The sequence below is a fragment of the Stigmatopora argus genome, chromosome 9 (genome assembly GCF_051989625.1).
Source record: "Stigmatopora argus isolate UIUO_Sarg chromosome 9, RoL_Sarg_1.0, whole genome shotgun sequence".
Taxonomy (NCBI): domain Eukaryota; kingdom Metazoa; phylum Chordata; class Actinopteri; order Syngnathiformes; family Syngnathidae; genus Stigmatopora; species Stigmatopora argus.
The window spans coordinates 3242315-3355869 of NC_135395.1; the positions used below are offsets into that span (position 1 = coordinate 3242315).

The following is a 113555-nucleotide window of genomic DNA, read 5'->3' on the forward strand; positions in this document are numbered from 1 at the left end:
TTCCCATCTCGGCACTGACGGTGAAGTACTGATTACAGGCAAATAATCATCTGTGATAAACATACGCTTATTGGAACATCCCGGTTGGAGATGGAAGCCTCCCTCCCCACCCTTCCAAGCATCCTCCTGTGTCATTTCACTAATCAGATCTGATAGCAAGCCCAGACAATAGATGTTTTCTGTCCAACCATTTTGTCTACATGTAAACATACGGGGGCTCTTGATAGCGATCCTAATTAGCGGATGGCTGGGGTCTTTTAATCTTGAAACACCGGAGCTCCCCGCCATTTTTGCTTCTTTCATTTCTGAAATGATATTCAAGATTACACCAATGCAGTGGAAAAAAGAAAAGAAGAAAAACACTTTCAAATGCTGGCAGGTGGGATTGAAAGAAAATTTCTGTGAAGTATACAAACAAACAGGGAAATCAAAAAGATACATTTAATCTTTTCAAAAACAGTATAGTGCGTTTTTTTTTAATTTCAAATCTTGGTAGAAGTTTTTTTATTATTTTATCTTATACTAAGATCTAAATAGGAGTTAATGATGAAGGCTCTTTCTTTTCCCATTTTCTTACCTTTTCTGCTAATATTTGAATCTACACTAGCATTTTGGCAGTCGAATGTGTTGACTACCGATCTACTAAAGATAGGTTGGAGAAATTCCTGTGCGTTAGGAAAACCTTTTTTCATGAGGACTTAAAACTTGTCCTGGAAGCTAAACATAGATTGGGCTTTTAGCTATGTGAAAGTACTCTTTTTCCTGTTTTCCACATTTTTAATGATACAATTATGGCAACCACAGGTGCCAGTGTTGTACTTTAAACAGTGGCGGTCCGTGCATTTACTCGTAGCGCCTTCAACGGGTAAAATCCACTTCCTAGCAGCATTTAGTGATTAAATACAAACAATGGAGCTTTTCAGATATCAGAACTTGGCCCACAATTGAAATAATATTTAGGAATACTATAGCCATATTTTACTCACCAAAAATTATTTTTAACTGTACACAATATCCATCCTCCTTTCTTTCTTCCTCCTTTTCTATCGCCATCGAAGCTAATGCTGAAAGTCGAGCCTGTCCTGTCGTATTTCTGGCATAGTCCGTCTTGAAAATGGCTTTAAATCAACACAACAATATATTTGCTTGTGCAGCTCGCTCCAGATACAGTTTGTTAGCTTTGGCTAGTCCACTTTATCACTAGCCAATAATAGTTGGTGAAAGCGATGACGTATCCCTATGCCTACGACAAGGCATTGTGGTTGCTAACTCGAAATCTGATTGGTTAAAGCAACAGTCTTATCGACGCTTGTTTAAAGCAGCAAAGCCTGCAGAACTGATTGTGAAGGCCTTGAGGCAGATTTCTGACCCTGGCAACAAATAATGGCTGAAATGTGATTGGTTAAATGCTTCAATATGAAAACACACATCTGGAAACAGTGCAACCAGGGGGGAAAGCCATGAAAGGAAGCTAACAGACAAATTGGAATTATTTAATAAGTATTGATGGACAAAATATAGTATATGATTCAGATATTTCTTAGGCCAGCATAGAAGGCCTTGAAGGCCCAGACGGCCCGCCACTGACTTTAAACGTCACTTTGTAAAACGTATGTACACATATATATTTGTGCTAAAAAGTGATTGAGCTCTTTCTTTTGTTCCAGTACTATAAGTGGTATTATGCCAAAATTACTGTGCAGTTAATGTAAAAACACTTCATTTATATAAAGAAGATAGCTGGTCTATCTCCGTCAATGGTAGCCAATAAGTTAAGTCAGGGCTCAGATTAGATTTCAAGAAGAGAAAAAGTCCTTTGAAACTGAATATAACAAATCCAATAAACACACGTTTTATTAACTTGCTGATTATTTGTAAGCGTAAACTGCATTTTGTAGGTCTGTGGCCTGGGGGCTTAGAAAGGAGTAAAATTGATGGAGACTATATGCCAAATGCCTGCCTGGAGGATATTCTGTCCATTCTAATAGAATTACAAGCTTCTGATAGTTGCATCTTTTCTCTAGGGCTACTCGTCTGTCAAACATTAGGTCAGACTCAGCGCCAAGACGGGTGGTAGAAGGGCCGCAGATGAGGGGGATTGAAGGGGGATGAGGGCAAGCAGAAGAAAACGTCTGGAGAGGTGCCTCACTCCCTGCCAAGAAAAGAAGGCAACAAAAGTGAGAAAAGGGGGCTGAGGGAGGAATGGGAGAAAGAGAAAGGCTGGGAGCTGCTGAAGGAGAGTGAAGTGAGTGGAGGTTGGGGCTGAAAGAAAAGGGAAAGAGTGAGAAGGCTACAAAAGGGCTGCATTTGAATCCTCCCTAATTACGCCCTGCGTGATGGACAGGACCTGCAGACATGTCTGCCATTCTTGTTGAGTGTGTGAGAGAGCAACACAGCGTGTGTATGTGTGCGCGAACGCGGGGACGGTGTGACCATGGCAGGGGCCGGCCTCGAGTAGAGATGTCTACTGCCAGCAGCCTGAATGGGACAAAGACCTGAATAGAAACTTCAAAGCGACCTTTCGGAGCCCCCCCGTCTCCTCCTCATCGCGGTCCCTCGCCCGTTCGATGGTCGACGAGCGTGTGCGTTGGGATTGACGTGATGATTTCCAGCCACTGCGTGCATTTGCAAACATGGCTTATTTCATGGACGTGTATTTTTCTTACTCATGAGCACATTGCAGGATGCAGGAATAATTAGAGCGGAGGATCTGACTCATTGCCCCCCCCCCCCCCCCCCCCCCCCCAACCCCCGCCTCCCCGTTTCAATTCGCTCCCTATGAACTGAGCGCTGGCTGTCTTTGGCAAGACCAGAAGAAAAAGGAGCCCACAGAGCGAACGTGGTGAAGACGTGATTGCCGCTAAATGACACAGAGGGGATTTAGCATCTAATTTGATCTCGCTCCTTACTGGTTTTGGCGTGTTTTATAAGATCTTGCGGTGTGAGTCATGTAATTATTCCACCGAGCGTGGGCTTCTGATGAACATCCACTTATCTCTACTTTCTCCTCTCTGCCAGCGAGTGTGGGAATAAACAGGAAGTGGCGAGGGTGAGGGCCAAGCCAAAAGTGGAAAAGATAAGATTTGTGTGACTTATGTGTACGTGTCCGTCCATCTTGAGTCCACTTGCACCCGTCAAGAGTCAGGTCAGGCTCCAAAGCTCATGGGATTAACATTTCATTGTCGCTGCCTGGTGTCTCCGACACGTCCTTGGTGACATCATCACTCAGGAGCACAATGATTCATCTCACTTCACTTCTTAACTGAATTCAAGAGCCATTATAGACCACCTCTAATCTGAGGAATGAATAAAGTAGCCTTATCAGGGGTCTTCGTTACCCTGGCAGGTGCAGTATAGAAGCCCCAGTTGGCTTTGATCACATTACTTACATGACAAGCTGCAGTATAATGGTTCTACTTATATATATTTCAAATCCTGTCATTGTGCTTTTCTATTAGATCTTTCCACCAGCCGTCAACTGCTTCTGGAAAAATACACTTCAGAAAATCCCTTCTGAGATAACCTTATCGTAAGATACGTTATCCGTCACGCCGGTGATGTCATGTGTTTTCAGTGCAGTTATAAATACAATGGCTATAAACATTCCTTTGCCTACACAGTACACCCTGAAAATGGCTAAACGGGAGGAAAAACAGATCTTGGACACATTACCTTGAGGAAAAGCTGAAAAAGACGAGATAAAATCCGGAAATTATCGTCTCATGTCAAATTACGTTGTATTTCTTAGTACAGTACGGCAAGGTAAGTTATTGCTGAAAGGGGGTGTCTACAAATTAGCGCTAAGGGGAAAATAACATGAGAAGTAAACGGAATAAAGTAGAATCACATAAAAAGGAAAAATACAACAGCTTCACCGTGAAAAAAGTTACGTATTTTTAAGCGTATTTGCAAATCCCATTCAACCCAGATTCATTTGCATACATTGCACTACAAACTTATTCACTACAAATGATGTAAAATGTTCACAATAGTTATCAAAATTGATTAAAAAAAATAAAAAACACTTATTGACGGGAATACACATGGTCATAAACAACATGGTTTCACTCAAGTCGTTTCATTCCGCTTTTTTTTTTACTGGGAGACAAATTTTATTTGTCTGTTAGAATAGTTGCTGCTAGGACATCAATTGCCATCAATGGGAGGCAAAAATTTAATGTGCTACCTAATTATTTTTTTATTTTATTTTTGCAATTGTTTCTTTCATTTTAAATGTGATGCCTGGAATTAAAAAATTAAAAATATTTCCCAATATTACTTTGCAAGAAATATAGTAGTTTTCATCATTGTGGCATTATCTATCATCACCGTTGATGTGTGTGCATTTTTAGTCAGTATGTATATAAAGCAAGTTTTGTTGAATGCACAGATTAGCAATAGCTAGGGGGTTAGTGTTTGATAAAGTGCACTTACGTAGTTGATTGTGCTGTCAAGTTGTGGACGTGCCGGGGTATTTGTGTTTGGTCCATTCAGAACAGATGAACTGCTGAGTTAAAATTATTTTGCCTTTGTTTGATATTTGTCCCCACACACACACTTGAGTATTCAACAAACGTGTGTCAATGATGTATTTAATGATGTCATTACCATATTATTCGTAAAGTACAATTATAGAGTGATGTCATCTTCATCAAAAACAAACAAGATGAATTGTGTTATTCAGTTTTGGGGAAACCTGGAGACTAAAGTGCATTTTCATTTATTTTAATTGAGAGATCAGTGTTTTGCGTTGGAAATAGACATCACTGAATTAGCAGTTGGACTTTTTCCAGAACAAACAAGGCAGAAATCTGCATTTTTCCTGTCCTCTAGTAAGTATGATTTATTTTATCATTGTTAAGGCTTTTCTCATGTTATTAGATAAATATTGATTCAAATAATGCATACTTGAATACTATGGGTAGTTTCTATAATTGCAAATAGCAGTGGAACCGGGGTGATTAAGCTCCAGGTTCCAAATTGGACAGCTTGCTCCCGCTTGTTTGTCGTTAAATTGAATTGTTTTAAGTCTTACGGCTTATTAAGGCCAACGTACTTTTATTGAAGACTACCCCCCCCCCCCCCCCTCAAAAAATCAATCAATCTAAATTGTTTATTGTATTTTAAATTGCGAAAAGAGAAATGGGCTATTTAACCAGAGATTGTGGGTGAGTACACCTCGGGGATCTGGAAAAAGGAACAAAAGTACACTGGTTGGAACTCTTAAATCTAAAGGTGTCCTTGTTAGTAAGCAGCTGAGGGTACACAAGCGCACTGAGGCTCACCATCAAAGCATTAGCAATTACTCCCATGCTCCTTCACTCTGGCATAAATCTGCTCTTATCTCCATTCGCTGCAGGATCTGGGAATATCAGCCTCAGCATCTGCTCCAACTACAAACCTAGCCTCTAAAAGCACAACAAAGTGGCTCTGCAGGCATAAATAAAGGCGGGAGGGACACCGGAAAGAAGAGGCGGCAGCCAAGGAAGGAGCAAAAGGAAGAAAAAAGGGTGTGTCACCGCTTGTCTTATTTGCCCTGAGCATTTTGGATCATTTATTTTGTAATCTGTCCATCAGTAGGGGCTGTTTTCCTTAACTTTTAGGTCCGACTCCGTTTCCAAAGTGGAATAAAGTCTTCCCTGGACATAAGGATGAGTCCAAAGGGAGAGGTCAGCAACCTCGGTTGGGCTCAAAGGCTAGAATTGAAGAGTGGTTGGGGGAAGATATACCAGTGAAGGCCACTGTGTCATATTTATGACAGGGGGAGAGCTAATGGTTGTCTGTAAGGGGATCTGTGAACTCAACTGAGAAGTCACTTCCTAAGGGACCACTTACGAGACAACGTTTTCCCTGAAAATGGAAAACAAAAGTCTTTTTTGGAGCATTTGTTGATACAACAGATGAGTTTCAGCAGCTTAAAACATTTGAAAGGCGGCCTGAGATTGAACGTTTTGGAAAACAACACAGCTATTGTTTCCATGTAAACACAAAGGACATTTGTCTGTGGGGGGAAAAGAAAAAAAAGGAGTCGAAAATTGATCAATAAATGTGTATCATAAACCAAAAATGCCTTTGGAGATCATTTGTTTCTGGTTGAAGATGGAGTCTGTGGTGCAATGGAATTTAGTTTATTTTTTACTTGAGACTTTTTCAATTATTTTGTTTTCCTCTATTACATCCTTTTGCCATCTGTTTTTTCTTTGTTGTTTATCTTTGTTTCGATGTTCTCCATGGGCCCGTGTGGGTTTTCTCCGGGTACTCCGGTTTCCTCCCACATTCCAAAAAATGCATGGTAGGCTGATTGGACGGTACACGGTCGATTGGTCGCCGGTCTTTTGGTCGCCCGGAAGGTAAGTGATAATTACCATTTAAATCATTGCTCAACTTCCCTGAATACAAACTGCGAATTACTATTTAGTCATACTTAATGCCCTAGTAATTATTAGGCTAAAGAAAAGCTCCAAATTTCCCGGACTTGTATTGTTTTTTGTTGGAGAACTTGTTAAGACCCTGACGGACGTAGCTTCTTAAAGGGACAACGCATGTACATACAAACTCTTATACATTTGCACGTCGGCTCAGTGCAACTGCTCATGGCCATTGTTGGCTTTTATTGATCCGTAGACCGTGTTGTTTTACCTTGTTTTGTCGCTGGTCTTTTGGTCGTCGGTCTTTTGGTCGCCGGTCTTTTGGTCGCCCGTTGTCGCGGTCGGGGCGACCAAAAGACGGCGACCAAAAGACCGGCGACCAAAAGACGGCGACCAAAAGACCGGCGACCAATCGGCCGCACACGGATTGGACACTCTAAATTGCCCCTAGGTATGAGAGTGAGAATGAATGGTTGTCCGTCTCCCCACCCCCTGCGATTGGCTGGCCAACGATTTAGAGTGTCCCTGACCTCTGGCCCAAAGTCAGCTGGGATAGGCTCTAGCACCCCCTGCGACCCTAATGAGGATAAAGCGGTTCAGAAAATGAATGAATATATATAGTGCTGAACCAGCCTACCATGAATGTTTTCGGGATCTGGAAGAAAGCAGAAAGCTGAATTACCCAGAGAAAACCCACACATGGCACAGGGAGAACATGTAAACAGGTTAAAACCATACAATACCATTTAAATCAGGGCTGCCCAACTCTGGTCCAGTCGGTTTTCCATGACCCACTAACACACCTGAATCAAATAATCCGGATCAGTATGAAGCTTCCGGATAGCTTGCTGATGAGTTGATCATTTGATTCAGGTGTGGTAGAGGAGTGAAACATGGAACACAGACTGAATAGAGACCCTGGAGGACCGGAGTTGGACACCCCTGCTTTAAATAGGTCAATTTCTTACATGTCAACTTTTAAATATAGCTGTCCACTATAGTGACCACTGTTCCTGACAAGGTTAATGCTAGTATTTCATTGTGCTAAAATAGACTGTTGCTGTCAAATTGTTTCCACAGAATGTTGAGTGAGTTTATGGATTCAGTTTTGAATACCACTATGATAGCATTCATTCTGATTTATTTCAGGCATGCACAGTTCACTGCCCAAACAAACCACTCCCAATCTGATCATACTACAGTTTCCAGCACACACTGCACACAGGAAGCCGACATTCCACACCCATTGGTGAACTTTGCCGGTGTGGTAAATTCATTTACAAGAGCCGACCGGACATGACATAAGTTTTCTCCTCATCAAGGCATCTGCTTTGTCCATGACTGAGATGTGCTAACGTGATAATATTTGACTACCAACTCACCTTTCGGAAATGAAGAGGGTTCCATCTTCCAGCTTCACCCTGAACTTCCTGTTTGCGTTACTTTAGTTCGGGTCAGGTTCGGTATGGGAGGACATTTTGGTCTTAGTTTAATTTTAAAAAAAAATAAGCATGTACTTTTCTGATTTTCAAACATTTAATAATAGAAACTATAAAATCCTAGTTTAGTTTAGAGATTGATTGTTAAAAAGTACACAAACATGATACAAAAATAATTTTAAAGCAAAAAATAATTTATTTTTGATTAAATTTGCTATATATATGTATATGTGTATATATATATATATATATATATATATGTATATATAGATATATATGTATATATATGTATGTATGTAGGTATATATATATGTGTGTATATATATATGTGTATATGTGTGTATATATGTAGATATATATATATATATATATATATATATATATATATATATATATATATTTATGTATATATGTAGATATATGTGTGCATATATATGTAGATATATGTATGTATGTATATGTATACATATATGTATGTGTATATATGTATATATATGATTTCCTCTCATGACAAGTGAATTTACTCAGGAACTGCATGTTTTGGTATTTTTCATTTGGATTATATCAAATTTGAGAGAGGTGACATAGTGTAAAACGTCCACCAATTCTGGAATGACCCAGATATCGCTTCGATGTCATCTCGAGGACCAGTTGTATGGGTGTGAGCCTTCTGCGGCAGCATTTGTCGGCAGTGCCAGAAAGGCCGCCTTCATGTGGCTGAGCTCAGCATACAGCTGGTCCACTGAGAGCTGAATAATACTACCTTCAGCAAAGCCAGTTATTTTGAAAATCATTATGGGGAAAGGAGGGGCGAGTCCTCCCTCAGTGGTGTCATTTTAGTCCAGTGTGGGGGTTACACAGCCGTGCGTTTTATTTGCGGCCACTGACGGCCATTGACGCCCGATCCTCTTTGACTGGGAAGGCAGTGATCATTTGCTGCCGACCTTTCAACGGCACTCAGCAAATTGAGATTAAGTTGTTGTCCAATTGCTCCAAAGCTTCCCAGTCAAAATCGATTGGACGTCTACACCCGTCAACGGCAGCCAGTCAGTTAAGATTTTGTCGTCGTCCGATCGCTCCCATGCCTCCCAGTTAAAATGGATTGGACGGCAGTCACTGTCAATGGGAACCTATTTTGTTGTGTTAACTGCTGGTTTTCAAAAAGTTTGGGTTGTGCTCCCGACTTCGAAATCTTGAATTCCACTTTTCCTTCTGTTTATTTTATTGACCAATTAGTTTGACTTGAAACAAAATGAACCGACATTTAGCAAATGTAGTTTATTATTATTATTAATTAAGTTGATTGCTGAATTACACCCATACCATATTGAAGAACACACGAATGATGAGATTCCAAAAATAAATTTTCGCCACCTCAACATTCTCTGTCTAAGACATTTTTTTTCATCCTTGCTACAAAGTGGGACCCCCCCCTTTGGCTCTGGGCCGGAATGAGGACTGGTTCAATACATGTGACTGATCATCCCATAAAACGAGCTAATTTAAGAACATCCAGAAATGTGCTGAATTCTGTAATTCTTAATCCACAGAGTATTTCTTCAAAAGTATGCCACAGACAACCTGGATCTATTTTAATTTGCAAGGGGCGGCGCATAATGATTCTGCCTTAAAGCCTTTTGATTTTTTCATTCTTTTGGACTACCTATATCCAAATGCGACACAGGAAGCCCAGAAATTAGATTCAAAGACTACCGTGGTGTGGAAAATACTTGTTTTACCTTGATGTTGAGTCAATATTTGCCATTGTTAACCCAGTTTGCTGGAAGGTAGATGTTTCCTGCCTTGTGATCAAGCACCGAATTGCTCACCTTGTGACAGGAGCGACGCAGGTGACAGATGAACGAGCCTCCCAACTATTTCGGGGGGGCTGTTTATTCTGCTGACGCTGACACTCGCTCACATCTTTCACCGTGACCTCTTCTCTCGCAGCCCCTCTCCTGCCACCTTCCCCTCCTCGAAAACCATCTCACGCTACGATGTTGCTACGTGAAGCCATCCGACGTTACTCGTCAGTTCAAAGCCCACGCGAACCCCCGGAAAGGACCCCCGGGTCACAAATGTGTTTTTTGAAACAAAATGTTACAAGTAAATGTTATGAGGAAATACCTCAGCTCCAGGTGCTGGGATGGGGGTCGTGGGTGAAAGGTGAGGGGCCACCCACTGCCCCCTTAGGGCTGTGTGAACCCTGACCTCGCCGGACTGATGAATTGCGTGCTAACAAGGACCAGCTCTGCCTTTCCCCGTGCCTGCGCTCTCTCGTCTCGTCTTTGGCTCCGGTTTATTTGACTCCGCCTCCTCCCCGGGCTCCATCCGCAGAGGCCGTTATACCTGCTTGAACCTTGAAAGGACCTCGCCATCTGTCCTCTCCGTCGGATTTATAATCATCATCGTATCGTAGTCAAACTCGGCATGGTAGACCCCTCGCGTCATTCACACTTAGGCCAGATTGAATGAATTCGTATCGGGACGGCTGTTAAATATCGGCCGGCCATTCTACAGCTCTCGTTCTAATGAGGCGAGCCCACCTCATCGCTGGCTTGTGGTGGCGGGCAAGCGAGCGGATAGCCAATGGACGGGCATACCCTGCCCCTCTCCACATACACACCCATAGCCTCCACACCTAAGGCCATCGCACGCACGCCATCGAGCCAATTAAAGAGACGAGTCTTATTAGCGAAGGTGTCGCGGCTCTCGTTCATCACTGGGGTTTCCTGGCAGGGGTTCGCCGGCACTCGCCAACGCTTCGTCATCTTTATGGGACCTGTCTCATCGCTCCTTATAAGACACTCATCCCAACTTTAGTGAGGCTCATGATTTAGCCGAGCGTTCTTGCATTCAGTCATCTGCGGGTCACCTTTGAATAAGCTGCAAGGGATTGGGGACGAGGGGAAATCTCACGCGTGCCACGCACGATTTCAACTGGAAAATGACTATAGCGATCCTTTCTGCATGAGAAGCCGTTATAATCCTCACCGCTCAAACTCGGGGGCCACGGGGAAAAGCCAAAGCGGCCCGACAACAATAACGCGAGGAGCTGAAGAGAATCCGATTCCAGGGTAAATATCCTTCCAGTCCCCGCTGAAAAGGGCTCTTGTTTTCTCGCCCGGCTCGGACCTTCGGACCTTCGGACCACCTGCAGCTCTTCTGATGACAGATTCCCTCCACACGCTCCGGCCGGCTCGGGTCTCGGCGCTAATCCCGCCGCTTGTGTCCACCGAGGTCAATTGTCCTATCACTCGTGCGCACCTTTAGCCGCGTTGACGCCCGAGTGTCAGTGAGCGGCGGGGCAACACGACGCCGTCTGGAAGTTCCCACGGCGCTCTTATTCATTATCTCTAACCTGTTCGGGCCCGTCTCTTGAAAGCTGCTCCTCGTCATTGAAGGGCATTGATCCTTGACTCACTTTACAGTCGCATTAACAGTGCTTCCTCCCCCTAATCCAAACCACATTCTTTACTTTATTTGCTCAACACATATTTGACTGGATTGTTGCAGTCGAGACACGACGCTGGCTGCACTGTTGAGGGAAAACAAGTCAGGGAAAACGCTACCATTTGGCCTTATTGTCAGAATGCTTATCCCACATAAGACAGGCACTCCCGTCTGGCCGTAGGCTTTGGGTTGATCCATCAGTGTGGCACGGGGTACCAACTGCCACCCTAGAAGACAAGTTTGCCACCCCAGTCGGCACCGATGAGGAAAACAAAAAACAAAAAAAACTCCAATAACCTAGGGCACATGTGTCAAAGTGGCGGCCCGGGGGCCAAATCTGGCCCGTCGCATCATTTTGTGTGGCCCGGGAAAGTAAATCATGAGTGCCGACTTTCTTTTTTAGGAACAAATTAAAATGAAGAGTATAGATATATTACATTTCCTGATTTTCCCCCTTTTAAATCAATAATTGTAATAAATAAGTCCCTTCTCCTTGCTCGCCACCCCATAATTTCCTTAGAAGCGCCCCTGCCGAAGGGTATTACTAACCTAAGCAGGGCTGGCGAACAAGTTAGACACAAAGAACCCAATTTTTAAACTCTAAGAGCCACATGTCAGAAGCAACATAAAAAAAAATTGAATCTCCCAAATAATTTTTAAAAATATAATTATTAGTTTTTAATGAACCCTGACGAAATTGCGTGTGTTTTACGAAAGAATAAAAATAAGAGAAACATGCAACTAGGCAAAGACCCACAACAGTACAATACAGTATACAGTGGTACCTCTACATACGAGCAGCTCTACCTACAAGATGCTCGAGATACAAGGAAAATTTCGAGCAAATAATTAGCTCTAGATGCAAGGAAATTTTGAGATGCGAGAAAGCCAGGTGGCCATGACATGAGATGCTGTTTATCATTGTAGCGCACTGTCTTTTTTGCTGCATCTCTTTCGTGTAAAACAGATATCTATGAGCACTGGGCAGAGCGTTGCATTTTTTTCAGTGTTTTTTTTTCCGTCACTCAGCGCGAATGGCGGAGCGATTGCTGTTACGAGGAGTAGTATATATTACTTCTCGTTGGCAAGTGGTCGTGCGTTATCCTATTGTGAAGACATTTTTGTGCATCATTTTCAGAATAGTATTTTGAAGGGAATACAAAAGTAAACAGCACATCGATAGAGAAAGCAGGGTGGAGGCGGGGCAAATACAGCCAACCCGGCCAGTATCAAACTTAAATACAAAATTAGAATTAAGTTTAGTGTAAGGTTAGATTAAACTTATTTTTGAGTGTGTCTGCATCGTAATCCAAGTTCATTTAAATTTGTTTCTGTTATGTTGCGAGCATGTTGCCGTGCAAAAAGCGCCCCCCCCTCTTTCCTCCCTTCGAAATCCGTATAATTTTAGTACTATTAAACACATTTTATTACTATTAAACCACTAGTTATGTGTTACTTTGTTAATAGATGGCAAATTAGAAGAAATAAAACATTTTTTTCCAATCCAATATCCTGTTTTTGGTGTTTTTTCAGAGGGTTGGAATGAATTAATTCGTTTTTAGTTCATTTCAATGGGAAACGTTCGTTCGAGTTACGAGAAGATCGACATACGAGCTCAGTCCCGGAACAAATTAAGCTCGTATCTCGAGGTACCACTATACAATACGATAAAAAGCAAAGAGTCGCATTCATTTTGGCCGGGAGCCGCACACGGCTCAAGAGCCACGTGTTTGCCACCCCTAATAATACTGTAGTGAAATCCCCACTCCAAAATATCTCATGAAAAAAATGACTTCATGAATATAAAACAATCAAATGCAAAACAGAAAGACAGAAAACGGGTGTGCCTTCCTGTGGCGCGTGAGAACATACTATTTTCCCCACACTGCACAAAGTAGTTCATTGCATGTTGACTGGAGCTACCCTTGAAGCAGAATAGCATTTCTCCAACAACTGGTTCCAGTTTCCATATTTAATTTCTACGCAAAGCCCGTAATGGCCCTGTACAGAGGGGAAAGAAACAATTTGGTTGCACTGGGACTCATTTTTGAAGTGCAATCAGTTGACTTTACATGTGTTCTAATCAAAAGCAGGTCTGGTGAATGATTTTCCAGGATCGGCCGCTCTGCATTTACAAGCAGATTACAACCAGCACTCTCATTAATGATTTATCCATAGAATTCCATTTTTTTTTCTGGGTTTATCTTTACGGAGACTCTTTTTTTCATCATGTTAAGAAGCCCCTGAGATTAGCATCCTGAATACGAAAGGAGTTTACGTTTCTTTGCTAGAGTAAGTGCATTTCATTTAACGTTTTTGTTTTTTAAATATATTTTTTCAATAAAATGGCATTTCTCTATGCGTGAAACATAGTTCCAAGTCCTCCTTGACCCTCTTGAGGTCCTAACATGGCCTGGACTGATAGGCCTGTGGAGGGCCAGAGGTTATCTGGAGTAAGTAGAAGGCTCTCAAGAGGCTCAGATTTAGGTCTGCGGGGTCCGAACAAACTCAGCTATACACAACAACAACATTAAAAAAGAAAAAAAAAGAAACTTGTTTTGCCACACGAGCAAATAAATCAGTGAGATAACTTGTTTGACACTTTGAACATGCAGAACTGGTTTCACTTCTCCGAAAAGGGTTTGGCTATTATAACAAAGGGGCGATAAGGATTTTATATCACATGATTCTGACAGAAGATAAGGACAATACACCCTTTGCAGAACATGATGGGGTGATGCCAAAATAAATAATCAGTAAGCCATTCCTATGGTCAATAATTGAGCGCTTGGTTTCACTTTTAAAATATTTTGCTATAGTTCTTCATGACAGCAAAAGAACAATATGAGTTATAAGAAAGCAATATACATGTCTGCGAAGAAACAGTAGGAGCAATTTAAGATAACAGGTGACATTTGCAAAAACAGAACTTTAATACGTACCATTTTGGTGCTGTGGGTTGATTACAGTTTGATCTCTACTGCCCCCTATTGTTTACAAAGTGAAGTTCAGTGGGGCGTTAGGTTGAGGCCTGGATCAAGTATGTCAAAAAACATAAAAATTCAATTAAAGTAGGCATTTAAGTGCAGATTTTATCAAATCTGTATAAGTGGGCAAATGTAAAAATTCAAAGCAATCTTAAGGACATGTTCTTACATTTTTAGGGCCATTTGAATATCACTGCAGGCATATTTAATGTTTGAATACAATACGTAATTAGCTTAGGAAATGCCAGACAGTTGGTACCCATCAGAACAAATCAAGTTTAACTGAAAATTGGGACAAACTATTCGTTATTTTGGGGATTCAGGCGAGAACAAGTGGAGTCAATATTTCCCACAATTGAAATCGTGTGTGTTGATTTTTATTCAAAAGTTACTGTCTCCAAACAAGTACAAATCAGAAAACAGTGACTGAAAGAGGGTGGGAGAATAGACAACTCAGGAAGTAGGCAAAGAGTGCAGAACACAAAATGGCCAAAAGGAAAGAAATGAAAGTTGAATATATACACGATATCTAATAAGGATTTATACCAATCAAGTGGTAAGGAACAAACAATAAACAGTACTTTTTTTTTCCTTAAAAGAATTTTCTTTTTACTTACATAAAATAATTAGGCAAAACACAGACTACTTGATCACGTTACATTTGACCACCTCATGTTTCATGTTCTAAGAAGCCAATTATCCACCTTTAAACAAGAGCAATCTGCTGACATGGAAGATTAGCGTGAGAGAAGAAGCGTGTTTAAGGCTTTAGCATGGAATGACTACAAAAGAAAAATTTAAAAAAAAATCAGTAGACAAAACAGTTCATTAAAAGTCGTGTGAGACAAATATATGTCAAAATCTAAGCTTTGTCTAGCTGCCACAGCGCCGCTGAATCACTTGCGTTCAGAAATTTCTGAAAGACGACCTTGCGTTTATTAACATTTGAAATCTCTAAGTATTATCGTGACAGGACTCAAGCCGAGAAACTCTTAAAGCTGAATTTCATTCATTTTATCCAAACTAATTTACACATTAGGAAAGAAGGTAAAAACCCGAAGACATTTTCGAGACAAGAGGAAGAAAGCAAAAGTAAAACTGAAAAATACAAATCTAAAAATCTTTCTCGCCGCATGGATTTACACGCTTTCACCTTTTCTCTCAGGTTCTTACACATTTCTTTCATTTTGTGAAGTTGAAATAAGCAAACCAAAGCACATATATAAAAATCAGCACCAATTCATATATATTTTTATTTAAAATGTAGATACCCATTTTTTGACATGATGCTGCTAGATTGAGAGAAGAAAAAAAAGAAAAAAAGATTTCATCGGACCGCCATACTTGTTGTTCATGGGAACAATTCTCTTCGCAGGTGGCGCTTAAGGAGTGGTCCGAAGCTCGGGGGTAAGCTCAAAAACGTACTATTGGACTGTGGGACTCTTCACAGCAAAAAACAAGGATCGGGACTGATTATTCTACATGACATCTCACAATCTTAACCACCAGTGGTTATTAGGAGCTCAAAGCAGTAAAAATGAACTTAAAATAGGGTGGGGGGGTTTGGGTGGGGGGTACAAGAATGGAAAGACCTCCATCCACTTGGCTAAACACGGTACAGGCAAGCTACTACAGTCTGTTTATAAATTACTACATCACACCCGGTAACTTCTACAATTGGAAAAAGGGGTTAGACAAAAAAAAAAAGAATGTTTCTTAAGTTAAAAACACACCAATTCATCCCCGCTTGGAGTGGGGGGGAGAAAAAAGGGGAACTGAAAAAAGGGAAAACGCGATTATGGATTTTTCTTCAGACAAGTATCGTCTTTTATACGGTTTGGAAGTGGCCTGTTTCACTATTTTTGGAACAGGAAGATCTTAAGCAAGATTATAAAAGTATATATTTGAAGTCCTCTCTGAGCAAGCAACACTGAGTGTGGGTCATCATTGGTCCACGTGGAGTACAAGCCAAAACCTTTTTTTTTTTTTGTAATTTTTGCTTTTCTTACAGAAAACACACTTGTTTTCGCATCTAAAATTCTCTTTAAATACAAAGCTCCTCTTCTCGTGTCCCAGCCTCAAAATCATTTTGGATATTAGTTTAAAACATAGACACTCCCAGGACCTAGAAGAGAGTGAAAAATAAAAAAAATAAAGCGCTTCAGTAAGACGACATGAAAAATAAAAGGAGGGGCTGACAGTTCTGTTTAGACCAGGGGTAGGGGTAGGGAACCTATGGCTCGGGAGCCATATGTGGCTCTTTCCTGTGAGATAAAATATGTAAATCACTGGTGAGAGAGCTGAGTCCCAAACGAACTAATAGGAACGTCACTGTGACGTTGACACTACCTCTACCGGTACACGGTCGATTGGTCGCCGGTCTTTTGGTCGCCGATCTTTAGGTCGCCGGTCTTTTGGTCGCCCGGAAGGTAAGTGATAATTACCATTTAAATTGTTGCTCAAATTCCCTAAATACAAACTGTGAATTACTATTTAGTCATACTTAATGCCCTAGTAATTATTAGGCTAGAGAAAAACTCCAAATTTCCCGGACTTTTATTGTTTTTTGTTGGAGAACTTGTTAAGACCCTGCCTGACTGACGAAGCTTCTTAAAGGGACAACGCATGTACATACAAACTCTTATCACACGTCAGCTCAGTGAAACTGCTCATGGCCATTTTTGGGTTTTATTGATGCGTAGACCGTGTTGTTTTACCTTGTTTTGTCGCCGGTCTTTTGGTCGCCCGTTGTCGCGGTCGGGGCGACCAAAAGACCGGCGACCAATCGACCGCACACGACCTCTATCACCACTTTAATCATAATTTTGTTTTTTATTACTCTTCTGCATGCATGACATCATTGATACTGATTTATTAGCAACAGCATAACAATGTTGTCAAAAGAATTCAGAGACTTATTGTACTTTAAAAGTGGTGAAATGACAAAAAAAATCTGACTTTCATATATTTTTACTTTTCAATTCTGAGAATGGCTCTTAACAAATAACATTATAAAATATGAATTGTTTATGGCTCTCGCTGTCAAAAAGGTTCCCGACCCCTGGTTTAGACTGTTCAGAGATAAAGGCAAAACTACAGAATATTAATTGTGACTCCTATTTTATAACAGAAGCAGTCTCTAATAATTTGGTTACTGTAAGGTTTGTGAATGTGAGAGGTAACAATATTAGCAAAAGCTCAGAACAGAATTCTTCTCAAAATTGTGTAATAAATACATTGAACACACTGTCAATTCATAAACATCTTTTCAGATTTATATGTTATATTTGCAAAGCGTCATCTGTAATGCATCATTTTGAAAATGAATAAATATAAAACGGTGAGAAATGTTAGCAATGAATCATTTGGATTGAACATAATACACTGACAAATGTTCAGGACTTTGTGTCTGCCCTGGATTTCAAGGCCAAGGGGAAAGGAATTTGGCTCCAGCACACACGGCTCGGCTAGCTGGACATTTACAAAGACGTTGTTTTATACGCTTTGTGTCAGCAACTCGAATGCAGCACGCCTCGCGTTTTGCGTTGTTCATCCGCATGCAAAATATCGAGCGTGCGAGAAATAATTCATTCTTACCGACTCATCCATAATAGAAGCGGGGTCAAAGTAGTCCGGCTTGAGTTCGGACCTCTCACGGCGATTTTTAGATGGGGGCTAGAGGAGAGGTTAAAAAAAAGAAATTAAACACACACATATCATAGATGAGTTTATGTATCTTAATAAACTAGATGGATGGAATGACTCGAGTAATGTGCTGCCGGAACTTTTCGAGTGAAATCAACTTGACGTTTGGTATGCAGTCCAACATATGTTTGAGATTACATTTAGTTCTGGTTTTGCACTCATCATGCGTGGTTTTGTGGAGCGGGTGTAAATTGTCAAATAAATTGGTCATGATGTTGCGACGCACTGTCAACATGATGTTTCATTAAACAAAACACAAAGGTCCTTTTAGAGTCCGCCAAAACAAAACTTTTGATGAATATGCTTCTTTCTCGTTTCCCATTTGGGACCGCTGTCGAAATATCAACAAAAGATGCCACGCAGTGATTGTTGCCGGCCTAACAAATCAGTCTCCTATGACTGACTGAATCCTCAAAGTCAAACAGAGTTTTGAGGATTTCACTAAACCTCTCCCGACATCCGAGCGAAGAAAGATGCCCGCTGGAACGAGTGGTGATGAAATAAAGGCGACGGTAATGTTTGGGGGGGAAGCGGCGGCCAAGGGAAAATTGGCATGTTGTTTGGGATGTTAAATGCGACATTAAAATTTAAGACCACATGCAATACATTTCACCAGATAATGAAGGGGGTAAAAAATAGCAACAAAAATGCAGTTGCTCAATCACTAGCGCCGCAGTGACCTCGAAAACGTCCTCGGTAGACCTCACGCCTCGTAGCTCTCACGGTTTTTACGGAATGAGCAACTTAACGTCGGCGAGTGGTTCTTACCAGGTCAATGTCCATTGTATCAAAGTCCATGCCTTCGTTGAGGTCATCCATACGACCCTCGGATGACATCATCACATCTTCCACAATGGGCTCTTCGTCTTCCTCCATGAGGCCGGTGCCGCGACGTCTGCGCGGACGGACCGATACGCGGGCCTTAGAGACAATAAATCACCTTGACGTGCCACGTGGCGGTTGTCTTACATGGCGTGCTGCAGATTGGTCCTGAGCTTGGCGTAGTTCATGGCTCTTTCCTGCTGTTGACGTGCCTCTTCTTGCTGTCTCTGAGCCAGCATCCACGTCACTTGCGAACTGAAATAAATGACTTGAATTAGCACCCATTGTTCACTTGGACTGCTAAAAATGATTAATGTGATGGTGACACTTGGTAATTTACGTCTTGGGCTAGAAATGTGCGCCAGGAGCAAAAAAAATCAACGCTATGTGAAGTTGGACAATAAATACTCTATTGACAGTTTTGACAAGCAAATGGTTTCAAAAACATTATCTCATTCTGATTCATCACACAATCACCAGCATTCATTGAGAATATGATCTTTTTTATCAAATATTTTATCTTCACGGACTTTTCCTTTTGTATTATTTAAAAAAAAATAATAATAATTAAAGAATTTGAAAATGAGTTATTCCCAGGTTTCCTTAGTGTTTTTTTAACTGAAAAAAAAATCGTAAAAAACAAGAACCGTTACCATTATTTCTTTTGTTTTTGTGATTATTTTAAGTTGACAAAAATAAAGACAATTAAATAAACTATTTTGTCCTGTTATTTGAAAAATGTAAATATATACGAACTATATACTTTCCTAATACCATTAAAAGGCGCAAAAAAAGAGATGGAGATTTTTTATGGCTATTTTTTTCAGTGGCAGCTAGTTCAAAATCTCAATTTGTAATAATTTTGCATTGCAAAAAAAATCCTGAGGTGGGGTGGGAGGACGAAAGTCAGAATTACATAAGTAATTTTTGCATCTTTTCTTTTGTTGACCAGAGTCGATTACTAAAACAATTAGTTGTTGATTAGTATGGCCATCATGGCAGCCCTCCTGTTCACCCAACAGCAATATCTCAATAGTCAGATATTAAAAACAAAACCATGAGTATCTACGGATTGCCGTACTTGTAATCCATGGGAGTTTGGTGGTGTTGAGGTGTCTGTTGGTGGTGTTGTTGTTGTTGCTGCTGCGGATGTTGATGGGGCTGGGGCTGGTCGTGAGGGAGCGCGTAGACACCCATGTAGCTATCATCGCGGTTCCTTTTTGGGTCTCGCATGGCGGTGGAGGTGAGGTGGGGGGATGGCAACATGACTGGGGTCTGAATGCTCTGCTGCCACACCTCACTGCTACTGCTTTCCTCTGCAAGGAAAAGGCCAAATTACCACGCAAGAACATCGGTTTATCCCTAGTTAGACTGAAATTTGCACAGATGGCGCTAAGTTTTAGCAAACATTACAATCAAAATTCAAGATTACAGCAACTTGATCCAAAATGGAATTTCATTTTCTTCTTGTTGTTGATGAATTGATGTGGCAATAGTGATAATTAGAAGGCTTCCACCATCTGCTGTTTTATCTCTTTGCCCGTCAGCGCGAGTGCTTGAGCCAACGTTCTTGGAAGGCATCGGAACAGTTGGAAGACATTTTTGGGCTTCGACTGTTTGATTGCAGCCATGTAGTAACCGTGCCACGCTCATAAATTAACGAATGTTTATAGACACGTGTCTTTGTGGTAAGCACTGCAGAGTAATCTGCGCTTAAAGATTATGGGTGAATTTCATTGCGGAATGGTTTGCTACCTTCTGGCAGCTTTCGCTTTGCGGCAGAAGTTCCAGTTGTCGCAGGAGTAGCCTTGGTCTTTTTCGAACGAACCGAGGAGCCTCTGCTGGAGTAGCCACTCATCACCGACATGGTGTCGTCATCACCACCGGCCTGTAGGGAATTCCTGTAGGAAATGAGGGGGAGCCAGCAGTCCTCTCTTTGCAGTGCCATCTGGAAGGTCATGAAACGCTCCAAGTACATGTGGCTGCGGAGAAACAGGGAGAAGTGCATGACACCAACAAACTCATGCGAAGACCAAAACTCTGCAAATGATGCTGCTAGGTGTCCAGTCCATTTAAACTGGGAGAAGCTGGCAGCCAATGATTATTGCCAGACTTCCCAGGTAAAATGGACTGGACGTCTAGTGCTGTCATTGGAACGGAAAGACGAGCATTTAGTGGGTTTAAACATATTGGATGTCTATCCTTGCCAATGACAGGCAATGAACTAAACATTTTTTAAAGTTAAAATTGCATTCATTCATTAAAATGTTACATAATCAAATATGTTTCTTTAAATACTATATGTTATGTGTTAAAATTGTGTTTGACATGAGCTAAAATGCACGCCAGATCTTTATAGGGGCTACATTTTTTTTATAACCCAATAAAGTCACTTTCCCAATGAAGGGTGAACGATATATTACTACTACTACTACTACTACTACTACTACTAATAATAATAATAATAATGAAAGGTTGTTTGCAAAACCCGTTGACCCTCCCACCCGGCAGCAAAACAGAAATGAAACATACACAGTCCTCTTGTCTTGTCTCATCAGCTTTGAGGAGAATTCACTGAGAATGTCTAAGAATGCCAGGTTGAGAGGAGGGCCTCCTTCTCCTTGGGGACTTGGATCCTTAAAAGAAAACTCTATTCCATCCCTATAAAACAAGTACAGATGGACTTTCAGAAAAGAGCAAAGATATTGTGGCTACAAGAAGACTTATTGACCATATTTACTTAACCATCATTCAACAGCAGTATTGTTGAATTTAATTAGGTAAAAGAAAGTCGTACTTGTGTAGCATGGCAATGGCATCTCGTGTTTTCACTTGATCAAGGCCGAAGGTTAGGGAAAATCGACGGGCCAACTCTTTGATTCCGCAAAAAGCGGAGGAGGAGCGGTCAAACCCATGGCCCAGCTCTGACAGCATTTCATTGAAAAGCTAAGAGAAACAGAAGGAAAACGTCAAGCGTGTGGCTGCAAGAAATCGGACACTTTCAAATGTCTAAAAGGAAATGAGCAGACTTTAAAGCACTGACCTGCTGAAGGCTGAGGATAAGGGTTTTGGCACACTGAATCTTGTCAATTTGCCGGGTCTTGCTCATTGTTTCCTTGATGATGTCACCGTAATCATTGTAATACTGTACAAACAAACAGGGAAGAAAAACTTAGTTCTAAAAGGCCAAATCTTAAATCACGTCAAAAGGTGGGTTTCTGCTGTAATACGAATATGTTTGGGAAAATAGTCGCAAAATCATTGAGGAGGGAGGAGGGGGAAAAAAAAAAACTCACCCTCATGTACTGCTTGAAAATGTCTGCTCCGGTTTTCATTTCTACAACACAATAAATGATCAATTTACAATAGGCAGCCAGGAGGTTTCTCCTCTTATGTAACGCTTCAATCTTCAATGCTTCATCATCTTGTTGGCCATCTAAAGAAAGAAAACAACACAAACATTAGACTTTGCCAGGCACTTTTCTGTAAATCTCAATCCCCAGTCACCATACAATAACACGTTTCCCCCCAGAATTAAATGTTAATGCAAAGCAGTTGAACATATGGCTTTCCCAATTTACTTTTAAATTACAAGTACATTCATGAGTCCATTTTTTTCCTTCAGTTGTAGCCAAATGATTCTTTTCCTCAGAATTCACACTTGTTCCAGATGTCATGACCTTTCCTTCAGGCGTTTCAGAAATTAATGGGGAAGAGATGAAACTCAGGGAGGTCATAGTGACCTTGACCTTTTCAAAATCTAATCAGGCCTTCCCTAATTCTTTAGAGAAATTCCTTGAAGGCAGAAGTACATATCACTTTCACAAGAATAGGATGCAAATACAAGTTAAAAACAAAATGCCTCTGGCCATGGTTGCTGCCAGCCAGTAAGTCAAAAGGCATGAAAAACTAAAGGCCAAATAGCTCAGACCTTTGCTGAGGCCCGTTTGAACTTTGGATGAATGCGCTGGGGCGTGGGGCCTGTGCAGTGAGCGCGTGAGGGAGTTTATTTGGAAGCTCGCGCACAATTGATGACTGAATAAATCCATCAGATTGAATACACTTACTTTTTACTCATACAAAAATCTTGGAATTTAATAAGGAACGCAACTCAGGGTGATTATTTGTAGTCGAGAAGCACCAAACCTTTCGGACGTAAAGTGACTCAAAATGTGGTTTCCCTCCAAAACGCTTTGAACACGGCAACAGCATATATTACATGCTATGGCAAGAGACTGCATGCAGTGGACATGACGAGCCCACGAAAAATGCTCGCTTTCTTCTTGCCCCCTTTGAGCAGCTAACTAATAAGAGAAGCTCCCCAGATGCTCTCATTGCGGCACTCGTTTTTCAAGAAGTTGAGAGACCACGGAGTAAAAATCAAACTAATGGAGTTTGTCGGGACATGTTTCATTGAAGTCTATTCGGAGCATTTGTATTTTGTTGAGATTTCCCTCGTTAGGAAGAGCATTAATTAGATGTGAACATAAAAAAGCAGCATTACCAGTGAGACATGTTCTCAATGAACAGAGGAACAGATTCTTTGATTATGTAGAGAAAGTACTTTCATCTAAAAAGAAAAGTAAACTGCTTCTTTACCTTAATTGGCTTTTAAACTTTTTATATATATACACATATATATAATGTGTATACATATACATATATATATATATATATATATATATATATATATATATATATATATATATATATATATATATATATATATATATACATACATACACACACACACACACACACACACACACACATGTACACGTATATATACATATATATACATACATATATACATATACACGTACATATACACATATATACATATACACGTACATACATATATACATATACACATATACATATATATGCATATATAATATATACATACATATATATATACATACATATACACACACAGATATATACATACATATACAGACACGTGTGTGTGTGTGTGTGTGTGTGTGTGTGTGTGTGTGTGTGTGTGTGTGTGTGTGCACATTATTTAATGTTTAGTGGCATAGTTAAAAAAATGTTTTGCTTTCACCAGTAATCCATGTTAAGGCTGAAAGTTTATTTCAGTGCACCCCTAGTTTTAAAGCCAAAGAAACTTAAAAAGACTTATCAATAGGCTTTCATTTGGTTTTCATATGTATTGATGGTGCACTTTATAAACCAGTGCGCCTAATAGTCAGAAATGTACAGGACTACTCAACTTCAGGAGTATACTACAGTACATAAATAACATTAATACGCTTATTGATTACCATATGAGTTGATCATAGGTCTCAATGTGCTTACCAGGGTAGGGCGGTGGCTAGCTTAATCAACTGTACCTGTGCTATTGGTGTCATCATCCTGGTCTATGAAAACGTGATTTAGGATGAAGGTGAGCAGTTCGGACTGAAGCGAATCCTCAGAGGAATAGACCAAGGGTTCTAGATGTTCCCTACCCCCAGCCACCATCTGGTGGCTGAAGATGAGCAAGAGGTCACAAAGGATGGTGAATGCCTGCAGTGAAAAGGAAAAGTAGTTATAACTCCACGTCAACACCGAAACACAAGCTATTAATGTGAAATTGTCACCTGTTCTTTGACGGCTGTATTAACATTAGTGAGGTACCGCTGACACATCATACAAAAGGCCCTCATCTGTTTCCTTAAGGTAACCATGTCATCCTGAAAGGTTAGACAGGTGTTTAGAGGGACAGTCACCCTTCTTGGCAAGGAGTAAACTGAAGTAGGCCAAATTTGAAGTCACCTTTCGGGAGCCGCCTTCGGATAACTTGGCCAGGTGCCACAGGATTACATAGTGGGTACACTGTAGCGAATAGATGACTATCTGCTCAAACAAACAAATAAAAACGCTCATAGAGTGAACGTAACCAACAGGATGCATTCAATAGTTGTTTGAAAATTACCTGCTCAGGCATATCTCCATTTTCTATTCCTGTATTGAGCAACTTAAAGTTGCTGGTGAACAAGTCCCACCCAGAGAGATCATGTGCACTAAGAGACAGAATAAAAGGGGTTAAAAAGAAAGAAAAAAAGATTTTGCTTAGTCTTACACACATTATAGAGGGGTGGCTGAAAATTTTCCCACAAAACGCGATTAAAATTATGTTTAAAGGTTCAATCAAAAAGACTTTTTTTGACTAAATAAAACACCTGAAACATAATCTTATGAGACTTGGGAAACCCCTTTAAGGAAGCTATTTTAAGCTATGTGGATGCCCCGTCTCTTTGGCTGCACACTGATTAGCCTTTGCTCTTCATTGATTATACAAAACACTTTGTTATGCATTTTCTGAGTGCTAAAAATATTATAATTGTTTGTTTTGTTGATTGAAATATGGCAACAGATCCCTAAAGAAGCAACCTCCTCGATCTTACTTGTTACAAGATTTGGTAGTGCAAAAAAAAAAAAACAAGCCAAAAGTTACAACAACAACAAAAACATGACAGGTAAGAGAATATTAGCATATTATAAGCCAAGACTAGAAATTCATACTTGTGAAAAGCTGTGATTCTCTTTAGAGTTGACAAAACTTGATAAGCATCATCTTCATCAGTATCTTCACACTGGAAAGTGAAATTTAGTTAAAGAAAAAATAAAAAGGTCAAAAATCCTTAATGGCAGATGTTTAATTTTCCAAGATATATTGGATGGACAGACAGTACACAAATGACATAGACATAACCCAAACGTGTACCGAGTATTGGTAAGTACTCAAATGAAAGTACTTGCACTCATGTTGAGCCTGAAAAAGTTTTATTGACACACTCTAGCAAAAGGAAATAGGACAAATTCTGTGTAAATGGTGTCAAATAATAAAACAACCCCATACAAATAACATTAATCATAGCCTACCTCTTGTAGAAAATCCTCTAGTAGCCTATTGAACTTGTCTACCAGCTCATCCAGCAGCTGGGAACGGGCAATGTCGACCCTGTTAAAAATGGTGAATTCCTCATTGCAGAGGGCATGGTAGGTCTTAGAGCATGTCTCCAAAACTTCAGTGTCTGTGTGCTTCTCCACAATTTCCTTGATTTGGCGGAGAAGGGCTTCGAGGTGCTACAATCACAGTCAACAGATAGGACAAACAAGATATGCAGCAATTATTTATCCCATAAACATTTAGTAGAGCTGAGAATATATTGATTGCAAGTGTGGAGTTGTAAGAAATGTAAAAAAAAAAAAGCTTCGCTAACCTTTTCCAGACGTCCTGTGGTGTAAATTTCTAAGTCGAAAAACTGAGGAAGCTGCAATAAATTGGTCACCTTTTCTGCATCTACACCATACTGTTGGGCAAACATTCAAATTCACGTGATATTTTCCTAAGAACATATGAAGGCAAATGTATGAAGTAATTACAGACCTTGGCCAGAAGAGGGGGCAAAGCCACCGCAAAAAGCTCTGTCATTCTTGTTCTGTCATCGAGCTGAGTCTTCTTTTCTTTAGCTGTCATCACCTGAGCATAGAACCACGCCAGACACCTTTGTAGTTTGTACTATAACTATCATAGTATCTATCCATCATGCAACTTACCCGCTTCCCTGTGCCTCTTCCCACAGGGGGGTGACATTCAGCAGCCTGGCGTACAGTGCAGAGCATGATTTCAATCAAAGCTGTCTCTTGTCTATCTGTAAGAGCTACAATTTACAAAGACAAAATTCCCGGTTAGTAAATAAACACATTCGCTACAAGCCACTTCTCAGCAATGTGATGATATTTTTGTCATACCTTCCTCTCCTGGTAATGGGTCATCTAATAGTAAGCTGATCATGCAGTCCCAGTCCTTAAGTAACTCGGGACCACATTCCCAGAGAGAGTCCACCAAGTAGGCTGCATGCTCATGGAGCTGAGGAGATTTTCACACAGTATAGGTAAATAACCTGATTACTTCGGATGTTAATAAAAACACAAAAAAAAAACAGTCAAATAAAATGTGTACCTCACTCTCCAGGAAAAAGAAGACAGTGGTTTTTATGAGATTGGCATTGGGACTTTGTCTACCTCTCCTCTTTGGGGCCCCTTCCTCCTCTGGTTCCCTCTGGCTGAACAATCTTGAAAGATATAGAATAGTTTTAGGCTACTGGGTGCTGAGTATACAAAATAATGTAAATTTAATGTATCCTGGTAGGACACAAGAGAACTTGAAACTAGGCTGGGGACAGTAAACATCATTTTTTTTTCTAAATCACAAACAGCATACTTCTTGTAGAGGAATTCTCCTGCTGCGATAGCTACGGGCCTGTGTGCCGAGTAGACCAGATGATATACGCTTTCACAATCCTCAGGGGTCAATACCTCATCTGTACTACTGCAGATACAAAGAAAAAGAACCATTCAAGTATAAATGTAGGAACAAATTTGTTATAAGTTACAACCAAATGTCTAGTGTAATACTTTGTGTGTAAGCAAGTACACACACACACAAGGGGCTTACTGGTAGGAAAAAGTTATTTTGTAGTGATAAAAGGTAAACAATGTAGAAAGTAAGATACAATCATTTGGAACTTACTTCAAAACTAAAGTTAGCAACTTGATTGCTTGAACTGCAACATCGTACTCCTTATCAAGGGTCATGGAGACAATGCGGTCCTGAAAAAACGAAAAGGGGAAGGCTCATTCAACGATTATTTTCCGTGAATACAACAAATCTGAAAATAAATGTTGTCTGATGTGTCAAACTGGTCAATGTACATGAGGTATTGGTAAAATATAGAAAAAAATCATAGTCTTTTTAACATAGTACTTATTTTTTCTTGGTGTTTATCCTGTGCCATCGCATATTCATTAACATGAATGCTTTTGTTCTCTTTTACTTAAGATATCCAGCAGGTGGCGTTTACCTTAAAGCGACTAGTGAAGAGTTCCAGCCTTGCATTGAGCTCTCTGTTGTAGTACAGACCCTGTAGAGCTGTCAGACACTTCAGCCGTACCTCACCTTGCTAAAATCAAGAGATTGCAAAGAGTTGAGTGTTGGATAAAAAAAATAAAAATAAAAAAGCCATTCATATTTATTTCTAGTGTTTTTTATAACAGCCACAGCTCTATAGTATTCTGAAACGACACAAATCTATTATAAATAAGGAAACTATTGTGTTTTTTTTTTAAACTTCCGGTGGAGAAAATAGCTATTTACAGGCAGATATGGCTGACACCCGTCCAAAAAAGAGGAATATACAATGTGACTTAAATATTAATGTCACAATGACTTTAAGGAGCAGAGGAAGAATAGGTAGTAGTAATTAAAGTTTGTTTTCTGACTCACCTTGTCGTGCATTGTCCATCCAACGTACTTTAGGTAACTGTCATTAAGGAAGGCATCGCTATAAAGCTTCATCCAAACGCCAATCTCTTCTATACAAATGGCTCTGATTTCTGCTATAGAGTCACTGTTGAAACATTATTGAGTGTGTTAAGTGAACACCAGTGAAGAAGACCAAAATGCTGATTTGGTGGGTCCTTACCGATAACGATGTACAAAGACTCCTTTAAATATTGCATTCATCATATTTTCAATTTCATCTTGGTTTTCCTGGAGCTGAAATGGAAACATAAGTACATCAGTAAACATTTGGAAAAAAAAAAGGAGTCAGCATATAAGAGTTCTGCAGCACAAGATTCACCTTATATATAATAGATTCTTCTACATCCTCGTGTTTAATTGAGGTAACGTGCCAAATATATTAAATTGACTCAATTGTTAAGCACCTTTGTGAAATAACATGAGTCTCATCAGTAATTTAGTGGTGCAGTTTCCCTTTTTCAAAATGTACTATCTGTATTGCCTGTGTGTGTGTGTGTGTGTGTGTGTGTGTGTGTGTGTGTGTGTACAGTAACAAGGCAGATGGACGGCAACTAGGACCTGCTGAGATATAACCCAGTTAACAGTAGATGCGTCTTCAATAACACGAGGTACATCCTGCATATGTTTCCACCATAACTGCTCCAATTATACAAAAGATAATTTTATTCACACTGATTAATATGCACGGTAGCCAATGCGTAGGCACGTAAAATACTATTGCTTAACTGTAACAACCCTTTAAATTAAATCTTTATTATTGATGTGAGGGGGGAGGAAGTAATGCTTACCCAACCAGAATTTGCCTAGACTTGATATTTGCTACAATAGCATTTTTTAATTGAGAATCCTAGACTCAGTCAGTATGCATTGTTCTACAGTTCAGTTTCCATTTTTTTTAAACACAAGGGGGCACTGCAGCATAAAAATGGCACAGGCAAACAAAAAAGGACAGGTAATACTACAAAACTAGAAAGATTATAAATATTCTATGAATAATACTACAAGATTTGGAAGTGTTCAATTAAAATTAAACAAATGTTTCATTTACTTTAAGAAGGAACATTAATGGCTGATTTGCGCCGTATTATTTCGATCTCCATTGGTTAAGGTATTTGATGGCTTAATAGTGGGAATCTTACGTGACATCTTTTTTTATAATGACCGTCACAGTGCTTTATTTATATTTCACTCAAAGGTTCTTCCACACTTTTTAAACTTTTCTGTCGTTCCCACTTTTGTCACACGGACTGTTTATTCTGGTCATAGTCACAATGCACTCAGTGTTCAGAGTTATAATACCACTTTCCAGTTTAGTGCTTCAATGTGTTTAGATTTCCATTTCGTGCAATATCCAAAAGTCACGAATGACAGCGCAAAGCCACTTATATCAAGCATTGCTCTACGACTTTTCTGGCCAACTGTTGCCATGTATTGTGACATTTCGCTGCTCAGAAGCCTGCAGAGAAAATATTGGCAGATGGACTTGAATAGCGCCTTTTCACCTTCACACCACTCAAACAAAGTACTATGCCATATACAGTCATTTGCCTACTAAAGGCACTATCAGGAGCAATGCGGGGCTCAGTATTTTGCGCCACGCCACCCCACATATATCGGGACATTTGACCTGTCATGACATCCCATTCATTTATTGAAAGACAGTTCCAGTTCTAATCTGTCAAGGTTGTACCTTAAAATTGACCTTACCTCTTTTCGTTTCTGTAAGAGGAGCTCTAGTCTGTCATTGGCCCTTTTGGCAACTATTTTATTCCTCTCTGCTTCGTATTGGCGCTGGGTGTTATCCATGTTGATGCTCAAGTTTAGAGCTACATTCACCAGGGCTGTCATCAGCTTCATTGCTATGGAAACAGAGTATCAAGAAGCAAAATTGATTATTCACCTAAGACAGTACAAGTTAATCTTTCATACATAAGACCCAAAAGTCTGCATGTGTCAATGTGTGAGTGCAACATAAACTTGTAGGGGCAATACTGCACAGATATGAGGGAAATGTTCTCAAAAATTTCCTTCAGTAGAATTCTAAAATTTTACCTGCCAGTGTAGATGTGTGTCGGAAGGCTCTGACTTGAGAGTCTGATAGTCCGGTGAGAAGGGAGATAACTGTGTCCATCATATATTCATCATAGATGATACTGTACTGACACTGCCGTACTAAGACTGTAATGAATTCACAAAAACTTGACTTGAATTTCTTCCACAGGGGCCCTGCTATAGTAAGAGGGTAATCTCCGCTGTCCTAAAGTGGCCACAGGGGAAAGGAAAAGAGTTATTACCAGGAAGGGCTCTTCCAAAAGTTCTTCTTAATCACATCTCATAAGATAGTAACTACAGCAGAAGTCATTCTAATTGAACAGTACTCAATTGATATTATTAAGAAAAGAGTCCAATCAAATTACCTCATCAAATTCCTCTGTCATTCGTCTGATAATTTCTGAGTTCTGCATGTTGCGGAACATCTCTCCACCGACAACACCTGATCAATGAATGCAAAGACAACATGAAAAAAGTGACGTTATCCATAGCGACATTGAAAAGATACATTTGTGCTCAGATGAGAAATATTACATCACAGTAAATTTCTACTATAATTTTCATTGTTTTGATTGAAAAAGATCTGCCCTAGGCATGGAAACACACTCAGAGAAACCCACATTTTGTACTTTTATCAGAAAGAAAGCTAATTTTGCAAATATCTCTTACATGAATTGCCAGTGTGCGTACTTTGCTTATCGGCATTCTCATCCATATTGTGGAAATCGGTAGACAGCTAAAGAGCATATAATTCCACTATTAAGCAATTAGTCAATAAAACCAATCTTGGCAGCGTCAAGCTTCTGTCGTTAAGTTGCTTGTTGGCACCTGACTCCATCATAGTGGAGAGGGTTAGGAAAATGTGAAGTCAAAATAACCAAGTTAGTTTAGCTTGAGAGCTGACAAGGCAAAATTTTACACTTGAAAATGTGGTATGATTAATCAGATATATACATTATGTTGAAGAAAAAAAAGACAACCCAAACCAAGACGTGTGCTTCTTTGCAAGCACTAAAAATGAGTAATAAACATACCTTTACACCCTGAACACTGGATGAAGAAGTTGATAAGATCAAGCAGCGCAACATCCCTGTCATGTTTGTAAGACTCAATCCAGTCATCGACAACAGACTAAGGAGAACAATAAACATTTGTGACATGAGGACCAGTGCAAACAACCTACATTTGATTGTATGCATTATTATGTGTTATATACATATCCAACCTGCATTGCACTCTTGCCCATCTTAACAATCTCAAACAGCATCATGTTTTCCATGCCATTCTCTTGGTGGTGGCCATTTATCCGGCCTTGGCCCTTGGCCCCCTTGCCTTTGTCAGCTGCTGCTTTCTTGCCCTTCTTTCCACCCTGCAACAAGAGCAATAACATTAGGGAATATTTCTTTTTTTATTAAAGAACGCCCAAGGCCCTAAGCATATTAAAGTAAGGATACTGTGTGGTTTTATCCATTCCAATCCATTTTCACAGGCTAACAAGTGAAATACACTCAGAACAGTCCGCTAATTTTGGCGAGATTAGCCATACCACCTTAGTTTTCTCTGAATTGATGCCACAAGTTTGAGACTGGTCAAAGCCAAGGTCACCTTGAACGGATACGACAAAATCCTTCTTACTACAGCACTGTTTATAGAGCGTCTCTGAGTAGTTGGATTTACGCTTACACTACATGTCCAAGTGACCCATTCTAATTTAATGCCTATATCAGATTCCGTCAAACTTTTTTTACACGTACATTTCAAGTAAAACCAACCAAAATACACATGAACAAGTTAGTAAAATATTGACACAGAAGTAAACAACAAATTAAATACACCACAAAATATGGTTCAAGTACACCAAATTATTTGGTTTTCTTAAAGATATCGAGATCCAAACTGCCATAACTTTTCAATGTAAATGCAGTCATCTCATCTAATTTTCTGAACCGTTTTATACTCATTTGGGTCACGGGGGGTACTGGAGCCAATCCCAGCTGTCTCCGGGGACACCCCGAACCGGTAGTCAGCCGACCGCAGGGCACAAGGAGACGGACAACCATGTACACTCACACCCATACCTAGGGGCAATTTAGAGTGTCCAATCAGCCTACCATGCATGTTTTTGGAATGTGGGAGGAAACCGGAGTACCCGGAGGAAACCCACACAGGCCCGGGGAGAGCATGCAAACTCCACACAGATGGACCGACCTGGACTTGAACCCAGGACCCCAGAGCTGTGAGGCTGACGCGCTAACCACTCGCGCCACTGGGCCGCCCTAAATCCAGTCAAAATAACGCAATTTGCTCATTAGTTTTGACAGCACACTAAGGAAAATACAATAAAATAGTGTGTTGCAAAGATGTAAAATGATAAATGGAGACACTTATATAGTGCTTGATCTATACTTTTACTGTCCAAAGTGCGTTACAGGGCCTTTATTTTCAACCCATTCATTCAGACACCAGTAAGCACTGCTGCTGCCATGCCCACTGGGAGCAATTTAGGGTTCGGTGTCTTGCCTAAGGACACTTTACATGCGCACCTGCTACCATTTATGTCCATCCTTGCATGTGTTGTTGTTGCTCACTAAATATTAATGCATTGTGGCCTATTAAATGCTTGGAGACCGGCAATATAACGGCATACTCGGTTCATTTCAGTTCAGTGTGACTCAACATTGTGATTCTGTTCCTACCATCTCATAATGTTTATGCACCAGCCGCAAAAATGAAAAAAGGAATGTAGTCTTATTGCCGCCCCCCTTCTATGGAGGAATTCAATGAAAAGACTTTGAACAAAAATAGAACGAGAAGATGATGCAAATTTAGTATGGATAATTATGTCAAATGTAACTGAAAATCTCCACTTTGTGATTTACATTCCCATTGAAAAATAAAGCCTACATTCCACTACAATCCTTTTTTTTACCATACCTTTCCTTTAGTGGGATTTGAACTCCTTCCATCTGGCTCTTCAGAAAAGTCTGTGTCTGATGAGAATTGTGTGTCTGTATCCCTAGCGAGGACAAAATAACAAGAACATTTAGGTCGGACTGACACAAAAAGTAACAAAAATCCTCATTTCACTTACTGAGCGTAGGGGAAATCTCCTGGTATTTCTGGTGCTGCTATCATTTCTCTAACATCTTTTGGATAACTTCCAATTTATAACTGGCTTGTAATCCTCAGAAAATACACGGACGCTGGCATGAAACCTAAATGGAGATATCAAATTAGAGACATTACAGTCATGAAAAAAAATGATGAAAACAGGCCATTCTCACTTCACATGGTAACAGTGGGCGGTACAGATGCTCTTGTGGATCTTTGCACTCAATGCATTGGTTCCCTCTTCCCAGTCCCCCTCGCTACAAGATCATTGGAGTATCTTCCTCACTGGCCAAATATGGACGTGCTATGTCCGCCCCGTGCATACTTCGACCAATCAAAACGAGTTACCAACATCAACAAGATACTGCAGGCCACAACTACTTACTGTACTGTATAGATCGTACTGTACATGTACGATAGATAAAGACAAATTAACTTGTGAAAGGCAATCATCGACTTGTCTATTGCCTCTGATATAATTAGATAATCAGTGTGAATCTTAATGAGTGCAATCTAATCGAACGATGATAACCCATTATCATAATAGAAGACATGCTTACAAAATAAAGGTGTATATATAGGAGGAGGCCTGTCACTGTATTCAATGGATCGTATTTTCCAGTATATTGAAGGTATTACACGATCATGCAGGTAGTTTATTCACCAGCAATTGCAGAAATAGGAATCATGAACACCAGTGTTTTTTAGTGCATGGTAACGTAGCATTGGTCTTTAAGTCAGCTTTATTGACCAGAGGTAGACATCATTAATGCGCCCATTTCGCTCGTTCCTGCGTTAATATTTTATGATGACAAGATGACGGGATTCAATGGGTGTTGACTGAAAAAGTGGCGCCAAATCGCTCAGGGAATCTCATAAACTTGCTAACACGAAGCTAGAGGCGAAGATCTTGGGTAGTAACATGCCGTTAAGTCCTTTATGGGGGAGTTTGAAAGTCAAATCTGCAGCACACAAATGCCCGCGTTGCCTCGAACGGAGCCGACGTGACGACGCTATTGGTCGGCTCCTGTCAAAATTGACACCGGTGCGCTTGCCGAGGCTAGCGCTGCTAGCATCCGCGGGTAGCTTAGACAAGAGAAAATGGACAGCCAGGTGCAATGCGCCCAAAATTGCAAATCGGTTTCAATTTCCACTTAAACCGTTTCGGCATTGGGTCGGTGTTTCTTGCCGCTATCGTGGGAAGATCACAATACCATAACAACGCAAGCCCAACGATGCTAATGTTAGCAACAACACGTTAGCAGGGAAGCAAACGCAGGCGATTGCCGATTTCGCCCGGAAACGATGGGAATTCCGGGCTAGGCCTCAATATCACAAACAACAAATAATTCAGACGAATTTTGCCTCCACGAGAAAGCCCCATTGGTTAGCTATGCTAATACTACGTGCTAACGTTGCCTTAAAAAAACATCACGTCCTTGCGTCCTCCATCTTGCCTCTGGAGTTTCAATCCCGTATTGCATAAGCAACAAACAGTGTTTACAATTGATGTGAGGTGCAAGCAAGTGCACCGAAACAACAATTGGTTTCTTTGCCTTTTGCCACATTATTTTGCACCGTTTTGTCGGCTCGCTATGGCGATATGGAGCAGCGCTCGTCTCTCACGGCGGGGCTAACTCGGCGACTTGGCTGAGGCAGACCTCCGCGCTCGAGGCTCAACTAGCGTTAGCCCCGGCTAGCAAAATACAATTCAACTAAGTTCCACATAGCTTTCCGCCATTTTACAGCTAACTTACCTTGCTGAGAAATAATAGTCCCGGCGGATTCGTAACTTGAACTAGTTCGACAAGCCTCGGGCCAGATCTCACTGTAATTCTATCAAAACTGTTTAAAAGTCGCGGTCAGAGGCGGTTTTGGACGTTCTCTCACCCGCTTGCTCCGGAGTTCAATTTGTTGTTTCGACGACCTGGGAGGAGGAAATCCTAGTGCAGAGCTACCACCTAGCGGCCACAAGACCACCGCCGCCGCTGCTCGACGATCGGGCACCCAGTGGTCGCCCCTCAGCACTACATTTTAAATCGGCACGTTTCGGTGCCATTGTTATTGAAACGAAAATTAGGACATTATATAGTGGAAACGCTCGTAAGGAAAGTGTGCCATTTCCAATGCAACCATGCTTTAAACCAAGGGTGTCAAAAAACTGGATCAAAAGCCTTAAATATTCATTTTTAATAAATCTAAAACAATGTGTATTTGAGGTTTTAATCATCATCGTCTTTTAATCATTTGTTTTTTTTGGTCCAAACATCTATAATCTTCATTTGAATTTGACCCTAAAACATAGTCAGCACAAATGATTTACTTTCTTGGGCCGCACAACTTGACACGGCAGGCCAGATTTGGCCCCCGGACTTCCACTTTGACACCTGTGCTTTAAACCATTCACCACCAATCACAGCAATAGACGTCCAATATGGTAAAAAAATTTGGTAGTCAGAAATCTACTGTCCCTACTTTGAAATATGTTGTTTGCCCAGTCAAATACACTCACATATTATACTCATTATATTGTAATTGTGCATGAATGTTCTATACTCATGAGATCCATTATTCTTATCTTCATACGCTTGTAACAAGACACGGCGTTCTGATACTTCCACAAATGAAAACACACCTAATAATTAACACCATCTATTTTGCTTGGTGCTCGTGTGGACAAAAGCTGCATTATTATTAAGAAATGAATGGAAAAATAATATTAACCTTAAAAAAAACGTTCCAGACAGTACAAATGTACAATAGAAATGTAAGCACGTGGTATGAATAAAATGGCAGAACAACGAATGTGGTTTATGATCAGTTGGTACATTTTATTACTGCAAGTTTTCACAAAACAATGTTAAACAAATTTAAGGATTGATGATTAAATTGAACACAAATAAAGAGAGTAGTATGTAAAATATTAAAATGGTCAAGCTATGAATTAAAAATAAAGCAAACAACTGTGAAAGTGAGAACTATCTCCAACTAAGTCAGTTTCAGCAGATCTAAACACCGAACAAATGGAAAATGTATTCAAAAAGTACGTGTGGAATGGGGTTGTGTCATAGATAAAATAATTGAATATGTCTTTACTATTGACCTAATAAACAAATATATCATTTAATAATCTACTCTTGATTAGCTAGTCTTTTGAGAGAAAGCAGAATATACAATTTAATTGACAAAAGTGTATTTTTCTTAAGCAATATAAGTCTTGACCTTCTGCGTAATGGACCCACAACAAATTGGACACTTAGAAAGTGTCTGCGAGCAGTCCTCACATGTGGCCAGATGACCACACGGGATGAAGACGACGCAAGTATCTCTGTCCATGCAAACTTTGCAGAGCTTTTCCCTCTGCAGTTTCCGTAATGTTTCCAGTGGGTCCTCGTCTGAAAAACAATTGCACACGACAATACACGTTTAAATAAAAACAGAACATCACAACACATTACGTGGTTCTCTCTCACAGCATTCAAAAAGTGAGAGATTTTCTCAACTCACCCGATAAGACGTTTTGACTAACAAATCTGTGATTCATTATGATGTTTTGGCTTAGTGAAAATTTGGAGCCTCCTTAAAAGTGAGTAATACATTTCACATCCATATGATGATTTGAATTGTATATAGTTTGCGGTGGTTCCGAAAAATGAGTCAATTGATGACACATTAAAACCTTGGTTTGCGTAATTGCTTAAGATGCAACTCTGACATGCGAGCTCATTTCCTGTGGCTTTAAAAAGGAGTTTTGTTCATTTTAACCATGTATGTACAACGTTATTGTTTGCTGTGCTATACATCTTTCAGAAATTTGAACATGTCTGTTCATTCTTGGTTCCTAATTTGTTTTTGTCTATGGATGTTTTAGGCGTCGCTTTTTCAAATTTAACAAAATATTTTTTTCATCCAAAACTAATGTTTTGAAACAATACCCAAGTATATTTATAAATTGATACAAAGCTATGGATAAAACATCACGCAGTAAGCGTCAGGTTTTAAATTAATCAATCAAATACATTTTTCAATGAAGAATAAGTGTGCAATTAATGCAGATTGCATTTACCAAGAAGTGAAATGTAAACACAGAAAATGGATGACTAAAATCTAGTCCACACATCTATTTACCATTTCTTTGTGTTGTGAATCCATTTTGGTTGTTTGGGCTCTGAAAGCAAAAAGGGTACATTGTTAAAAGGGGGGGAAATATACTATCTTAATATATCTGAACAATTTTTGCACTCTTCAGAGCTGGGTGATTCAAAGTAGAGTAGCGAATAAAGTTTCAGAAACTATTTTCAAGTTGTTGTATGGTTAAAATAGCTACAACAGAGCCTTAAAGGCCAGGTGAGTAAAAAAAATATATTCCAGTCTTACCGCTTTATTTCTTTGAGCATCTTGTAGCTGGATACCGTTGATGTATTCTTGTCCTTTTTCTTCCAACAGGAAGCTGCATCTAGTTGAGGAATTGGATTTTTTTTCAGCCAATTTGCGTACATCACGTCTTAATGAAACACATTTTTAAATGACCATTGTCCTCATTACCCAGGGTAACTTTTAGCATGCTCCTCCCACGGGTCTTCATCGGGCTGCCAGCTTTTTAAACCTCCACCACAGCGAAAACACATCACTCTGTCTCCCGTACCTGTACAAAACACACAAGAAAATGCTGCATTGCATTCAAAAAGACAACATTCAAGATATGATGCCATTACTAGAACAATCCTAATCCAGATTTTGTTCAATTTAGAAGGTTCTACTAATGGCTTCCATTTCGGCGATGTACTTTACCGGTACTGTAGAAGCCAGCCCTTGCAAGTCGAGCATGATCTATTGGATGCTGGATCCCTGAAAAGCTGGCCATCCTCTCTTGAAAACTCCCCATAGGGCTGCCAGGGTTTACTTGAGGTGGGCTGCGATGGTTCTCTTCTCCTGTGCTGTCCTCTGATGGGATGTTTCCCACATCGTGGCCAAGGATGAAGAAACAATAGGGAAAATGTTTGCCATGTTCACCCCAGGCAGTGTCTCCTGCCTCCCAGCCGCTGAGCATGCCGCCGCAACAAAAGCACTGCACCCTGTCCCTCTGACCCAAGTAGTAGAGACCGGCTTGGGCCAGATCTCTAGAAGTGACGGGAACAGAGGAGGGCCAAGAGGAGAACGTCTGATGTCTGGCATCCTCACTCCGCATGTGAGGAACCAGTGGGTAGGTGGTTTCGTCAACTATTTCGCCTGTTCGCAAACGGTATTCCATGTCCTCGGCTTCCTCATTGTATCTGGATTCCGTCAACTGGGAACTGTTCTGGAAATTGCTGCGATGGGTGCAGCGGAGGAACTTGCACAATGGAGAAACCTACAATTCAGATCAATATGTTGAAGCAGATAAAGGACAAGAAAAGTGTGCACCCTTCTATCATCATGTCTCACCTCCTTATGCCTCTCTACAGGTGTGTCACCTCTGCACCAGTTTTCTACTGTCATCCTACAGCTAAAACAACGGACGCGGTCGGCTTCACCGGTGAAGTAGAAACCGGCCCGTGCCAGTCGCTCTGCGGGCACCTGTTCGGACAAACTGGAGCCGTTGAATGAGTGAAGACGGGTGTTCATTACGGAGAAGTCAGCCATGTGATCGCTCTCGAGTCCGTCATCTTGTCTGAGGTCTGACATGACAGCAGTGGCCAGAAGATTGCTACAACAGGGCAGAAAAAGAAAATGATTAGAAAGGAGTAAAATGGAGCAGTCCAAACTAAAAAGCAGCAACTTTTTTTGTGGTCACTACAATGGACCGGTATGCAAAAATGCCCTTTTTCCTATATAAATGTAATAATAACATTGAAGCATTTTAATCCTATATAGAGTGAGTGACTATTTTTGGTCATTTAAAAAGACAATCTATACATTAGCTATTTTTTTAAATACCATATTTACCACACTATAAGGTGCACCTTGAATAAATGGCATTTCTTAAAATTTGTTTCATATTTAAGTCATACCGCATTGCAAGACGCAGTAGCAGTAGTGGGGGATTGCGTTATATATCCACTAGATGGAGCTCTAATAATAGTAAATAGTGGTTAGGATCAACTAGATCACATGTGTCAAACCGATTCCACCGAGGGCTGCAGTGGGTCCTGGTCTTTGTTCCAACCGATCCAGTGCCGACATTTTAACCAATCAAGTGTCTTCTAAAATAAGTAGCACCTGACTTTAATCAACTGATTACACTTGCAAAAGGTATGCTCTTGTTGAGTTGGAATGAAAACCTGAACCCACTACGGCCCTTTGAGGACCGGTTTGACACCCCTGAACTAGATTGAGTTGTGCTAAAGAGAATTCCATAGAATGATTAACCAGTATTGATCCATTTATATATAAAGTCCACTGTCAGCCTGTGAGAAAATTGAATCTTTTAGTTAAAAAATAAAAGAAATATGGTATTAATATTGTATAATTTATATGTAATGATAAATACATATATAAATTAATAAAATGTAAATAAAAACAAATGTAATACAATTAAAATGAATAAAAACACTCAAGGGTTGATTCTTTTTCATACTAATTATCTCACGCATGTCATGAGTGATAGACCCCCAATTTAAACTGGGAAGACTGGCTGTGAGTATACAAATTTTTCAGGATTGAGAGAATGAAGGTTCATCTGCACCTTCCAGTCAACATGAATCGGACGTCTACCGTCGTCAATGGCAGCCAATGGGTTAAATGAGTGCTCTATAAGGGTTAAAAATAATATAATTTAGTGTATCAGAGGCTTACGTGGAAGTTCTGATCTAACCACTAACAGAGGTGTTGGGACATGACAATAATAGTATAAAATGTGGGATGGGCAGGGGCGAGGCAAGTTTCTCAATACACACGAGAACAGGACGTTTCGTTCTGCCACCCAGCAACACATAAATTGAACAACATGTACACACACGCCAATAACACCCAATTTCTTGATAATTTTAAAAAGATTGGGAATGGGGCATTTTTCTGGAGATAGGAGAATGGAGTGACGTCGTCGTCTGATTTGATTGTACTCAAAACGCGATCTTTGCGCTTTGAACTCTTGGGAAATGTATTGCAAAATGCAACTTTGGAAAACGTCGAAACATCAAGCCCCAATCGTTATATCGCAAGTAATAGTTGTCATTTCCTACAGTAACGTAATCGTTTAAATTAAACTCCAGAATGTGTCATGAACGACTCACGCGGCTCTGAGTGGGTAGCAGTCACACTTCTGCTGTGAAGTAACATTAAGCCTATTGGTTTACACAACATTAAATACACGAATAAAAAGCGGTTGTCCTGTAATGTTTAGACTTACCAGTGCAGTAATAAACGCCGAAAGTTTTTATCTTATCGTCTTCGTGCTAGCTGCCAGCATAAGTTAGCCTGACAAACTGACCCGTTCTGCGCATTTAATTCCACTTACTGTTCATCTGTCTGTTGAAACGGATATTTTACCTTTCGTGTTCCAGTTCTTTGTCCTTCAAAGGCACCTTGAAATTCACCAACGTTGTTTTATCCTTGAAATGACATGAAAGAGGAGTATCAAATGACGCGACTTTCAGGAAGTAGATGCTGGGGAGATTTTGGTGCGCAACATGTTCTGCGCATACCACGTGACACCAAACGTTTCATTCAACATAGTACTCGTGTTGTTATTATTATTATTTCTCGTTTCGCTCATAAAATAGTTCTAGACTAGGTCGGAATATATCAGAGGGTCTCTTTTTCCAAATGTGTACAACAGTAGAAGCATCACAGGTAAAACAAAGTCCAAATTTTTGAACAATATGAACTTTATGGAATGATAACTCTACTTTACTGGTTGCAAAATAGTCACTTTCTCACTCTATGCAAGTCACATGACCTGACCCGATTAAGTACTCTTTTCTCTAACTTGGAAACACAGTTATACTAAAATATGTCAGAACATTAATGAGAAAATAAAATGCACATCACAATTTGCAGCTTAACCATTTTTCTACCATTTATTACAATTGGAGTTCAAAATTAAACACAACCCCACTACTCACACATTATGAACAAGCATAACACTGATTTTTATTAAATCATTTGCAACAATTCAAACTTCACAGAAGGTGGGCTGCAGTTTGGGCCAGTACATTTTGGTGTTTTTGTTCAAGTTGGTTAACTGCTTATGAGGAGGACACACATTTCAACTTCTCCCCTGTTAGTTTGGTGGCCGATAACAACAAATCATTTGATAAGGTTGGTGGATGACGATGGTGCGGTTTACAGCTGAAACGATAGTACATCATCCTTCCACAATTCGACGAAGTAAATTCCCCAGAGCACCTTTTGACATTTGGAGAGGGGTTTTCTCTTCCTTGTTTTCGATGTAAATGCTTGCCCCGTGTTCCACCAACAACTTGGCCGCTTCGACACGCTCCTCATCACACGCCAAGTGGCTGGTTTAACAAAATAAAAGAAATTTTAAAAATGTACAAAATATAAACGTGTCATTAGTCACATTGTCCACTTTAAATCTCAAATAGTTGATATTTTAGTTACTTTCTTTAAATAGTAAAATGGTATGACAGTATTGTATAATACGTACAGTGCTGTGTTGCCCTGTGAGTCCTGAATGTTGGTTGAGGCACTCTGTTTGAGAAGAAGCTGGATGAGGCGATAGTTGCCTTTGGCAGAAGCTCTATGAAGTGGAGTGGAATCTAGTTTGTCTGTGGCATTGGGGTCTGCTCCATTTTCAAGCAAAAGCAAGGCAATCTATAAAAAAAGCAAAGGACAACATTAAACGAAGGCTACTACTTACGAAAGATAAACGTGGCAGAGGCAAGACCGACATATTAGCAGCAAATGAAAGTTGTTGTAATGAAGGCTTGGGACCTTCATTCTAAAAATGTTCAAGGACCAGAAATACTTTAATCATATTATTGCTGCTGAGCATTTTAACTATAAACATTCTCATTTTTAGTTTTGAGTCCTTTAAAATAAGTGACAGTAATTCCTGAATTATAAATGTAATATGTTTACACAAATTCATATGAGGTGACAACATAAACTATAGTAGATCCATGGCAAAAAAGTTAGACATTGACCTCATATCTATCCTTAGAGGCGGCGTAATGAAGAGGAGTGCATCCATTTTGATTCACAGAGTTTAGCTGAGCTCCTTTAGATATTAATGCTCTGACAATGTCTTCTCTCCCAGCAGAAGATGCAATATGAAGAGGGGTCCATGCAGCCTGGGGAGGGGGGGAAGCAATATCAATTAGGATGACAATTTAACCATGGGGGTTTCATTCTCATTTTCTCTCATTCAAACATCAACAAATTATATGTAATGTATATTAGTTATTTCATTTGGGGAAAAAAACATGTCACAGCCCTGCAATAGAATTTCAGTATATATTGATTCCTATATACTACTAAAAGCAGTACCAATACACAACAAATCCAGTGTTTTGGTACTGGTTTTTCTGCTACCTAAACCAGCATATGATCGATTTTTTCCCCCATAGAGAACCCAAAAATAGCTATTCGATCACCAATTATAGGTCAATCATTATATTTGCGCATTGTTCAATTAAACATAAAGTAGTGTAGTATAGTGTACTTTCCCTATGGCTAAGATCTATACCGAACCCATGCAGTTATATTAGTATTCTTTGTATTGCAAATGTGTTTTTAGAACTTGTGCTGGCATCTTTTGTCTTCATTTTATTGGCTAAAATGGTGTGCTTATTAAGTCATGTAGCGTTTTTTTTTACGTCCTTACGTCATCTTGCAAGTTCACTTCAACTCCCAGGTCGAGTAGAAAAGAAACAATGTTGGTATGGCCAGCCGAACAAGCCCAATGCAGGGCGGTTCTGTGATCCTAAAATGAAATAAAAAAACGGAAAAATTATAGCGATAAGCACGTTGTTATTGTCATGTAAACAATACAAGTTGCTGGCTCGTGCATTCTTACCTGGTCTGTTTTGCAAGCAAGTGTTTTATCGGATAAAATGCACTGTTTTAGTTTATCAAATTGGCCCAAATATGCCAAATTACAAATGTCGACGTTTGATACAGAGCCTTCCATTTTAAAGTATTCTTGTACATGTATTCAAATGTTATTAGCCGCTGTCTTGTTCCATTTGAAACACGGGGGAATGACTCAGGAAATTATAACTTGCACTTCCGCCATGAACTAGTTGAACTCTTCACAAAAAAATACAACGCGAGATTTATTAAATATAAGATCCTACAATGCTGAGCGTTGTATCTTAGTATACAACTAAATATGAATTTTATTAACACGTGCAATCTTATTGTGCATTTCCAGTGAAAAAAACACATTGCATGAACAAGAACGTGTTTTATTTTGGTAGGCCACGCTACTTTTATGGGTTGTGTAACAATAATAACTCCCACCACGCAGTAACTGTCGATACTAAAATATTTTGAATTGTCAATATATTACATCAACTGCATATTATTCCTAATTCCAAAATCATCGTATTTTTGACTAATTGCGTACAATTTTCGTCATGGCAGCTACGTTGGTAAGAATCGTTCTAAACATTATTTAGACGACAGGCATCATAGTGTAGTTAGCATTCAGCTAATGCATGATGTGCATGAGAAGAACGAAAGCATCAAAGCTAAAAAATCATTTTTCTGCCCAGGATTTCAGGACCCATGTTGACCAGTCATGCAGATATTCAGAGGAATTCGTCAACATTTACTACGACTGCATGGATAAAAAGAGAAGAGTGAGTGGAATTTAACGGATGTTCCTGATTTTGGAATATTAAGCACACATTGAAAGGGTGTAACTCAACCTACTCCCTTTAAATATGCTTAATCATGTCACTTTATTTGAACAATAGCCATTGCTAGCCGACCTCGGTTCAGATTTATTGTACTGTGTCCATTGCCTAAATTCATACTTTAAGGTGATGACCACTGGGTGGTAGCACCGTCGTCTCTTTGGTTATTCAAAATCTGAATAAGAATTGAGAAGTTAAGAATTTAATTTGATAAATGTTACATTTAAGATCAATGCAGCCTCAATGTTTGTTTGTTTTTTGCTTGTCAATAATATGCATCATGCTTATATTTAAAATATGTATTTTATTTATTAATTAATTTATGCATTTTTATTAATTATCTCAACTTCTTAGCACCTGCTTGAAAGCAAAAAACCTAAAATTCAGTACAATTCTTAAATTGTAATTTGTTGAAATTTTGCCATCAGAGGGTTAAACAGCATCCTACACCTAGTTTTGTGGCATTTAATTTACGACTCATGAAAGGGAAATAAAGTTAATTCATATTGAAGTGTAGAAACAATTTTACAGAATATCAGACCACTGAACCCACTTGTGCTTTATAGTACAGCTCATGTGACATTATTATAGTAATTTTCTGGTTGAAAAATGGATGCTGTTGGATCAAACCAATTCATGTTCTACTGCTGTTATTTAAAAAAAGACTTAAAGCTCAGTGGTCACTTCCTTCTAAGAGCATCCTGTTTAGCACCACGCAATGTCGAGGTTTTGTTCGTTGTTAGATGTCGTCACAAGTTGTTGAAATCTGAACAAGGTTAAGAAGACTACATGTAATGTATTCATGAATCAAATGCTACTTGGGGGCGATCATCATATAAAATCATAACTATTTAATCGAATGTTTGACTGCTTTTTATCGCAGAACCTCACCAGACTGTACTTGGATAAGGCAACGTTGGTGTGGAATGGAAACACCGTGTCCGGACTAGATGCCCTTGGAGAGTTCTTTGAGGCGTTGCCTTCAAGCGAGTTTCAAGTCCATACGCTGGATTGTCAACCAGTCCACGGTAAGTGGGAAAACAAATGTCAAAACGCCATAATAAAGTACATCACAGTAGAAAGACCGAACAGGGGTGTCAAGCATATCGACGGATTTAAATGCTCACATTTAATATCATCTGTTTTCCAGATCAAGCAACCCAAGGTCAGATGACTCTGCTGGTGGTGACCGGCGGCACGGTCAAGTTTGAGGGGAACAAGCAACGTTTCTTCAACCAGAACTTTCTTTTAACGGCTCAGGCGTCGCCCAACAACGAGCAGCCCGTGTGGAAGATCGCTAGTGACCGCTTCCGTTTTCAAGACTGGAATAGCTGAGTGATTTCAGCACAACTATTTTGTTTAGATTGTGATTCTGCAATGTTGGCACGCCATATGAAAGGGTATTTATTTTTCAGAAATGCTTGAACAATAAGGCCTGTGATTCCAAACTGTGTTTTGTGTACAGTATACAAACAAGTAAAAGTATACATATAAAACACATGATATTGACATGACCATATTCCTCTTTACAAATGCTAACAGTAAAGCTGTTGCCACTAAGCACATCCAAAGTGCAAACAACCTACTTTTGGCAGTGTCAGAGAATAAAACATTTGCTGCTGGCCTTCCTGAGTCGTTATGGTTACACATTTGGTCTTGTTTCAGCATTATTCAACATAAATAGCATGAATACAATTAGCCAGAATAAATTAAGGTTATCAAGCATATCTCTGGGTAGGGGTGTCGGTGACCTCATTCTTCATGTAAATGTTTCACAAGGCTGTTAAAAAACACTTCACTACTTAGCAAACCGCAACACAGAATTCTGCTGAAGACATACAGTAAGTGCTGAAGACTCAAGGCACAGACAGTAACAGCAGTACTCCCAAAAAAGAAAAAAAATGCGATCTAATAAATTCATGAATGTAACCGGACTGTATTAGCAACAAGTGGAGTGATTCTTTTAGAATGAAAGGGGAAAAATGTAACAAAAAAAAACAGCAATCCTTGCACGTCTAACAACCGAATGCTACCGATCGACAGCTTCAAATTCCAAGTTTGGCCCATTTTTAGTTGTGTGCCTCTGCAAAACAAGACAGCATAGAACCCAACAGGAAACTATTTACAAACAAAAGTGGCCGAGCTAAAATAAAACCTCTTGTTAGAGAACACAGGTGTTATTTGCCATTGTACATTCTCTCTATGTGGTAACGATAGTGGTTTTTCAGTTCTTTGCGCTTCAGTTTAAATGCATCTGTGACGAGACCAGTTTCAGGTGTCCACGGTTCCGGGCTCAGGTGGACTTTAGTGGGAATTTCAAAGCGCTGGAGTTTAACTAAAGAGAGAAAGAAATATTTTAAATGTGGGGGGGGGGGGAATACAGGTATGAGTTGCCTCAAAGACAAAGAGCTCCTACTTTTAGCAGCAACGTCCTTGATCTCCCTCAAGACCTCGACCTCCATTTTGGGATCGGTACAGATTTCCTCCCAAGGTGCGAGCAATCCTCCCTGCTTGGCCAGTTCCATTAGTCGCTTCTGGTTGGGAACCACAAAGCTGATGATGTAGTTTTGGTCACTGAAGGGGGAAGACAAGAAGGTGGAAATTGACTGCGTGCACAGTGTTCAAAATACATCAGTACAAATATATTACTCCTGACTGGAAGTCCGTTTTTTACCAATAAACAAAAAAACAGAGGATGTGACAGTGGAAGTTGACTGATGAGTACATTTTGGGGGCATTCACTTCTTCACAGTCCTAAAATACAATTTTTGAATGCGTTTGTTATTTTTGATGCCATTTTTTGCAGCTTCCAAACATTCTATCCCTTTTAAATAATCACTTCTTTCTTTTCTTCTTAATCAGTCCTGCTCGACTGCTTAGACAGAGAATGGAGAATCCTTTTTGCTTTATAGCCTGAAAAGAATGTAACGTGCCACAGTTTTTTTCACAGTAAAGACGCAAGTCCAATGTTTAACTTCCCAAGTTAGATGACAGTTTAAATCAGAGTTTAAATGTTTAAATTTTGTTTTATTTGTAGCAGTTTGTATGGATTCACTGATTGTGTTGGTTCGTCATGCACAAACTATTTGCACTAAGTTAGACTGTGTTTTAATTTTTTAATCATGCACGAGGGACTACTTGCTTTGAGACATCTCACCTGTTTGCGTAAACGCAGATGTTGTCAATAAGGGAGCTATTCTTCAGGGCTGACTCCACCTTACCGAGAGAAACGTACTCCCCCGCCTGAAGTTTGACCAGGTCTTTCTTACGGTCTGAACAAAAATAGAAACAGGCTATTAAAACCAAAGCAATCTAAAGCCTTCCACAGGCTCTTCCTGGTTATGACACGGACCAACTATTTGCAGGCAGCCATCTGGGTGAACCTCGCCAATGTCTCCAGTGCAAAACCATCTTTGACCCTTGTCGTCCACGAAAAAATCCTCATCCTTGCTCTCGTACTTGAAGTAGCCCATCGTCACGTTGGGGCCGCCAATTAAGACCTCGCCTCTTGGGTTGGGCTTGTCTTTGCTGGTGTAGCCACCTGTCGGAAGGCAAAATTCCATATTTAAAACCCACTTTAATAACCACGTGGCAACGTATGCAGCTAAGTGGAATGCGTTTCAAGATGTAACCTGTCGGCTAAACAGACATACCTTCAGCCCAGTCTCGCAGTCTGATCTCACAGCAAATAAGCGGCGAGCCGACACGCCCGGTGCTATTGTCTGCAACTGTATGAATGGATAACAAAAGTTATTAATCAATTTATTTCAAGTTTACTTGGAGTAGTATCTTGGAAAAATATTCTTGCATTATTCACAGGGTGAGTTAACCTTTAGATCTGCCATTGTCTCAAATGTGTTGTGCAGTGATCAGGCAACCTCACCTCAAAAAGGCATTTTATAATGGTCTTTATGACTGTGGTTCCAACTTCCTTCAGACTATTTCTAGGACTGATGCCATATTTTTTTGATTTCCACTCCATATGGGGGAAGCTCATGGAGAAAGGACGTCTGGTTACTTTGCATTCTTCCATTTACTAAGGAATGTTTCTTCCACTTATAGTAACGATTGCATGCTTCTCATCAAAACTACTTGAATTGTGGCTCATTCTATTCTATAGAAAGAGTCCTTGAAGTCATTTAAAAACGTTGTTGCGAATGACGGAGTTTGGATGAAGACTGATAAAGTCATTCTTTCATTCAAAAGTAACCATGCGAGAGGAATATTTTTCCTTCTCCCAGGTACATAACCGGTTTGTGGGAGCTTGATTTAGCGCTCCTTGGCATGGGATCAAATACTCATTCTCTTCAAGTAACACAATTAAGGCCATGTGTGCAAAGTATTTTCTCACTAGGAAAATCACCCACCATAAAAAAATAGACCATGTATTTGTGATTGAGAAGAAATAATATCAGAAGTACGCCTACAAATTTGCACCTTTTTGCAAATTCTAATATTGATAAACCACTCAAAATGATATTTATTCAGACTGAATAGCATTTGCATTGGCTTGGCCTTACCCTCTGTGATGGTGCCTGCACCACAGGTTTCTGTGAGCCCATAACCTTGACCGACAGGGCAACAAAAGCAGACGTTCATGAACCTCTGTGTCGCTGCAGACAGAGGCGCTCCACCCGACAGCATTAACCGCACTCGCCCGCCTAGCAGCTTCTTTACCTTGGCGAACAACAGCCTACACAATGGCATACGTGTCACACATTTCAAGTTTAACGAGTTGCTCATCTTTGATTTGTTCCATTAGCGAAATGATAAATGCAATAAGTTCTCACGCATTGCAAAGCGGCGCATCGTAGCCTCTCTTGATCTGCTTTAGTTTGTAGCGGTAGCCCAGGTTGAACAGCATCTTCTGAAAGTAACTCATCTCTTGCACTTTGCTCATCACGTTCTTGTTGATGCGATCCAAAATTTCCTAAAGTTAAAAAGGAATAAAACAAATATTAGGGTTGAGATGAGCAGGGCAATGCAGAGAAGTAGGGAAAAAAAAACAAGGATTTTTACCGGTACAGCTGCCATCAGCGTAGGTTTTAACACAGTGGAGTCTCCCTTGCTTCCTCTCTTTATTTTGGAAGACTAAAAGAAGAGGGCAGAAGGAATTTTTGATGACGAGGTTAAATGCAAAGTGACAAATACAAGCCGACGTAGACCACTCTACCTGATCCGACAGCGTGTGAGGGGAAGAATAGCCAATCGGACATCCGTATGTGACACAGCTGATCTCCGCGGTCATCTCAAGCACATGAGCCAGAGGAAGGTAGCCAATGTAAATATCCTTGGGGCTGTTGAAGAACAGATGTGTAAAAATGTGGCGAGTTGGTTTACACGAAACGCTGCAATTTCTCCTTAACACAGCTTTTCCATTACTGAGTTCAGAAGTTATTGGAATTTTAGTCAGGAACCTTATTGGTCATCCATATGCCCATTAATATAGGAAGTACTGTTACTAAGCACTTCATTTTTGTGAAATTAGTGATGAAAGAAGTACTAGTTGCACATAGAGGTTTTGAAGTACTAGTTGCACATAGAGGTTTTGATTGCATTTCTGTTGGTGTACAGCAGGGGTCTCAAACTTGCGGCCCGCGGGCCAACTGCGGCCCGCGGGACGATAATTTGCGGCCCCCGTCTTAATATGAAATATCGATTTTTTATTTTAATTTTTTATTTTTTTTTTTTTTTTTTTTACCCCTTTCCCCATGATGGCGCCGTTTAAGTGGCAGCCAGTGGCAGTAGCTCTGTCCACTCATGTTTTTCTTGTTTTACAGCATGTTTTACATGAAAAATTAGAGGGAACATTGACATGCACCTGCTTGTGGCAGGTGTGATACTGGTGTGCCGATAGCGAGCAATGATGATGTCGTGACCGGATGATTCGCCTAAAGACGTTTCGCCGACGGACGTTTGACAGACGGACAGGTCGTACTAGTATTTGTTAGTTTAATGATTAAATACAAATACTAGTATTTGTATTTAATCATTAAACGCTGTTTTCAGCTGGATTTGACCGAATTTGAGAGCATTTTGAGCCGTTTGGCGAATGGACGTCTATAGACGTTTTTTTGCCTCCATCGCGATATCATCCAGTATTTGTATTTAATCATTAAATGCTGTTTTAGGATGGATTTGACCCGATTGCTGTCATTTTACGGCTCGGTTCTGCTACATCTGCCTGCCCAAGAGTGCTTATTCCCGGACTGCCATTGATGGTAGACGAACATTGATTTTTACTATAATTTGGAAAACACCGGCGGCGGGCCGGATTAAAAATCCTGACGGGCCGTATATGGCCCGCGGGCCGAGATTGAAAAACTTGTACACACACGATCCGGCGGGGCGAGCGTTCGAATCCCGTTTCGGCGAAACCTCCGTTCGGCCGAATGAACGTTCGGTGGAACGTCCATTCGGCGACCTGCCCGTCTGTCAAACGTCCGTCGGCGAAACGTCTTTAAGCGAATCATCCGAGTACCGATGATGTCGCTCACACTGGTACTCAGTGCGCTCAGGGAGGTTGTCTTTCTGCTCAGACCAACAAAAAATTAGAGGGAACTTTGGTTCGGAGCTGAATGAACCAATCACGGTGAGGTATACGGCTCTGGAGGGCGGGACATCGGCCGGGCTGTCCAGTGCCTCGCTCACTCACTCATTCATTCCTCCAATCAGCTTGGCGGAGGAGAAGCCGTGAGGCCGATCACTCCGCTCGGCGCGCACACTCCTCCGCTGCTCTCAGCATAGAACTGAATGAGGCGCTATGATCCGTGATCCAGCCTGTGTCAGTGTCTGTAGCCATCTCCGCGATTGAAACGGAGAGCGAAAGTGCACATGCGCCACAAACCCGCGCGACTGAATGTGAAAGATCAACCCGAGACTCATTCCAAGTGGAAAAACATATTACAGAGCCCCAGAGATGTCTCTTTCAAAGCCTGCCGTGAAGAGAAAGGTCGGTGATGAGCACAGACAGTTTCAAGAAAAGTGGGGAGTGCAATATTTCTTTGTTGAACACAGGGGCACCCCGACGTGTCTCATTTACACTGAAAAAGTTGCGGTGCACAAGGAATACAATTTGAAACGTAATTGTACTATGAGACATGCTGAGGAGTACGAAAAATACCAGGGAGATGAGAGAGCCAACCAGGTTGCCAGTCTTAAAACACGTCTTCTGAGGCAACAGGATCTCTTCAAGAAGGCTACCAAAGACAGTAATGCAGCAGTCAAAGCTAGCTACGCCGTTTGTGAGTTGATTGATCCTGTGCTAAGTGATCCCAAATGGCTCATGGACTTGGCTTTTCTTGTTGATATCACACATGAGCTTAATGTACTGAACAAGAAGCTACAAGGCCAGGGGCAACTTGTCAGTGCTGCCTATGACAACGTGAGAGCATTCTGCACTAAACTTGTGTTATGGAAAGCCCAGCTCTCTCAGACAAACCTTTGCCATTTCCCAGCATGCAAGGCTCTCGTGGATGCAGGCACACCATTCAGTGGTGAGAAGTATGTTGAGGCCATTTCGAAGCTACAGGAGGAATTTGATCACAGATTTGCAGACTTCAAGACACACAAAGCCACATTTCAAATTTTTGCGGACCCCTTCTCCTTTGATGTGCAAGATGCCCCTCCTGAGCTTCAATGGAGCTCATTGACCTGCAGTGCAACTCTGCACTCAAAGCCAAGTTCAGGGAGGTGAGTGGAGAAGCAGACAAGCTTGGGCAATTTTTGAGAGAGTTGACCCCCAGCTTCCCTGAACTTTCCCGAAGGTTCAAGCGGACCATGTGCCTTTTTGGGAGCACATACTTGTGTGAGAAGCTCTTCTCCACCTTGAACTTCAATAAGTCCAAGTACAGGTCCAGACTTACTGATGAGCATCTTCAAGCTCTACTGAGGGTCTCCACTGCTTCCTCCCTCAAGCCAAATGTGACTATGTGAGAAGAAGCGCTGCCAGGTCTCTAGCAGCAAGGAGTAGGCAAAAGAAGCCGTGTTCAGAATATTTCATGTTCAATGTTCCATTCAAGTTCAGAAAGTTAAAGGTTAAAGAGCTGTTAATACAGACATTTGAAACGGAATAAAAATAATTCATTTTCTCTACTTAGCCAGCCAGTGTATATCTACTGTATGCTCATTAGTATTATTTGGTTTTATATTACTGATTGATTTATTTTTTATTCATCTTTAAGTTAATTTATTTAATTCATTATTTTTTGTTAAAAAATAAAGATATTTGATAACGTTGGAAAGTTTTATCAGTGCTTTTCTTGTGGAAATCCTGATGCGGCCCAGTCTCACCCAGACTCGGCCTCTAGCGGCCCCCAGGTAAATTGAGTTCGAGACCCCTGGTGTACAGGGAACATTAATTACCATGAGATTAGACCAGAACACTTCAACATGACTACTAAACATGAGCAGGTAATCCATATAAATTACGCTCACTGAAATATGAAAAAAAATACTTTAGCTGAATAAAAAGAAGCCAATTGGCAGGAATGGGTTAAAATGGAAATAAGAACACAATAGTTATTCTTCTGCTGTAAAAAAAGAAAAAAAAAGTGTAAAAAAACCAAGAAAACTTAAACCTGCTGTAGTTGATTATGCAAAACCGGGCGAGGATGTTTTTAGACTGTTTGACACTATTGTTGAACCCTTTCTATGATGTTTGCTTCCTTCTATCTAAGCACAAATTCTTTCTGACATCTCTAGTAACTGGCAAACAAAACCCACACACATTGCGTGAGGCTATTATTTGCAACTACTACATGTTACTATGTAACTGAGAAAATTGTCTATTTGGATCATTTTTTAAACTGTAAAAATCTATTCCATAATATATGCCGAGAGTATTCTACTTGCTTTTTTGTTGTTTTTGGCATCTGTTGTTTCTTACCCACTGATTTTTTTAAAAAAATGGACATCAGTACATAAATTAAGATGCTTTGCCTACACTTGACCATTTTATATTTAAACTTACCCGAGTCCTGGAATGCGTTCACACTGGCCTGTCATCCCCGCAATCAAATTACTATGGACAATTACGACTCCTTTGGGACGCCCAGTGGAGCCGCTGGTGTACATTATCACAGCCACATCCGAGGGCTGTGGCTTCACAAGTTCCTGTCCCACTACAAAACACATGGACAATTTAAAATTTATTAAATTTAGATGTCAACAATAACTGCTATTTCATTGTGCACGTTTACAGTACTTCTATAAAATTATCATACCCTTGTGAAAAACATCTGTTAAACTTGAAAGAAAAATAATCTGTATGTCAAGAACCTTTAATAATAAAAATCTACTTTGCTGCTGGTGAGACCAAATTTAAACTGTTGTTGAAAATCTAAATAGAGGAAAGTACCCATAACAAACAGCACTGTGAGAATCATAACAAATGCCCTCACTGTATAGTTGAAGCAAAAAAAAATAAAACCTCAAATTGGGTATGATAATTTTTCTAGATACTTCTAAACAACAGCTGAGGGACAACGCACTATTTTCAGGCAGCGCGCCTAAATCTTGGACTTCCTGCATGCTGTGGATGGAGAGTCCTGATGGGTAGCCCCCTGTGCTCACTTTTTTCTGGTCCACATAGATTATGTGTTTCAGCGTTGGGATACTTGGAAGGACGTTCTTGACAAAATAAAAGCAAATGCATCATGTAAAAACGCTTCATACATTTAAACAAAAAAATGCCAACAAAGGGTACATAAAATATTGAGATGAACTTTTGGTATTGACAAAATACTTATTTTCAGTGGCGGGCCGTCAGGACCTTCAAGGCCTTCTCTGCTGGCCTAAGAAATTTCTGAATCATATATTATATTTTGTCCATGAATACTTATTAAATAATTCCAAATGGTCTGTTAGCTTCCTTTCATTGCTTTTCCCCCTGGTTGCACTGCTTCCAGATGTGTGTTTTCATATTGAAGCATTTAACCAATCACATTTCAGCCATTATTTGTTGCCAGGGTCAGAAATCTGGTACTCGGGCGTTTGGTCGCCCGGGCGTTTGGTCGCCCGGGCGTTTGGTCGCCCGGGCGTTTGGTCGCCCGGGCGTTTGGTCGCCCGGGCGTTTGGTCGCCCGGGCGTTTGGTCGCCCGGGCGTTTGGTCGCCCGGGCGTTTGGTCGCCCGGGCGTTTGGTCGCCCGGGCGTTTGGTCGCCCGGACGTTTGGTCGCCCGTTTCGTGTTGCGACCAAGCCAGGTGGCCATGGCACTGTCTTTTTTGCATCTCTTTCGTGTACAACAATATCTACGAGCACTGAACGATTAATTCAGACGAGTTTCTCCTACGCATCGACCAGGAAACGCACAACGCGCATGCGCGGGCAAAAAGAGGGCTTTCTGGGTAATGAAGTATACTCGTGCACACAACGCCGATAGGCAATGGCACTCTTTCTCAGAATGAAACTTCATTACCCACAATCAATACGTGGGTAAGTTCAGCTGTTGCATTTCCTGTTATTATTATCTATTACGAGGAGTATTATATTACTTCTCGTTCGCTGCTCATAAGAACATCAGCGGCACTGGCTCGCAATTCCCTCTTTGTAATATTTCTGGTCGCAATTCTCTCTCATAGGCGCCGTTCAAAGCGGTTGCGACTAGAGCCATTACAACGAGGGAGTTGCGAGCCGGTCTTTATGAGCAGCGGAGCGATCGCTAATATGTATTACAATACTATTTCTCGTTGGCAAGTGGTTGGGTTATCCTATTGTGAGGACATTTGTGTGAATCATTTTTTGAATATTTTGAAGGGAATACGTCTATGTCTCCTGTCAGCGAAATCCGCCCAATTTTAGTTAGATTAAACACATTTTATTACTATTAAACCACTAGTTCTGTGTTACTTTGTTAATAGATGGCGAATTAGAAGAAATAAAACATTTTTTCCAATCCAATATCCTGTTTTTTCAGAGGGTTGGAACGAATTAATTTGTTTTCAATTAATTTCAATGGGAAACGTCCACTCGAGTTACGAGAAGCTCGTCATACGATCTCAGTCCCGGAACGGATTACGATCGTATGTCGAGGTACCACTGCATTTGTATTTAATCATTAAATGCTGCTAGGAAGTGGATTTTACCCCATTTTTGTGCATTGATTTGATTATTTTTTATGTGTCGCAGCTGTAGCTGCAGTCGAGGTTTTATAGCTATAAAATAGTTTTTGAGGGTTGGATTGATTTGTTGAAGGCGCTACGAGAAAATGCTTATTTTCCACCATGATTTGCAAATAAATTCTTTAAAAATCAAACAATGTGATTTTCTGTTTTTTTTCCACATTCCGTCTCTCTCTCATGGTTGAGGTTTACCCATGTTTACAATTACAGGCCTCTCTAATCTTTTCAAGTAGGATAACTCGCACAATTGGTGGTTGACTAAATACTTATTTGCCCCACTGTAAATCCCTCAATTAAGAAATTTCATACAAGTGGTAAAAACATCAACACCAACCATTAATTCAACTCACTTATGGTTACAGAATGTGATAGCCTTTCCCACAGAACATGGAGTCACAGCCTCAAAGGGCCGGCGAGGAATCTTTTCAAAGTTTGGACCATAATATCAAGAAACCAAGACGGATGTGGTGGGTTTTTCCTAACCGTCTCAGCGACTCAGGTAACAGATATTCAATCTACTTGTATTGGTAGGTCTGGCCGTCAATAGCAGCTAATGAGTTTAATTCCCATGACGGTGCATAGAATGTCCGTGAAACTAAATCAAGTTTAAGTATAATTTAGACATAGCATTGCCGAGCATAGTAATGCGTCATAATTTGAGTTTTCAACGGACCGACACCCTTATTCTTTGCAGTCTTGACATTAAATGACTTGCAGTGTATTTAATAGAAACAGCCGTGCAACTTGGTAACACTACAAATAATGGGATTGTAAATATTCCACCTATGGTTTGATTATGTTATTAGATCAGTTAACTTTATTCATCCCGTATTCGGGAAATTTCACTTGTTTTTATAAATATTTTTTACATTTCAATTTAGGTACCTTTTTCCTTTTTTTGGTTGTCTCGTTGGCTGCCATTGACAGCAGCAGACGTCCAACTCATACAAAACGAATTGGACGTCTAGCGAGGTCGGTGGCATTCAAATAGAAGCAATCATGGCCAGTTCGCCAGTTTAAATGAATTTGATGTTATTTATCGTCAATATCAGACAACGAGTTAAATATAATCATAGTTGAGAACAGCAAATTGGAAAGACGATTATAATCAAGTCTTTCAGTAGAAAAAACTAACTTTTAATTTGGTCTGTAGAAGCTCAGCACTGGTAACAAGATGTGAAACTCCAGTTTCATTCAGTCCAAATGCAATTGCCTCCTCTCCCAATGTTGCATAGAACGTCACCACTGTCGGAAAAGAAAAATAAATAAGTGAATCATAACATATGTTGTGACTAATAAGTATACGCACATGGGAAATTATGCTGAAAGCACGTTTGGGCAGTGATCATCCACTCTGCTCTGGTCTCGCAGAAGATTGCAATGGTGTTTTTAGGTTTCTGGCCAAGAGTTGTCAAACCTCTTCCAAACTGATTGACCACAGAGTTCACTTGATTGTAGGATAGCCATTTATAATCACCAAGGATTAGCTAGGAGGAGCCGAGGGGGGGGGGGGGGGGGGGGGGGGGGGGTAAACAACCGTTAGTCTTAAAAAGAGAAAACAATTCAGGTTAACTAGCTTCCCTGAACGGAATGCAATGTTCTTACTTTTTTAAAAATCTTTCCATTGGGCTGTTTCTCGTTTTCCTCACTCAGCACCTCTCTGGTGCCAAGACAAGGCGACTCTCCGAAGCGTTCCACGGCAAATGTAAACAACTTATCTAGAGTGTCTTTGCCAGGCAGGTCTTCTTTCGCCAGAGACTCAAAGTGGTCCACAGAGCGATAAGGTCCCTCGGGACGGCCGGCCGTGGAGCGGGCTTTGACCCGCTTGGACATAGTGTTCTTCTGACCAGCACCAGTGATGTAGTACCATGGTAGGAAGGAGAGGACAGAGTAGAGCCACACCACAAGGTGGACTGGAAAGAGGAGGACAGATTGGAGAATATCTGACTGAAAACCCATACCGTTCCAGGAGGAATATGTGGGGGGGAGGGGAAGAGTGGCAGCGATGAGTCCTGCTCAGATGGGGCACTGCTCTTAAAATGGGGAGGGAAGAACTTGGTGCCTTTGAAGCCCACAAAATGCCTGTTGTCCACTGTAAGTGCCTTGAACTGAAATGAAACAAAAGCCAGTCACAAAAAGTGGCAATGACAACAGGCAGATTTCAATTCTCCAGCCAGGCAACAAGTCAAAAAGCCTCTTTTGTGCTACACCCACAACCTCTGCGAAAATTCGCCGTGTTCCCACAACAGGTGCGCGTTTAAAAATCAAATACCTGGCAAGTTTTCAGGACCAAACGGAGTTCTTGCTTTTAGGATGGATGAGGAACCAATTCCTGTAGGGTGATATCTGCAATCCCAACAACATTTTCTGATTTGATGACTACTTGCCAGAGCAAGTCGGAACACTTGTGAAAAATCAACAGAACTGCTTTGAATTAATTTTTATTTCCAAAGAAAAAAAAATACCAGACTAGCCCTGCAGAATACAAATATAATTCATATCAGAATTACAACCAGTTCACCTGACAGGTGATTTGCTAAGATAGTTGCAATTTGTACTTCTATGCTTCATTAATGCAGTTTAGTTCCTTTTGACTGTAACAATAGAACAAGGTACTTTCTGTACGTGGAACTAAGGAAAAGTTCCTGGAAATGCTGATCCCATAATGTACAGGATGTACATCAAGCCAGGCAAGACCTCGTTCCAGCCAGCATCAAAGCAAAGAGCCTGAGGCGAGGCGTCAAAAAACAGTTTCGACTTTAAGTGCCAACCCGCATTTTAAGTGCAAGTGGCAACAACTATGGGCAGAGGCCAGTATTTTTCGGACTGTAACTCGCACCAGCCAATGAATACACAATGAAGAGGGGGGGGGGGTTAGTCACACTAGAGTAAATGTTGTATATTGGGGAGAGGAATTTTTTTATGTATTTGACGGGATGAATAAAGGTTAATCTAAAATGGAGAACAACAGGCTAAACAGGAACCGGTTAACTTAAGTTTTTCCAGATAACTATATCTTATAAAAACAACATAACAGGGCTATTGATGGCAATAAAATGAAGACAATGCAACATACAAATTGTGGAATTGATATTTTGAAACAGAAAATCCGACCGTATCCCTCTAATAAATCTAACTCGGATGTTGGTACGTTTCAGCCTCATTGTGCATTCATAAAAAATTGTCAAGTGATGTCAAAGTCTGAACGACTGTGAGATCTTCAAAAGAGATCAGTAGCCTCAGGACTCATCACTATGAAAAATCAATTTAAAGAGACCCTATCTGATTCATTAGCTGCCATTGACGGCAATGGACGTCCAATGGCACGGAACCAGCCAGCTTGAATAAAACCGTGAGCAATGACAAGCAACGAGTTAATCCCCACATGGCTCCTCCAACCAATCCCCTGGAAATCTTTCTCACCTCAAACTGTGAAGGTCAAGCTCTCATCCTCATGACCTCTCTGGTGACCAACTTATTCATGACCTTGCTAAATGAACCCCAAAATATAGTCTAAAACGACGTGCTCTGTGTTTAAATTACGTTCGCGTGGGAATGGCGCTGCTGGAAATAATACGCAAATTATCCCGACGGAAGGCATTGTGTTAATACTGGAAGATAAAAGACAAAAATAAAGATATAAAAGACGATAAAAGGGCACGTTCATGTTCAAATGAAGACTTACTCATATCTGTGGAATGAATGACGAATTGTGCTTTTACGCCATATGATGGGAGGCTGTCTTTGAATGGCATCACTACCCGATTCTTACTACATTTCTCGTTCGTTTGCGCCACAGATAAAAGACCCACCGTGGTAAAATGAGAACAAACGGGACCCTTTGGCTATTTATCGACAAGGCGGAGAAGACAAAAGCCGGGGCAAGTGTGCCAGCTTGGGTTCGAGCAACCGCCGATGCCCGCCAGACAACGGAGATTGGAACAATTCGTCCTAAACCAATTGTACACTTCCCTCTCACATTAGGGGATGGTTTTAATCTACAAACGGATAAAGTCGCTAATAAGATTAGAGCGGGTGCCAAACGAGTGATAGCCAGCGTAATTGACAGGCTGGCAGCATTCTTACCTCGGGTAGTTTGAAGCCGGCTCGTCGTGACTCGGGTCTCCAGTCAGAATGACCGACAGTTACCTCTTCCCGGGACTCAGGACCCCGGAACTACGACGTCATCTGATTCCATTTCTCTTCGCCAATGAGAATTCATTTTATTGCTCTCGACAATAAACCCAAGTAATGCCGCGCCCACTACTTTATGCGCATGCGCAAGATTATCTGACCCTAGTCATCCCTTGTATACAAATACTAGTACTACTACTTATTGTACTGAAAAAAAATGCATAGTGTAAAAATACGATATGCAGATTTTTTTCAGTACATTAGGTCGCATATTACTCATTTACATAATGGTTTAAAAACAAAAATAGCTTTATATTTGCTAACAAGGCTGGAGAAGCGAATAAAATTAATGTAGAGTAGATGTCGTGATAATCATTTTCATTTACTCACTGGGAAAACTGACTGTGAATGTACTTTCGATGACAATGACAGCTCTAGACATTTAATCCATTTTGACTAGGAGAATTCAACACCAACCTTTCACTCCCATGCTGTCCCCAGTTGGTGCGATTTTAATAAAAAGTGCCTGAAATCCCCTAAATTTGAAAATGCACCTTCACCTTCTTCTTCTTCTTTAGTTATACGAATCCAGTTTTTTTATTAGCCTAATTAAAAAAAAGACTTTCCCTTTTCGGTTCAGATTTGGTCACACAGTATTCATGAAGAGTACCCAGAGAAAACCCATGCAGGCACTGAGACAAACATCACAAAGGAAGGTCAGAACCCATTGAGGATTGAACCATCAATCTCAAAACTGTAAAGCAGATATGCTAACCACAAGGTCACCGTGCCACAAGAAATGTTGTAATAAGAAAAAAATGAAAATATTGCAATGACAACCAACTCATAATATCAATAAAAATAATTTAATATTCATATTTTTTATCATTGCATTGTAAAATAAATAAAATCACAAAATGTCCTCTAAGTTTGATGACCCATGAATTAGCCTAACATTGACAATAACTCTTTCATCGTGGCCGGATGATTCGCCTAAAGACGTTTCGCCGACGGACGTTTGACAGACGGACAGGTCGACGAATGGACGTTCCACCGAACGGTCATTCGGCCGAACGGCCGAATGGCGGTTCGGCTGAACGGAGGTTTCGCTGAAACGGGATTCGCGCGCTCACCCCGCCCCCGGATCGTGTGTGTACAAGTTTTGCAACCTCGGCTCGCGGGCCACATACGGCCCGTTAGGATTTTTAATCCGGCCCGCCGAGTAGGTAAATCATATCCCTACGGTGATCGGAGGGGTTTCTCCCCAGGAACAGTGCTTCGTGGGCGGATTTTAATGACACATGCTGAGTTTCATTATCGAGCTCCATTTATTTCCCGAGTTTGAGCACTTTAAAAATCGGCGGGAGTGCCCCCCCCGAGCCTATCCGAGAATAGTGCGCCGTGAGCGGACTGGGTTGGACGACGCCCCGCTGAATTTCTGCAGCTCCAGAATTTTTTCAAAATCCATCTTAAAACAGCGTTTAATGATTAAATACAAATACTAGTATTTGTATATACAATACTAGTATTCTCCTTTCACATATAAAACATGACAAATAACTTATATGATAAACCAGCAAAAGAGTACACAGGTTCCTATGTTGTCAACCGGTCCCTTTTCACTAAATTCTCTAAACATTTGACAGTTTCTGAAGTGCTCGGTCGCAGCCAATGATCTGTTGAGAAGGATTCCATTGAACTTTGACGATTGTGAGTGAGGTGAGAAATTTGAGGAGGTAATAAGTCATCATCGTCAGACAAATCCACTGTTCCTGGAGACCAGAGTTGGAGGAATCATTGATTATGATGAAAAAAAAACAGGTTTTAACCATTTCAACAGAGCTGTACCTGCTGTGTTGCCACGACGACACGGTAACATATTTTCCTCGCTTTTCTCTTCACAGCATGACTCTGCTTCTCCCTGCCTTCTGATACCTGAGAGGATTGCATTTTCTCGTTCCTAAGCATCAGATGTAAAGAAAAAAATTGTCAGAGTTAAGGATCCTCAATGTAGCATTATACAGTTGTGATGTCCAGATCCGATATTCAAGCATCGGCACCTGATACGACTATTTTTGGGGTATTGGATCCGATCATGTAGTGCTTTTTTGGCTGCAGTAAATCAACCAAGAGGCAAACATGGCTACATCTATTTAGAAACTAATGACAGTAACAGACTAATGCGTAAAATTGTAAACAAAGACTTTCTTGTCTTTAATACAAATAAACTGATTTATCATTATAACTGGTTAAGGTATATTTTGCATTATTTTTACTGGTCTAAAATATGGCAAAACATAGCTTGAGATAAAATCAGATTGGATCAGAAGTCAAGAGGTTAGCATCGGGATATTCTGATTATATCGCAAGATGATCAAGTATGCAGATCGAGCATCCGAGTGTGTAAAAACTGAGTACCGGAGAATGCTGGGACTGTTTGGTTAGCCTTCTCCTTTCCCGGGCTGAGAGTTGGGCTGTCTCCTCAGCCTCTGGGGAGCTTGGCACAGGAAAATCATCTCCTAAAGGGCCTAAAAACACCCAAAACCAGATGTTAGTTCAGTTATCTTAACCACAGCACACAAGCCCGTCCATGTCTTAAATACACACCATTGGTTAAATACATTTCCTAAATAAAAATGTGTCAAATTTATGACCAAACATTTGTTTTGGTTGTTGATCAGTTTAACCACACCTGACCTAGAAATGCGCTATCTGACTCCAAGAGGGATCCACTTGCTTGTCGCCCCAGGACATTCCCCTAAAAAAATGACAGTGCAATTTATGTCCACATCAACAGTTTCTGGTACATTCAAAAGAGAAATAGAGGACAGTGATTTGCTTTTATGCTCACCAGATCCCTTTGACAGGGAGGAGACGTGTCAAAGTAATCTGAAAATAATAACAACAGTAATTAGGGTAGATAAAACACACCCGATGACACATTAAAACAAAAGGCATTCGATCAACAATTTCATTTTTGCTTACATTATCTTTAATTATACTGGCCTATGGATAGACGTGAAATATGTGCAACTCAGACAAATTTTTCAGGCTTTTTTCCTGTAGTTATTTTTCCATTTATCAAGAAGAAATGTAATGTTTGGATTAAAAAGATACATTTTATAAGTGTCAGGGTCACCATGGCTATGCTAACTGAAATCAAATGAAGCGCTATTCTCTAACCATTCGTGCGAGTGGACCTCTGGCTACTGAGCGTCTGACGTGGATCATTGTAGACTTGCTCCCTCCTGTTCGCTATACCCACTCTCTCCAGCCACTCCACCTCATTGGAGCCCAGTCTGGATACATCATCTGACATGCAAATACAAAGCAATCGGGAATAACTTCTAGCTTCTATCCATTCTAGAAAAAAATTCAATTTACAGTTTTAAGTATATTAACCGAGATAATTGAGCTGAAGTGAGTCGTGAATTCGCAACAGGTTACTTGGTTCCATGTTTCTGGAGCGAAGATTTCGAACCGGAGCCTGGCGATTCAGCCTTGCCATCTCAAAAACATCCACTTGTTGTTTGGATTTTCTGTGGAGATCAAGATGTCAGGCATTTTTTTTTGTATTTTACATGATCATTTTTAAATTAATATCGTCCATTATATCTATTTAACTATCATAGACAGGCAAAAAAGCCATTTAGCAAAGCTTTATATTATTTCACTATTATCCATTATTCATTCAAACCAATGGGGTCAATGTTAACTGCATTACTTAGCAGTTTCCAAGCAGTGTTCTCTTGTACTGTCTTACTACAATGTTGCAATCTTTATCAAAAAAGTTCAAATTATACTTACTACTAAAAAAGATAACGGAAAATGAAGGCTTTCTCAATATTGTTTTTGTTTTTTAACTTCAAATTTGATTTGACATGATTCGATTTTTTGGAGTGATATATTTTCATACCAATCTAACGCCTACATTTTTGGCTAAATGTAACAAATACATTTATGAAACAGTATTACGTATATACTTTTTTGGCCAACAAAATGAAACGTGTTCCAAAAACTTTCTCAGTGAACCGGGTTACAAATAAATACAAAATAGCTCAAAAACATAATATGCTATAACTCAGTTTTAAAAAAGATATAACAGTAAAAAAAAAGATTGGAATTGAATTCTGAAATGAAGCATTCCTACACAGTGGTGATTGCCTCATGATTTGATTTGCAGAACTAGTGCGATGGTGCTGATGACACAATTTCTTGAAATGTTTTGACGAAGGCAGGAACTGTTAGATGTACGTTGCAAAACATGAAATCTGACCTTCCACTCATTAGGTAGTCCGTATCATCACAATCTCCCTGCTGCAGATGAGTCTCAAGTCGCCTTTGTTCAGCACGAAGCTGCCGACGCAGTACAGACAGTCCACTGTATAAGTCAATTTTATTCGCTGAAAACAGACATGAAAAGGACTTCTTTAAAAAATAAAAATAAAAAAATATATATATATGTGAAAACTAGAATAATTATTGAGACATAACTATTGTTTAAAACTGCTCTTTAAATCTATTGTGCTTTTAGGATGACTTCACGTTTACATAGTGGTACTGTAAAGACACAAAAGGCAAACAAAAAAAATCAATTCTTGGTTGTTTGAAATGGACAGATTTCCACATTCCAGAAGGTAAAAGTCTGTCTTGTTCCTGGAGGAATACGACTTATTTCCTAGAGAAATGCAGGGGCGTTCTTATCGGGAAATACTTGGGACTTGACTGAAATACTTGTAAAGCCAAATTAAAAAAGAATCATTGCAAGAGTGAACATCCATGTGAATACCAGCAGGCTACTGGACTTTCCATTTAGAAGAACAAAATGTCTTCTGATTAAAACCATTCCTAATTGTACCCCCAAGGAGTTTTAAACGATGGCCCCAATGGATACAAAGCATCTTCTTTTCATGCCTACACACCTGAAGCTCTTAGTTGATTTCTACATGCAGGAACAGGGGGAGACTGGTGGCCAGACAATGATCGCTCCTAAAAACATAAATAGAAAAAGGGCAAGGGAAATGTTTCCAACCACAAAGACAGAAAAAAAAAATGGAGAAAGAGGCACTTCTGTTTTAATAAAGTATAACAAGATAGGACAATTATTCTTGCTTTGTCAGGCAGTCAAGAATTATAGACAATTTATATCATTTTGTATGGAAATGTCTGAGACACTAGCCACCAAAGTGTGCCCAAAGTTAGCTGGGATAGGCGCGAGCACCCGTGCAACTCTTGTGAGGATAAGCGGGTCGGAAAATGAATGAATGAATGTCTGAGACTCACAGACAGTGGAGCAGTAGATCGGCTGCTCTCTGCAATCGGGGGTCTGGGGGTGTTTTGGCTCCTCTGTAGATCTGGAGAAGGTGGTTCCCAGTAGACCTAAACTCACGTGAGGAAAAAAAAAAGACCGATAGAATTGTTTCTGATTTTTAAATTGTCCTGCTAATCAACTAAAGGCTACGATTGGCCAAACCAAGACGAGTGAACATACTGTTTTTATCAGGGCCTGCTGTTCTTGCTCATGTTGCTTCTTCTGTGCGATTTTTTTCTGTTCTGGAGGAGGATTCCAGTGGAGCTAAACTCACAGGGGAAGATTTTTTTTTAAAAGACTGCAATAAAAATCAGAAAAGATTCTATCACAATATAAATTATAATATAAAATGGAAGCTTTTGCAAACGGTCACTTAACCATACCAAGACAAGCGTAAACATACCGCTTCTAAAAGCGTATTCTGTTCTTGCTCACGTTGTTTCTTCTGTGCATTATTTTTATCTTCTAAAGGTGGTTTCCTGTGGATCTAAACACAAAGGAGGAAAAAAATCAAATGACTTAAATGATCATTTCTGATTTTTATTACAATCCTTAAAAACTGGTTGAAATTGTTCTGTCAATCAACTAAAGGCTACAATTGGGCAAACCAAGACAACGTGAATGTACCGTTTCTACCAAGGCCTTCTGTTCTTGGTCATGTTGCTTCTTCTGTGGTTTTTTTCTCTCTTCTGGAGTTGCTTCCCGGTGGAACTAAACTCACCGGGGAAGAAAAAAATGTAAAAGATTATGAGACAATCTTTTCAGATATTTATTGCAATCTATAAAAAAGATGGTTTATATTGTACTTCCTATCAACCCAAGGCTGCAATTGGCCAAGCCAAGACAAGAGTGAACATACTGTTTCTACCAGCACCCGCTGTTCTCGTCCACATTGGTTCTGCTGTGCTTTCTCTCCGTCTTCTGGATGTGGTTCGCGGTGGGCCTAAACTCACAAGGGAAGCAAAAATAATTGGATTGGATTGGATAACTTTATAATCAAAAGACTGATAGAAACTTTTAAAAAGATGGTTTATATTGCACTGCAACTGCATCACTCCAATCAACTAAAGGCTACATTCGACCAAGAGTGAACATGCCATTTCTACCAGGACATGCTGTTCTTGCTCATGTTGCTTCTTCTGTGCTTTCTCTCTCTCTTCTATCTTTTTTCTCTCTTCCTCCATCCTGCTCTGTTCTGCAAGGTTCAGGAGTTCTTGTTTCTTGGCCCTTTTCTGTGATATAAATTTGATTAGTCCATAAAATACTGCAGATTCAATTTGATTTAGCAATGTGCATTTGAACAAAAAGCCTTTCACCTCCATTTCATTCTGTTTCTTCTTCTCTTGTTGCTCTTCAGAACGCCTCTTCACGGTAGCATAATACTCGTCCAATGACCTCGCATCCTTTTCCTCCTCCAGTCTCGCCCGTTCTCTCTCCTCAGCTTGTTTTTGCCTTTTCTCTTTAATCTGAAAGTCATAACGGAAGTTAGCCAACCAGGGGTTCAATAAGGCCAGTGTTGAGTGAATTTTCAACGTGACAGAAACATTAAAGTGCGAATTGGATAAAACTAATTTACCAAGGAAGAATTTATACGGCACAGTCACATTGAACCTTTTGAAAACAACATTTCAAACATCGATACCTGCTGATCCAGACCAGCTCTGTACGCATTCATTGTGAGTTGCTGCGGTGCGGCCTGTGGCATTTGAACATGAGTGAAGCCTAGAAAAACAAACAATCCCCAAAAACAAAATTATTTATTTTCATGGATTTGCTTTCTTTAAAAAAATGCTTGAACTATTGTACTTTTAATCATACAAAGCAGATTAGAGTTACCTTAAAATGCTCTATACATAGCCTGACCTGCCAGTTTAAGTTCAATGGAAGGCAATGAGTTAAATATCCTAAATTTAAAATAAAATAAATAACTTTAGTGCTATTGAGTGCCAGAACCAGTTTTTCTGTTTGCACAAATTCTGTTTTATTAACTTTTGATTGATTGAAACTTATTTATTCAAGTACGTAATCATAAAAGGAAAATTTGAAGTTGAATTTTCATTAACTCCTGTTTGCAATGACTGTCACTTAAATTTAAACCCATTTCCAAAACATAACTTCAACCAAAATAGAGCAAAAATACATATTTTCATTTTAAAAATGTTCTATTTTTTGGAGATGTGTGTTCAAGCCTGATCAGTACCAGAGATCCTATTGTTGGGATCTGGGGGCTCAACTGGGCAGGTTAAATTCACAGATGGTGGTCTCTGTTGCTGCTTTGGTTCAATGCAGGCCTCTTCTTTAAGCTGTCCACGGTGGCCTGTAAAATGAAATTATCTTGAGGAAGAAATAATTCATTTTAACCGCTTGCTGCTTCTTGTAATTTAAAAGGATTGGATTTCCGAGGAAAAGAACAAGTCATTTAATATTAGCTCTTTCACACCTTATCTAAAAAGGACAATTTCAGGGTCAGTTCTCTAAACCAGTCAAACAAACAAAAACAATTCATGGACTCATTTAAAGGGCATAATGACAACGTGTATAGATGGGTTGACAGGCAATAAGACCACCTATTAAGTATTATTAAAAATAACTTTGTTACAGTACCAGTAATACTGCTTTCGCTGGGATCAGCTTGAGAGACAGCATTCGTAGCCAGGGCTCGCTGTTGCTGCTCTGGGTTACTAAGGGCCACTTCATTCAACTTGTGCATCTGTTTGAGGTCAGCTAGTCACGAGGAAACAAAAGTTGACTTTCATATTCTGTATACACAAAACTGTGTTGTGCAGGTTTTAAACTTGGGCATTAGGAAAAGTTGGGAGGAAGGGTGGTCCTACCCACCAATGAGATTTCCTGTACTGTCTTTTAGAGGCGCTCCACCTCCACCTCGACCCCAAGGCTGAAGTCGCTTCATGTCTGTCTCGATCTTGGCGTCGTAACGCTCTTGCGCTTCCCTCTCCGCACGCTTCCGCTGTTGTTGCTCTTGAATCTTTAAAAATAGTGGTTCAGAAGTCACAAGAAGATCCTGCAGTCCTTCTTAGTCACAAGATACTTTGACCAAATCGATTAGCACAAATCACAATGAATGAATGAATGAATGAATATGAAATGGGTTGATGTAATTTTGAATTAAGGTGCAAGGATTCATTTGCATCTACTACTTTGACAATTGATAGTCTGGAGTGATTGTTTGGCATAAAATTGAACAAATCATGGCATTATTTTTTTCTTAGATCTCGTTTTGGTTGCCAATAAATCATAGAAAACCCTAATAAAGTTGCTGTTGTCCTTGCAGACGCTACAATATACAGGTATAGTATATATTTTTTTACTTTTGTTTTTTTTGCCCTATTTCACTGGACACCACACTCCTCCATTAAAACGTTTGAAAAACCGAAAAAACATACGGACAAACCTAACGATTTAACAGTTATAGCTCACGATACTGACATCATAGAGGAACTTCAAGTTGACTGTATCTTAAGAACGTGGACTGTGCATTAATGTAAAACATGCTCTCCGGGTAGAACAGTCCTAAAACACAAATCAATGACGACTATGGAAGAGACAAAGGAGAAGTGAAGGGCAAGGAGCAGGATTGGTGTGGCAAGGGCGCACTTCACATCTTATATTATAACAAAGATCTAATAAATACATGGTTTTGAACTGGGGATCCAAGGATTAAGTAGGACTACTTTTAAATCTATTTTACCTTGTTCAATATCTTGCAGCTCTCTTGCCTGGCATCGTTCTGCCAAAATAATCACAAACTAAGATGGTGGTTAAATTTATTCCAAAGGCTTGAAACTTCTACAATTATTCCAAGGTGGTGACTATGGTACAAATCATCCCAAAGTATTTAATCTGAATAATTTGACAGTTCACCAGACGTTTCATCAACAAGGTTCCTTAAACTACTGATTTATTTTCATGACATTCAATCTGATGATAATAATTGGGCTACTCAGACGGCCATTTGTTAAAAAATGTCTTATTATAATAAAAAAAAATAAAAATAAAAAAACTGCACCTTACTCACTCATCACGAGAATGCTACTTCTATTACTTTTAAGTAGCAGAAACGTCACTGATTCCCAATCATAGGGATGTGCCAACCTACCTAGACAATTCTATTTTTCTAAACTTGGGTTAAAATAATTATACAACTATTCATCTTACCTGTTATGTGTAGTGAAATGGTGAAAAAAAAATACTATCATATTATAGCAGAAAGTACAATTAAGTTTGCCGGCCAACATATTTCAGCCTACAACTTTAGGAATGGAGAAGAACAGTAGCAATATACTTTCTATAAATGCTGCACAATTTACCTGTTTTCTTAGTTCATCCGCATATGTCAACGTCCTTTTACTGGTTAATTGAGGCTTCTCTGGAGCAAAATCCCCAATATGGGGGACTATTGTAACAGTATCAGTATTGGGTCTGTAAGGGGAAAAAACACTGAAAATTGTCACTTTTTTGCTCTATATATAAACATATTGATCTAGAGTCTTGTGAATTGTAGCTCAATCTTAACCAATGCACTTTAGTTGATTCTAACTACGGCTATTTATCCCCCTCAGTTCTATCCTGGCCACATGAGTTAATCCTGTTTTTTTTCTCCAATAAATATTTTCTGAGAAATTGGCAAGTTTTAAAATAAAAATAAAAAAGGGGCTAAATAAAAGAGCTCATGGTATCCTCAAAGACAGTTCATATGATACTGATACTTCATTGTCAGAAAAAGAGGTGGAGATATTTACTGTGGTGAGGATTCAGGAAAACTGCTTCCGCTTTGGGGGCTGGCATCATTGAACTGACACGGCATAGCTCCTTCAAGTGGCATGTTGAAGTAAGACAAGGGAAGTCCCGCAGCAGGGTATGGCATATGACCATCTAGACAGGAAATATTTCAAGTTGACTTGAACTGAGATCAAATACTTTGCAGAAGAACTTAGTACTCACAGTAGGCAAGGTTTGGGTCTAGCAGGTTTCTGTTCTCATTGCAGTAACGGGGTTCTCGAAAGGGACCCTTGTAGGCTGAGTGAAGGTGGTGAGGAGGAATCAAAGGAGTTCTGGAGAATTAAAAGGAGCTGAATTGGATAACTTTATTCATCCCGTATTCGGGGTTCCTTGAACTACTGATTTATTTTCATGACATTCAATCTGCTGATAATAATTGGGCTACTCAGACGGCCATTTGTAAAAAAAAAATGTATTGTTATAATTTTTTTTTTTAAATCTGCGTTCTGCGTGATGTTCCAAGGATTTGAATTTACTAGTCAAACTAAAATGAAATTGTGGCTTGTCAATAAAAAGCTGATAGGTGTATTTCTGTTTATTTTTAAATACAAAATTATTAAACACTAGTTACCTGGAAGTTTCCACAGGTCTGTGGAAGGGCACTGCAACAGGAGACAGCGCACCTCTATTTGGGTCCACGGTACCACATCTACACACTGGAGACTGAAATGCTTCATGGAGTTTATCTGGTGGAGGCGTTCTCCTACCACTAGCACCAGTTCCCCTAAGATTAGGCAAGCCGGTTGATGATGATGATGATTCACTCTGTCCCAGTATTGAATGCCCCAAGAGGCAGGACTCTTTTCTCCTGCTCAAGCCAAATTGCCTGATTCGGTTTGGCTGATGTGTGGACACAAAGGAATCGAATATGAATGAGAGCTACCCAATTAGCTGAAGGGATATGCTTAAAATTGACTGACGTCGAATGGATTTCATAGGTATCCAAAACAACAAGCATGAAATGATTAGTCTGACAATAAAGTACATGCGTTTTTGTAGTTGTTAGTTTTAGGGGACCTTTTCCATATGGGGTTTCAATTTAGTAGCGGTGTCAGGTTGGTTAAAAAAAAACGACACATTAATACAGGGGTGGCCAACTCCGGTCCTTGAGAGCCGTAATCCGGGCTGTTTTCCAGATCTCCCTCCACCAACACACCTGAATCAAATAATTGGGGCCAGTAACAAGCTTTTGGAGAGCTTGGTGATAAGTTGATCATTTGATTCAGGTGTGGTAGAGGAGGGAGATACAGAAAACAGACCGGATAGCGGCTCTCGAGGACTGGAGTTGGCCACCCCTGCATTAATACAACATCATTTCCTAAATACAGCACAAAGGTAAGTTACCTCGATTTAGTGGCCAAGGGTGCTTATCTAAAATTTAAGACAAGCCGTGTCTCTTCTTTTGGGGACATTATCTTTGTTCTACTTCAAAGTGAATCATTTTGAAAGAACTTCTTGAATAAAGCTTTGTGACATGTTGATAACAGCCTATAAGTGTTTGTCCTGTAAAAGCTATGTGACAAGATGATGACCTTAGATCCATTTATATTGAAAATAAATCTAGCCATTTGGCATAATTTGAGTATGCAGAATTCAACAGTTACTAAACGTAAGTAAAATAAAATGGCTAAATTACTGTAGAAAAAGCAATTAAATATCTCAACTGATTTGAGGATGTCTTGATCGTTCATTTCGCTGAGAAACAGCTAGTTATATTCTAATGATAAAAGTGACTGCATTTTCAGACATTAGTTCAATAAAATGAGGTCAAACATATGCTGACCTGTTTTTCTGGATCGTTTGCCCCTGTTGCTGCAACTTTCAGCTCCAACTCTTTCTCCCTATAGCAAGCACAACATAAAAAATGATTACATCAAATTGCAAAGCTTTCATCTAAGAATAGATAGCTTAGAATTTTCTCAGAACAAATACAAAATATTGTTACATAATTTGTTTTATGTTCCTTATTTGCCTTTCAACAAGCCACAATTCCTTTTTAACATGTGAGTTACTTTTTGTGTACACTAGAATTTCATAAAATAAGTCAAAACCATGGTCAGGAAAGACCTGCCTCTTTTTATTGCTGTAATTCTCGGCTATCTGTTCCTGCAGCTCGTCTCTGTAGCGTTCCTTCCTCTTCTGTAAGACTTCTTTAGTATCAATTACTCCTGAAACAGGATAGGATTTGTTAAAGTAAAATTATTTAGTAGGGTCTACAAAGGCTAGAAGTCACTTCAGTAGCATAGGGCTAGGCAAATATGTTCTGCGTGTTATTTTCACCTATTAAAAGACCAGTCGAAAATTCAGTTTCATCCGGTTTGTACAGTGCAGTTGTTCGCTTATCCTGTATGACAAAACCTGATGGAATCTCCCCTTCCTCCCTTCAAAAAAACAAAAGAAAATACAACAAATCTATTAAAAGATACACAAAGGACCTGTATAAAAAGAAATGGTTGAAAAGCTATTTTTTAAACTACGACCTGCCATCATTTTTGTTTTGCTTTTCATAACTGGACACCAACCCTCTTTGCCTAGTACTTTTGACTTCTGTTAGCTTGTTGTTTGTGTACTTCTCCTCATCCGACTCCTGATCAAACAGCAGGTCTCGACTGATGTGGTTTCTGGTACTTTCAGCTCTGTGAGGCTCTTTACTGGCTTCTGTCAGTGTGGCCACATCCCTTCGCGATGGGGGGCGCTGTCTGGCACCATTTTGCTAGAGACATTGGTGTGATGCATCGTTAATTTTTGTAAGGATTCATAGTTAAATATTTCTTGTTTTGAAATGAATCGAATTCAAATTTTAACATTCATTCCACAAGGAGTTCAACATGGCACACAGGAATTGTCACCTGTGCAATGTAGCTTCTATAGTCCATACGAAGTTCAAGCTGAAGCTGTTTTTTCTTCTTTTCGTACTCCAAACCAAGAGGCAAGCCAATATTACTGCTCTCATCTGAAAGATTTTTTTAAAATTGATAAGCGGTATGGAAAGTTATAATTCAATTCAAAATTATTTTGAATTGAAAATGAAAAATGATAGATTTAAAAAAAAAAAGAAACACAATTTTGCCATTTGAAGCAACCGACAAATCACAGAAAGCTTGACATTTACAATCTGTATTAACATGTACCTTTCTCCTGTGCAGATAATTTGGGAGGAATATTCTCCTTGAATAGTGAACCATATTCACCATGAGGTTTTGCCTGGAAATTAAAACACATCCGCTCATGCACGTTATGTCACATGGTTCTCTGAAGGTATAAAAATTACAGGGTCTTATACAGAATTAGCTTGCAGCTATAAAAAAATAAAATAATACACTGAATACAGTCATACAGTTTAGCTTGTTTCTCTTAAATAAATAAATAAATACTTGAGTGTTTTTCTGATGACATTATACTGTGTATTCCAAACACAATGTGATCTTAGGGTGGAGTTGGTGGTTTGCCCGTCCGCCTCACAGTTCTGAGATCGAGGGTTCAATCCCCAGTGGGTTTCGACCTTCCTGTGTGGAGTTTGCTTTCCCCGTGCCTGCGTGGGTTTTCTCCAGGTTGTCCGGTTTCCTCCCACATCCCAAAAACATGCATGCAATGTGCGTGTGCGCGTAAATGGTTGTTAGTCTCCATGTGCCCTACGATTGCATGGAAACCAATTCAGGGTATCCCCTGACTACTGCCCACAGCTGGGGTGGAATAGGCTCCAGCATCCCCCGCACCCCCCTTTGCATGGTATATGGAAAATGAATGAATGTGATCTTATTGCCTTGTTGTTTTAGTTTTAAAATGTAACCCAGTTTTGCTAGATTTGCCATGGAGATCCTCACCAAGACTTCCATGTAGGGAGGCTCTATATCAAAACTTGCTCTATCTTGAGCCACTCTTTCCTTGCGCTCCCTGATGAATAGTTCCAGCTCATCCTCCATATCCACTTCGTAAAAGGTATTTACATACCACCTAAAATAGAAAAAGAAAAATTCATACATTGTCATGTGTGGATTTTGACGAATTAGGACAACATCAACCACAGGTCACTCAGACTTGAACAAAGAACAATCTATTAAACAAATCATGTAAACTTGCTGCAATTCACTGGCAGCCAGTTCCTGATGAACGCCACTTACTCCACATAGTTAGTTGGGATAGGTTCCAGCACCCCCGCAGCCCTCGTGAGGCTAAGCAATCCAATATTTCAATTAAAACTTACTGAATAATAAATAATTACTTTGGCCAATTTTAAGCCGTTTTTAGGTTTATGGGCATCTGGCAATTAAGGTTGTGCAAACTGGTTTACTAATTTGAAAATCCCGCTTGTTTGAGACTTATGTCAGATCTTCCACAAATTTCGGCTACTTTCAAATAAGAACGTACAGTTCAATAATTCTGAGTGGGGTAAATAGAGGTACTGCATCTTTAATTTACGTTGTCAGGCAACCACAATGCAGCCCTAAGTACCGAGAATGAGCTAAAATAAGCTACAAACCACGTTCAAACTATTACTTCATAAATAGCATCGAGTGCAATGAACGCACTTAATGGCAAAAGCGATCAATTATCACAGAATGTTTTACTGCGTGTGCTACAATATACATGCTATTTCAACAATATAGCTTAGGTTCATCAACCCTGTTTCCTTACAAGAAAACCGTGAAGTCTTTACTGAAAACAAAATGGCAAATATAACCAATTAATCACATACAATTAAATGATAGAATATTTAAGCATCACGCCGTGAACCAAATTTGTTTAAATTAGTAATATGTTACTTCACCTACCTAATCAGACCAGGGAAATATTTGCTATCGCAACTCTGGCGCCTTGTTTTTTCAATATTTTTCCGAGTGTGTCAACTAGAATTCCGGTGTAAAATGTCAAAATAAAACGCCAGTGTAGGGAGCATGGCTGCAAAATGTCTCTCCTACGGTTTCAGACTTTTGTGTTTCAGAGGACAAATGAAAATATAAATGGTAAATAAATGGAGTATGAACGTTTATTGGTAGAACGGCAGAACTTGACCAAGCAAGCGCTCTTAATTAGAAAAGACGAAGCGTCACTTCCTATTGTTTAACATTCATTTTTCATGACAAATCGAACCCCGCTGGGTGTGGGTGGCAACCTCAGATGGCAACGACTGTTACCGGGACACACTTGTGAGGCCATTGTCTCCAGGGGCCGGGGGAGTGGAATAATATAACACCTTGTCACTTTAATCACTGCAAAGTTTGAGTCTATAATTACACACTTTGCAAATGATGCCGAGAATACTTGGAGTTCATTAAATCAAACATTTCTAACAGAAAATACACCACAAAACAGCTCTATATTTTGAGCTACTTGGCCATATGTCCAAAAAAAATACATTGATACATTGAAGTTTTCTCCTCAAAATGGTACTTTTCCCTAAATGTTCAAGAAATAGGATAATGGATATTGAATGTACAATGGTGTTTGAACCAGATTTTTACATGCAAAAAGAACTTTTTATTCTTACCTGAACTTTTGTAAACGTCTGGTTTCAACTGTAAATCACTCTTAAAGTTTTATAGTGTATTGTCACCCAAGCAAACCACTTTACACTCACGTGGCTCCATATTGTAGATCACTGAAATTTTAAACAGGATAATTATTTCATTAATTCAGCTAAATGGATGGGATGGGTGAAGCATTGATTTTTAAAAGCCATTTATGAAAAACTCAACACTGTTTTTTTTTTCAATTTATTGCTTATATAAACGCTCTCTAAACAGTTTTTGGTAAAAATAAAATCTATCAACAATTATCATAAATAAAATAATCACATTGACTTTTACATGGCATTATATTGCACAATTATAAGCCTTAACAAGAATCACAGAACACAATTGTTGCTCAGATTTTGTGTAGCAGGAATGTTCAGAGGTTGAGTTCACACGTTTCATTGGTCACCTTTCAAAGGCAACGAGTAACCTGGAACTCATTAGTCTTTGCTGCATTGAATCAAGGTCTATTATGATCACTTTGAACATGGACTCAACCGAAGTCGCTTATGCCTTCTCCCCTTATACAGATGTGACGTGGAGCAGTGGTTCTAAATATGCCCAAACGTGTATTCATACATTCGTCCTGTTCAGTTGTCACTCTTTCTTAACTAATTCTTGTCCCTTTCCATCATTTCACACTGTGTGATTGAAATGATAAGTCCGTACCAACTTATCTCATGCTCATCAATCTTAATGCAAGCACTTCAAAAACAAAATGTAAAAAGTAAAATGTCATCGACGTTGTTAGTGTCATTATCAACGAAATTACGTTTTTGATCAGGTTCCCATTACAATCAGTTAATCTTCAAGGCTCATTTTGTGCTGTGGAAATGCTACCATCTGTGCAAAGACCAGTGAAATGATGAGAACCGGACGTTAATATTGACTTCATTGAGGTTGACAAAGGATCCCGGACACACCTTCCAACACAACACAATGGTAGGCAGCATCTTGAAGTTGCCATTCATGATTAACAAGAAAATAAAATGATGAATAAGTGACTATGCATTAAAATTGTCACTGTAATCAAATCAGGACCCTGTACTTTCAAGAACTCAGCATATTTCTTGATCCAAATTCTGGCAGTGTTCTCTGGAAGAAAAACATATCAACTAGTGTAAAACATGTTTTACTTGTTCAGATATCAACTTCTGCACGGAGTTCAGAAGACACTTCCTTCAGTAACATTTCCATTAAGACCTACAAAAAGACAAATTGTAAGGCTTGAGTTGATTTAAAAAACTATGCAATTAAAAAAATTTGTGACCCTCGTGTTCTTACATAAATAAGATGTTTGTTGGCACTAGCTTCCTGCAGGGCATTGAAGACTTTGATGACCCCATAACGGGCATTCTGCTGGCCCACAAGATTTGCTAATGCATCTGACGTGCAAAAAAAAAAAAAAGTGGGGAAAAGTGTCAGATGATACATCTTCCATTCACAATTTAAACATTTTGGGGGTGCTGGCTAGGCTCCCCTTGAGGCAATCTTTGCGGCTACCTGGAATATTGTCAAGTAGTTTTTGTTGCGCTCGTTCCTTTGTTTCAATGCGCTGGGGATCCGTTCGGACATCGACATGTGGTGCCAGAATACCATTGGGCCAGAAAGTGTCCTTGAAAATATTGATGTAACAGACCAACATCTGTTCAGAGAAGATCCAGTTCACTGTATCCCTGATTTGTCTAAAGAGGGGAAGACAAAAAGTGCAAATTCAAATTTACAAAATACTGTTTTCCTGCTTCAGTATTATTTGTTATTTCTACTGGTTTTAATTTAGACTTGTACTCACTTGTTAATTGTTCGTCCAAATGTCACCTGGACTAGTGCAATGAGGGTCTTTCTCACCCATTTAAACACTGTAGTTGGACAGAAGGTATAGTTTAATATTAATGAATACATGGAATTCATTTAGAAAATAATCAAGTTTGAAATCAAGATAAAACCTTAAAAGTTGACAACTAGGGATAGGAAGTATTCCAGAAAGTGGTGTACTCACTTCCTCTGAGTTCAAATATCTCTCCAATGAGCATAAAGCAGGGTTCAGCTAGAGGATCTCTTCTCCCATCTGTCTCATCACCATAATCCGACAAGTCGCTGTCGTCATCTGCCTCTTCCTGTAAACAGCACATTTAGTCAAAACGTCGGTCAAAAGTCCTGGGTTTGTTCGTACCTCCGTATGAGAAAAGAAATCGCCAGGAAGTTTCTCCAAGAAGGAGGCCAGAGAGAAAGAAGATTTCTTCTGAATGGACATCACCTTCAAAAACAAAGGAGCACAACTTCAATGTGTTGTCTCTGTTATTCATGACCAAAAGTACAAAAACGATCGCTCTAAATTGTTGGTAGTAAAAAAAAAACGTATAACGTAAAACTTAAAAAAATACAGGTACAGAAATAAATTTCTTCCGACAAACGTTTCAGACATTCTTTGGGGGAAAATGGTTACCTTCAAATGTTCTGCAGAAGGGCTGAGGAATGCGTAGAGCGCCTCTGACTGACACAACCGCTCATCTGTAAGCAGCCGCTGCAAAAACACAAATTTTGACAAACTGTAATACAGTACATGTGGCCATAAAACCCATATTTTGAAGGGTTTTTTTTTTCATACTAAACGAGCATATTATAGTAAGAAATCACAATTTTTTGTAGTTTACCTGCAAAAATGTATTAAGCTGAATTTTGCTCTTATCCAAAAACTTCTGGTCAATGGATTTGAAAGGAAGTTTGCTAAGGGATGGTAACTGGAGCTTCTTCAAAGATGGAAAACACTAAGAAAACAAAAAAAAATACATCACATTTGCAGAGAAATTTGAGGTCAGATTACTGCAAATTGTGGAGTTAGTACGATTGATGAACCTCAGTCAGTTTACGGTGCAACCCATGAAATTCGGTCAGTTTTCTTTGGACATTCCAGCGACTGTTCACTGCCTCGTCACCTTCGGCTAGGGTGACGCACACACTGTAACAAGCCACAGTCTCGCCGCCTTCTTCTGTAGCCTGAAATTAGACGCAGTTTTGGTCTAGAGCACATGTGTCAAAGTGGCGGCCTGGGGGCCAAATCTGGCCCATCGCATCATTTTGTGTGGCCCGGGAAAGTAAATCATGAGTGCCAACTTTCTGTTTTAGGATCATTTTAAAATGAAGAGTATAGATATATATTAAATTTCCTGATTTTCCCCCTTTTAAATCAATAATTGTAATTTTTTAATCAGTTTTTTCTGTGTTTTTAGTTCAAAAATCATTTTGTAATATCTAAAAATATATTTAAAAAGTTAAAATAAGAATTGTTTTAGATCGATAAAAATGAATATTCAGGGCTTTTAATCCAGTTCTTTTAATCCATTTATTAAAAAAAAATCTAAATATTATATCTAAAATGGTCCGGCCTACGTGAAATCAAGTTGACGTTAAAGCGGCCCGCGAACCAACACGAGTCTGACACCCTTGGTCTCTTTGTTTTCCTGTACTGTGTAGTAATGAAGAATGCCAGTGTGGAATAACCAACCAGCACAGATAAAAGGAACTGTTTTAATTTGGAGAGGATTTTCAAGATTGCTTATAATAGTTCTCATGCAGTCAGTGTGAAGTTGTATGACCTTATCATTTTTAATGTGTTTTATCCTACCAAATAATACAAGAAATCAACCTACTTCAGCAGTAGTAATGTTAGCCCTCCAGTGACCCAGATTTTCACACCACCAGTCGGTCCTCGTGATGTGTTGCTGTAGTTCACTGTGCTCTCTCTCCATGGCTCCTATTTCTTCCTTGAGTTTGCTGACAATCTAAAAAAACAAAGAAAGACTAGCTAGAATGATGGCAATGTAAATGCAATTCTAACTTTGCCCTTATTTTCTTACCCTTTTATCGGGTTTGGGTGCATTCTGAATAGAACCAAGAGCTTGTCTCTTGTACTCTAACTTGTCATACAGCTGACGAAGTTTAGTAGCCGCGTAGCTGGCCTGTTCATTGATTCCTTTACTGCCCTCGTCACACAGCTCCTCTCCAGCCTCTAAACCCCGACACTGCACCATAACACAAACATTTTTATAAGATAAAAACAATCTTCACCGAGGAATTTATACACAAATAACAGGCACATAGTGTGCTCAAGTTGGTCGCTGCATGTGTCTGACCTCTTCTTCCTTCTCAGTGCTAGACTGTGATTGGCAGTGCTGCTCGTCACGTCTGATAACTTTTTCGTAGAGGTCCGAAACCAGGAAGGAAGGGTAGTAACGATCCCTCATCGTCTCTGCCACCTAAAAAATGACAAGGACACCACATTTCATGAACAACTTCGCATTGCATGGCTTTTGGGCTCATAGTAATTCTGAATGGAAATCGAACCTCTTCCTGTAGTCTCAAAAAGACTTCAGTTCCTCTGTTTCCCACTAAACTTTGTTGGATCTCTTTCAACAAAACCTTCTCTACTGGAATCTCTTTGCTCTCTACAAAGAACTTCTGGTAGATTTCTCCCACGATTTGTGGCACCTCATTCTGTTAAAACCACAAAACAAGAGTGCATTTTCATGAACTGAACTCTATTCAAACTTTTGTTACAAAAGTAATCTGAATAATTTGGCAAGCAACCTTGTTAGCAGTTTTCAATGTTTCCACCAATTCCCAGAAACTTATCAGAGCTCTTTTGTCAATTCTCTCCATGTAATCTCTGAAATCTCCTCTGTAACTTGGATTGCACAAGATGTCATCGAAAAGGAGAATCTGAATGTTAGGGTATGAAAAAATAGATTGAAATTCAGTAATACAATACTAATTAAGGCCGTTTTTTAAAAAGACGAAATAAGAAAAGAGTACCCTCTGGCTTAGGGGCTCGTCACTGTCATCAGTTCCTCCATCTTCATTGTTTTCATAATTTGGTCCACCAAGTAGACGGATGCGTTTCTCACATTGCTTCTTGGCAACGGTAAGCTGATTAATGTATCGCTTCTTGTCCCTGGCCCGTAGTAGGTCTGCTTTCATGGGTGCAGATTCTTTGCCTTTTCGGTCTGGAGCAACAGAAAGAGACATGTATGTGAGGTCACCATCACCCAGCACCCAAATCACCAAATTTCAGGTTCAAAAGCTGTTTTAAGAAAACAGGAATCCTATAGTTTCAGACTTGAGGTAATACAAAAAAACTAAGATCAGTTTTGGATTCTGCACCCCAAAATGTGTAAATCTGTTATATGATGGCACTCACTTAACTCATGATAACGATCAAGTTCATTTTTTACCCAATTACATCATGGGCTAACACTGTCAATGGCACTGAAACATGAGTATTTAGAGCCTGTCCTCATAATAGGCAATAAGTTAAATACAATGTTGATTTTAAAAAAAATCTAGTTTTATTAGTGCCTCTACTCTGGGTATTTTTATTGATATTATTCTATCAATTTTGTTTTGAATTAACATTTTATTAATTTATAAATTCAGCTATTAAAAAAGTGAAAAATGAATACAGTAACAAATACGTAATATGTACTACCTTTCTGTTTCTTGAGTTGAGGCAGGCTGCTGATGGTGGTAGCATGAATAATTTCTACTACTATCTGATACCTGCAGGGGGGGAAATAAAGGCTGTTCAGTATATGAAGGGCTGTCAGAGGATTCTGTGATTAATATTACATAAATCGCTGGTCTTGGGCAAAAACATGACTTTCCAAGGAACATTAATTTTCTTTGCCAAGCCCTTAAACACGTGAATTAATGCCAAAGAGAGCATGCCATTTTCATCAGTTATCTTGTCAAAAGAACGCAACCACTGTGACTGTGTGACAGTATGAATTAGCGAGAAACAAATTCAACTGTGACATATTTTGTTTCTTAGAAAAGTTTGGCCTCAGACACACGATACATCAACTATAGCATGTACAATTATTGTTAATCTTCTAAAACATACTGTTATAAAAAAGCGAAAGTCATAGATTTGCTAATATCCTGCACTAAAGAGACAAAATAGCTTTCCGTCTTTTCATCACTGAGGTTTCATTTCACCTCAGAGAAACTGTCTGCTCCCATGGTAACCTCAGCAGACAACAGCAAGAAGAGAAGCTTGCTTAACACTGCTTGCTAACTATGTGTCATTAAGCACTGGCCTGCCATTGAATCTATCTATTATGCATGTAATGTGCTTTATTTCAGTGTCATGCCTGAGTTGTTTGAGGAAAATGACATCCGTAGAAGTTGATATCAATTTGATGAAGTCTTCATAGGAGGCGGCGTAAGTGTAAGCTTTCTTCTGTTGCTCAGCCAGCTGTTCCCTCTGCTCCATTTGAGACAGGAGCATCTTGTTTATGGAGTCGGGGTCACTAAGAACTTCCACCAAGGGCTTCAACACTGCAATGCATATTTGGAAACACATCAACAAAGGACAATTTGCAACATGAGATCCTAAAATAATAAATATACAAAGCAAAGTCAAGATTTGTGATGCCAAAGAATTAATTTAAGGTAGATTCATGACGAATTACCATCATGTCTGACTGGAAATAGAGGCAAACCTTGGTTCTCGAACGATTTAGAACAAACAAAGCGGTGTTTGACTGAAACATTCTGAACTTTTTTGAACAAATTTTGGAAGTCGAACACGGAATAAACGAGAACGCCAAGCACGGGAAATCTACGCCAAAGCGAGTAGCAAGAAAATAAAATACCTTTGGGCGGATTCACCTGAATCTGTTATGACAGGGGAGTCTCTTCCAAGGAATAACGTTCATCCTTCTCCTCTCCCTCAACCAACATTTATTTATGCCAAATGTTCAGCACTACGAGGGAAATATTATTTTTTCATTGTTCTTATATTTTAGTTGTACTGTTTCATGTGTTTGCTTTTTTCCCTGCATTTTTTACATATTTGTATAACATCTTGGAACTCATTAAGACCATTTACATTATTTGTCATGGGAAAAATAGATTAGGAATTAAACCCAATCGCTATTTGAACAGCCTTCTCCAACGAATTGTGGTTGAAAACAAAGGCTTTCCTGTATCTGAATCACCAACACACTGCCCCACAAACACTAAAATCACATGGTTGATACAAAGGATGAATACCTTTAGTTGTGATGACTTCTGTGAGGCAGCAACGTAGTGTGTGAGACTTTGCATCCTTTTGTGGCAGCAGACATAGCAGCAATATTCTGGCTACACAGCGGAGGAAGGCCAGCTCTGACTCCGGACTGACCAAACAAGGATGGAGAGAAAACGGCCGAGCTCCCTCATCCGGTCTGTCCAAATATGACAAAGACACAAAATCAAAAGCGAACAGCACATGTATAATTTTAGGTCAATATTTAATAAAAACATTAGCCATGTTTATATTCCTAAAAAGCACTGCATTGAGTACCAATGGTTGTAATAAACAATATCATGACGAGATGATAAGAGAGCGCTATCCCTTGTTTTTAAAGTGAAGATGATGTTGTTTCTCTCCCTTAGCAGAATGTACAGTGAGTCAAAGTGGAAAAATGAGGTGAGGGTGCAATAACAAACTCCGTCACAGCATTATTGAACAAAATTCTCCCAAAAAGTTAGTGCACTTCTGCACTAAACAATAAGTGGGTAGAATTGCTTACCTTGCTGATGCAGCCTTGAGGCCAGTAAAATGTGTATGTAAAATACGAATGGTGTCGTAACACACCACGTTAACGAGATCTATGTCAGCAAGTCGACATCTCAACTGGCCAATCATCTGCCACCAATCCTCTGACAGCATGGAGTAAAGCTGACCTTCATCAAGACTCAAAGGAATGTACCAGGAAAGGATGTAATCTCGGTAGGCATAGTCCAACACTGTGGGAAGACCACATTTTTAGTTCAATATTTTTTGTTATCTTTTAAGATTCAGCACACCTCAGAACTGAAACTTTAAAGAAAAGTTAAATAGTAATTCATTGGCGGGGGATTATTGTTGTGTGCTTAAAAAAATGACCACACTGTAGATTTCAACCAATGACCAACTATGTATAGTATAATAACAATTATGTTTTTTTAGTTATACTTTTGGAACTGAATTCAAATGTACACCCTTTGTGTAAATAAGGAAGCCACCTGTGTCTCAGTTTCGCATCTCATTTTGCATGTGTCACACAGGTCGACAAGTTTAAACATCAGTGTCTGGCTCTGATGACAATGGGAACAAGAAGCCATCAGTCAGCAATTTTTAAGAAACTGAGGTTGTTGTGGCATTTAGCAGAACCAGTGTCATGTGTTTGACATTTCCTCAGTGTAAAATTGTAGCTTACAACGTAAATTTCGATGGAGTCTAGTAGGTCGAATGTTAAGTATTGTTTACATGTACTGAATTTGTTTACTGGAACAGTGTTTGGATGTTAGTCTCCTTTGTTGATATGATGCATCAATTGAAGATTAGTGTATGTAGATCTTTAGTTTTGTCTTTTGGATCGCTATATATTAGACAAAGAAAGAAAAGCCCAAGTCTACAATTTACCTTCCTTTAGTGCTTTATCCAAGTTGTGTGATACCACCACCCTCCGACTCTGGTTCGAGTCTTGTACTGGGGCCAGGAATCGAGTCTATAAAATAATCAACATTAGTTAATTTGCCTCCAGTCAGTGGCAGTGTAAAAAAAATGAAATAGTTTGTTAGAAAGGTGCCAAGGCGGGACATGAAAGCCTTAAAATAAAATAAAATAAAATAAATATAATGTTGATATTTTCTTTCCAGTAGCAACAAGAATAACTCACAAAGCAGAAAAGTGAACAAACATAACCAATAGCCTGACAGCATAAACAGTATTGCTTTTCTTAGAATGAATAAGCCAAATTGGACAAGCGTGTGCTTTGTTGATGAATGCACGTGGTCCCTTTTCACCAAGCAGGTTAATTTAAAGCCTATAGACCATTAAACTGAAACCAATATATTAGTTTACTTCATTACCACAATGTCAGATGATCCATCAATTTGTTAGGTTCACACTATAAGAGACTTGAATGACCAAAATAGCAATATTGTTCAGTTTTGAGCCGCACTGCCAGTTTTGTTAAAACATAAAATTATGTACGATGGTAGAAACAAAACTGAAATGATGATTTACTATAAAATTACTCTTAACGTTAAATCTGTGCCCGTTTTAGTGAACACTAAGATAATATACAGGTGCAAATTCACAATTTATTCTATTGTTTGATTGGAAACAAGTGGCTTAATGGCTGAAATCTATTGTTTTGCCAGTCGATATACACTGTTGTTAAAGATAGGTATATTTTAAAGAGTAGTAATCTCTTGGGGCAACAATAACTCATTCACTGCCATTAATGGCAATGGACATCCAAACAATTTGAACTTAGGTGGCTGGAAATTAATGTTTATGTTTCAGTACCATTGACAGTGATAGACGTCCACTCAAGTTAAGAAAGATTGGCTAACATCCCACAGCACACATAAATTTCTGTAATAGCATACTAATGTGCTACAACATTGTTATTGGCAATTACTAAGTCTTAAACAATATGCGGCCCGGCGACCGAGTGGTTAGGCGTTAGCCTAACAGTTCTGGGGTTGTGGGTTCGATCTGAGGTCGGTCCTCACTGTGTGGAGTTTGCATATTCTCCATGAGTTTGCGTGGCCTTGTGAGGATAACCAGTATAGGAAATGAATGAACATCCATAACACCATACTTATGTGCTACAAGATGGTGATTGAAAACAACTAAATGTGAATGAACGTTCGGTAGCAGCATCTTACCATGAGCTTGTCGAAGAATTCCAGCTGTTGGATTGAATGCCTCCTGTGTCTATCAAAGCGGCTGACTTTGAGAGGGCTCTTCCTGACAAGCAGAACGAAGCTACCGGCCAAGAAACACAGTAGGGCAAACGACACATAGATAAAGAGCTTCAAGAAGAAAGAGGTAAGTGACAGGCCTCCCCATGACAGCTGGAATACTACGGCTGCCACCACACCCAGAAAGAAAACTGGGACAAAACGGAAAGAGGAGCTGAGAGAAGAGGAGGAAGGGCTGACAAATATGGGCCCCTCTCCTGTACTGCTGCTCCCTCCAGTCTGTTTTGTTGTGGTAGATGAGGGGGTGGGCATACTGCCACCCCACCATCCATATATGTTCCACTCTTTTTCGGGCAGAAAAGTTGATTCCCTGGTCCAAGTTTCGAGTTAGAGAGGTAGACACACTCTTGTATACCCCCGACTACAACATTGTGTTGAGGAAGCGGCATCCCCGCTCTGGCATCTCCTGACCGACCTACTCCGCTGTGTCCCCCGCCTCTAACATCGGCCCGCCGGGCGGGGACAATTCAGTCATCCACGGAGTGGTCACCGGGGGCAGTACCACGGTTGGCCTTGCGTGATCGACAGAGGCACGCGTCTTGTTGGAAGATAAGCGGCGGAATGAGACCAATGGAACCACAAGCACCGTCACCTTGGAGACAAATGGATAGAGGTAGCTTAGTGGCTGTGCTAACACGGATAGCATGAAATAGCCAAAACACGATATTAATATAAGTTGTTAATTATACCCGCCGTGGCTCATGTGTTAATTTAAGACTCGGTAGATTTCTTAACAAGTTAGTCTCGAAGCAAACTTCAAAATACTACAAAACTAGCCAACGAGCCTCCTCCTGTATTAAGCCATGTAAAAACAGCTAACATTAGCTACTTCAATCTCGTTTCAAATGAGTGATCGGCAAGATTATAACTCCATGTTTTTCTTCTAAAATGCCAGTTAGTGGAGAAAATGTAATTACATTTTCAATTTTGGAAAAAAGGTGGCTTTAATCCTTGGGGAAAAAAAGGTCTGCGACAGTTCAAAACAAGCTGTTCTTTTTCATCGAGCTCCAGATGAATGACAATCTGTCGGAACTCGCAAAGGGTGTCAGCCAATCAGATGCGGTGTTAGAGATAGGTGGTGTGTTTGTTTTGTTCATAAACACACTCCGAGCGGGCGGCACCATTTGCGACAATGGAATCAGAAGCTTGCCAAAATGCAACGGTGGAACCAGGAATATGAAATCAAGCGCACACAATGTGATCGCTTGTACTTGGTACCGCCACCAAAGGTAAATTACGTCTATTTTCGAAGTAGACGCGACATAAAAACTATGATTGTAGAATACGAAGTTTTGTCACGTGAATTCACATTTCCTATCATATATTCACAGGAAAATTGTCTACAATGATTACACCAAGAGTAATTTAAGCATCGCTTTAACATTTTTCCCAACTATATACATAACCACTTTGTCCTTAACGTTGTATGACACTAAGTACAGAACTGTTGTAAACCTATGAGAATTAATAAATAAAAATGTAAATGAATACATTTGTTTGTTAATACATATATACTACAGGAAATGTAATACCACCAGGTGGCAGTGAAATATTAGAATTCGCAACAGACTCAAGCAATCCATAATTAGGACTACAATCCAAACCATATGTAACTATTTTTCTTTTCAACCAGTTAAAAAAACTATTTCTAGCACTTCATAGTTTTTTTATTTTATTTGTGGCAATATTTCAATTAGAAGTCCACCAGTATCAGAGTACCAAAAAGCACACTATTGTTGCAACACTGGAAAATAGTTTTATTGTTACTGTACCCTTATTGTTTTACTTGAAAGAAAAAAATATTTACAGATGCTTGAAGTTATAGACTACGGTCACAGTAGACGTCATTATGCTCAATCGGGACTTTTGTGTACCGTCCCTGATAAGTTTCCCCATCAGCTGGTAAATCCCATGAAATGCAATGCATTTATGATAAGACCAAAAAAGTAGGTGCTCCTTCCCATTGTTGAGGGCTGGATGGAAACAACACTGATTATTCCTGCAGTCTTCTCAAATGATAAGATGTTGGAGTTGCACATCTAAATACAAGATACATTTTTGACCAGTGTGACAATTGGCAATGGTAAAATCCTGCAGGTTGTTGATTTTTTTAAAGAAAGAACTGAGCTCTTCAAAGATAATTCCCTCCTCATTGATAAACCTGAGCATTGTGAAATGCAAATCGTCAAATTATAAGTGCCACATAAAGTAGACAGCTGCAAGTGTCAACAAAGGGCAGCGCTCTAGTTCACACAAAACATAATCTTCTTTTCATCCCCAAGGCGATTCCTTTAGTGTGTATGGGACCTTGAAGCCATCAGGTAGATAACACATCCAAAGAGATAAACGCATACATTGCTGGATTTTCCCCATGCGGTATGGACACGCTGAGCTGTCAACAGTGGAGAGGGGGGGGGTCAGATGTAGCTTTTGGAAAGAGGTCGAGCCTCTTGCAGACTTTTCTAAAGCAGATTAACCTGATACTTGAATAAACAAAAACAAAAGTGATGAATCCCCAAACATCTCAGGCTTGGCTGATGACTAAAACATTGGGCCCATTGATCTCCACTCAAGCATCCCGCGGGACTAGTTCCTTCTCTCACCGGGGGCCCCTTCGAACAGCCAACACGCACAGACTAACAAATGGAGAAATGACGTCTCTGTAATGCTTTGCTGTGGTAACAAGGTGTGGGCCATAAAATATCTCTTAGCCTAATGATGAGACCCTCTTGATTATCAATGGAGATCTCGCAACATACTACTCGAGGATGCTGAGGGCTGCTGGTGTGTGTGTGCGGTCTTTTGGTCGCGGTCTTTTGGTCGCAGTCTTTTGGTCACGGTCTTTTGGTCGCGGTCTTTTGGTCGCGGTCTTTTGGTCACGGTCTTTTGGTCGCGGTCTTTTGGTCGCGGTCTTTTGGTCGCGGTCTTTTGGTCGCCCGGACCACGACAGCGGGCGACCAAAAGACCGACGACCAAAAGACCAGCGACAAAACAAGGTAAAACGACACGGTCTACGCATCAATAAAAGCCAACAATGGCCATGAGCAGTTTCACTGAGCTTAGGAAGGTACGTCAGTCAGGGTCTTAACAAGTTCTCCAACAAAAAACAATAAAAGTCCGGGAAATTTTGAGCTTTTCTTTAGCCTAATAATTAATAGGGCATTAAGTATGACTAAATAGTAATTTGCTGTTTGTATTTAGGGAATTTGAGCAACGATTTAAATGGTAATTATCAATAACCTTCCGGGCGACCAAAAGACCGGCGTCCAAAAGACCGGCGACCAAAAGACCGGCGACCAATCGACCGTGTACCGCTGGTGTGAGTCTAAAATGAGAATATGCCCTGTTACTGACTAATTGTCTGTCATCCATTATTGCCATTCAAACAGAAGCATGGAGAAAATTACAACAAAATTACAAAAAATCAACATACTTGGGTAAGTTGATTATTCTACTGACACATAAAACTGCTCTCCATTAAAGAGGTAGTACATATTTTTGCTTTTCTTGATTTCTTTTTCTACTAATTTCTTTATCATAAACTACCCTCCAATTGAAATGGTAAAATCCTACAATAGATAGATATAATGTAAATGTGTTTTTTTATAATCCAATAAAAGACAATACATTCATAAAGGATTTTAATTTCAAACAGGCCCTCATGGTTATATATTTATGAGACCCAAGCAAGTTTCCATACATTCAAATTCGATTCAGCAGGAGATCAAATTTGTGCGTGTTATAGTGGATATAGAAAGTCACAGAAGTTCATGGTAGTTCTATCAACACTTTGTCCATGAGTGGCTAAAAAAAATCAGGAGTAGCTAAAAAAGCCAAAGGGCAGCTGTTGACAGGAAACACTACCACCACAGTTCCATGTACAAAGTAGCACTTAACCTGGTCAATAGCAAAACACAACATTTCATTGTATGAAACTAATTAGGTTAATATTAACAAGTGAGACATAGTCACCTCCTGAGATTTTTTTTCAATTTCCCAACTCACTGTCTTGAAAAATTGCTCAGCAAAACTTTTTCTTCAAAATACTTCTGTTTTAAATTGCATATCTTGTAACTGAATTGTGATGGCAGGTAAATATTAACACAAGCATTTCCTCAACTGTCCCCAAAGCAGTAAAGATGTTAGTTAATAGCTGTACAGGCATCCAGCCTTTGAATAATTACTTAGAGTTAATGTTTAATATCGTACTGTGCTTTCAACCAAACAGGGAGTTGTTCTTCTTGCACAGTTCAAATACCAAGCGATGTAACACAATCCTTCCACTTGCTACTGGCATCTTTGCATTTGATAACTTAGACAAAGGAAGTATGGAAAGGAGAATTGAATCCACTTGTCACAAATCTTCCACTTTACTCCATAAAGAACAAATCCTGTGTGATTTATATCAGAACTAAGAAGGCAGTCAAACAATGTATTGAATTCCCATACAAGCAAATAAATATAAACAAGGCAGTGAGATCAAAAAAGAAAACGTGACTGGTGGCATCCCACATGCTCCGGGCTTCCGCATGCTGGCTGTCTCTTTTCAAATACCTTCCAAGGCCATTGAATCTTAGCTCTTGGAAGCCAAAATACTGTCTTGTAGTTGGCAAAGGAAGAAAAACAATATAATTTTAAAAAAAACTAAATAGTCAAAATGGATTGAGCATTTTTAGCAGTCAAAGACAAAACGGTGCTATTAATTACCATAGCAAGTGATGTTAAAAGGATAGCAGATCATACTTTGGACACAAATCCATCCAAAAAAGTGACAGAAAAGGCTTAGTAATAATAAAATTACATCCTAATTACTGTCACATGCAGAATGAGCAGCAGGTTTTTGCAGTCTGTTAGTAGCAAGTTATCTAAAAGATGTGCTATTTGCAATGTGACCATTCTGTCATTCTGTCAACATTTACAAGCTAGCGTAGCACCAGAAAGCTCGGTATGATCAATTCTGGTTGTGACATCACAACCAGAATTGCTAAAAAAAAAAAGTGGGTGTTCCCTTATGCATTGATTTACATGTAAAAGATATGAAATGGTAAAAAAAAGCAACATTTGGGTTTGTTGTCTACATATACATTTACCGTGTACTAGTGATGTTCATTTTTTTGACTAGGTTACCATTTCATGGCACCTAAAAAAGATCTCTAAAATAAACACCACCGTTTTCATGCAAGTAAATAAACAGCCCTGAGCACTATTTGCGAAAATATTAAAAAGGCTATTTTAAAATGGTAAAAAGGTATTAACTAAAGTTTTCATGTTGGCATATAGGAATCCCAGAACTGATTGTGACAATATGTTCAAAGGAGCATAAACAGAGTACGGCATACATAATGTACTGTACTCTATCTGAGAGGCCCATCATGTGTGACATGAGTTTGGCTGCAGCCATGCATGCAGTCTCTTGACAGGATATTGAACCAATGAATCACATGCACAGGGCGCAACATGCCGAGTGAAAAGCTGACAGGCGATTCATGCAAGGTTGGCTATGTAACTGAAGCCTAATACCTCATCAATTGCGTTCTAGTTTGTAAGGTAAATGCAGGTTATTAAGTGCTTTCCATCCACTGTTTGTTTGTCTCAAAAGGCTCTAATTTTAAAAAAATGACGCTGATTGATTGACATTGGGCATAAAAAAAACCTCATACCACAGATCATGATTGATCACGTATGTTAACTCCATCACCAAAAAACAACATTTTTTAATTGTGTGCAATAAATTATTATGGAAAACCTCACAACTTGTGTTCAAAATGTTTATTACCCCGTCATTATCAGTTTTTAAATGTCACTCAGCAGCAGGAGGATGTGAGACCGCTGATAAAAACAGCTCATCCTCTGTGCTCGCTACCTTTCACCAGAGATTTACACCATGATCCCACAGCTAATTACGGAACAACTGTTCAACGCACCCCCCTCATTCCATGAAAAGATTCTGATGCACTTGTAATTAGAACACATTGGGGAAAGCCCAACCGCAGGCCCGAAGACATGTCTGTTATGTATGTTGCAACAATTTCACTTTTGAACCTCTGCTGGAAAGTTACCAACAGTAATGTGGAGTGTATCAAAACAAAAAAAAGCCACACCTAAGTCTTTAGTCTTTCCACATTGACACTTTCCTTTTTGGGCTGGTCTCGTCATGGTCAAGCCCATTACAAAAGGTAACCTGAGCCAAAATACCACTTCGCAAGAAACTGTAAAAATAAAACATGGGGGTCTGGACCGAAACAGTGTCAATCTTCAGTTAAGAGGTTTTTGAAGTACAGCCTCTCGGCCAATCTTGACAAGTACATAAATCATGCGTACAACAGTAGGCCTACCACACACATTTAGAAGCGCAAAGACGACAGAAATATCCAAGGTAAATGCACTTGGAAATGACACGAATTTCAGTACTTTTTATTACCGTGTGTTGAATTGGGCTACAGTAAAAATGAATTTGCCTTGCCTTGCATATAAGGAGAGAGCTGACTGTCATAATATAATGCATATACAAGATATGCCAATGAACTACGTTAACCAGAACTGTAGGGTGTAAAAAAAATGGACAGATGCACGTGTGAAAGAAATTGAACACTAAGAGAACACTATACATAATTCATTCAGTATTTTTGGACTGCAAGACATTTAGAAAAAAAAGCTTTCCATTGATTTTTGAGCAACGGCCATCTGGTTTATATGATGGTTATCCAATCTCTTATATCTTCTTTTTGAGTGTTATGAAAAGTGTGCTTGTTTATTTTCAAATCTGGAGTCCCTATTTTAATGATCTTTTTGATGGTTATGCGGGTTGCAGTTCAGTTTTAGATGCAAAACTTGTGCCCCAGGCAGCCTACTTTATGTTATGTGTGAGTGATAAAACCTCAAAGGGAAGCCTTTATCTCTAAGCAATTATGCATGTTTACATCCACCTGCATGTGGTGTAGGAGATGAAAGCCTCAGGCATGTTTTACCTTGTATGGACAATTTTAAACTTTAAGAGGTGCAAGTGTAGATTCTGACGCTTCATGCGGTATTTATTTGTTCATTTTGACAGAATAACACGTGAGCGTTGGAGTAAGCTACATTAGTTGTCAGGCTTATGCATGTACGTAGATGTATATCCGCTTCAACTCATTGGCTGCATTGACGGCAATTGACGTCCAATCCATTTGAAATGGGAGAGCAAATGATAGCCAGTTAAAGTTGATCTTCAATATAAACCTATTTAAAAGAGACTCATTGGAAAAGTTTGTCCGGAAATATCGTTTAATAAAACTTGTCTTCTTAAAATGTCTGGTTTCAAGTACGTTTTAAGTTAACAGAGCAGTGAAATAGAACTAAATTTCAGGAATTTTAGAAATATAATTCATAATAGATCCATTCTATTTTTAAACTCTTCCTAAAATACATAAATTGGGCACAGCAATTATCTTTTGTTCCCTTATAGGGCAAGTTTCTTTTTGGATATAAAAAAATAAATACTATTATTAATTATCATTATATTTTTTAAAACAATTGGTGCATTTTTGTATATTTATCTTAAAAATAAACACATTTTTAAATTTAAAAAGATATTTGCAGTTATGGCCTCCAATTAATCTCCATAGCAGATTTATTTTCAAATGACTTAATACCTAAATAGGTTCCCTATAAAAGGTTAATCAATTATTCATTTGAACAACACAATAGAAATGAATGTTTTTTCCTCCATTTTTTAAATGACCTTGTGCATTGATCAATATTATGCCACTCATTTTCACCCGAAACGTTTACTTCTACATTTAGACATTTTTACAAATACCTTTTTTTTTCTGTCCATTCCTCTCCACATGTTCATCATACTTTTAAGCCTACATAAAGTTTTTTCATTCCAACGATAGAGGGTGAAAAAAAAAGAAACGCAATGAAACCTAATTCAACTTTGCTGTGACTTGTTGACAAGGAGGCAACCCGTGTATCGGATGACAGTTGAAACAGTGTGAACAATTAGTCAGGAAACAAAAAACAAGATGTTCCTTTTTCTCTCAAAACGTGGCATCGAATAGCAGCATCACTTAGTTTGCTCAAGGTGTTTACAAATGTTCAAAGTCACGCATCCCAGATGCATAAGCCATCCAAAGAAAGAGAGCACGCCTTCAGACAAGAGTAATCTTCTCATGCTGACTGATAACATCTTAAAAGGTGCCTTTTTACTTCATGCTTGGTGTTCCCCACACGCAAACACAAGCTTTACTGAACTGAGCTGACCTATCTGAACACTAACCCAAACAAATTTAAGGCCTACGGCTTCTGATCGTGTTTGGGTAACAAGGTGTAATACATTCTCAAGTGATCTGTCACTGATTGAGAATAGGCCATTCGGGTTTTGTGTCGTGTCCTTCAGCTCCCTTTGTTGCGTGACACGGAGATGGGAAGAATAAGTGTCGGGACCCATTTCGGGAGGTTTGTCCCCGCTGCCTCTGAAAGCATTCCCAAGCTTTTGTTTGCTTGGGAAGACTTAGAATTGTACCAAGATAGTTCTGGGTGACTGCCCGAGGTGTTATGGGGAAGACGCGAAGAAACAACAAAAAAAAAGGTTGGATTTGGTTGATTTCCTGAAGAAGACATCTAGGAAATTGAAGGTGAAAATGTCAACCAATGAACTCATCCACTGCCTTTGACGACAACAGACGTCCAATCTATTTGGATGTGTGAAAGGACTAGCTGTGATTAGATCACTGCCAGACCCCCGTCCAAAAAGATTGGACATCTATCGGCGTCAATGGCAGCAAATGAGTTAGGAATGACAAAAATGGAGATAGCACATTCTTGCAGCTCATATTGTGAATCATTACTGAGAGCTCTCCCAGTCTACGTAGTTTGAAAATCTTTTGTCTTATACTGCAGCAATTGAGTTAAAATTGTCAAAATGGAGCCAGCCCAGTTCTGAGTAGCTCAAAATGTGAATGTTACTGCCACTCCTTCCATTCAGAATGGATGGGACTATCTTTGTCGATAGAACCCTATGAGGTAAGAGTGGCACAAAACACTCGTCCCACTATGGTTCTCTGTCTTGATCACTTAAGTTAATTTATGACTACCGTATGCATGCATGTACATCTATGTGTATGTATGAATATATGTGCTTATATATATATATATGTATGTGTATGCACACGTGAGTGTCAGAGTATATATATGTATATACATACATATATATATATATTTCAGCAACACGCTTATTTATTTATATATTTATTCATGTATTTATTTATTAACTTACTTATTACCCATCTATTTATGTCTAAAATGCCTTTCCTATTTCTGCATCCTCACCCACTTGCTACTGTGACAACGGAATTTCCCGAATACGGGATGAATAAAGTTATCCAATCCAATCCAATTCAATCATTAAAGCATTTACAAGAGTAGAAAGGCCATTTCTTGGTTTAAAATTGTAGTATGTCAAAGTTACTATGGCGTCACTGTATAAGCAGTTCACTTTTACTGCAGATATGGTTCGCCTAGCATCGTCAACAGCAGCCAATTAGTTAATGATTTTTTTTTAAAGCTTTGCATCAAGCATTCCAGGTGGTAACATACCTGCTATCTAATGGATGTGAAAATGAGTGCAACACATGCACAAAGTTCATGTGAAGCTTCGGCACACCAAAGTGCTCCATCTTCTCACCCAGCTCTCTCACCTTGGCAGGTACGGCCCTATAATGACAACATATCCTTGCCTTCAAAGCCTTTAAAGCTTAAATGGCTTGAAGAGAGGAAAAAAAATACTTTTAAGATTCCAGCCATGTCTTACCAATACCACACACCTTCACTCCTAGAGGGAAGCCCCCTTCCCTCCCACCAGCTCAGCCTCTGAGCTCTAGTAGATGTTGTTAGACAATACAAAGAATTCCACAGAAACACTTCATACAGAGTGGCAGTCCCGGAGATGTAATCCAATGCCATTCTTGGGCTTCATAATGTCCGCAGTGATCGGGGGGTGGCCAGAGGGACAAGTCTCGACATAGCTGGGTTCAAACAGCTCCCTCATTCTCTAGAGCAACGCTTTGTTCCCAGATCAATCCAGTCCTTTTTGCCCCTGACAAAGCCGCAACGTTTAACCACAGGATTAAAAGCCCCGAATCCCAAGACTGGCACTTAGCTAAAGCAACATAGAAGAGAGCAGAGTTGGAAGAACTGATGTTCGCCCGGCTCACCTTAGCCACTAAGTGAAAGGTGCTTCCTCAGGTGGAAACCTTATTTGTACCGAAGGCATCTTCGCTGTGGTTTGCAATTAAGGAGTGCAGCGTTATTTAACAACTAACGAAAGTTAATGAAGCATTTCACTCTAGTTAAACTTTTGTTTATTATTTTCATCTTTGTCCTGCATTTTTTGCGTAACTCATTTTAGCTTGATATCTTTTTAAATATATCTTTATTTCATTCATTCATTTTGTTTCATCTCATTTTCTGAACTGCTTTATCCTCATTAGGGTCGCAGGGGGTGCTGGAGCCTATCCCAGCTGTCTCCAGGCCAGAGGCGGGGACACCCTGAATCCGTGGACACCCGATCGCAGGGCACGAGGAGACGGACGACCATTCACGCTCACCCTCATACATAGGGGCAATTTAGAGTGTCCAATCAGCTGACCATGCATCTTTGGAATGTGGGAGGAAACCGGAGAACCCGAGAAAACCCACCCAGGCCCGGGGAGAACATGCAAACTCCACACAGATGGACCGCCCTGGAATCGAATCCAGGACCCCAAAGCTGTAAGGCCGACGCGCTATCCACTCATCCATCAGGCCTAAATATATGTTATTTATTACAATTAGCTTTCTTCGTTATTTTTATAATTATAAACTTGACTGGATCATGTTATTGAATCATCATAATAATGATAAAACCTGATAAATAGTAACTTAATAATTGCCTTAAATCCTGCCAATAAATAAATAAACACATGTTTACATGCGGAAATGATTGCTTCTAAAAATAATATTACTATACAATCCCTGATGAACTATTTTAAGACAGGTGGAACATGCTCCTTTGGGGTGACTTAATGCTTATGATCATGGTTTTTTTTAATCATAATATTCAAAAGACTTTCTGATGAATTGAACTCAAAATAATCAACCAGAGTCATTGTTTTCCATATTATGATAGATAGGAATATTTAAAAAATCTCAATATAATAAAGAAGAGACTGAGCTTTTTGCGGTGTTTTCTATTGTGTTGGTAATTTAAAAAGATTTGCTTTATGCAAATATGAATAATATTGATTAGTAATCATATTAATAAGGTAAGGAAAGGTGTGTGGGAAAAGGTCTTAATAACTACAGTGCATTATACTCATCAAACATTCCATATACTGTATTTGTTTTTTGTCCTAAATAAGATTGGAATATATTTATGTATTTGTTTATTTATTCATCTATGTATGTATCGATTTATTTATTTATTGTATTTATTTATTGTATTTATTTATTTGTGTATTCATTAACCCAGAAACATTCCAGCAGTATATTTAATGTTATGAATAAAGAACCAGGAAACAAAAAGTGAAAACCATGTTTATGTGAATAGCAATACACCCTGTGCATGCATTCCAATGGTCAATAAAGGAGACGATAAGAGAGGGGCGTCGTAAAAACACATGGAGCACATAATTATGTTGATAACACTGCCAATGACCCTGCACTGACACATTTTACAGCAATGTGATGTGACGTGCTAATCAGGAAAACTCGCATGGCAAACCTACTTTTCGGACGCATGAAGACGCAACAAACAGTTGCACTTGAAAAAATAAATCAAATTAATTGTGCCAGTTTTCTTCAACAACACTATTCTAAATGCTTTACCATTCCAGATCAGTGAAAATAGTTAATTTTACGATGTACGTCAATACCAATATTCAATTTGTAAAAGAGGCCAATGACGGCAGTCAATCACAGTTATTAAAATGCCTCCTCACATTATATTTATGACAACACTGTCGCATTGCTTGAACGCTGTGGATCTCAAGTTTGTTGCCACATAAACGAGCCATAAAAGTGGGGTTGCTGGGAAAGATTTCTATCTTTATGCAGGTGTTATGACTGGGGCACAGCGAGCCTGGACATATGTATCCTCTGATGACCTGTTATGTGTCTTTAAATTGTGCTTGTGAGTGAACCAATTTAGGGGGTTTGACATGGTAAACAATGAAGAGATAATAGAACAGGTTTAAAAAAATGCTGGAATAAGACATAAACTTGCATTGATGTGCTTAACTAACTAAGGCAAACCTTAAATTGAGTGACAAACCAAAATATCAAATTCCATCTCAGGTTGAATTCACAATTTGAAACAGTTTATTCCGTGCTCTTCCTTCAACCAGTGAGGCCTGCCCTTTCAAATAGTAGCCAGGTGAGCCAAACGTCTATAGTTTTCTTGAAAATCTTTGCAGGTGCAATCAGGACTGTGAACCTTTGCAAGTGGGAAGGAGATATCTATCTGATAACTAGACTGACCTGTGATTAGAGAAATCCCTCCTGGGTAAAAATAGTCTATTTATCAGCATAGTAGCAACAACTACTGTAGTTTCCTGAAGCACATTCTTATAAATAAATTTTAAAAAATATATGTATATATATATATATATATATATATATATATATATATATATATATATATATATATATATATATATATATATATATATATATATATATATATATATATATATATATATAAAATTGAAGATTATAGAATTTTTTCACTTTGCAGTTCATTGTATGATTTGCCTGATATTGCCATTTAAAAGGTACCTAAAAATTGGTGAACAGAGCTTAGGAGTGATTTCATAAATTATATATCATATTGAAGATTAAGTGGTGGAACTCAATAATTATATTTTTGTGAACACTCCTTTTGAACAGAATTTTGTTTAGATTTCTGTAAGTAGAGTAGCGATACCTTCAGAATATAAAATGGGTTTGCTTTTGTGTTGTTTATGTATGAATGTATACATATGAACATTTTACATTTGGTCAAATATAAATAAATAAATAGATGAATGAATGAATAAATAAATGAACAAATACATAAATAAATAAAGAGATAAATGAACAAATAAATAAATAAAGCAAACAACTACCCCAGTTAGAACACCCTGAGTTCTAATGTAACCCTGGAAACCATGTGCACCCCCATCGCGAACCGATCAGATGAAAATCAGCGCAAACATGTCAACAGACTACGAATGCCAATAAGGGAATATCGTGAATCAACAGAATCCCTTTGTTCCAAAGCAACATTTCTACATGAACATTTCAACATGGCTCATCATTAGCACATTAGAAAACGTCATTTTGTCATCATTTTTTCCTGGGCAGCATCCTCACTTTTGTTTCATGCAATGGAGTTGAGTGGTGTCAAGTCAAGCTGACTGGGCTCATGTGCACATCTCCATCCTGACCATAAGTCAGAGCCTGTTAACACAAATACACATTCATGAATTATTGAACACATTTTTGCCTGGAATGGATGCACGCCCTTTTTGAGACAGAAAACAAAGAAGTCTTGCTTGAATTTGGTAACAGGGCGCATGCGGCAGTACATTGGGCCTATTTTTCCTCCCTCCGTAGCAGATAATGTCGGCAAATGTACAATCTCAGTCAGATCAGAGCTGCTAGACCGGTGAGGACATAGCAGATCTCTCAGTCAGGTGGCACCGTGCCAATTCTAATGGGAACAGGGAATGTGTTTCCCCACCGCTTAACCATTAACCCCCCTCACTAACTGACCCCACCAATCATCGGATGTCAGCAGTGTGTACCAGTACGTCTGTAGCCTTAGCAGAAGTTACCAGCATTTCCACAGTTTGTTCAATATCCAATTTTGGGACAATTACGGAACCTGTCATTCCTGACTACACCCCTTTGCAGGTCACTAGTTAATGACAATTCATGACAGGCAACCATTCACACTTACATTCAAAAACTTTGGAATTGATCCCACACCGGCTGTTCGAAAGTCAGCTGTGTGTCCACAACAGCAACTGTGACCTACTTTCAAATATGATACAGCAATTAGCAACAATACTGTAGCCACAAGCTATTCAGATTTATTTAACAATGTGTTTATTCCTGTGGTGCAAGGAACTGCACAACAATATTTGAGAGAGATCAAAAATGTCAACAAGATTCAGTGCAGTTACAAACCAATGTAAAAATCCAACCAGTTGATGAATATAGTTAAATAAATTATGTATTTTAAAAGGTGTTCAAGACACAAAGGGCTCTATTTTTGTGAGTAGCTCAAAGATGATCTTCTCTCACAAGCAGGTGCATTTGATAAAAGGTGTGATTGGGGTAATAATTTGCTGATCAATGCACAGCCAATCAGCATTCATCTTGGCACTAACTTTAAATGACCATTGGGATGATTTATTGAATGCAATAAAGATGATAATAACAATGAAATGATTTGATTGCAACGTTTCAGTGTGTTATTTATTAATTAAATACACAACACATGCCAACAAACGGTGGTATTCACCCCATTTTAACCACTTAAATTAACACTACCCTCTTTTCAGGACAGCCTGTAATTCTTTCCTTACTTTATCTAAGGGATATTCCTATTTCATGCTAATGTTCTGAAAACCTTCTAAAAATCTAAAAATCATTAACTTGGGTTAAATCAGGTTACCATTTTGTCAGCTACGAGAACTTAACTCTTAGTCACACCTTGTGTGCTCGCTCCATTTATCATAATACAAGAAGAAGAAAAACAGGATAGGTATTTAACTACAATATTGAAATAAACCTTCCCATAATCCTCAAAAGCATGCGAGTAGGTCATGTGGTCACTGTGCTGTTTCAGCACCAAATGGCAATGGACAGCGCCTGATAGTGACAATACTAAAATAGACTGCTGTGCTATCACGTTTCCGTACTGGGTGGCATATTCTGATGTGCCCCACAATCATTCTGCACTTCAACTATGTTGCTTTGTGACTTTTGTTTGATGTGTTTGACCGATCAGAATCGGTCCAATGCATTAGCAAACTCAGCACATACAATCACTAGGGGGCCCCCAAGAGCAATTCATTGAAAATGTTGCATATGGATATTGATCTGTTTCCTACCTTGGTAAATTATTGTTCATAAATACTGTGAGATTATTACCATCAGACAATTACCATGTTCAATGTGTCCACGTGGATTAGTTTAATTCATTATTAATAACATTTTTATGTCATTTAAGTCACTCGCTGCTAATGATTGTGCTACATGTCCAATCCATTGAGACTGTGAGTGGAGTGGTCCGCAGCGAAAATTGCCTCTTTTATTTCTTTAATTACACAAAGAAGATCAATTATATACTTCTATGCATGCATCTTTGAATGTGTGGGTGTTGAGTTGGATTTTTATGCTAACTAAAGGCAAAATTGAGACGTATTTTTACATTAAAGTCCGGTTATTTTTTATTTTGCACACAATTATATTTACACTACTATGTAATAGTAAAAATCTAACAGTGTTAAATAATATTTCATTATAAGTCATTTCATCATAAGTCAATACATATTTATTACGAAATGAGCAGATATGTTTAAAGTACAATGGTCTTAAAATATGTTTACTTTTTACTACGGAGAAGAAAATGATATTAACTTTGTATTGTGAACCCAAAAAACAAATTCAAATTAACTGTCAGACCGAGCACATAAAAATGGTGTGTGATTGTAAAACTTTTATGACAGTCGACGACACCCAATAATTGAATTATTCATGACTCTTGCCACAATCCTTCATGGGTGAATTCAGCAATGGACGATTAATAATAAATATTGGCAAAAATCGAAGCCCCCGCTTGTTTAGGCCTTATGGGACAGTTAGGGGGGAGGGCGGGGTGGTCTGCCCTGCCGGGGCTTGTCTCAAGTCAGACAGCCCCGCCCATTTGTACGCCTCTGCTTCTGCACCTGCTTTACCTTGCCTGCCACTTTGAGCGCAAAGCAGCCAGGAGCTTCCTTACCTGCCTGCACTGCGGCTTATACGCCTGTTAAATCTCCCCCCACGAAGCCAGGGAGGCATCAAGAACCGCAATGAGCAGCAGGAGTGCAAAAAAGAGCGAGTGAGCGAGCGAGCAAGAGCGAGAGAGACGGCAAGACAAGAAGCGTGTATTTGCAGCGCGTGCGCGTCCACAGGAGAGAAAGAAAGCCTTGCACGCCACGAACATGGACTAAAGTGATCCAGGCCAAAAGTGTGCTCCTCAGTCAACTTCGCCATGGCTGCTTCTGCCGTTGCCCCCGCTGCTCCTTCTCTGGGGGAAGTTGCTGGCGTCCTGCACGGGATCGAAGGGATCGCGCACGTCGGATCCCATTTTCTGCTGACCCCGATCGTGGACAGCCCTGCGACCCTGCTGGGGGAACAACTCCTACCCGGGGATAGACTGTCGCGCAGCTCGGCCGCGGATTTAGCGCACCTCAAGGGGATCCTGAGGAGGAGACAGTTGTACTGCAGGACGGGTTTCCACCTGGAGATACTTCCGGATGGCTCCGTGCAAGGGACCAGAAAGGACCACAGTCGTTTCGGTATATATGATAACCATACCAAAGCACTGACCTTAAATAGATGCTTGCAGAGAAATAATGTATGTAGGGGCTAGTGGAAAATAGGGGGGTGGGGTCAGGCTGTCAATAAATCTTAAGCAGTTTTTATTTTTGGAGAAATTTGATTTTTATTCATGCCAAAATTGCATTTTTTTTAGAACCTCAAGATGTTTCTCTACAATTTACACACTATATTGTTACATACATGTTTAGTCTTTGCCTGATAAGGAACCTACCATGCTGGTTTCAGACCAGCAAGACCAATAGCATTGCACAACTAGTAATCCAAAAGAACCTTTCTGAATCTTTTTTTTTATGTACTGATCTTGCTGGCATGTTCTAGATTTGTTAGCTAAATTTTACACATCTAAAATTACACATTACACTCATGCATTTTTCTGTCCTATTTCATTGTGTGTCAATACTTAAACTTTTTTTAATTAAGAAAAAAAACAGTGTTTGCTTTATTTATTTATTTATTAAAATAAACAGAGATTGCACTGTATACAATTAGGAAATGATAGTGGGAAAAGTCATATCAGCTGCATATTTAGCACCCAAATATTAGATAAAACAGCTGACAGACATACCTCAACAAAATGTTTTCCCCAGTCTTATTTCACAGTTGTCAAGTAGTATGAAACACAGCTAAAGTACTCTTATAGTGACTGTCATGTGTGTTGTGTATTACATTTGCAGGTATTTTGGAATTCATTAGTCTGGCTGTTGGCCTAATAAGCATCCGAGGAGTTGACAGTGGTCTCTATCTGGGAATGAATGACAAAGGAGAGCTGTTTGGCTCGGTAAGTACCCTGCTACGCTTGATTTATAGATAAATAATGAAGTCTCATTGCCTAATCACTATATGCACAATGTGTTTTTGCACTGAAACATGATCATTCACTCCCGATCAATTCAAATGGCTATCGATGGTAGCCAATCTGTTAAGCGCAGACAGACATTAAACAAAGTAATCGTGTTGAAATGTAATCTGATAGTAGCACATCTTACGTCCTTGCATTTGAAGGTTTCTGTTTTCTAAATATTATTGAAAAAAATGTGTCCTTTTTTTCATTCTAGGAGAAACTGACAGCTGAATGCGTGTTTAGAGAGCAGTTTGAGGAGAACTGGTACAACACATACTCGTCTAACCTCTACAAACACAGAGACAAAGGGACACGTTACTTTGTGGCTTTGAACAGAGACGGGACACCGAGGGATGGGACCAAATCCAGGCGGCATCAGAAATTCACACACTTCTTACCCAGGCCTGTTGACCCTGATCGCGTACCAGAGCTATACAGGGACATCTTGGGCCACAGCTGAGACCCGCCAAGGTCCGGTCCGGAGCGCGAATAGCTGCTGCCGCCCTGGCGCGCACGCCACCGATAGGGATGGACGCAGGAGGTGCAGGCTGGAGGACAGCGGGCCAACAGGCAGGGATAAAGGCACCGGGGCCCCTTCTAGGAATGCACGGGCATCTCTCAGCAGCCACAGACAGGCGAGACTGTCTGACTCTGTCAGTCTGCACGCTCAGCATGAGGGGTCATTTTGTTCTCGTGGACGGAAGATCCTCAAAGTACCTGCCAGGAAAAGGAGACCGAGCGGAAAAGGGCTTCTCCTACAACGGCAGTCAGGGTTTGAAACGTGTTTATTTGCGTGCTTTGGTCTGTTCTGGAGTACTTTGAAGGAAAACAGTGACTTTTGGGGGGGGGGGAAGAAAAAGAGCTAGAGCATACCGGTTTATTTATTCCTTTTAGATACATATATTTATGCTATATATTTATTTATTTCAGAATTTATTTTTACATTTAGATACTTGCAATATAGAGAAACTCCTAGAAACTGTATGAATTATGTAAAGGCTAAAACACTGTACTATAATTGTCTTTTATCCTGAGAAAAGCTCCACAATGCTGTAGCACGAATAAGAACGTGATTAATATTCATGACCTTTGTAATGGACCCTCCCATATTCCCAATGCATTTTACGACAACTCCCAATCAAATTTTAAAGAGCCCGGCACACTTTCAGACAAATCCGTGTGTCTACAGCAAGATTTCTCACTAATTATTCATGTCCAACAATAGATAAGAATGTGATCATTCCAAGTTTCACTTTGAGATTCACCGCAAGCTTCCTGTCTATCCATTGTTCATTTCTACGGGGTGCACTTGACTGGGTTGCCTTTATCGTCCACAGTTTCAACATATAAACCTGCTTACAAGATCAATGTTGTGTTTCTTCATGGGCTCCATCATGCTTACGAGCAGCTCGTATAGAGCCAATGCGCACATAAAAACCTCAAAGTCCACAATGAGCCAAATGGGCCAATTACAACGGTGACCTCGAGATCAGTCCTGACGAGAACGTGGCTGAATAAAAATGGAGGTCAGAGTGATAAAGATTAAGCAGCCTGTGCTGCCATCTTTTTTAAAGAGTGTGTTGGGTCATCCTAAACAATCATTAAGAAAACATTCACTAATAAATCACTTGCATAATCTAATGAGTTCCAACACAAGATCCGTTTCAAAACACCTTGCATTTAACAAGATAATCATTTCTGTTCTTAACATATTCTTGGTAGGATTGAAAATGTTGGAAAATTGTTCATTTAAAGCAAGGGTGTCAGACTCGGGTTGGTTCGCGGGCCGTGTTAACGTCAACTCGATTTCATGTGGGCCGGACCATTTTAGATATAATATTTAGATTTTTTTTAAATAAATGGATTAAAAGAACTGGATTAAAATCCCTGAATATTCAGTTTTTTATAGATCTAAAACAATGTTTATTTTAGCTTTTTTTATATATTTTTAGATTTTACAAAATGATTTTTGAACTAAAAACACAGAAAAGATTGATTAAAAAATTACAATTATTAATTTAAAAAGGGGAAAGTCAGGAAATTTAATATACATCTATACTCTTCATTTTAATTTGATCCTAAAACAGAAAGTCGGCACTCATGATTTACTTTCCCGGGCCACACAAAATGATGCGGCGGGCCAGATTTGGCCCCTGGGCCGCCACTTTGACACATGTGATTTAAAGTGATTGTGACTTTCACTCTGAATTCATGTAAATCTTTTTGCCGAAAAGTGGACATCAAGAAGACTGCATTACAATTGCTCATCACATCTATCATCTTCATAATTGTCTTATCATTTAAATAAAAGAACTCATTCAATAGGAGTGTAATGATACAATGATCTCAATAAGATATTGAATGGTTATGCTCATTCGAATCAAAACTGATATGAAACGCCAAACAACCGTGAAGGGCAAATTATGGACACCAGGTGGGGTATAACCTGATTTTAAATTGCCAGCTAAATCCAGAGCACAAGAAGACAATATACTTAGAACAGAATTGTCAAAAACATACAAACTGTTTAGTATTTTTGTTTTGTTCATATTGAAATCGAACACATTGTGTCAAACGTGTTCACAATATCATATTGAATCAATTGAAGGCTCTTGAATCGAAGCAAATCAGAGAAAATATTGGCAAATATCGTAGCACCCAATGACCCTTTGAGGAGAAGTCGGACAATGAATGAATGAATTGTAGCATCATAATATTGATCATTTATACTCATATCATTCACTGCCATTGAAGGCAACAGACATAGCTAGATAGCCATGACTCACCCACATAGACATTGTGTAATTTGAGTTTCCACTGTCGCACAACATCGTACAACTATTGAGACCTACTGTTTTTCAAAAAAACATATTTATCAAACGTTTAGGTTGAGATAAGATTATAAGGCACATTAGAGCATATAGTATAAAATACCGTACTTTAACTCATTTAAATGAAGTATCTATGCCGAGTTTTTGCCTCAGTCAGTGCAGGTTTGCACCAAAGCATGAAAGCTTAGCCGTGTGGTGTGTGGATGCGTGTGATGGTGAGCTTAGAGGAACCAAGCCTGCTGCCAGCTCTCTCTCTCTCTCTCTCTCTCTCTCTCTCTCTCTCTCTCTCTCTCTTTCTCTTTCTACTGCATGATACTGAGGGACTTTCCCACTTGCACACCTTCAACATCAACACACCGCTGTCATCGATTAATGTCAACCACATCCAAGCGGAATTATCACCTGCGTGCGTGCGGCCCACCCCTCTCCGCTGTGTAAACACATGCATGCCTATCGTGATACACAACTCTTATGCCCTATTGTCGCTAACCATCTTTCTTTAACTTCACACAATAGAAGTGATGGAAGGGGTGTGTTGATCATTCCTTGCCAGTCTCATCTTTCCAAGAGATCCAAAGAACACAATGACATAAAAATGGGATTTTGTTGTTTTAATCACTCATTTGCAGCAGTTTGATACAGAAAAAATACAGAATAATCTTATTGGCATTAGACAACTATTTGTTTTATTCGGTGACACCCTCTTAACTAACAATGAGACGGACCTAGAATGCTAGGATGCTCAATGTTACATGGTTATTTGGTAACAGATTATTTTCTCTTTGTCTGTATTTCTTTTGACTAAGTGTTTGTTTTTAATTTTTTTATTACAAACGGGCCAGGAGGTCGCGTGGTTAGCACCTCAACCTCATTGTTCTTGGGTCAAGAATTCGATATCAGGTAGGTCCTCAATGTGTGGAGTTTGCATCTTCTCTCCGTGCTTGCGTGGGGTTTCTCCGGGTACTCCGGTTTCCTCCCACATCCCCAAAACATGCTATATGGGATGATTTTTTGCAGGAAATAAGCATTACTTCTGGCGCAAATTGTATCGGTGCCTTTCAGGTTGTAATGATTATTTGTGTGTGTGGACCATAATGCTGCGAGCCAAGGGGGCGGGACTGAGTGCAAAGCCCAGTGTTGGTGCGCTAGTTCCAGGTAGCTAGGCAAAACCAACAAATGTGATAAATCTGATACTGTCTAGGACAGGGGTGTCAAACCCAGTTTGGTTGGCGGGCCACATTCATGGTGACCAGATCTCATGTGGGCCGGACCATTTTAGATATAAAATTTAGATTTTTTTTTTTAATACATTGATTAAAAGAACTGAATTAAAAGCCCTGAATATTCAGTTTTTTATAGATCTAAAACAATGTTTATTTTAGCTTTTTTAATATATTTTTAGATTTTACAAAATGATTTTTGAACTAAAAACACAGAAAAAAATGATTAAAAAATTAAAATTATTGATTTAAAAGGGGGAAAACCAGGAAATTTAATATACATCTATACTTTTCATTTTAATTTGATCCTAAAACAGAAAGTCGGCACTCTCCTGGGCCACACAAAATGATGCGGCGGGACTGATTTGGCCCCCAGGCCGCCACTTTGGTCTAAGACTTTGCATTATAGTGTACCTTACTTATGAGGGTTCGTTCCTCCTCACTACACACCATATCTGAGTTACACAATATTATTGGTGTTAATTCATACATTTGGCAGTGTACCTGGCCCTCGTGCTAGAGCTCCTCCAGGTGGTTTGTATCTACGAGCAGAAAACACTTAAACCCTCTCCCCTGAGCGTAATGGACCCTCCCCGACTTTCATCACCTCCTCAGCGTTGGCCTTGAAGGGCTCTTGAAGACCCACCTAAGTGTGTGCGTGTTTGTGTGGGTGTGTACGGAGCCCACAAGCAGGTGTGGAAATCGGTGATCGTCCACCCTGACAGGTGTTCCCGCAACACTCTGATCTCAGACTTGCTGTTGAAGCCAAGACTTAGCGGGAGGAGGGAGGAAATAATATAGCCAGCTTTGTTGTCTAGCGCCAATGATCTCTCAGCATCGCTTCCCTAATTTAAACTGAGGTGTTTGGGGAAGGGGGTATAAAGAAATTCACCTGGAGACCCTCCTGAATATGATTTAGGCCACCTGCAACATATATGGAGATGGATGTTAATCGGATTATTATCCATTTGATATCAGACATCCTTTCCCCACAATTTTGTTGTTTGAAAACTGCAGGAAGCAATTAGAACCACGTAGTCACATTGAACATTTCGAGATGTCAGCCTCAGTGGAAAATATGGTCATATTTTTGCATCTTCATCACTAGTGAGTCATTAGTAGAAACGGGTTTCTTTTAATATGGTGGCAAATAAATGCATCATTTGAAAATTTGACACAGCAAACAAAGTGAATAAAACACAAAGATGATGTAATATATTCATGTATGCACTGATTGGTCGAATGTTTTGTAAATTAAGGATGTTGTTTTGTTCCTCCAAAAAAACCTTTCTAATTGTTGTTTTGTTTATTGTTTTTTAATCGACATGTAGCCACTCAAACTCAAGCAGTAACTGTGCTAGCTTCACGTCACGAAAAGACACGAATGTAGGCAAACAATAAAACAGAGATTTGACAGCCATTTGACCGTATCAGACGAGAAGCCCTTGCATGCAGTCTGTAATCCACATTTCAACAGGTGAGTTGATTCAAAAACAGAGTAAACATGATCATTCAGGAGCCTGTTTTCTGTTGTTCAGACACACCATACACAAATTCAAGTAACGTGATCATGTAAAAATTTGCTCCTCACTGGTGAAAAAATAGATTTCCACAGTTTTGAGAAACTATCTATTCAAGAGACAATAATCATTGACTATATTGACTACTTATTTATGTTGACTACTCATTATGTGTGCACTTCATGGTGAAGCTTTACATCTCATTGTACTTGTATTGTAGTTGTATCATGACAATAAAGGCATTGAATTCAATTCAATTCAATACATTTTCTTTCCACGTTTTATTTGTAAGTTTTATTTTTAGGCGTATTGATAGTTACAATAATAATGATAATAATAATGACAATAAAAGCATTCAATTCAATTGAATTCAGTTCAATATTGCGGCCAAGTGGCTAGCTCACAGTTCTGGGGTCGAGGGTTCGATACCAGGTCGGTCCCCACTGTGTGGAGTTTGCATGTTTGCCCTGGTCTTGAGTGGGTTCTCTCCTGGTGCAGGATAAGCAATGAATGAATGAATGGTAGTTACAATATGCTTTGTGTCATCTGTACTATCAGATTGGCAACCAGTTTTATATGCATGCATTCAAGTGCAGCTGATTCTAATGTCATTCAATACATATTTCTAAAAATCAGACTAAAATATGGCTTTAAATTAAATGAGTTGACAATCTTGAAATTGTGTTATGTGACCGTATAATCAAATATACCCTTTATTTGATCGACTGGCAACTTTAAAGGGTGCCGTGTTTTTGCTCTCACATCTGCTGAACAAACCTGTGCGTGAATCCCTGTGGAGAAGCCATGACACCCCTTCCGCTGGCCCATGTGTGTGTCCACATTACACAGTCGCAAATTAGGGCTTGACATTTGGGCACCATAATTGCCCACCGAAAAGCATGAGGCATCAATTAGGCTCTCAGCACTGTGACAGGTTAGCCCTTTTGGACATAAACACCAAACGTGCACGGACATACACATATATATGTACGACACCTTCATATATAACACGATTGGTTATCAAATACACCAAGCATTATTAGAATGTGGGGGCATATTCAGTAAATTCAAGCATTGAGGCATTAGTGTGTCACACAGTGCCATTGCCGTAAATAACAGCGTAGTGTTCCCCCTTTGATTTCCCGACTCTGGTGCCGCCTGACAGTTTGTTCTCCCACAGGGCGTAGAGATCTTTTGGGTCAGGCAAAAGGTCAATTGGTTCATTTCCATAGCTTCCACATGAAACATTCCTCCATGCTTTGGAAGCAATTCAATCAGCAGTGAAAACACTGGTTAGGAGGAATTACCATCCACAGTATTCTACAGAAAAAGATGGATGAATTCCTCTAAGGAATATCAAGTGCATTGGAAAGGTTTAGGGAAATCATTCGGATGATTTTCACAAATCTTTTCAATGCGAAAGATCATGTGTAATTTTTATAGAAAGATGCTATGAAATGGGGGCAAGGTCAAAGAAATTCAAATGAACGAATTATAATGTAAATTTACATGTAGAAAATGAATTTGGTACTCAAATCTGTCTGTTTTTCTTTTTTGTTATGTCATTTTATAGTTATTCCACCCACTCCGGGAACAGCCACATATTTTCAACATTTCTGGATGTGACATCACAACCAGAATTGTTGAAAATACTATGTCAGTACTGTCCCATGGCAGCAAGAGAATAGCGCGCCTACGGATAGCATTCAAACTGCAACAATCTGCCGATTATTGTGGTTTGTCATATCTTCTTGATTCTGAAGAGTTTTTAGTGGGTGGGGACATGGTTAAGCTATAGTATGTCAAAGCTCTTTTAAGTCAATTTAAATGTTCAAGTCAACAATACATTCCATTATTGGGTCATGTAATACTGTAGTTTTCAAAGTGTGTTACGAGTACCATACTTGGCACGCGGGCTCACTCTAGTAGTACGCAGAGGATTAAATAAATTAAATGTTCAAATAATCTTTTTTTTAATCCACTACTGTGCATTTATCAAGTACAGTTCAGTTGTATTTAACTTAAACAAACAAATATTCAAGTTTAAAGTTTAAGATCTGCTTCTTTTTAAATATTTGGGGAAAACTCAGGAAAATACCCTGAACTCAGTCCTTACCTCATCGGCTACTACCGTTTTTTTCATTTACTGCCATCCCTCCCAGTTCAAATGGATAGTATGTCTGTCTAATGTCAGAAAATGAGTTACTTAAGCAAACATTTATTTCATCTGAAACTTAAGCACAGCATCCATGTTAAATAAAAGTCAATGTATTTCTTATCCTTTTTTTTGGGCTGGAGGTACGTGATATAAAATGTTCTATGACAACTCATTAACTAACTTGTCTTAATATAGATTCTCCTACTTCTTATTATAGCAGACTCACCCTTAGCTGTCATTCCCTGACCTTTCCTGTTCCCCTTCTTCCTTTACTATTGGACAGTAAAACACAATCCACTAATTCTACTACTACATAATCCTGTGCGCCTTATATATGAAACAAATTTTAAGATAGGCCATTCATTGAAGGTGCGACTTATAGTGGGGGAAATACGGTAATTACATTTTAGCTTTTTTGAGGTCATACTTTTACTTTGATAACACATTATTGGCAGTGTTTCTTTGAGACTTGATAGTGGGATGATTTGGAAGTAAATCACAGTGCTGAAGTTTTCAAGACTAAACAAATGGCTCTGGTGCATGATGCAACACAGATGCAAAGTCCATTAGAGAATACAGTAGTAGTATATGGTTCCTTGCACATCTAACAGCTGTCTGGCTGGCTTTGCTGCAGTGCTGTGGATCCTGAAGGATAAACACAAATTTGAAGGGAGTTATTGGTCAAACCATAAATTAAAAGATAAAACATGCACACACTGCTCATGTAAGACTGCCAAACTAAGCAGTGTGTTTGGCAGGTAGGCCAGTGCTACCAGAAAAGAGACGTACGAAGTACGCGCACTGTCACACGAGCATTAATCGTCGTTGTCTTTTTTGTTGTTGTCGCAAATAATCTTTACAAACACGTTAAATGGTACGAATCCTCCCAAAATTTATCCGGATGAGCTCAAGGTGTGACGTCAGACTTCAAGAGATCCTTTCAGTGGATTGGGGAGTGTATTTTTGGCAACTTGGCGTGCTGCAGGTTAGACAAAAAAGCAGAACAGGACTGTACTCTCTGGCTGAAGTGAACAGTGGAAGTGGAAATGCGCTTTGTTGCCCCTCATTCAGGTGGAAAATCGTGAAGCCATTTGTCATTGTGTGCCAAGATGCAGAGGTCGCTCTGTGGATTCCTTCATGACAAGCTCTTATGTTTTTCCACAGCCTCTCCCTTTCACACCTGCACCTCCAGGTAAAATAACAAAACAGGGGGTGGAGGGGGGGCAGAGAAAAGGGGGCTTAGAAGGAGCTCGTTAAAGACAGGGCAGAGAAAAAGGATATCTGAGAAGAATTTACTGTGAAATCCTGCACTTCTATTGGTCAGTATTCATGCACGTGCACTTTGCTCACAGTAGCAGATGAAGTACTCAGCGTTGGCAGTCTTCCCAAACTATGAAAACTACAAATTACTCCTACTCGTAAGTATGCTGGTAAATAGAGTTGAGTGTGTGTGGTTTTTTTTTAATCTCTCGGTCAAAAAAGGATGATTTGAGGTAGTAAAATGACACGTGAAATAAAGGTTTTCCAATGCTTGATTTATTGCTTTGACAGAAGCTACTGGGGTCTTAACTAGTATTTTTGATTGAGTGCAGCTGACATGTCAACTGGTAGAGGGCTTGCAAAAACATATACCACAATGACCTTTACTCCCAGGTAAGTGTCTTCTACAGCGCAGGTCAAACGCAAAGCTTTCACAATGGCTGACCTAACATTTGCTCAGATTTCAACTTGTGCTCAATTGAATTGAAATAATCCATTCCAGGTTAAAACTTTTAGGTTTCAGATCTTAGATTTCTAATGAGACTTTTCGGTGAATTGGACAATATCAACTGAAAATGTATTTTTCGATTTGGTTTACACGTTGGCTGCTACTGACGGCGATAGACGTCGAATCCATTTTGACTAATATACAACTGTTTTGATGGCTGATTCATTGTTTTGACATTGTTGACCTCAACCTAGTCAATTTACTTATTTTAAAACCTCTTAATAGTTAACATTGTCCTACATATATTTACTTTTTTTGTTGCAAAAAAAGACACCTCCCAAATTTCTGTTTAACATTCAAAATGAAAGAAAAAAAATTAAAAATAACCTGGCTAATAACCTGTTTTTAGTTTTTTCTTTGTTTGTTTTTGTTGTTGTTGTTTTTTTACCTTACAGTTACAGTGTCATCTTCGTTAATGGGGAATTAAAATGTTTAGAAAATAGCTTTCAAATGGAAAGTTTGTGCTTTTTTAAATGTGGAAAATTGTTTTTCTATTTCGGGGTTCCCATGATCTCAACAAAATATTTTTTCAAGTGGGCTGGATGACTCAAGGTGGACTAGATGATGTCTCTGTTGCTAAATTGTTACTTCAGGTCAGCTTACTTGCCGCAGTGGACTATTTCTAAACCACAATGAAATGTTTTTACATAAAGTTTACACTCCTTGTGTTTGATGAAATTCATCAAACAGGAATGGGATGGTGGAACTGATGCAACTGAGAAAAACAGTATCAGTGGTATAGGAATGAGATGTAAATCTTTTATCATTGCATAACAGTTTTGACAAAGGATGTGATGACTTTTGGAGTATATTTCTATCTATGAAATAAGATATAATCAGATCAATAGCACACAAATATCTGCCACATTCAGACCCTTCAATGCAAGAGTGTAATAAAATGTGTGTGGGTGTTTGGGCGTGTGCTTTATTCTTTCCAAAGTAAGACTCAAACTTCCCATGCTTGTCTTTCTACAGTGTCATTTTTAAGAACTGCAGTTCATCTGCTTGTCACTTAATCCCTGTTTGCTTTCCAATCCATTTTCCATGTTGATAAAGTACATTAATCTGAATCTCTCACATTGCCACACGCTGCGATTTACAGTGTAAATAATGGAACAAAACCCGGACAAGTCTCAGCAAGTTGCAAGAGATCCATCTTATGTACTTTATAGAGTCAAAGGCAACCTGAGAAAAATCAAACACAGGTCAGTCAATACATTTGTAATCACCGAAAAAGCTATATTAAATATCTAATGACAACGCTTCCGCATCGCTGATAGGAGTTCCATGAAAGTCTGGATGATGTTCCTTGAACAAATGTGTGATTTCACTTCGTCTCCTTAGAAAAAAGAATGATACATTCTTTTTGGGGGGGTTTAGCATAGCAGTGAATCATTTTTGAAACTTCAGAAAGACGTTAGAGCAGGAGAGCTGTGATACTCCTCCGCTCTAATAACTTTGAGTACTTTTGGAAAAAGGAAATCCCCTGGCTAGGAAAGACACATCACTGTATTATCAGCACAAAGGCAACAAACTGGGTGGTTAAAAATAAGCAAATATTACAAGACACCACCTTGAAATAATATGCAAGACTGCTGACCTGCCGCAGAGCCAAACTTGTGGAATACCCATGTAATTATCCCCTTCACTGCAATTGACAGCAGCCCATATTGACTGGGAAAATTAGCAGTGAATGGTCCCACTTCAAAGACCAACAAATTTGATGTCAACAATGTGTAAACCACATGTGTCAAAGTGGCGGCCCGGGGGCCAAATCTGGCCCGCCACATCATTTTGTGTGGCCCGGGAAAGTAAATCATGAGTGCTGACTTTCTGTTTTAGGATCAAATTAAA

The 113555-nt window shown here is 39.5% G+C and overlaps 8 protein-coding genes across 15 annotated transcripts; 2 read left to right on the forward strand and 6 right to left on the reverse strand.

The window, feature by feature from the left end:
* Positions 1-14608: 14608 nt before the first annotated feature.
* Positions 14609-35269, reverse strand: LOC144082509 (cohesin subunit SA-2-like). Of its 2 annotated transcripts, none has more exons than XM_077609731.1 (34): positions 35162-35269; positions 33252-33375; positions 33095-33176; positions 31386-31529; positions 31195-31291; positions 30526-30602; positions 30161-30365; positions 29816-29967; positions 28269-28342; positions 28070-28193; positions 27648-27746; positions 27317-27396; positions 27008-27115; positions 26747-26858; positions 26536-26653; positions 26341-26444; positions 26171-26263; positions 26004-26093; positions 25663-25866; positions 25303-25373; positions 24713-24800; positions 24553-24633; positions 24378-24470; positions 24129-24303; positions 22071-22210; positions 21818-21919; positions 21572-21720; positions 21307-21435; positions 20530-20756; positions 19856-20090; positions 18922-19029; positions 18721-18847; positions 17845-17922; positions 14609-16372 (listed from the first exon to the last, which is right to left on the reverse strand). In XM_077609731.1, the coding sequence occupies exons 2-34, from the start codon at positions 33293-33295 to the stop codon at positions 16349-16351; spliced, it is 3834 nt and encodes a 1277-aa protein (XP_077465857.1). In that variant the 5' UTR covers positions 33296-33375; positions 35162-35269; the 3' UTR covers positions 14609-16348. The 2 variants fall into 2 exon arrangements, with proteins under 2 accessions (XP_077465857.1, XP_077465856.1); XM_077609730.1 differs by having other exon boundaries at positions 35029-35221.
* Positions 35270-36076: 807 nt separating this feature from the next.
* LOC144082885 (E3 ubiquitin-protein ligase XIAP-like) lies at positions 36077-40901 on the reverse strand. Of its 2 annotated transcripts, none has more exons than XM_077610354.1 (7): positions 40739-40901; positions 38696-38957; positions 38063-38621; positions 37817-37916; positions 37649-37727; positions 37400-37439; positions 36077-36666 (listed from the first exon to the last, which is right to left on the reverse strand). In XM_077610354.1, exons 2-7 carry the CDS (start codon positions 38933-38935, stop codon positions 36473-36475), a joined length of 1212 nt encoding a protein of 403 aa, XP_077466480.1. In that variant the 5' UTR covers positions 38936-38957; positions 40739-40901; the 3' UTR covers positions 36077-36472. The 2 variants fall into 2 exon arrangements, with proteins under 2 accessions (XP_077466480.1, XP_077466481.1); XM_077610355.1 differs by having other exon boundaries at positions 40599-40739.
* A 415-nt stretch (positions 40902-41316) lies between these two features.
* Positions 41317-43446, reverse strand: LOC144082290 (uncharacterized). Its single transcript, XM_077609336.1, has 5 exons — positions 43230-43446; positions 43038-43136; positions 42358-42504; positions 41859-42025; positions 41317-41709 (listed from the first exon to the last, which is right to left on the reverse strand). Exons 1-5 carry the CDS (start codon positions 43341-43343, stop codon positions 41556-41558), a joined length of 681 nt encoding a protein of 226 aa, XP_077465462.1. The 5' UTR covers positions 43344-43446; the 3' UTR covers positions 41317-41555.
* Positions 43447-43494: 48 nt separating this feature from the next.
* On the forward strand, positions 43495-45698 carry LOC144082291 (NTF2-related export protein 2-like). Its single transcript, XM_077609337.1, has 4 exons — positions 43495-43806; positions 43930-44016; positions 44957-45101; positions 45224-45698. The coding sequence occupies exons 1-4, from the start codon at positions 43792-43794 to the stop codon at positions 45406-45408; spliced, it is 432 nt and encodes a 143-aa protein (XP_077465463.1). The 5' UTR covers positions 43495-43791; the 3' UTR covers positions 45409-45698.
* Positions 45462-59402, reverse strand: LOC144082289 (long-chain-fatty-acid--CoA ligase 4-like). Of its 4 annotated transcripts, none has more exons than XM_077609335.1 (17): positions 59280-59402; positions 57466-57539; positions 57155-57301; positions 56799-57032; positions 56503-56680; positions 56329-56438; positions 53565-53703; positions 53045-53195; positions 49247-49370; positions 49093-49164; positions 48864-49003; positions 48594-48766; positions 47727-47801; positions 47426-47614; positions 47231-47345; positions 46490-46647; positions 45462-46408 (listed from the first exon to the last, which is right to left on the reverse strand). In XM_077609335.1, exons 4-17 carry the CDS (start codon positions 57024-57026, stop codon positions 46251-46253), a joined length of 2010 nt encoding a protein of 669 aa, XP_077465461.1. In that variant the 5' UTR covers positions 57027-57032; positions 57155-57301; positions 57466-57539; positions 59280-59402; the 3' UTR covers positions 45462-46250. The 4 variants fall into 4 exon arrangements, with proteins under 4 accessions (XP_077465461.1, XP_077465460.1, XP_077465458.1 ...); XM_077609334.1 differs by having other exon boundaries at positions 56799-57035; XM_077609332.1 differs by having other exon boundaries at positions 56799-57301.
* Positions 59403-60177: 775 nt separating this feature from the next.
* LOC144082488 (centrosome and spindle pole-associated protein 1-like) lies at positions 60178-74443 on the reverse strand. Of its 3 annotated transcripts, none has more exons than XM_077609700.1 (32): positions 74211-74443; positions 73263-73392; positions 72570-72642; positions 72288-72391; positions 71919-72151; positions 71719-71819; positions 71506-71606; positions 71222-71275; positions 70010-70278; positions 69601-69710; positions 69399-69531; positions 68967-69078; positions 67477-67624; positions 67243-67362; positions 66839-66955; positions 66281-66360; positions 65955-66104; positions 65736-65870; positions 65498-65581; positions 65266-65349; positions 65042-65125; positions 64819-64902; positions 64611-64706; positions 64250-64316; positions 63604-63730; positions 62730-62866; positions 62511-62639; positions 62179-62216; positions 62025-62085; positions 61746-61855; positions 61176-61287; positions 60178-61099 (listed from the first exon to the last, which is right to left on the reverse strand). In XM_077609700.1, the coding sequence occupies exons 2-32, from the start codon at positions 73359-73361 to the stop codon at positions 60924-60926; spliced, it is 3528 nt and encodes a 1175-aa protein (XP_077465826.1). In that variant the 5' UTR covers positions 73362-73392; positions 74211-74443; the 3' UTR covers positions 60178-60923. The 3 variants fall into 3 exon arrangements, with proteins under 3 accessions (XP_077465826.1, XP_077465828.1, XP_077465827.1); XM_077609702.1 differs by having other exon boundaries at positions 71961-72151; positions 74211-74442; XM_077609701.1 differs by having other exon boundaries at positions 65745-65870; positions 74211-74442.
* A 552-nt stretch (positions 74444-74995) lies between these two features.
* LOC144082489 (sorting nexin-25-like) lies at positions 74996-85791 on the reverse strand. Its single transcript, XM_077609703.1, has 22 exons — positions 85670-85791; positions 84657-85344; positions 83401-83485; positions 82526-82742; positions 82005-82177; positions 81101-81287; positions 80437-80507; positions 79764-79954; positions 79539-79670; positions 79296-79445; positions 79085-79207; positions 78809-78973; positions 78602-78733; positions 77808-77948; positions 77606-77719; positions 77398-77475; positions 77125-77208; positions 76951-77068; positions 76744-76810; positions 76455-76636; positions 76236-76336; positions 74996-76154 (listed from the first exon to the last, which is right to left on the reverse strand). The coding sequence occupies exons 2-22, from the start codon at positions 85002-85004 to the stop codon at positions 76092-76094; spliced, it is 2922 nt and encodes a 973-aa protein (XP_077465829.1). The 5' UTR covers positions 85005-85344; positions 85670-85791; the 3' UTR covers positions 74996-76091.
* A 14971-nt stretch (positions 85792-100762) lies between these two features.
* On the forward strand, positions 100763-103572 carry LOC144082531 (fibroblast growth factor 20-like). The gene is made up of 3 exons (XM_077609755.1): positions 100763-101320; positions 102038-102141; positions 102419-103572. The coding sequence occupies exons 1-3, from the start codon at positions 101014-101016 to the stop codon at positions 102662-102664; spliced, it is 657 nt and encodes a 218-aa protein (XP_077465881.1). The 5' UTR covers positions 100763-101013; the 3' UTR covers positions 102665-103572.
* Positions 103573-113555: the final 9983 nt, after the last annotated feature.

Coding starts and splice junctions, on each gene's coding strand:
- LOC144082290 (XM_077609336.1), bottom strand. CDS start 43,343: ATGGAAGGCTCTGTATCAAACGTCGACATTTGTAATTTGGCATATTTG. Junction 43,137..43,229: donor TTGCTTGCAAAACAGACCAG/GTAAGAATGCAC, acceptor ATTTCATTTTAG/GATCACAGAACCGCCCTGCA. Junction 42,505..43,037: donor AAGTGAACTTGCAAGATGAC/GTAAGGACGTAA, acceptor CCCCCTCCCCAG/GCTGCATGGACCCCTCTTCA.
- LOC144082509 (XM_077609731.1), bottom strand. CDS start 33,295: ATGATAGCAGCACCAGAAATACCAGGAGATTTCCCCTACGCTCA. Junction 31,292..31,385: donor TGGGCAAGAGTGCAATGCAG/GTTGGATATGTA, acceptor TGTTCTCCTTAG/TCTGTTGTCGATGACTGGAT. Junction 18,848..18,921: donor ACCAATCTGCAGCACGCCAT/GTAAGACAACCG, acceptor CCGTCCGCGCAG/ACGTCGCGGCACCGGCCTCA.
- LOC144082289 (XM_077609332.1), bottom strand. CDS start 57,152: ATGGGTTTTCAGTCAGATATTCTCCAATCTGTCCTCCTCTTTCCAGTC. Junction 53,704..56,328: donor TTCTACAGACCAAATTAAAA/GTTAGTTTTTTC, acceptor TATTTTGTCAAG/AACGTCCTTCCAAGTATCCC. Junction 46,409..46,489: donor CAAGGACGTTGCTGCTAAAA/GTAGGAGCTCTT, acceptor TTCTCTCTTTAG/TTAAACTCCAGCGCTTTGAA.
- LOC144082885 (XM_077610354.1), bottom strand. CDS start 38,935: ATGTCAGACCTCAGACAAGATGACGGACTCGAGAGCGATCACATGGCT. Junction 38,622..38,695: donor CTGTAGAGAGGCATAAGGAG/GTGAGACATGAT, acceptor TCTGAATTGTAG/GTTTCTCCATTGTGCAAGTT. Junction 36,667..37,399: donor ATTCACAACACAAAGAAATG/GTAAATAGATGT, acceptor ATTGTTTTTCAG/ACGAGGACCCACTGGAAACA.
- LOC144082291 (XM_077609337.1), top strand. Junction 44,017..44,956: donor GCATGGATAAAAAGAGAAGA/GTGAGTGGAATT, acceptor TTTTTATCGCAG/AACCTCACCAGACTGTACTT. Junction 45,102..45,223: donor GGATTGTCAACCAGTCCACG/GTAAGTGGGAAA, acceptor TCTGTTTTCCAG/ATCAAGCAACCCAAGGTCAG.
- LOC144082489 (XM_077609703.1), bottom strand. CDS start 85,004: ATGCCCACCCCCTCATCTACCACAACAAAACAGACTGGAGGGAGCAGC. Junction 79,446..79,538: donor CATTGAAAACTGCTAACAAG/GTTGCTTGCCAA, acceptor TGGTTTTAACAG/AATGAGGTGCCACAAATCGT. Junction 76,811..76,950: donor GATATTTGAACTCAGAGGAA/GTGAGTACACCA, acceptor GTCCAACTACAG/TGTTTAAATGGGTGAGAAAG.
- LOC144082531 (XM_077609755.1), top strand. CDS start 101,014: ATGGCTGCTTCTGCCGTTGCCCCCGCTGCTCCTTCTCTGGGGGAAGTT. Junction 101,321..102,037: donor AAAGGACCACAGTCGTTTCG/GTATATATGATA, acceptor TTACATTTGCAG/GTATTTTGGAATTCATTAGT. Junction 102,142..102,418: donor AAGGAGAGCTGTTTGGCTCG/GTAAGTACCCTG, acceptor TTTTCATTCTAG/GAGAAACTGACAGCTGAATG.
- LOC144082488 (XM_077609700.1), bottom strand. CDS start 73,361: ATGGAGGATGAGCTGGAACTATTCATCAGGGAGCGCAAGGAAAGAGTG. Junction 71,820..71,918: donor CAAAACAAAAATGATGGCAG/GTCGTAGTTTAA, acceptor GTTTTTTTGAAG/GGAGGAAGGGGAGATTCCAT. Junction 65,582..65,735: donor AGCATGTCCTGGTAGAAATG/GCATGTTCACTC, acceptor TTGTGAGTTTAG/GCCCACCGCGAACCACATCC.